Consider the following 121,896-nt stretch of genomic DNA (forward strand, 5'->3'; position numbering starts at 1 on the left):
AGAACTTGGAGTTCTGACATCCAAGGGCATTCTGGCTCCCTAAAAGAGAGAAAGCAAAGATTTGCTCTTCCTTTTCCTTTTCATTTTTTTTTTGTTCCATTTAGGTGCCCAACTAACCAATTTGATGGTACCTATTGGTATTAAGGATAGATCTTCCTCACGATTCCTCTGGAACCACCCTCACAGGCGCTCTAGATATAATGTCTTACCAGTGCTCGAAGGATCCTGAATTCCATCAAGCCAACTCCTACAATTAACAGACACAGGGGTGGCATCAGCTCCCCTGTGTATTGGCCCTGGTACTTCACCCGCACTTGTTTTCCCTTAACCTTGCCCATAACACTTTGTAAGTAGTCCTTTCCACAATGCTTCTTCCATTCGTCATAGGACCTGAAACAGTTTGGGTAAGTCATAGTACCGATCTCAGACTGTGGTGAGGACTAAATGCTTTGTGTGTGAATGCCCAAACAGAGAAAGCACCTTCAAGTGTTTTTCTGTCACTGAATAAATGCTCTGGTGCTATTAGGCACCATGAAACCTTCTAAAAGATTGCACTTTTTGCATGTAACTTAAATGATCTTGCCACTCATCACTTCTTCTTCCACATCCTGCATTGGGAGGAAGTAACAACCCTCAAAAGAGATGTGAAGAAGTCTATTCCAAGTCAAAGGTACTTTGCATCCAAAGTTCCCTCCCTCTCATTTATACTGAGATAATTAAAGAAAAATGGTTTATCACTAACTCAGTCCGTCTCACACACTTTACACATGTAAGTTCTGTACTTAGTTTACCAGCTTAAAGTTTAAATCATGTAACCCACATTGGCACTCTCAGATATAACACTTTCCAAGGATTCACCTATCCATATTTCTAAGCAATGAAGGTTATTCTCTAATTTTGTGTCCCAGAATCCTCAGGGCATACTCATTTGCATGCACGGTCAGTTCTGGCTGCTCCAGTCTCTTGCCAGGGGAACTGGAATTCACATATAGCATACAGAGGCTGTGAACACTGTTGTAACTGTTATATGGTCTCTCTTCTCCAGAAACAGATAGCTACATGATTCTAGCCTTTGCTGCTGCTGCTGCTGCTGCTGCTGCTGTTGCTGCTACTGCTATTGCTGCTGTCGTTCACACCGGAACATGGAGGCTTGTGAAAGCCTACCTTACCAGCATCCTACCCTTTGCCAGGTGCAAGGATGAGGACTCCTCCCTCATGCACTCTCACAGCCTCAGTGTGGACCCAGCACCTAGTTACTATCAAGCCCAGGCCCACTGGAATTCACCTACGGCTTGCGCAGTTTTCAGCTGGCCTCCAAAAGCCAAGGGGCATTCACCCCACCCCAGGTATACAGTACATCTGTCCATTCTTCCTAAACCTCTCTCTCCAGCCATCTTCCTCTCTGGCCAGGAACACAGCTTCTGAGAGGGAGGACATTTTCTCCCCAGTTTAACTTTTTCTCAGGGTGATTGACAATGGAAAATTTAATTCCCTTCACAGGAAACCTCTCCCTACCACAGGGTGTGGTCCAGCCTCCTGGCTTCAGCAAAACAATCACAGAATAATTTAACATCGGGATAGTTTCCCAGTCTGGACAACTCACTCTCCTCCACAATTGATCTTGTTGGACATATCAACTCATCATACGCACAGGGAAAAAAAAAACCAGCAAAGCAAAAAAAATTATTTTCATTTTATGGAGAAGGAAATGGGTGCAGGGAAGTGAAGTAATCTGCTCACTGTCATACAGCTGGTTGAAGGCAAAGCTCTGATTCAACATTTAATCTTTGTATCCAGAGCCAATCTTAGTTTCTTTGGGAGGAGAACATACAAGTTTCCCTCCTCACAGGAGACTGTGCTGTGGGTTGAATAAAATAGCATGCAGACATGTCCACCACAGGGTCCAGAAATCCATGGCTATTAAGTACATGTTTATTCAATGCATGTATACTATTATCTTTACACAATGGAATGATGATCCATATAGTACGCAAGAATTTATCATAATGGCATTCAAAGCAGCAAACATACAATTTCCTGTTAGCCTCACTCATTTAATTCTTGCTTTTTCTGCCCCATACTTCAGTGGAGTCCTGGAGGAAAGAAACCTCTCATGGTTTCCTTGTGGTACCACTGTGATTTCAAAAAGGAAGCTAAATATTTGCAGCAGCTTAATTTAGAGCAGGAGAGCTGAAGCCTGGAGAAGAGAACCGAGCACAGTCAGGTGAACTCAGACTTGGCTGTAAAATGAACACACAGCCAAGTGACACTGGCACTGCACAGGAGAGGCTTTACTTTAGGTGAGCCTTGTTGGAAGAAAGAATGGAGTAGGAAGGTAGAAAGTGACAATAAATTCTTGAGGATAATTAGTTATCTACCTTCGTGAACAAAAAAATGTTTAATATAGGACAATGGGCAAACACACACACACACACACACAAAATGGAAAGGGGATTTTTTTTTTGCCAGAGAAATATTTCTACTAAAAATAAAAAAGGTTGCGGCCAGTCACTCCTGAATATCAAGTATATGCATGATCCCCAGGAAAGATGACATCCTATCAGGTGTTCTTCCTGAGGAAAGCTGAGATGTTCATGCATAGCCAGCTTGACTTTGGCAAGGATGCTGTGATTGTGGTTTCTGGCTGGTCATACTGGACTGTATCCTGTTTTCCTTGTACCCCTCAAGTCAGCTTTACCCGGGGATTTGATGCCGCTTCATTGCTCTCTCTTTCTCTCTTCCCCTGCCTTGCACTCTGTCTTGTGTCTTGCATTTTCTCTGTTTCTCCTGCCCTCCCACACTCTCCCTCCCCCACCTGTTTGGATCTGTTTCCCTGAGTTTCCTCCCTCCTTCCTCTCCTGCCTCCATCTTTCCATCTGAAGTTGGAATACAGGCAGAAAAGGCTGTGCTCACTTTGCTAGGGCCTTCTGCCAGAAAATGGAACAGGTCAAATTGTAAGAGTGGATTTAAAAAAAGAAGTTTCTTGGCAAAATGGGAGAAACAGATGTTCTGGGATGATTTGGCTGTCTCTTGCATCTGCTGCCTGCTGAAACACACCCTTTGCAGAATTGTTAGAAGGGAAATTTATCACCAAGACATACATATGTGCTTATTTGAATATACATTCATTTCTACTTAGTTCACCTCTCCCTGTGGCTTTTTGACTTGCGCCGCCCCCCAACCTAGAGTTGGCAAGATTATTGACCACTAGTGGCAACATTTATTTTTAAATGTTTATTTCCCAGAGCACTTGTTTTAAAAAAAATCCTTGGAAGAGCAGACACTGGTGGCTTTCAGGCACTGTGTAACAGTAAATATTCTATGGAAAGTTCTAGGTTCTTCCAAAGACAGAAATTCAGCCTGTGGGAGCAGAGCTTGGTCTGATATGGACTCTATGGAAAGTGCTGGGTGGCTGGGTGGGCACTAAAGGGTGGTCTAGTGCGGATGTTTGTGAGCCTGCCGGAATTCATTTGTTTCTGTCTCCCAGAGGTTCGCTGCTTCCTGACCATTGCCCAGACACGGTTGTCCATTATTGTGGTTGGCTGGCCAGACATCAGCTTAGGCTTTCCCCGCTTTTCAAAAATAGTGCTTTTCTTTTTAGGCTCCAAAAGCCGTTTTGCTGCCTCCAAACTCAAAGGGGGACTCAGGCTGTGACCATTTGCTAAGGATGAGTTGTGTGGCACAGCCCCTTTAATGTGGTTTAACTACAGGTAACTACTTGGTTCCTCCTCCTCCAGAGGCATCCTTCCATTTGGCAGGGCTGTGACCAAGATCAGGCGAACTAACATGTGGTGCTGGTGAAATCCTCTTCTCTGCTTTTCCCTTTTCCTGCCTTCCCCCACTGCCCTCATCACTTTCAAATGTAGCTTCCTTCCCTAAAGCTGATCCTGCTTTCCCTCCTGTGTTCTGCTCATCTGGAGAAAATGAAACCCGAGAAAAGGAAATAAGCTACAAAATTGAAGAGAAAGCCAGAACTGTTACAAGCTCCAATAAATGCCATTGAACAAATTAAAAGCTACTTTTTCTATGTGGACAAAGAGCCTAATAAAGAGTGTTCTAGCTTGTGATTAGACTGGCCTGGCGCCTCCCACCTCTGGCCTGGTCACTTCCTCAGCCCAGCACTGCTGTGCAGGGAGCAGACTACGCAACTGGCTGCAGTGATGTCGATACCCTCCGTCTATGTACATTTCTTCCCTTTATGGGGTTGAAGAGGGTGGCTTTTTTTGGTGTAAGTACTCAAGTCCAAACTCCTGATTATCAGTAGCAGATTCTTGGTAGGGCTTTAATATGAAACCAAGTATAGTTGACTGCAAAACTACCAACCAACTCAAATCAATACTGCCTATAGCTTGCAACACTGTAAGGTAAGCTCAAGGACACAAAAATAGACAAGACAGTCTGTCCGTTGATGAGCTGGTAACTTCACTGCGAAAGAAAGATCCAGTAACAGAAAAATTTACAACATGCAGCTCTGGCTGCTTCAGGTCCATGGCCATTAAATGGCTGTGATTTTGAGCAGATTACCTTTTTCTGTTTGTTTAAGATTTTTATTAGAAAGGAAGATTTTACACAGAAAAGGAGAAGCAGAGAGAAAGATCTTCTATCTGTTAATTCACTCCCCAAATAGTCATCATGGCCTGGGCTGAGCCAATCTGAAGCCAGGAGACAGGAGATTCTTCTGAGGCTCCCAAGTGGGTGCAGGCTCCAAAGGCTTTGGGCGATGTTTTTCTGCTTTCCTAGACTAAGCAGAGAGCTGGATTGGAAGTGAAGCAGCCAGGACATGAACTGGTGCCCATATGGGATGCTGGCACTTGCAGACAAAGGCTTAGGCTGTAGGGAGTTGAACTCAGACCCCATGTAGCTCCTGAATCTGTGCTTTTTAAATTTTTAAAATGTTTTTCTGTTATTGGAAACGGGGTTCGAGGAGAAGAGAGAGGGAAGATTCAGGAGAGGAGAGAGAGAGAGAGAAAGAGAGAGAAATTCTGTTCTGTTTCATGTCTGAATGGCTGCAATAGCTGGACCGTAACAAAGCCAGGAGCAAAGAATTCAGTTCCAATCTCCCATGTGGACAGTGGGAACCTAAGCAATTGAGCTGTTACTGCCTCCTAGGGTTTGCATCAGCATAAAGATAAAATCAGAAGTGGAGCCAAGACTTGAATACAGGCACTCTGACATGGAATGCAAGCATCCCAAATGGTGTTGTAACCACTGAGCCAAACACCCGCCTTATAAGTCTGTGTTTTAAGATAGATAACTGACTGCCCCATGGAGAACTCCATCTTTGCTGTTTTAAAAGCAGAGAATGTGCATAGCATGCCTAACATAGTGCTTATGCAGAGTCTTTAGTAGATTTTACTGCCTCACATAGCAAAGAATTGACTGGTTAAATTCAGGTTCCTAACAGCCCATAGGGATCTATGAAACTGCCTCACATCAGAGTGTGTTGAAGGAGGACAATAAAGTTTGGAGTCAAGGAGCATCTCTCTTCAACCAGTGAGCTGGGCGACCGTATAAGACAGTAAAAAGTAGGAACTCTACCCCGAAAAACAGGTTTGGATACCAGTTCTGTCATTTATTGGTGATGTGATTGCAGGTAAATCATATTAACTTGCCTAGTATCTTTTCATGCTTTGTACAACTACCTTGCTAGGTGTTGTGTATTGATGAAATGAGATAATATGTGAAACTACCTGGCACAGCGGAGACATTCTACACTCATGCTTGCTCACAGCAGGACACTGGATTTTGATCACTTTGTTCCTCTATCTCTTGCCTTTCCCTCCCTTAGGTCAGGAATCTGAGTACACAGAAGAACAGATCCTTATAGATCCTAACCAGTGGTTCTCAGAGTGTGCTCCACACACCTGGAATACCAGCATCACCTGAGAATTTGTTGGACACGCACATTCCTGAGCCCCACCCAAACCAGATAAGTTAAAAATTCTGGGTAGGGCTTGCAATATGTGTTTTCACAAGCACGTTAGGTGATTCTGGTGCTGCCAAAGTTTGAGAACCACTGAGGATTCTGGGTCTCCCCTTTTTCCAATAAGACTCACTCAAAGCCTCTGAAAAGACTGCATCTAGGAAGACAATGACCAAGCACGCAGATAGTGGGTATTATTTCCATGCTGTTTGTATCTAATCCATTTGTTATTGTTGATCCCAATCTCATCGTTTTCTGATTGCTCCCCCCTTTCTTTTTGACTTGAAACCAATATTGTATATACCTGATGTTATAGAGGCTGAATTGAAAGGGACCATTTCCAGACATCAGAGTAAAGGAGACTTGGGATTTCCTAAAGAACTCTCCCTGAGCAGTCTTGTGTGTTCAGTACAGGGAAACTACAGGTGCCTGGCTTCCCTTGCCTCCTGTGGGCTCCTCAGTTTCTGAGACCTTTCTTTCTCAGGGTCTTTGCACATGCTATTTTGCACTGGCCTGAATATTCCTTACTTTCTTCTGCACGTGGCTAGGCCTTCTTCCTCCTCCAAACAGTAGCACTTCTTTGGAGAAGTCTTCCCTTTTCATTCCCTCTAAATGGCAATCATTGCCCCTCACTATTGATCCCTCTTGTTACAGCTTGCTGCTTTCCATCACATATAGCTCAGGTTTTAATTATCCATTGATCAATACATATGATGACAAGAAAAGAACCAATTACAAATTATTGAAACATGTTAGTGGAGGAGATGGCTTATAACATGTAATCAGTGCTTTTTTGAATGAATGGATAACCCATTGGAGACCTCTTAGTTCTGCTTTCTTTCAATTTCCTCTGTATTTTCAGTCCATCTCTCTGTTTAGGACTTAAATTTCTCTGGTCATTTCTACTTATGTCCCTCTCTACTTTGGACTTTTCTAAAGATTCTCTTCTGTTTAGCACACTAGCTACAACAATGACACCATAAACACTTGCTGATTTTTTTAATGGGGAACTTATACAGAGTAACTAAAATGTGGATTTTAATTCCTCCTCCATTCTGAGCTTATGCTGAATAATGAAGTTTTCTCCAGATATGAGCCATCCAAAGCAACTGGAGCCATTAGGAGGGGTGAGAAGTTCCCCACTTCTCTATCTTTGTCATTACAGTACTCTGCAGTGCATGTTCTAGGAAGAGACAACCAGAGCTTCTGTACAGGTTGTCCCTCCCAGCGTTCTTCCCAGTTGTGAAAAAAGTACCGTGCTTTCCAGAATGAACACCCAAGTATCCTTTTTAAATCCTGATCACAAGCAATCTTTAGCGGAAACATTTCCAGCCTAAGTTCCCTCAATTATTGTGAAAATTCTTGGTTTTAATAGAGCTTTGTGTTGCTTCTGTTTTAGAAGCTCAGTATGATTACAGTTACAGGAACAAAACTAAGAGTGTGTATATCATTACAAGACATGGAAAAGAAATCAATTACTACAGCACAGGATACTGTTAGGGTGAGCAAAACTGAGGCTGCTGCTTCCTGATGGGACATATTTGGATTGACCCAGCAACTCAGTGATTAGAAGCTTGGGAGCCTCTTTTTATCAGACAACACTAATTCATCAAGCAACTCAGTCTCCTCAACTGGGGTAATTTTTCCCAGGAGGTACGTTTGGCCATGTCCAGGGCCATTTTTTGTTGCTGTTTCCACGTGGGGTGGAGAGAGCAGTTACTCCTGACATTTAGTGAGCAGACGCCATCCTTAGGAAAGTCTTCCAAAGAGAGAGTAGTCACCTCTCCCTGTCGTATCAGTGATGCCGCAGCTGTGAAGCTCTGAAATAACCAATTACAAAGTATTATGAGCTTTCAGTACTCTCAAGGTTTCTGCAGTGATACTACAAATAATCAGAATAATGATCACTTGCTGAGCACATCCTACGTGCTATGGTCTTCTTAGTCACAGCTACTCTATCTCAGAATATGACCCTAGGTGTGTTTGGGCCAGGATCTCTACTCATGATTGTTACTTTTGAGGGGTAGGTGTACTTTCTCTGGACCTGGTCACATCTACCTTTCCTTTTCATATATTTTATATAGAACAAATTATGGGTTTGGTGTCCTGTGAGTAATATTCTCACAGGAGAAAGCAATGAAGCAAGAAGAGACTGGTGTGTCACCATGGGTGTGAAAGGCAAAGCATCCAGACAAACAGGCCTCCGATGCAACACTTCATAAGGAAGCCCAACTACCTGTGTCTGGTGAAAGCACCCAGCCTGGCCCTTGGTAGGTATCTAGTACATGTTTATTGGGAAAGTTTTCCTAATTAACAGAGTCCTTAGGGTAAGCTTCAAATGGAGAGGGTTCCAAACTATCTAGTCTGTTATATAGGTTGTCACTCTTCCTTGGAGTTCTTTCATCCTTGGGCACCTGATATTCTCCCTCAGTGCATCTTCTCATGAGCCCGCCTCATTGGCACTTCATTTTTCACTCTCCCACTCTCAGGCTGGCCCTGGCAGTGTGCACCCAGCAGGTTCTGCTTCAGGCATTCCCAATGATCCCCAAATTGTGCTCCTGTCAATGCTTTGCAAGACCTGGGCAGGGCGTGCATCAGCCTCTCCAGAGGAGGCCTGTGCTATGTGAACAAGCTTATTTGAGAACATGATTTTGTATTTGGAAATGAGCCAGTAAAAAACAAACAAACACAAACTTTGTAAAACAGAGGCTTAGAAGAAAATCTTGGAAAAAATTCTTCTTGCTCCATGACAATGCCGTAGCCCCCCTTTATCCTCAGGGTGGGAAGGGATACATTCCAAAACCATGGACTAACTCTAGGAGATGGATAGAACTAAATCTATATTTGCTATGATTTTTCCTATACGTGTATACCCATAGTAAAGTTTAATTTACAAATTAGGCAAGTAAGAAATGAGCAATCTTAATAACAAAATAAAATAATTGTATTAATATATCACAGTAGAAGTTACGTGCATATCTTGTTGTACTGCACGTACTAACTGATGAGGGCTGTGTGCAGTGTGAACAGCTGGGCAAAGGAATAATTCACATCCCACGTGGAACAGAGCTGGACATCACAAGATTTCATCTTGGTGCACAATTAAAATGTGTTTATTTTTGGAATTTTCCGTTTAATATTTTTAGGCCATGGCTGAGCCCGGATAACCATATAGGGGTTTATCAAATTTGGAGTTGGTGGGACCGTTCTCTGTTTATGAAAAGTGACCAGAAGAAACTGCAGAGAGGCCGCTCGGTGCGTTCTTTCCTTCCATGTGTTTGTACCTTTGTGAGAACTGGCCTCCTCTTAGCACTCAGATTTCTTGATATTTGCCCCTTCCTTTTTCTTTCTTTTTTTTTTAAGATTTATTTTTATTTGAAAGGCAGATTTTGCAGAAAGAGCAGAGACAGAGAGATCTTCCCTCAGCTGATTCACTCTCCAAATGGCTGCAATGGCTAGAAGGGAGCCGGCCAGAAGCCAGGAGCTTCCTCTGGGTCTCCCATGTGAGTGCAGGGTCTCACGAACTTGGGGTATCCTCTACTGCTTTCTCTACATTAGTAGAGAGCTGAATAGGAAGTGGAGCAGCCATGACTCAAGACAGCACCAATCTGAGATGCTGGCACCACAGGCAGAGGTTTAATAAACAGTGCTACGGATCCTACCTCACCCCTCCATTCCTTTTTTTCTATAAAAATCATTCAGCTGTGCTTCCATGGTGGTCTGTTTTGCCCTCCAATAGGTCAACCATTATCCTTTATCATTTGTATAGTAAGCCTTCCTGTAGTAAAAACGTTTGAAACAGCATTTGAAGAGCACTGGGAGCCAGTGGGAAACCAGTGTGGCAGAACTCTGTTAGAGTGGATTCTAGGACTATGACTTATCAATTCTGAAATTTAGAGGTGGGATATAAGGGATTTGAATATTTGCATGCTTTGGATCAGAAACCATGCTCCGGAAAGCACTATAGGACATGGCCTTTAAAAGGTGTCTTCCCTTGTCCCAGAAGCAAAAGGAGCCTTTCAGTTAAGGCAACTTGGGTATGTTCACTCAAGGGTTGTTAACTGAGAACTATGAATTGCTCTGGGTGAGGCTATGCAGCAGGCAAGCCTTATACGAGCATGTCTAGCCACTCCTTTGCCACTCTTTTCCCTCTTGACAAATTTGTATTCATTATTAGAGCCTATCCAAGCCTAGGCATTAACTGCTGAGTATCTTTAGATAAGTGCTGAGAAGAATGAGAGGGGAAAGAGATTTCCATTTTCATAGGGAGGTTAACTGCCTTAGCATTTCAAATTACTGGAGGAGGGAAGGGTTTCTGCCATTCACTGAATTCTTTAAATGTGTCTGGCACCTGACATAACATTTCATCTAATTCTCACAATGAACCTATGGGGTGAATGATTCTGATTTCACACAGGAGGAAGCTGAGACTCAGATTAAGTTGCTTTCCCACTCTGGAAATAGTTGAAGTTGGAACTGGAACCCAGTTCTTTCTCCTACATATAAGCAGTGCTCACTCCTATATCTGAACACTCAGCTCACCTTACTGCTGCCCCCGCCCCCAGCCTCTGCTTGTCGGTCATGCTCCGGGTGCAACTGGAACTTTCTGGAACCTGTCCTGTTTGGAGTTAAAGATTGTCTCAAAGAGTTCTCAGATTGTTCTATCACCTTCTTAACTCTCATAGGAGTGAATAAATGACAACCTGAGTCCCTCTAGGAAGGTTGTTGACCTTGAATGAGCGTATAGATCCCATAGAAAGCATAGATGTAGACTGACCAATTCACTGCATTGCTGCTGGTTAAGCTAGGTTCATGTTTAATTGAAAATGTATTGTGTTTTTTATTTTGTTTTGTTTGTAATTTGGCTCAAACCAAAATCTCCAGCCTGATGTAGGTATCTAAAAATGTATATATTGAAAATACCCATTATGAAAATCTGCATGTGGATTTCATATTGTTTTGTGCTATAGCAAATTTACCTTTCAATCTGGTTTGTCGACCAAGTTTTTGAAGATACCCTCTTCTGTTATAGAATGCTATTGATGAACTTTTGCTAGTGGAACTTAAAGCCTTTTTTTTAAAGATTTATTCATTTTATTACAGCCAGATATACACAGAGGAGGAGAGGCAGAGAGGAAGATCTTCCGTACGATGATTCACTCCCCAAGTGAGCTGCAACGGGCCCATGCGCGCGGATCTGAAGCCGGGAACCTGGAACCTCTTCCAGGTCTCCCACGTGGGTGCAGGGTCCCAATGCGTTGGGCCGTCCTCGACTGCTTTCCCAGGCCACAAGCAGAGAGCTGGATGGGAAGTGGAGCTGCTGGGATTAGAACCGGCGGCCATATGGGATCCCGGGGTGTTCAAGGCGAGGACTTTAGCCGTTAGGCTACTGTGCCAGGCCCAAAGCCTTTTTTTTTTAAGTCTCAGTTTCTAAACAATAAATTCAGAGGTGCTTGATGTAAAGATCCTTCATTCTTTTGTATTTGATATGGACATTACTAACAGGAAGTAGTGGTGCAGAGCAAGGAGCAAACTGGCCTCCAGCAGTCCTTTCTGCTTGTGCTAGCTACCATGCGTTTCATCCCTTGGTATCAGCTTGAGGCATCTAGATTATGTCCACCTGTTTGACTGAAAAGATTTTCAAGCTGACCGACTGAGCCGATCACTTCATCCTTTGCATCTCATAGAGGCACCAACTCCCTAATACTTCCTTTAGCCCCATGCCTTCAGATTTTCCCATCTTGTATTGCCTCGTCTTTTTCTTCCTTCTGCTTTCCCTGTTCTGAAGTTGTAGCCCTTCTTCAAACAACCCAACCTGTCCAGTTTTGCCCCTCTGTCCTTTCCTTCTCATCCAGGTCTTGGACTCTCTTACTCAGCGGACAGTTACTCACTCAGCATCTTTTCAAACCAGTTCTTCCTCACCACTGTGCTGCTTCCAGCATTCACCTGATGACATGGGCCTCCAAGAACGGTCTGTTCTTTCAATGACGCAGGCTCAAAATCTGGTTTACATTGCTTATATGTTGTTTTCCCTGGGATCACCATCTTGTCAAGGGAAAGGGTAGAAGTTCACCTCAAAGATTTGATATCCTTCTTCCTGACATTTGGAATCTTCAAAGATATTGTGTCTTTCTGGGCAAGTCAGAGACAATAACAGTTCTTACCTGCTGCAATTGTATGGGACTAAATTGAAATCATGTCAGCAGGATGTTCATGGGTTATCTGCAAAAAGTATGCCATTTTATGCAAGGGACTTGAGTATCAAGGATTTTGGTATGCACAGAGGATCTGGGACCAACCCCCAACTGACAATGAGGGACAGTTGCTAACTTTTAAAAGGATTGCATTGGGTCTTATCTTGAGAGCAGAGCTCACTGAGCCAGAGGCCTTATCGGGAGTATAAGGAGAATGGGCTGCAGTCAAGCCACACAAACCCACCGGATTAAACTAGAGGGGTCAAACCAATGGCCCAAGAGTTAGGGAGTGGCTGCAGTTTTGGGGCAAATCCTGGATGCCTGGCATTGGGAGAGAAGTCAGGGAGAGCCACGGGGTGCTGGGGGGAGGGTGTGGGGAGGGAGGGGGAGAGGGAGAGCTCGGGAGAAGAGGCTGGGTGTGTGCTGATTTTCCTCCCAACATGGGAAGCAACTGCACAGTTACCCAGCAGAACTGCCCCCAGAAAGCCAAGCGAAAGTACTATGGGGCAGTTTGGGGTACCCCAGCTCAGGGCTCTTGAGGGCAGCAAGTATAATGAAGCCTAATGGGGGTGGCCTTGGACTATTAATCACCACAGCCCCGGCTAAGAGATGGGAACAGATGGACAACCTGGCCATTCGCTCTGCCTCTACTTGGGCTGACAGCAGATGAGTTGTGGCCCCAGAAGGTATGGTTCTGGGTACGCAGCATTTACTATGGAAGGCTGTAAGGGCTGTTTTGTCTAGTGCAGCACGTAATAACTGTGTGTTGGCTCCTTCGTGGTGCGAGAGGGAAGCGCTGGGGCCTGGAAAAGGTTGTGAAAGCATGGCTATTTTCCACCTAGAAAGTCCACCTAAGCGTCAGGGCGGCGGAAAGGGGAAGGAGGGGGGCGGGGGAAGAAGCAACTCCCATCCTGAGCAGAACCCAACCTACGCTTGGAGCGGCAGGAGATGGAAGCACGTTTTGTCCGGAAGGCAAACTGGTCAGAGTCTGACTCTAATTAAGGGCAGGGGAAGCTGTCGTCCTCCTAAGTCTGCGGGAGACACGTCAGCGGGAGCTTGGACAGTCCCAGGCTGGCAATCCCGCGGGCCAGGAATGGGTGGCGCGGCTGTGGTCGGGCTCTAGGGCCCAGCGGCCGGGCGCCAGGGCGGGGGTGGAGTGTAGGGTTACAGCGTCGGGCTGGGGCGACCCTTCCCAGCCTGCGCGCGGGAGCGGGGAGCGCGGGCGGCTGCTGGCGCGCGCGGGACTCTCTAGGACCCAGCAGCGGTAGTGCGGTTTGGGGCTGGAGGTGAAACCCTGGCATTTCCTTCCTTCCTGTGTGAATGGGGCTGATTGTCGGGCGCCAGCCACTTCCCCGCGCTGCCCCAAGCCATGCCCAGCGCGCTGCCCGGCAGCCGCTTTCTCCAGCCACGGGACTGAACTAGCCATGGTCGCCTCATGAGGAGGGCAGAATTGCGCCGGGGAACTTGTGAGCCTGCGGTGAAAGGTAACCGGTCCTCCGCCTCCCTGTGTGGGATGCAGGGAGGGCGCCCCCCCCCTCCCACCGGGCCTCCAAGCGCTAAGGACCCTGTGGTCAGATGCCTCGGCTAAGGGGGCTCCGCGTGGGCGGGGGAGGTCAGAGCGCCGGTGCTCGGGGCAGCCGGGTCGGCGTTTGGGAACCAGGAGTGTCCCCTGCGGGTATTTTGTCCTTAGTCATCCAGATGTGAAAGGAAAGAAAGCAGAAGCCACTGCCTGAGCCCCCTCCGCCCCAACCAGGTACCCGGAGGCGCCCCGCCGCGGTCTGGGAAAGTTGAGTCCTGTGGCCGGGTGCGGACGCGCTCCCGCGCGGGGCCGGCGTTCCTGGGGGCGCTGCCACAGGGCCGGACTCCGAGCCGCGCCCGCGCGCGAGGCTCCCTGCGGCCCGGGCGGAAGGGGGTGTCCGGGACCCGCTTCCCTCCGCTGGAGACAAAGGCGTGCACCCTGAGCAGCGCGACTGACCCGAGCCATCCGGGCTGGACGCGGCCCGCCCGCAGGCACAAGTCGTCAGGCGGTTGGGAAAGCTAAGGGGGTCGCGCTCAGGACCCCCGGCCTCCGACCGCCTCACACTTACTGTGTCTTCTTTGTTCTGCCCAGACAAGTTTCCTTAATCGGGGAGTGCGGTCTGGCTTTGTCTTGCCTTTAAAAGAAGCTGGTTGGGGTGGGTGCGGAATTAAACTTTCCAAGTGGAACTGGTTTTTCTTGGAATGTGACATGTGTGGCAGGAGAAGGTTGGGACGTCCGCCGATGATAAACGAGCGGGGCCAGGGCCCTGCGTCGGGACAGGGGCCGAACGTGCCCAAGGGCTGCAGGGATCTAAGGAGGCGGCTGAAACGCCAAGCTCTGCGCGCACCGCCCGGGCCGGCCGCCTGGCCCCAGCTCGGAAACGGAGACGTTTCTAAGTTTACCCTCTGAGGACCTCGGGTAGAGAATTCTGGGTCCCGCGCACAGCTCCAGCTCGCGCCCGCCCTAGTCCTGGTATCTTGATTGAAGACCGGAAAGAACTTTCCCTTTCTATTTTTGTTGGAAGGATTAGTTTTTCTGACTTAAGTTTGTGTGGCTCACCTGGCTTGGACCTGGGGCCCTTGGCCACTCGCAGGCTGTGCGATTTGGACCGAATGTTTTGTTGCCTTGGTTGCCAAGCTCCAGAGCATTGAACGTTCACTGTGGCCCATTTTCTTCAACTGAGGCAAGGCAGGAAAATCGGAGTTTTTGTAGTGCTTATAAAAGCTGCTGTTCCGGGAGGGGGATGGGGACATGAGAACCACTTGTGACACTTTCAAGGTGTTTCTGACCACCCGCAAACAATAACGTGTTAACGTACTTGCCGTTGACGAAATCAAACTGGAATGGAGGGATATTAATAGCCACAATTCCAGAAAATTTCCTTCCTTTTCAGGGGTGAAATCAGGACTTTACATGAATAATCATTGGCTCCCTGCTTCCAAAACAGGCCTGTAGGTCCCTGCCAGACTTGCCCCCGACTTGCCTCCCACTACAGGACCTGTAGTCCTGTGGCCTGGTAGAGGGGTGTCTCCTAGATGGCAAACTCTTGAAGGATCCAGAGGAACTGCCCTCCTAGCCTGGGGCTGGGCTCATTGTCAGGATCTTCTGTGACTGTTCTTTAGGAGCAGGATGGGAGGAAGACGCTTTTATACCACGTTGAACTGTTCTGGAAGGGAGGAAAGGGGAGTTGAGCACAGATTCCACCAGGAGGGTAAGGAGCAGGACCCACAGAAACTACATTCCCGCCAGTGGTGTGCGGAGGACGGGAGCAAGCTGTTTAGTTCTTGGGAGGGAAAGCCTTGTAAATCTGCGTGTAGAACCTGCTTTGCCTTCGCTCTTTGAAAGATGCACAGGGTTCCTGGTCTGTTAGCTTCCCTGCAGATTTTGGAAGGTGAAAAATACTGATGTAGGAACCAGCACATGGAGATCAAAGCATTGAAAAGTACATGTTTTCATGAAAGCTAATGGATGACTTTCTGTTTAAGTGAGATTTTGAATACGATACTGTGGGTGACTTTAGGGAAGGTCCTTTGGGGTATCTAAGGGTAGAGCACTTCTTTTCTCTCTCTCTCTCTCTCTATCTCTCTGATGTCCACTCCCATGGAGAAGTGTGAGAGCTGGGGGCTTGGGGGAAGGATCACTGAGAATTCATTGAAATTAGAAGGCAGGGCAGTCTGGCTGGTGAAGGTACTATTAGAAAGCCCAGCCTGCAGGTCCTGTGCTGAGTTCCTTAGCAGCATGTTGTCAACATGCCTTGGAAATGATGCAAGATTGTAGAAGACTTCATTAATGCCACAAAACTAAGGAATTGTTGGGTGAATTTGTGAAGCATTTGCTTGTCAGATCAATGCATTAAAAAAATAGTATTGTAGGATCTGTAGATAATTCTGATTTGCAAAAGTCTCTCCCCCTTTTACACCACCCCAAAGTAACATTTGAGATAGAGGGTGTTAGTTGCATTTCACTTGCATTTGGAGGCTCCGGTCAGGACATTCTACAGTGTTTCTTTCATTTCTTCATTAGTTTTTGGTAGGTTCATAGGACTGAGAAATTTTTAGGTAATAGAATCCTTGAAAAGCAAGAGGTAGTACAGAGGTCACAGAGGAAGACATATTTGATTATAAGGTTTGCAGGAAATTGTCTGAGGTTGTTGAGGATTTTGGGTTTGTTTGCCTAGTGTTTTTGTTTTGTTTTGCCTTTTTTTTTTTTTTAACTTTGTTTTGTCTTGGAGGAGAGGCACACTTTGTGAATCCAGCCCTGGTAGTAGTTTGGCAGTATACTGCTTTTGCCGTGAGGGAGCCAGGAGCCACTGCTGCTGGACTGGTGTGCCTGCACCTCCTGAGTTCTCTGGCTTGTACTATCCTGGGGCCAGGCTTATCAGCTCAGCCCAGGACTCCTGGACTCCCACAGGTGCTCAAAGGCAACATTTTTACTCTCTTCATTCAGGAGGGAGTAGGAAAGTAGATCTAATTGTAGGAATTGCAAGGAATTCTAAGACTCTGGAGTATCAGATAGAAGTTTTTGATGATCAAAATCATAGCCTATGACTGTGTATATAAGACTATGTTTGGGAACTAACTCACTGTGCAGTATTTTAGCTACCAGTTTTTTTGTTTGCCATTTTTAAAAAAAAATGACTGTGGTTTACTAGTTTCTTTTTTTATTATTATTTTGAAATGAGTAAAGTCCCATAGGAAATTAAAAAATAGTAGAGGTCTGTGTATCCTTCAGCTGGTTTTCCGCATGGCTCATGCCTTACATAACTGCAGTACAGTAGCCGGGTTAGGAGGTTGGCATTGGTGCACACCACAGAAGTCAGCATTGGTGCATATTCAGAGTTCGCCAGATTTACGTGCACACACTTGTGTTTGTATGTACATCTGCACATTCTCCCCCTTTTATAGGTTCATATAACCATCACCACCATCAAGACACAGAATTATTCTGTCACCCCTTCATGCTCACGACCATGCTGTTCTCCTCTCCTTGCTCGCCTGTGGTCCTAAACGCTAGTAACTTCTGAGCTGTTCGCCATATGTATAACCATTTTGGTAATTTTACATAAGTAAAATCATGGGGTATGGGAGCTCTTGAAATCGGCCTATCCAAACTTCTGTTTCTGTCAATGATTTGTTCTTTTCACTGAGCACTATTCCATGGTAAGGATGCCTCATGGCTTGGTTAAGCGTTCATCTATTGTAGGGCATCTGAATTGCTTTCAGCTTTTGACAGTTGCACATTAAGTTTCTATAAATATTAAGGTGTTTGTGTGGACATATGTTTTATTTCCTTGGGATTAACATCCAGGACTTTGATGTGCTATATCATAAGTTCAACATGTGTTAGCTTTTTTATGAAGTTGCCAAAGCATTTTCCAGAATGACAACCATTTTACATTCCTGTTAGCAGTGCGTAAAACAGTTTCTGTGGATCTTCACCAACAGTAGGTTTTGCCATTATTATTAATTTTAATTGCCCCAATAGTTGTTCTAAGCATTGTTCTTTTAAAAATATATTGTCTATAAATACATATTTTCTATAATATTTATATACTTATAAATCATATAGGACTATATATTTGTCTTAGATATTATGTTTTGTATATGGAATATTTATTACATATAATACATATATTTATTTGAGAGAGAGAGAACATTCTCCAATCTTCTGGTTCACCCCACAGCTGAGACTCCGATTTTCTGTATGTGGTAGGGACCCATCTGCTTGAGCCTTGCATGGCTGCGTTAATAGGAAGTGGAGCCTACAATCTGAAGTAGAGTTAGGACTCGAGCCACAGAGGCAGGCATTCACCCCTTGTTATGGTTTAAAAATTTGCCTTCCATGTGTTTGCCATTTATATATCCTGTTTGTTGAATGTATATTCATTTTTTGCCAATTTTTTTAAAAATTATTTATTATTTAACTTCATTAATTACATTGTATTATGTGACACAGTTGCATAGATGCTTGGGTTCTCCCCACCCCTCCCCAAACCCTCCCACCATGGTGGATTCCTCCACCTTGTTGCATAACCACAGCTCAAGTTCAGTTGAGATTCCCCCATTGCAAGCGTATGCCAAACATAGAGTCCAACATCTTATTGTCCAGTCAAGTTCAACGGCTTCTTAGGTATACCCTCTCTGGTCTGAAGACAGAGCCAGCAGAGTATCATCCCAGTCAATTGAAAGCTCCAACATACCATCAGCAAAAATTTACATCATTATGGAATTAATTGACAATTTTTTAACTTTATTGTTTTGCCACTCAGTTTTCGGAACTTTTTTTCCCAAAATATTTATTTTTATTGAAAAGGTAGATTTACAGAGAGAAGGAGAGACAAAGAAAAAGATCTTTCATCTACTGGTTCACTCTCGAAATGGCCACAATGGCCGGAGCAGAGCTGATCTGAAGCCAGAAGCCAGGAGCTTCTTCTGGGTCTCCCATGTGGGTGCAGGTCCAAGGCTGTGAACCATCCTCCACTGCTTTCTCAGGCAGTAAGCAGGAAGCTGGAAGAGAAGTGGAGCAGCCAGTACACGAATTGGTGCCTATATAGGATCCTGGTGCTTGCTCAGTGAGGATTTAACCATTGAACCGTCATTGAACCGCCCAGCTTTCACAGTTCTTTATATGTTCCTGTTCCCAGTACAAGTCCTTTGACAGACATTTGCCTCAGATTAGTATTTTCTCCAGTATATAGCATGTTTTTTTCATCCTCTAGTAAAGAACTTTTGTAGAACCTAGCGTTTCATTTTTGATAGTCTAATTAAAGTCTAATTCGTTTATTTGTAGTGTGCGCTTTTGACATCACATCTCAAATATTTCTTTAGGCTTATGCCTGAAGGATGATCTCCTGTGTTCTCTTCTACAAGTTTTATAGTTCTATGCAGAATTTGTAATTCACTTTTATCCCTCTGAAGAATTTGTGTGTCTTGCTGTTAATCTTACAGATAACTAGGTGTTGACCGTGTGGTTGGTGCTCAGCAAGTATGCAGCTGGGCTCCCAGGCGTGCTTCCCACTCCGGAGAGCTCAGATGATCCTTGGGGTTGCATGTATTACCATGTGTTAAATGTGGTCATGGAGACACATGTGCTATGTGCTATATGGTCCCAGTGGCCAAGGAGGGCTTTACTGGGTATGTTGCCCGAGCATGGTGGAAGCAAAACTTGTTTTTATATTTGATCCTGTTTTGATATCTTTATTGCAGTGAGTTCTTCAGTGAAGGTTGTTCTGGTTCTTGATTCCATGACAAAGGATTGAGGTGAAAGGAGGATTGAGGATTTTTTCTGAATAGTGCATGGCATGAGAGCTTTAAAAACACAATACTTAATTTAAGAACAATTTAAGAACACAATGCTTAAAATTCAGTAAAGAGTCTGAATCAAGCTAAATTGATTGAGTTAGGATCTGTGTTAACGTGGAAAAAGGACATCATGTTTTAGAATGTTTAGGAACTGTAGCTAGATTTGGTTTGCTTCCTGGCCCTGTCTCCTTGCTTTTGTGACCTCCAGAAAACATATCTGCTGATGGAGACAGTAGTGTTCTGACCTCATGGACTTGGATGTAGGTAAAATGAAATAATGCATACATATTACTTGACACAGTGCTGGGCACTTTGAAAGCACGCAGTAATACTGGTTATCACTGTTATTGCTAACATGGCAGAGAGAAAAATACTGGGTAGTGTTATGGGTGCTGTCTTATGTTCCTTTTCTTGGGAGAAACTGGAATCCCAGTTGTGGTCCAGAGAATCTTACCTTCCCAAAGGTGGGAGCAAGTATCTATTGAGTGAGATTAGAAGCTAGATACTCAGTTTACAATCTAGCACTGTTTATCACAGGTGCCTTTTCTCCCAGTTAAAGCAACATCTGAGTAAAGAATGATGTCCTTGCTGCTTCTGACCGCAGGTGGCAGCAGGTGGAGTCTGCTGCCCTGAGACTAGTTCATTATTGACGGTGCTTGTTACCCAGGAACAGCAAGCTAGTATTCAGGTTTCTAGGATGGATCTCAAACTTGGTAGCAGGCAGCTCTGTTTCCCTTTTCTCGATGACCAAATTGTCTACCAGAGGAAGGTAAGTGGGTCTTGGATGTACAAGTCTAGAACAGTGACTCTGAAGTGTGGTGTCAGGATCATGTGGAAGGCTCCATCTGGCTGTGCCCATGCCCACAGCTGCTATTCCAGTAGGTATTAGGTGTCACCTAAGACTTTGCATTGCCAGCAAATTTGCGAATGATGCTGCCACCACTGCTGCTGGACTCGCACTCAGAGCCAGTCTTTCAGGGCACAGTTCGTCTTACATTGTTGCTTACCCTTAGGAACTCAAGTCTGCTCATCATTATGTGGTTGAATTTTAATAGAGTTCTAATGTTAATAATTGATGTGCACGACTTTATTCTCTCTTCTAATCGCCTTTCTTCTGTGCCTAATTTCTTCATAGCCACTATTTTTCCTTATTTTCATTCTCTTGCTACTTGAAAGACATGCCATACTGCCTTGTCACCCAGCCTTTGTGAAATGAATGTATTTGTCGAGTACTCATATTTTAAAGTTACTGCGAGACTTAAATGAGGCAATGGATGTGAAAGGTCTACATAAGTGGAAAAACATGGTACAAAGTAATTTCTTTTATTATTTTACAAACACATGGTTTCTTTTTGGCATGGTCTTTCTTGCTGCGCATCCATTGCTGCTGAGGGATCTAGGGACAGTTGCAACAATTGCACAGAAATCTGTAGGATTGTCATAGAGAAGGTTTCTGCAGTTCATGGCTGGTTGGGCTCTGCTCTCTGAGAACTTTCCAGACCAGAGTGTTTTGGAAGGACATCGATAATGACCAACAAAACCTTTGTGTTGGAAATTTGTTTGAGTATATATAGGGATATTAAAGGATTTAACTTCTCACAGTGGAGAAATAAGTTAATGAATTTTTATTTTTTTAGAATGTCAGATACAGAGAGGAGGAGAAACAGAGGAAGATCTTCCGTCCTATGATTCACTCCCCAAGCGGTCTCAATGGCTAGAGCTGAGCCGATCTGAAACCAGGAGACCGGAGCCTCTTCCAGATCTCCCACGTGGGTGCAGGGTCCCAAGGCTCTGGGCCATCCTCGCCTGCTTTTCCAGGCCACAAGCAGGGAGCTGGATGGAAAGCGGAAAGGATTAGAATCGGTGCCCATCTCAGCGCATGCAAGGCGAGGACTTTAGCTGCTAGGCTAATGCGCTGGGCTCGTGAATTTTTCTGATGGTTTCAGAGATGTGATTTGGTCCCTGTGGTTTTTGTTGTTGTTTTGTTTTGTTTTTTTGTTTGTTTGCTTTTAAGTATCTAGACAGATACAATACTTAATAGCTACTAGCCACCTGTGGCTACTTAAATGAATGAACATTAAATAAAACTAAAAATAAAACATTCTAGCTACAGTTTAGTAGCTTAATAACATTACGGTTGCTGCAGGGATTTCTCCTGCCAGTGCTGTTCTGCACTGAAACAATTAGCTTTGTTTAATAGCAAAACCCTTGGACTTAATATGATGGGAGAGTACATTTGTCACTGTTCCTTTGGAAATCTGGTGTGAGTTGATTGGGAGAAAACACCATAAGGTGAATGCTCTATTAACTTGTACCTCATTTTCGCCACTTTTTTTGGTGACTCGTTTGATTTGGAAGGTGGGTTGGCACAGCAGCTGTGTTATGAGGCATGCGGCAGAGTTCACCAGGCTGTTACTATGGCTGTTTGTTGTTTCTGGGAATGTTCAGCTCATGGTATCCTCTCAAGGATCAGGCTCTTGAGAGAAGCAACTAGGACTGATAGGGTGGAATTGGCCCTTGGAGTCCCTTCTCTTGGAGGGGATGATGGGAGGGCAGCTGGAGTTCTTCACCTGGCTCCATCCCACTGTTGAACCAGGCTTTGTCCTCTAGAGGCAGGACCTGGCCCTTGCTCCTCTCTGCAGTTTTGGGGCTCACTCAGAAGTCATTGCACACTGGGTCACTCTAACTGTCGTCTCCTTGGAAGGCATCTTGTGATCTGTAAAGTTCTATTCCTTGATTACCCTACACCCAGCCACCAGGTCTATGCAGCTGACCTCCTCCAAAATGCTGCTTTGCACACCTTCCCATCCTGTGCACATCTGTACAACCCAACTACTTTCAGCACTCAGTACTTGTCTCCTGGACTATTGTGACAGCCTCACTTCTGCTCTTCTATCTCTCACATCTCCTGGGTGTGTTCTTTCTTCCCCTCATTTCTTGTGCCATTCTCTGTCCTTCTTGGAACAGGCCAAACAAGATGCAGAAGATGGGTATCTTGTCTTCCAGGCTTGTTCTGCTCCTCCCTCCCCGTGAGATGGGGCTTTGTACACACCCAGTGCCCCGAGAAAGGAGGCGTCTCAGGTTCAACTGCTGCTTTTCAGCTGTAACAGCAGTTCTGGGCCATGTGACCCAGGAATGTGGTGCCAGAAAGCAAATGTCTAACAGGTGTTCTCTTTCCTGATAGAAATGGATTCTGAAGGGCTTTGGAGAGGTGAAGGTGAGGGGCTGATGGGTAGAGGAAAGAATGTGAAATTTTTTGGTAAGGCCCTGTTTCCCGAGGGACTGGTTCCAAAGTAGTAGGGTAGTTTATTTGATTGCTCCTCTTGGTGATCTGGTTGAAAGATATAAGGGCAGTCCTCATGCAAAATACAAAATCAACAGATACATAGGTAGTGTTTATCTATGTCTAAGTATATGAAGATATATGTGCATATTTTCATCTAGAGGAAATGTGGAGACTAGCACAACAAGAAGTGAAGATGTGTTGCAGTATGCATCTCTACTCCGGAATCCAAGGTGGACTCCCAGTAAAGCTGTTAGCTATATCTTGACAATAGGATGCTGGACTTTCTACTGTTGTCTATATCTGTAATATCATGATGTACTTAAGTAGCAGAATGATGACCTTGTGACTGGTGCTGAAGGACTCTGCTATGGTAATTCTATAGGGGAAAACAGGATTGGGGAAGGTGGACAAGGAAATCCCTGAACCTATGGAATCACGCCATAAAAATTTTTTTAAATGAGAAAGAAAGAAAGATATAAGGGCAGTTAAACAGACTAGAGAATGTGCTTTTTCAGAATTCTGGAAAGAAGTGGATACAGTACATAATACATAGATTTAATAAAGTATAGCAACATAGCACTGAATCCATTGCAGAACACATGTAAAACCTGTCTGATTTCTGGAAGGAAATGATCGTTTGAGTTGGGGGGCGGTCATGACACAAATAATTCCTGACAATGGGTGATCACCATAACTTTTTCTTTTTTTTCTTTTTTTTTTTTTTGCATTAGAGTAAGCTTTATTTTAGGATTGAAATTCCTCCCAGACAGTAAGTCCCGGGACAAACCAAGAGATTCAATTCCCAGTGAATTCCCGAGGCGACAGCAGCAGCAGGGAACCCCGGAATTAGCACTGCCCCCCAAAAGGCCCACCAGACACCCCTGAAGAGCTTCGAGGTACACCGTTTCTGGGCCTCCATCTAGCTGCCTCACGCCTGCCTTCAGACCTGGAGGGATACCATACCCCATTCACTCGATGCTTTTCTCATTTGTGCATAACTTTTTCTAATAGGATGTTTTGCCATCCACAGTTAATATTTTGAAACAGACACTAACTGAAGGTACAGAATGATGGGCTGTCTGTGTAGTGGCAGTAACGAGTGGTACACTGATACACCTGAAGGCCCTATGTTGCTGGCTTTTTCTATTGCTTAGAGATCCTGTGCTCCAAGAGCCCTGGGCACTTGACCAACAGCCTCAGAAAGAAATAGAATCTATGGAGATGTTGTGTTAGGTCCTGCTCACATTGATTCATTTTTTTGATAGAACTATTATTAATCCATTTTGAAATGCCTGATTTGTAAGTATTTTTCATTTATCTGTTGCATAAGACATTAGAGAGCTCTGTTAAATGGATCGCTTGTCCGTGTACGAAGGGAGGTTAAGATTTCCTTTTGTTTTGTTGTTGTTGTTCTTTGTTTTTTAATCCTCTCCTTTCAGAGGTCATTAGAAGATTCATTATTTTGGGCACGCAGATAGGCCTTAAATAAAATATTCTGATTGTGAAGAAATATGCCTTCCCTGTGTTTGGTCATAAAGAGCCAATTTTTCTTATGCTGTCAGTATAAAGGACAGATTCATGTTTGTAGATTTTTAGAAGAGGTTTGCAGTTTACACCCTGACCTTTATCCTTCTATGCCACAGATGAAATGAGAAAAAAATTATGCAACAAAGATTCCGGAAAGGGAGTTTTTGGTTTCATTTGTCACGCTCAGTACAGAGGGCAAGTGCTCCCATCCACTGTAACTGTTCCGTGGTCGTTCTGTGGAGACAGCACGTCCCAGATATCTGGGCACTGTTTAGGTGAGAGTCCCGCTTCTCGTGCCTTCTGCAGGTCCACGTGGCTTCTGACTTGCCTGCCAGGGTAGTCAGATAAATTGAGGGCTTTAAAGAACCATTGGATAATACTGTGTATGCTTTTATTTTTGGTCTTTGGTGGTAGAATTATAGGGCCAAGCTTATTTTCAGAGAGATTGTGTATTTTAAGTCTTTTCTCATACTGAATTCTTGGAAAATTGAAATATAATTTTAGTAATGTCAGTTAGCTGAGAATTGAGATTTAAATGAAACTCCAAAGCCTTTGTTTCCGATTTACTTGAGTTGCTACTGTTTTCTTTTAAATATTTATTTTAAAGGCAGAAATAGAGGAAGATAGATGGACAAAGAGAGAGAAAGTGAGCGCTCATCTGTGGTTCTCTTCCAAAGTCTGGACCAGGGCTGGAGACAGAAGCCAGAGACACAGTCCAGGTCTCCATGTGAACGGCAGGGATCTAATCACTGGAGACATCATCATTGTTGCCTCTCTTGACGGAAATCTGGGGTAGGGATCCAGAGCTGGACATCAAACCTAGGCATTCTGAAATGGAATGTGGTGTCTTGACCAGTGGGCCAAATTCCCGCTTACTGTCACTGTGTTAAAAAAGCTCACTGCTGTCATCATTCGTTGAAAGAGGATCTTATAATGCTGTTCCTGACCCATCTTCCCATTTTCATCAAAAGAAACTAAAATTTTCTGAGGACTTATTCTGTGCTGGGTCAGTGATTGTAGCTCCTGCGTTGTCTCATGTGATCTTCATAATAGCGCTGTGTAACAGGTCATGTTCTCATTTACTAATGAGGCCATGGACACCGAGAAACTCAGTGATTTGCTCTAGTGAATGGTAGAGCCAGGTTTCTTACATCGCTTAAAAACCCAGGATTCTTAACACTGGTTTGTCAAAGCAAACCAAAACATGATACAGCTTTGCCTGTCATTTAGTAGACATTTTCTTCTGTATCTTTTTTTTATTTCTTAGAGCTTTCTAAACTCTGGTCTTCTGACTTGATAGTATCTTTCTCTTTTCTTTTCAGTCTTCATGTGTTAACATCTTTCCCTTTGTCTGAGAATAGACTGACTGCCTGCTTGGCAAGTTATTACATTTCTTTCCTCCCTGCCTTCTGGAAGAACCTCATGGAGCATTTTTTTTTTCCTTGTGAAATTCCTCACGGGTAGAAAGGTGCATTCATGTGCAGGTGGTTTCTGGGTGGGTGGCTGTCCCTGTTCCAGTGCATTTTCTTTTATCAACAGGGGCCGTTCCTCTGGCAGAGTTTAAGCCCTGCTTGACGTCAAAGAGCTTCTCTATCTGTCTTTAGGCTTCATTGTTTTCCCGGGACTGTAGGCATCTTCTTTCACATGGGCAGTGAGATAAATCAATCTGCTATAAATGAATTTCAGCATTTTCATCTTCAAATTCTCATTAAGTCTCACAATCTTTTGGACTTTCCCAAAGGTAGAGGCTGTGTGATGTTGAATTGGTTCTCAAATTGCTGTCTGTGGAACCTTGGGGTGGGAGTGTGGGGGTGCTCTTTGGGACCTAAAAGCTATTTTTTATAATACATTAAGATCTATAGGGGTTCTTTAAGCAGTTAACGCAAAACACATTTATGAAAATGCTATGCATGGATTTCAAAATTCTTGTGCTCCAAAATAATCTTACCTTTTAATTCCACTCTTCATGAACTTTTGGAAGTTTGTTGGTCCTGGCAACCTTTCTCACTGCATTGACATTTGCACTGATAATGTAAAGGAAATGATGGGTCTATCTGCTGGAGTGTTCGCAAGAATCAGGAAGATGCTGTGCTAGTATCCAGTGTATTTCTGACACACAAGAAAACAAAATTTCACATAAGGACATTCTAGTTGAAGCAGCACAGATTAATAATATTAACTCTCAAACCTTGAGTATATATTTTTATCATCCTGTGTGATTAAATGGGCAGTATACACAAAGCACTTCTGCCACAAACCAGGGAAAACCATTTGTGTGATTGAGACATGAGATAAATATTAAACTAACTGCGTTTTTTCATGAGAAACCACATTTACTTAAAGAGCAACTGACAAACTGGCTACTCTGACTTGGAAATTTGATAGATATTTTCTCAAAAATTTATAAATAGAATTCAACATTTTAAGAAAAACAAGTGACTGTTGCTGATGATAGAATCTAAGCTTTCATTTGAAAACTGGATTACCAAATTCAGGGCAACTTGTATCTGCCACCATGAATTTGATGGCTTCCCAAAGGTAAGACTTTTCTGATGATTAAAATCCACAGTATGTTAAGAAATGTGATTAGATATATATTATTTATTTGAACTATTTCACTATATGAAATGGATGCATAATTTACTGAGCCATTCTCTTCTTAACTTTTTTTAAAGATTTCTTTATTTTTATTGGAAAGGCAGATTTACAGAGAGGGGAGACAGGGAGAAAGATCTTTTGTCTATTGGGTCACTCCCCAAGTGGTTGGAATGGCCCAAGCTGAGCCAGTCTGAAGCCAAGAGCCAGGAGCTTTTCCAAATCTCCCATGCGGGTGCAGGGTCCCAAGGCTTTGGGCCATCCTCTGCTGCCTTCCCAGGCCACAAGCAGGGAGCTGGATAGAAAGTGGAGCAGCCAGGATGTGAACCAGTGCCCATATGGGATCCCAGTGCTTATAAGGTAAAGATTTAGCCATTAGACCATTGCTGCAGGCCCCTGAACTAGAGTGCTTTTAAAAATTTGTGAAAAGGGCCCGGCGGCATGGCCTAGCAGCTAAAGTCCTCGCCTTGAAAGCCACGGGATCCCATATGGGCGCCAGTTCTAATCCCGGCATTTCCACTTCCCATCCAGCTCCCTGCTTGTGGCCTGGGAAAGCAGTCGAGGACAGCCCAAAGCTTTGGGACCCCGCACCCAGTGGGAGACCCGGAGGAGGTTCCTGGTTCCCGGCATCGGATCAGCGCAGCACCAGCCGTTGCGGCTCACTTGGGGAGTGAAACATTGGACGAAAGATCTTCCTCTCTGTCTCTCCTCCTCTCTGTATATTTGACTTTGTAATAAAATAAAATAAAATCTTAAAAAAATTTTGTGAAAAAAATCAAATTAAAGGATAAATTTAGGGGAGTGGAAATTTAGCTTAGAAGCTAAGGTGCCGATCAGCACCCACATCTCACACTGGAGTGCCAGGGTTTGGGTCCCGGCGGTGGCTCCTGACTCGAGCTTTCGACTGATGAAGACTGTGGGAGGCAGCCATGGGATGCAAGTAGCTGGGCGGGGTCACTGCCATCTGTGAGGGTGTCTGAGTTCTGTTCAACAGGTTCCAATTTTGTTCTGGTGCAGTGCTGGCCATTTTTGATGTTTGAAAAGTAAACCAACAGATAACAACTCTGTCCTCCTGTCTATCTTCCACTTGAATGAGAAAAAAAGAGAGAGACCTATTTTTACATATATTTTACATGTAAATGTATTTTAGTGCTAGAAATGTGCAGTCCACACGTGTTTTTTGTACAGTGCATTTTCCATAACCTTTTTTGAAGACTTCATTTTATACATGGATTTCAACCTTTAAACAAAAAGATTTATTTATTTATTTTGGAAAGGCAGATTTACAGAGAGAAGAAGAAGCAGAGAGAATGATCTTTCATCCACTGATTCACTCTACAAATGGCTACAGTGATAGGAGCTGAGCCTATCTGAAACCAGAAGCCTGGAGCCTCCTGGTCTCCCACATGGGTACAGGATCTCAAAACTTTGGGGTATCCTCTACTGCTTTCCCAGACCACCAGCAGAGAGCTGAATAGAAAGTGGAGCAGCTGGACACAAACTGGTGCCCATATGGGATGCTGGCACTTGGAGGTGGAGGATCGGCCAATTGAGCCTTTGCTCCAGGCTTGGACTTCATCTTCTTTTCTTTTCCTTTATTCTCTTCTCTTCCAAAATAATTTTTCTCCAATTTCTAAAAACTTTTGAAAGTACCCTTATATGAGATTATAAAATCTTATGTTTGTTATGAAGGCCTCTACTGAGTGATAAATAGGCCAACGGTTTTTATTGTAATATGACGTAGATGAACGTTAGTGAAAAGACCTGTGCTATGGTTTCACTTGTTGATTTTTGGTGTTGTTTCAAAAATAATCACAATGATCTGGAAAGCTTGTTAAAATACTACTACTTTTGCCAATTACATATTTGTATGAGGCCAGATTTTCTTCATCCACTTCAGCCAAAAATTATGCAGCAACGGATTGAAAACCAAAGCAGACATGGGAATCCAGCTGTCTTCTATTAAGCCAGACACTACAGAAACTTGCCAAATTATAAAGCAAGGCTGCTTTTTAAAACTGCTTTTTTTTTTGCTTTATTGAATGAGTTATTTTTCATAAAATATGGGTATAAAATGAGTATAATGTTATTTAAAATGAATGAACAGACACTTTAATACTTTCCAGTTTTAACTTCTAACACTTCAGGTATTGACAGGCGTGACCCACACCAACTGAAAGCTCATTGAGTTCTCAGTGATGTTTAAGAATTTTAGGGGTCCTGAAGCCATAGCTCTGTTGGTACAGTAGTAAAAACCATTAACTTTGGAACCAGACCAGCAGCACTTGAATCACAGTTTGCCTGTTAATATTTATGTGAACTCAGGTGAGTTATTCTCAGTTTCCTAATCTGGGAAATGGAGATAATACTTTCACAGTTCTTAGGAGGACTGAATTCATGGGACTCGCTCAGAACAAAAGGCGCTTGATTCCCTCCTTTCCCTCTTCCCGAGGCTTCTAGCTGATTTGCTTCCAGGAGATTCTGTTGTGCAGCGTGTTTTCTTCCCTCTCATCATCGTAGCAGCTAAATGCCGGGCTCTGGAACTTGAGTTTGTAGTGAACTCCGTGGTGCTGTACATGGAATTTGAGTATGTGTGTGTGTGTGTTCATTCTTCTAGACCTAGGGAGAAGTTCTATCATTCTTAACAGATGCTATTACTGGGCTATCCATGATATCAAACTAAAGGACTGAAGAGGAGAAAGAGGTGGGTGTGCTCCTCAGGTCCGTTCTAGATCCTGTATGTGTGCTCTGAGATGATGTGGACACTGACGTCCCAGCTCACTGCTCTTGAACTTGCCTGTTCATGGAATTGCTGAGCTGTTGGCCATTGTTTGCTTATACATCAGTTTCTCACTAGACCATCAGATTTGGGTTCCCTACTTAGCCCTATCTTGTTCATGGCAGGTGCTCAGTATCTTGTATATTTCTGGAATGAATGAATGGAAAAACAAATTAGTAAAAAACACCGCCTTTTGTTGTTAATCAAATTCACAGAACTCACAATCCTTGATAACTCGCTGGAGTTATAAGAAACCCCAAAGTAGGGGTTGGCATTTTTGGTTTAATAGGCTGATCTTCCACCTACAAGTGATGACATCCCACATGGGCACCAATTTGTATCCCAGTTGCTCTACTTCTGATCTGACTCCCTGCTAATGACCCGAGAAAGCAACAGAGAATAGGCCAAGTCCTTAGGATCTTGGACCCACGTGTGAGACCCAGAAGCTCTTGGTTCTAAGCTTTGGTTCATCTCTGCTTGGGCCATGCCAGCCGTTTGAAGAGTGAACTAGTGGATGGAAGTTCAAGGTCTTTCTCTCTCCTGTCTGTAAATCTCCCTTCCAAATATAAATATATAAATGTTTAAGAAAGAAACAGAAAAGAAAAAAGAAATGTTTAAGAGAGAGAGAAAGAGAGAGACAGAAAGAAAGAAACCCCCAAGTGGTTAGGTACTTTAAACTGTCATTTATATGTCCTGGAATGCTTTGATACTGTAAGCACTGACTTTGCTCCTCAGCCCTGTGGTCAGGAGCTGTGACCCAGGACGTATCATTCCTGTTCTGGTTCAGGTGCAAAAATTCTATTAGGAATGCCAGGATTACCTGAGACACTATTCGTTTCAGGTCTTGTTGACTGTTGTTATTTTTTTCGTCATTGTAATTACATAGACTCTTTGGATGCTACAACCAGTTGTGTGTAGTTGATTTGCATTAACTCACTTAAATTTTTATAGCAACTCCACAAGAATTGTCATACTCAATCAAGAAATTTTGTTTCAGATTCACCAGTCATTTGTATATATTATGCTAGCCATTTTCACAGGTTTTACTACATCATGTTGTTGAGTTAGATGTATTTTTTTTTTTGGTCATCAGCTTGTTGCTGTATTTTTATAATAGTGTTTGATTATAACTGAAATTAGCCACAGCCTACCCACTTGTTCAGGTTAGTTATTATACAGTTTAGCTTCAAATATAAGTTTGTTCAGCATAACATAAGACATGAAGAATTATACAACTTTGCTGAAGGAGTTAATGGAGATAGGTTAGTTTTAGAAAGAATTAAATCTCTTTTACTTATTCATTATTATTTGAATTTATTCAGTCCAACTCATTTTGTACTTAAAGCATGACTGATTTAAAAAATCTCAGTTGACCACAGCTTTCCAGTAATGCATGTGCTGTTTATGTAAGAGCTTGTGTGGAAGAAAGGTCATGCTTCCAAGCCTGGACTGCCTTGACATGCACTGGCAAGGATAGTCCGAGGCATTCACTGCTGGCCTGCACTTGCCCCTGTGTTAGAGGTCTGATGTGGGAAACCAGAAGTGCTGTTTCAGCAAACTCTGCAAGTGGTTCTGACATGCTGCAGGCTTGGCACTCACTGTCAACCCATCGAGAAACCGGCCAGAAGGAAGGACTGAGGAAGGGTGTTCTCACTGATTGTACAGCTGTTCTGCTGGTTTGCAGGGAAGGTGTGTCATTTTTCCCTAGGCTTTTATAAAATAGTTCTGGATCCTTCTGTGTCTTATCCAGGCAGGGAGGGAAATTTTCCCAGGACTTTTTTTCTGTATCTAATTGGATCTTTTCCTTAACATCCCCCTAATTGTAAAGGAAGAACTTAGATGGGAAAAGAGTTTATTTGTGTATTGTAGTGTTTGGGGGCAGAGGTGTACAGTAGAAAGAGCTTTGCTACTGAAGGGACTGTGCTACTGGCTAGTTTCATGACTGTGGGCATCATGTAACCTCGGTGTTTCTGTCAACAAAATGGGAGTAGGGTGGTGATCATTAACTATAGTTATACGACATCCCTTTACTAATGCTTTCAGTATCTGTAGCTGCACTCTTTTAGTACAGGAGTGTTGCGGGAGGGGAGTACTGGTTGTTTTAAATTATGCAGTTGGTTAGTGTGCACATGCTGATTTATGAGCTAGGTGAGTGTGATTCGAAAAATTCTTGTGTGTTTCGAGAGAGCTCTCGCCCCTGTGGGATGCAGCTGCCTGATGGAGGCCAGCTGCAGCTACACACACAACTAGGATCTGTGGGAATCCTATGGCCTGCAGGAAGTGTCGGGGCTGCTCCCCTGCCTTCGTAGTAGGCAGCTCCTGGGAGTGTAGTGATGTGGGCAGTCGTTTTATGTCAGGGGTGGTGGTGGTGATATTTTAAAGCTTTACATGCTGTTTTATTTTGCCCCCAATATTTTTTTTGAATATTTATTTATTTTATTACAAAGTCAGATATACAGAGAGGAGGTGAGTCAGAGAGGAAGATCCGTCCGATGATTCACTCCCCAAGTGACCGCTGATCCAAAGCCGGGAACCAGGAATCTCTTCCAGGTCTCACACGCAGGCGCAGGGTCCCAAGGCTTTGGGCCGTCTTCGACTGCTTTCCCAGGCCACAAGCAGGGAGCTGGATGGGAAGTAGAGCTTCCGGGATTAGAACCAGCACCCATATGGGATCCCGGGGTGTTCAAGGGGAGGACTTTAGCTGCTAGGCCACGCCGCCGGGCCCTGCCCCCAATATTTTAACTACTTACTGTATGCATCTAGTGGTATCAACTCACTGGAATGGTGTCATTTACTTTTCCTCTCTCAGGAGACCCTGGGGTGTACCAGCGCCACCCTCAAGAACATGTTCATGAACCTTAGATACTTCTTAGTTATAAACAAACAGGACGTGGTGCGAGATTATTTCAGCAATGATTAAGTTCAAGGTTTTTGAAATGAAAATATACCCGGGGAAAAGAATCTCTATAGCGTCCAGCTACTTTCATCAAACACACAATCATAAAATGGCCATTATAAGTTCCCATGTATGATTTGAGCCAAGACCTTTAGCTTGCCACTGGGCTGTACATCACATCCCAAGATTTTAAAATCACTTTCTCTTTGTAAATTATTTCTGTTGTGAATAATGTTCACAGTATATGCCCTGTGTTCCGGTGTCATGTTGTGAGTGAGGGGAGAGCTGGGAAGGCAGGCTGAGCACAGGAGAGTCCCACAGGAAGGGCCTGCCTGCTCGGGAGCTTTAAGTGTGAGATTGTGCCTAGCCTCAGAATCCCTGTGCCGTTGTCACTTTAGCCTCAAAGCACAGCTCTTTGGGGAACTTAATTTGAATACTCTTGTAATGAACTCATTTCAGTACTAGGATCTTTCTCTTTTTTCCCGTTCTTTCCCCAGCAACTCTGGTCTCCTTGGTCTCCTGAGTTGTTTGAAAAAACACCCCATCCCAAGACAGATGTAACTTTGAACTGAGTTCTATAACATTTAGAATATGTGCAAAACTAGTTGTTTGAAAATTACCCTTTTAAAAAATATATATTTTATTTATTTATTTGAAAAGCAGGGAGAGGGGAGAGGTTGAGAGGGGTTTATCTTCTGTTTACAGGTTTTCCCTACCACCCCCCTCCTCACCCACTCCTGCGGTTCCTGGGACAATAATGTCTAGACCAACTAAAGTCAGGAGTCAGGAATTCCATCTGTGTCTCCCACATGGGTGGCAGGGGAACAAGTACTTGGGGAATCATCTGTTATTTTCTCAGGTGCATTAGCAGGAAGCTGTATCAGGAGTGGAGCAGTTGGCTCTCAGACTGGCCCTTCAGTATTGGACCCTGGCATTGTAAGTGGTGGTTTATCTTACTGAGCCACAATGCCTGCCCTGTACTTGTATTTTAATACATATTATTAGTAATATATGTATTTAGTACCCAAATGTATTAGAAGCTTTTAGGCACTTTACGGATGTGCAGATGGCTCCTGATTCACTAACATACATATTTGATTTGACCTTGTTTCTGCTAGTCATAACTGCAGAGGAAAAACTGTGATAAGAAATAGCCCCTGATGCTTAAACTTGTGATTGAAGCAGAGAGTGAATAAAATAAACTGAAGATGTAGCCAGCTTAGCATGTAATGGCATCAGTGTTCACAGAATGCCACAGAATGGCATAGAAACATGTGGGAGGATAGATCAATGACTCCCTGTGTGTTGTTTGTGTGTGTGTGGAGGGGTGATACCAGAGCAGAGCTTCAAAAGACTTTTGAATAGCTAGGATATATATCTTAGCACTCAGTGAGTGTCAGAGTGAGTTTCCTTGATTCCTAGGGTAAGAAAGACCTTCCCAGATGAAGACAACTTTGGGGGAACCACAGGCTATATCTCTAGGGTTTTGTGCCAAGGATTGGGGCAATAGATTTTTATTATCTTAACTCATTCTAGAGAAGTTATTGTTACTTAAGGCACATAATGCTAAATCATGTAATACGTAAGGTGCAAACAGAATCAATCGTATGGTAGAATGAGGGTCATGACAATTATTTTTTTTTTAATAAAAACCCATTAGATTCTTGGTTGTAAGCAATACATAGTAACATTGGCTAATTTAAGCAAAAGAGAAATGCAGGGAGAGTGTATGTGAGGGCTCACGAATCAGTGGGAAGGCTCGGAAAGTGAGCAAGAACCTATGTTAAGATGTACCAAGAACCCAGCCAGGGTTACACTACTTAAGTTCTTTGGATGAGGTCGCCATGGAAACCTCTTGTGCTCCTGGGCTTCTGCTGTTGGTACTGCCATGTATAGTGTAATTTGTCAACATTCTTTTCTCTTCATGTCATTTCCTCAAAATTCAGTCAACCTCCAGGCAACTGAGCCTAGGTTGTCTTACTTGCTGGGCCTGGAGGGGACCCTTTGCCTTTGCTCCCATGACTTGCACAGTGACGTCAGAGTTCCCTACTACTATAAGGATTTGGTTAAGTGAGTCATTGGCAGAGTGTGCTAAGTAGTATCTGGGAGTTGAATCACCTAATTAAGTTATTTCTAGTTCTGTAGTATTGGGAAAATTATGAATTAATGCTATTTTTAAAACCTCTCTGTTTATCAAAAAAAAAAACAACTCGTATATCCTGAATTCTGGGTCCACTGGTATAGCCAAGCTACCCGGGACTCTCTTTTCCAAAGAAAGGAAGCACTTTGACAACTGAGGCCTGTGTTTCGTCTTCACTCACTCCCTCTCCCACCGCCCGCCCCCGCCCCCAGCAGACACAGTGCACTAGCATCCATATTTTAACATGGCTTGACTCACGTGTCTCATGCCCCTTGGTGTTACACCTCCCCATCACTTGCCTTAGCTAACAGGTAGTCATGAGTTACTTCTGAATCTTCAAAGCATATGCTCCATTAACAGAGCACTTAGTTCACACTGAAATTTGGGTAGTTATTGGCATGTTGCTCTTTGGAAATCAAATCATAATATGCTAAGGCTAAGGACCATCTTATTCATTTCTTTGTATTTTTAGCTCCTAAGTTGTTATTTTAAAGGTTAAGCATAGACTTTGCATTTTAGCTTACACTGATAATATCACTAAGATATTTCTAAGTAACCATTATCAAAGTTAAACCTTAGACAAGTTGAAAATTATTCATCACACATTCCACTTTGAGAGAATCTAAATTAAATAGATATTGATTTATTGATTTCACAGTTTTCTGGAATACATTGGTTGGTCCAGGAATTAGAATTGAAGGTTGTTGTTCATTTGGAAGATTCTGCCGTGTTGGAGTTGGGAGTCTTGAAGTGTCTACCTCTGCTTTCACCCCAAATCTTGGGTTTCAAATAATGGTTCCTTGGAGAAAAGAGCAGGCATATTCCAGTGGGTGCGTTGGTTTAGGGGTGGAGAGTCCTGTTACTTTTTTTAAAAACATAAACATCCGTACAGATGTTCTAGAGTAGACTGTGTGGCCCTTCTATGCTTCACTCAGGGCTCAAGTGCCTGGGCAATATCTGGCTAACCCTGTTGAACTGGCTTGATCTCATATGAGGACTCATGCACAGGCTAACTCTCATTTTCTAGGTATTGGTCCTGGGATCTCTGGGCCCCTTCTAAATGTTGTTTCCAAGACATCTGTCTCCCTGAGCAAAGTATTCCACTTCCCAGAAAAACCTCAAGTTCTGCCAGGATCGTAGGCCTGCTTGCTTACATTACGCTCTTGAGGCTGCTGGCACACTCAGAAAATTCTTTTTCCCTTTGAAAGGAAAGGTAGAAGCCACAGAATTGTTTGTTGCTGTGGTTAAACTGTTACAGAGCTGTGGGAGGCTATTCTAGGCAGTGAAACTGTTTTTATGTGTATTCGGAGGTTTTGGATTACATGTTGCCAGCAGAATAGTTTGCACATCCACACTGTAGTATCTTCTGGGAGTTGTTTTGCAGTTGGTGTCTTTGTGGAGTGGGTCTCCGGCCTGCTAACTTCCAAGCACCAGGCTTGTAAAGGCAAGAGTAAGTGCTCCTTGTCTTAGGGAACTTTAAAGTGCAGGCTTTGACCTTTCTTTAAATCCTTGGTAGTGAGGTCATTCCAGAGAATAATGCCATATTCTCTCTACCAGTCAGCAGGTAAGAAATGAGCATGCACTTTTATGTGATTTCCAGACATTAGCAGGCACACAGTGTGGTGCCAAGTCTTCATAGATCTGGTAACTTCCCCAGGACAGTAACAGCAGCCTATAGTAAATAACTACTAGGAAATAGCAGGCAGGTGACATTCTGGGTGTGAGTTTTGTGTGTCTCAGCTCACAATTACTGTGGCACCTGAGGGTAGGGAGGCCATTGCTTGTGATGAGGGCTTTGGGAGGGATTCCAGAGGACACAAACTGTAGAAGACTTTCTGGAATGAAGTTTAAGCAGCTGGGGATGGAAGCGTATGAAGCCAGAGGATATGCTTGGAGAATGAGGTGATGTTTAGGGGCTGCTGAGGGAACTGGCAAGTTTGTTGACAGTCAAAGAAAGGGCCTGATTAGATAGACAGCCTTTAAGACCAAACCAAAGTTGACCTTGACATGACAGCTCAAGTGATAATGTTGTGCAAGGGAGTGGCATGTTGGGTGCGCAGTTTCAGGACAAGAGATTCCCTGTTGTGCATGTGTTACCATGGCGGGAGTTTAATAACCTCCAGGATTTATTTTAAAAAAATTTTAAGCGACATTAATTGCACTTATTTATGAGTTGCTGTGTGGTTTCAATATGTGTACTGATCAAAGCAGCATAGTCAGCGATTTCCTTTCTTTGACATACTTCATGTTTGGAAGCTTGAAGTTTGTTTCATATACACACTGTATATATACAGTCTACAAGGTTACTTACTATGAGCTATAGTCTGCTCTGTTCATAACTTCTTCCCTTATAAACTAAGAATGTATTCCTGTGATACATCTATAACACAATATACTTTATCCAAATTCTCTCTACTTCCTCCCACTCCCACGACCTCTTGGAAGTAGTGGTATTCACTATTTTGTGTCCAAATTGAATCTTTTTATAAAAAATAATGGATTTATTTTATTTTTGACAATGTTTACATAGTTGAGAGGGATACCTGTCCAGGCAGACCACCAGTTAGGGTGGGGAGGGTGGAAGAATGGAAGAAAGTGATTGAGACAACTGTCTCTAGTCTCCGTTGTTCTTCTGGTGTCCGGAGAATATGAAGAGAGAAGGGGAGAGAGCCACTCGCAGCAATCCAACCACGTTAGTACCCAGGAATGGAGGAAGGTCACCCAGTGTCATCCCAGGGTCCCCATTGTTGAGCATGTTTCAAGAATGCTGCTTAAGTGATTTTGATGGTTCTGAGATGCTGTTGATGTCATTGGTCCAAGGTTGAGGAAATTATTCCAAAGTCCGTTGGCTGACATAGCCTGAGATAGAAGCTTGATTTGCCCGGATACTTGTCTTGGAGAGCCGTCCTATTTGTTCTGCCCTTCGTAGTACTAGATGTCCTTTGCAGGCTTCAATAAACTGGTCGTCATGTCCTCCGTGAGCATCTGGGTGTACTGTCTACTACATAGGCCTCTGCAATCATGAAGACCCAGTTCTGACACAGGTACTTTTCAGTCAGACCACATAACTTGTGATTTTCCCCATCGAATTCTGAGTCCAGTGATCCAGTTGGCAGAGGGGGAGGTCCTCAAAGAAACTTCGCCAGAGGTGACCCCAGACCTGACTCATGTGTTTCAGCCTGGATAGGATCTGGCTCAATCCATCACTTGCATCAGCCTGTACACATACTAGTGGTTGTAGTCACCTGGTCAGCTCTGTTCACAGCACCATCTCATTCATACACAAACAAATAGATGATGCGGCCCAGCCCCAACCCTGCTCACCACACACTCTACCCTCACACACACCAGAGGGAACTGCAGCCCAATCTGAATGACCCCCAAAATCCCCACAAGGCCCACCCTTATCCCTAGTTACTGTGCATACCAGTATGTGCAGCAGACTGGTCCAGTCTGTCCCACATCCCTCTCATACACATCAAAGAACATTGGAGCCTAGCTCAGTCCAACTGACCCCACTATGCAGCCCACAATCATGCCAGAGGGTACCACCCCCGGCTATGCCTGCTCTGACCTCTGGTTCTCATACTCACCAGCAGAAGTTGCAACCCATCAAAGAGGTGCCCACAGTTTCCCTACTGGGCCCACTCCCATCCCTGGATCTTGTGCTTTGCTGGTGGTTCTCTGCTCTAGTCTGACAGGATTTGCCCCCAGTCCCGGCACTTGCCAGCTGATGTTGTGGCAAAACCCTGACCTAACTCATATACAGACCAGTGGATGTTGTAGCCCTGCGCAACCTGGTCTACCTCCAGCCCCAGCTCTCACGCTCATCAGTAGCAGAGCTTGCTCCCGCCCCCCCATCCCAGATCTTACCTGTGCTGGTGGGAGCTGCAACCCAGACTGGCATGGCTTTCCTCACTTCAGCATCCACCAGTGGGTGCTGCAACCTGGCTTGGCCTGGCTTGCCCCCAGTTCCAGTTCATGCTGATAGGTGCTGCAGCCTAGCCAGCCCAGTTAGTTCCCAGTCCTAGTCCTAATGTGAACTCACTAGCATTGTGGCCCAACCTGGCTCGTCTTGCACCCCAATGTGGTTCTCACATCTGCCAGTGAGTACTATGAACTGGCCCAGTCTGGCCTGCCCCCAGTTCTGAGTCACAAATATACTGGCAGGTACTGTAACCTGGTTTGGTCTGGGTTGCTCCCAGCCTTGGTTCTTGCACTCACCTGCAGGGACTGCGTCCTGACAGAGGAGTACCCTAAGCTCCTCTATCATATCAGGTCACCTCCAGTGGCAGATCTTGGATATACTGGTAGGTCCTTGACCCAGGCTGACTTGACCCACCTCCTGTCTTGGCAGGAACAGTGACCTTCCCCAATTGGCCCACACCCATTCCAGCTCTTACTGTTGGGTGCTACAGCCCAGCCATGTCTGACCCACCATGAGACCCTGCTCGCATGGTTCAGCGGGTACAAAGACTTAGCCCAGCCAGTCCTACACCAACTCTTGTGAGCACTAGCGGGTGCTGGAGCCTAGCCCAGTCTGGCACACCCCAGACACAGTCCACACCCTTGCCTAGGGATACAGCAGTCATGTCCAGCCCTGTTAGCCTCCCCCATTCCAGCTCTTTGACTCACCAGTGGGAACTGCAGCCCAGCTGGCACATCGCCTTAGCTCCCAATCAAGCTCGCTCCCAGTCACAGATCTTTCATGTGCCAATGGTTGCTTTGACCCAGTTTGGCATAACCCATCACCCAGTCTGGCCTGTGCCATCAGATGCTGCAGACACTTTTGGCCCATCCTGCCCCAAGTCCCAACTCTCACTGGTGAGTACTGCAGCCTAGCTCTGCCCAGCCTGTCTCCTTCCCTGACTTTCATGCAAGCCAGTCAGGTGTGATAGCCTAGTGTAGCCCTGCATAACCCACACCTCATCCCAGCTCCCACACATTCCAGTGTGCTTTGGTTTGGCCTGGCCCTTCCCAGTCCACCCTCTTCAGAACCAGCCCACACAGGTGTCAACAGGTGAAGCAACCCTGTTCAACCTGACCAAAATCCAGCCCTGACTCATGTGTGCATCACATGACCCACCAGGTCAGTCTTCCAAGTGACCCTACTAGGCCCAGCCCCAGACCTAGATCTCACACATGCCAACAGGTGGCAGGCTCTTACCTGGCAATCTGCCCCCCAGCGTTGGCTTTTGTGTGTGTGTGTGTGCTGGTGAATGTTGTGGCCTGGCCTGCCTCACACCCAGTTCTTGGGTGTGTCTGCAGTTGCTGCAGCCTAGACCAACCAGGTTTGTTCCCAACCCCAGTACCCATGAGTGTTGCTGAATTCCATGGTCATGCCTAGCTCAGCCCATCACCACCCTAGCCCTTGAGCAAACCAATTGGTGTATTAGTCCCACAGGGTTAAGCCTATGATCTCCCAGAGAATTTGCTCCCAGACTCAGTTCTCTCATGATTTGATTAGCCAAACATGATCCACCGCTGCCTCAGCACTCACTGGCAGGACTTTGGTTGAGCCCTGCCAGGTAGGCCCCCAATCATGGTTTTTGTGTGTGCTGGTAGATGATGATTGATACCAACAATCCCAGCTCAGGTCTGCCATGTGGGCGGGCATATTGGTTTGGCGCCAAGAGACCCTCTGGTTTCCCTTCTCTAAACCACCCAGTCTCAGCCCCCTTGTTTACCTGCAAGTGCAGTAGCCAGGTTGGTAGAAGTTCTCCACAAGTCACTCCTCACCTGTCGTGTACTCCCTCAGCAGTCCTCCTTCCCACACCTCTCCAGATTCATTTTCTTGAGAAATTCATAGCCCTGCATTCCCAGTCCTCTGGCACTGTGCTGTGCCAGCCTGGGGCCTTGCCTGCCTACCCAGGACCCTGTCTGTCTGATAATGTACTAGTGTCTGTCCCTCACATATTAAAAAAAAAAGAATCGGTGACTATGCTGGCACACTGGTATCATTAACACAATTTGGCATTAACCAGGCCCAGGATGATCATCAGCTATTAGCTGCTTTCCTCCCAGCAGTGTAACACTTACTGAGGTACAATGCAACCTAAGCCCGTTGCCTACAGCTGGGGTCGGATTGAGTCTCTAAGCTCCCACATATGAGAGTGAGCGTGTGGTATTTGTCTTTCTGTGTCAGGATTATTTCATTTAGCGTATTATTTATCCACTTCTAGCCATTTTGTTGTAAATGATGAAATGCTGTTATTTTTGTGGCTAAATAATATTTCATTGTGTATATATGCCACATTTTCTTTATCCTCTCATCTGATGATGGACAAACTAGTTGACTGCGTAACTTTTTCTGAATCTGTTGATTATATGATTTTTGTTCTTTCTTAATGTGATCTATTGTGCTTATTGATTTACAAAATATTGTACTATCGTTGCATTCCTGGGATAAATACCACTTTGAGCATAAGTTATAGCCTTTTTGATGTAGTAATGGATTCAGTTTACTAATATTTTGTTAAGAAATTTTACGTTTAGGGCCTGGCACAATAGCCTAGTGGCTAAATCCTTGCCTTACAAATAATAGGATCCCATGTGGGCACTGGTTCATATCCCAGTCGGGCTCCCTGCTTGTGGCCTGGGAAAGCAGTCAAGGATGGCCCAAAGCCTTGGGACCCTGCACTTACTGGGAGATCCAGTGGAAGAAGTTCCTTGCTCCTGGTTTTGGATCGGCTCAGCTCTGCCCATTGTGGCCACTTGGGGAATGAACCAGCAGACAGAAGATCTTTTTCTCTGTCTCTCCTTCTCTCTCTATTTCTGAATTTTCAATTAAAATAAATAAACCTTAAGCTTTTTTTTTTTACATTTATGTTCATACAAGTTTATATTTTCTTTTGTATCATGTCTTTGAATTTGTATCAGAGAAATGTAGGCCTCATATAAAGAGTTTTGCAGAGTTCCATTCTTTTTAATATTTTGTTTTATTAAAAGTAATAAGCATATTTATTTTTAAGAAGGATTTGTTTATTTGAAAGCCAGAGAGGTAGACACACAGAGAGAGATCCTTCATCCAGTGTTTCACTTTCCAGATGACTGCAGCACCCAGGGTTGAGCCTGGCTGAAACCAACAGCCAGGAGCTTCATCTAGGTTTCCTACATGGGTGGCAGGGCCCCAAACATTTGAGTCATTTTCCACTGCTTTTCCCGGGACATGACCAAGGAGCTGGTTCAGAAATAGAATATCTGGGACTCAAACCAGTCCCCATATTAGATGCTAACATTGCAAGCAGCAGTTTTACACACTGTAGGACAAAAGCACTGCCATATCTTTCTTTTTAAAGGTCTGTTTATTTATATTTGTTTGAAAGGCAGAGTGATGGCGGGGGGTGGGGGGTGGAGGCGGGTGTAGAAGGACATTGGGAATCTTTGCCAGTGTGGAGCCAGAGCTATTCCAGTTGCCACTGGGAGGGCCCCAGGAGCAGTTAATATGGAAATGAATAGACAAGAAATTCCCTAGTCCTCAGGTTTAAATACTAGATCAAACAGAGATGCTTCCTCCCCCAGGGAGAGGAACAAGAATGAACAGACTGAGGAAAGGAACCTGCTAGACTAACAAATTGTGTATTAGGGGACTACCTCTTGTTGAAACATAAATCCTCAACCCCCCTCCCCTCCCTAATGTGTACCTGACAATATCTCTTTAAAAGTCTGATGTTGTTGGGCCCTGGGGCATGGCCTAGCAGCTAAAGTCCTCGCCTTAAAAGCCCCATCCCATATGGGCGCCGGTTCTAATCCCGGCAGCTTCACTTCCCATCCAGCTCCCTGCTTGTGGCCTGGGAAAGCAGTCGAGAACGGCCCAATGCATTGGGACCCTGCACCCGCGTGGGAGACCCGGAGGAGGTTCCAGGTTCCCGGCTTCGGATCGGCGCGCACTGGCCCGTTGTGGCTCACCTGGGGAGTGAATCATCGGACGGAAGATCTTCCTCTCTGCCTCTCCTCCTCTGTGTATATCTGGCTGTAATAAAATGAATAAGTCTTTAAAATAAGGTCAAATTAAGATCTTTAAAAAAAAAAAGTCTGATGTTGTTGATAAACTTCAGCTATTGACGATCAGTCTAGTTCACCTGTGTACTTTTTCAGACTCGATCCCCAGGACGCTCAAACCCTGAGGGTGGACTAGGAATGCCGGGCTGCTAGCCCAAAAAACAGACAGACACATGTACTTGGTGAAAGAGAATGCCCAATGCTCTTTATTTTACTCATATATATACCTTCTTCTTTAAGGGAGGGGGAGAAGGAAGGGGTTTCCTGGAACTAATCATCTATATTGAAACAGGGGAGGAACTAATTTTTTTTTTTGAAGATTTATTTATTTTATTACAAAGTCAGATATACAGAGAGGAAGAGAGACAGAGAGGAAGATCTGTCCGATGATTCACTACCCAAGTGAGCCGCAATGGCCGGTGCTGCACCAACCCGAAGCCAGGAACCAGGAACCTCTTCCGGGCCTCCCACGCGGGTGCAGGGTCCCAGTGCATTGGGCCGTCCTTGACTGCTTTCCCAGGCCACAAGCAGGGAGCTGGATGGGAAGTGGAGCTGCCGGGATTAGAACTGGCGCCCAAATGGGATCCTGGGGCGTTCAAGGCGAGGACTTTAGCCGCTAGGCCACACCGCCGGGCCGGAACTAATTATTTGAACGGGAACAAGGGCGGAGTTTCTGTTCTGCTTGCTTTGCACGGGATGCTCTACCCGCAGTATTCTGCTTGCTGTGGCCCTGCTTGCTCAAGGTAGGTTTTGCAATGCAGCAGGTTGTCAGGCAGGCCAAGAAGTCTAAGGCCCGTAAGTCTGTAGCTCCTAACAAAGCTCCATGCACCAAGTCCATTGCTGCTGCACAGCAAATGAGGGTAGGGGGTAGAGGGAAGAGGGAATGGGGTGGAGAGAGAGAGCGAGAGCACTAAATAGATCTTCCACCCACTGGTTTACTCTTAAAGGCCATATCAGCATTTTTGGCCTAGTCTGAAACCCTCAGCGTGGACTTTATTCATGTCTTCCATGTAGACAGCTGGAACTCGAGTACTTGAGCCATCATTTGCTGCTTCCCGAATGTCTGTTAGCAGGAACCTAGAATGGAAACAGAGGATCAGTGTTTCCCACCAGTACCCTAATACGACATGTGGGCATCCCTTGCGGCTGCTTAACATGGCGCAACAGAACTGTGTGCACCTGCTTTTCAGTATTTTGTGATGTGTTGATGTAGTATGAGTACTGAGTATTGATGTACTTTGAAAAGTGTGTAGTTAGATGAACTGATTTTGTTTGACAAGTTGGAGTTAATTCCTTTTAAAAAATTGTAGAGTTCAGTTGTAAAGCCATTAGGTCCTGGGTTTTTCTTTTATAAAAACTCTTAATTACTTTGATTTTGTTTCTTGTTATTGATTTATTTTTTCTGAATCTCATTTGATTTAGTACTGGTAGGTTGTATGTATTCCGGAATTCATCTCTGTAGTGCATGATTCTTTAGTTTCTTGTGATCCTTTATATTTTGCAGTGTCAGTTGTGTTGTCTCCAGTTCATGACTCGACTGTTCCACTTCCCATCCAGCTCCCTGCTTGTGGCCTGGGAAAGCAGTTAAGGACAGCCCAAAGCCTTGGGATCCTGCACCCGTGTGGGAGACCTGGAAGAAGTTCCTGGCTTCATGCAAATATCAGCATTTTATTTTATTGATCTTTTGTTATTTATTTATTTATTTTTGTTTCCATTTTTTTTTCTGTGGAACTGTATTGTTTCCTGTCTCCTGCTAATTTTAGGTTTGGTTTGTTTTTGTTTTTTTTAGTTTTTCAAATGCATCATCGGATGTTTATTTGAGATTTTTCTTATGTTTTTAATGTATGTACTTGTTGACATAGCTTTCTATTTTACTGCTTTTCCTTTATCCCACAGATTTTGATGTTGTGTTTGCATTTTTATTTGTTTCAAATAATTTTTTCTTTTCTTAAAGCAAAACATTGTGTTTTTAAAAAATCTATTTATTTTTTATTGGAAGGACAGATTTACAGAGAGAGGGAGAGAGAGAGAGTTAGATTTACAGAGACAGAGAGAAAACTCCCATCTGCTGGTTCATACACCGAATGGCTCCAGTGGCCGGAGCTGAGCTGATCCGAAGCCAGGAGCCAGGAGCTTCTTCCAGTCTCCCACAGAGGTGCTGTTTTCCCAGACCACAAACAGGAAGGTGAATAGGAAGTGGAGCAGCCCAGTCATGAATCAGTGCCCACGTGGGATCCTGGTGTGTGCAAGGCAAGGATTTAGTCAGTGAGCCATCGCCCAGAGCTCTCCTTTTTCATTTCTTAAAAACAGTGATCCCTTGGTCATTCAGAAACATGTTGTTCATTTTGCATATATTTGTAAGTATTCTATTGTTGTTGTCAATTTCTAGCTTTGTTCTTTTGTGGTCAGAGAAGATGCTTGGTAAGATTTTAGTTTTAAAAATTTACTGAGATTTTATTTTTGGCCATGATGATCTGTCCTAGAAAATGTCCCTTGTGCTGGTGACTAGAATGTGTGCTTGGTAGTCATTGGATGAAATGTTTCAGAGATGTCTGTTAGATCCATTTATCATCAATATGGCTCAAGTCTGAGCTCTCTTGACTGTTTTTTTGTCTGGATCATTGTGTGGTTTTGAAGTTCCCTATTACTATTGTGCTAGAGTCTATTTTTCATTTTAGATCTAGTAATAGTTTATATATTTGGATTGTCTTTTTTTCTGTCCATATACATTTAAGATTATTATAATTTCTTGGTGGTGAATTGATCCTCTTCTTGATATATGATTTCCTTCCTTGTTTCTTTTTATGGTTTCTGATAAGTGTTTTGTCTGATGTGAATATAATTATTCCAGTCATTTTTGGTTTCCATTTGCATGACATCTTTTTTGAATGCTTTACTGTCAGTCTGTGCGTATCCACCTGGGAAGTGAGTTTCTTGTAGCCAGCATGTAGTGTTTTGTCCTCTTGACCAAGCTGTATCTTTTGACTGAGATTAATCCATTTACAATGAAGACTAATATTAATAGATAAGAATTAATGCCTCTGATTTTGTTGTTTGCTCTCTGTTTTATGTATGATCTTTATGTATATTATGTGCTTATCTTTATGTGTATTCTTTCTCTCAATTGTTTTGTGTTTTAGCAGGCGTCAGGCATATCCAGGTTTGATTGTCCCTTTCTCTTTTGGCGTATCCACTCTCTTAATGAATTTCTACAGATGTGTGTTTCCATGGTGGTGATGATCCTTTAACTTCGCATGTAGAATTTCCTTCAGGATTTGTTGTAGGGTTGGTATGGTGCTGATGCATTTTTTTAGCTGTTGTTTCTTTGGATAATACTTCAGTTTTCATTAACATGTGAAGGATAGGTAGGAAATTTTTCTCTTAGGACCTTGAATATGTCACATCTTTCTCTTCTGGCCTATAGGGTTTCTGCTGAGTGGTCTATTGTTATTGTAATGGGCTTTCTTTTATATGTAACAACATTTTTTTCTCTCCTAGATTGTATTTTTAAAAAAATCTTATTGATTGAAATGTTCAGCTCCATAATAACTGATTACTTTTAAGGATTTCTATCCTTTTGTCAAATTTGTCTCTCATCTCATGCATTGTTCATCCTTTTTCTTTGAATTTCTGTGATTTCCTGTATCTCGTTGAGTTTCCTGATCTTTATGCTCAAACGAGTGTCTATTTCTGGAGAAGTAGTTTGTTCTTTTGCATGTGTCATATTTCGCTATTTGTATTTCTTGTGTACCTACATTGATGTCTGTTCTTCTGGTATAATAGTTCCTTCTTTATGGAGTAGTTTTCATTGAAAAGGACTTTTATGTTTAGATGGAATGTAGGGTATCAGTTGGATAGCTGTTTAGATTTTGTTTCTAGGTGAACCCAGAATTGTAATCTCTGAGTAATTTTTCAGCTGTGCTCAAAGTCATTGCTCTCACTGAGTGCCACAGTATCAAATGTGCAACAGTCCCTGGAGGTGTGATTCAGAGCGTACATGGGCTTATGTGATCATGATAGCCATGCTCTCAGTGTTGTGAGGCAGGGAAGGTGTTTTTCCCTTGTCCTGCTAAGCGAGCCTGACTGATTCTGAAGCTTGTGACGTTAACAGCTGTAGTTCTGGAGCTGTGTGATGTAAATGGGATCTTCCCCTGATCCTACTGGTTGTGCATGGCTGATGTTTGCGGACTGGCAGTTTAAACCTAAAGGAGAATTCTGAACCTTTCATATTTGTCTGTTGACAGATCCAGGATCTGATCTTGGAAGATTATCTGGGTTAAGTGGGAGGTGAAACAGAAAGGAAGCTTACCAGGTTCCTTTGTCATACCTCTTACCTCTCAGAAAACTCATTTTGATTTCTTTTCTTAAAGATTTATTTAGTTTTATTGCAGTCAGATATGCAGAGAGGAAGATCTTCTGTCCAGTGATTCACTCCCTAAGTGACCATAACGGCTGGTGCTGCGCCGAACCGAAGCCAGGAGCCAGGAATTTCTTCCAGGTCTTCCACACGGTTGCAGGGCCCCAAGGCTTTGGGCCATCCTCTACTGCTTTCCCAGGCCACAAGCAGGGAGCTGGATGGGAAGCGGGACTGCCTGGATTAGAGCCTGTGCCCATATGGGTTGCCAGCTCATGCAAGGCAAGGACTTTAGTCACTAAGCCACCGTGTCAGATCCTCACTTCAATTTCTTAATCCATCTTTCGTTGAATAGTGAAGACCTTTGTTATTGCTGCTATTAAGTAAGAGGGAAAAAAGTTTTCTTTGGGGTCTTATGCCTAAAAACTCTGGACAGTTACCGACAAATAGCATTAACTCATAATCACAGGGAAGAGCATGCTTAGTGCTTCAGAAGCAAGTCAAGAAGCAGTCACTCTTGGAGACAAAGAAGCAACACAATCTTCGTCTTGACTTGTGACCTGCAGATTTTGAAAAGGAAAAGGAACGATTTTTGGTGAACTAGATCATTGTCAATATGAGGCAGAAATGTTGAAGCAGTATGCCCCTCCCCACCTTGAATTTCAGAATGTCACTGTGTTGAGCACAACAGAGACAAACTTCTTCCTTTCATTGAGAAGGCAGCCCTTCGGAGCTACGTTTGCTGCTTTGCTGAGAGCCAGTGTCTTTACAGTGACCTCTGCCTGCTTTCTACAGCACTTCCCCATGACAGTAAAGCTGTGTGAATGGCACCCCTTCCACAACATTTGAAACATACTAGGTAATTTTAAATTACTCTCTAAGTTAGGGGCTCCTTGTAGGTAAGGTCTTTTACAAAGGCCCCACAGGCAGCTACAGTGGGCTGTTGAGCCTGCAGAATCGGTGAGAGACCCTGGGCATCTCTACACTGGCCCTGCTGTCAGCCACACAGGCCTCCCAGGGACTGCCTGGGGGTTGTGGCACCTGGGAGCCCGCTGTGATTTCTCCTAGCTCGCACCCTACATACGAATTGCTCACAAAGAAAACAGTGTTCCCACTCAGGCCACATATTTACTTCCAGTTTCTTATTTTAGACATCCTTGACCCTGTTGGTTAGATCATGTACTTTGTATTTTGCTAGAAATTAAACTCAATTTATGCTATCTATGGGAGTTTCCAGGGAAGACAATGATCAAGGAAGGATGTGATACCTGTTAATGGGACTGGGCCTTCTCGCAGAAGTTTTTATTGTATGGCCTAGGAATTGGTACAGATCCTGTGACATATATTACTGTCACTTTTTCTTGCATTATCCTTTTAAAAATATATATTTATTTGAAAGCAAGTGTGACAGATTGAGAGAAGGAGGGCGGGCCGGGGGAGAGATTCTATCTATTGATTCACTCCCAAAATGGCTGGGACAGTCAGTGTCCTGGTGTCCCTCATGGGTGATAAAGGCCAAAGGCCTGGCCATTGTCCACTGCCTTTCCTAGTACAGCAGCTGGGACTCAAACTGTCTTTCTTATATGGGATGACAGTGTTGCAAATGGTAGATTAACCTACTACATGATACTGTTTTGTTTTCCTTGTATTACAAGTGAGAAATCCAGAAGTTGAAGTAATTCCTTTAGGCAGTGTCACTGATGAGGCGGCTCACCAGCTTGTCTCTTGGTTCTGTCTGCTTGTCCATTGTCATCATCTGCTTAGCTCTTCTGCCTTTCTTTAGCGCCCAGAGGTGGTAGGCAGCAGTGGGAACAAAACTCAGTGCTTGTATGAGTGTCTGTGTGTGCAAGAAAAGGAGAAGTCTTAAATGACCATTGTTGTATAGTTGGGCCTCCTCCTGTCCTTTAGTCTTGGTGCTGGTGTGTTTATGTGTGAAATGCATCAGTTCTTTGACAGTATTAAGGAGAAAATGATGAAAGGTGGTTTGTACTTGCTGTCTCTTTGCACAGGCTACCTTCAAGTTCAGCCCTCTTATGAAGCATTCTGTGACTAGCAACTCTTGAACATATTTTCATCTGGCAGACCATGGAGTAAGACATGGGAAAGCAATTCATATCATGAATGACTGGTGCCAGAGTCCATGCTGAGTTCCATATTGATGAGGTATACTTGTGCACATGTGTGCACGCATGCGCATACCACATACACATGTACAGATATATGTTCAAACACATATCCCTATATACTCCTTTATATACATGCACACACTCACATATGTAACTTTTCTTAATTGGATCTATAAATATTAGGTTTACTGTGTTGATATATAAAATTCTTAGCAATGTGACTAGATGGCATCACCCAAAGATGACATTACATGAATTTCTGATATGCTGGTGCGTGCTGTCCTGGTGCAGATCTATTTTAAGAAATGTTTTTCCTTCATTAAAGCATATGAGTTCTCAGCAGAAAGGTATTTTATGGGTTGGGTTGGGTTTTTCTCTGTGTGCACTATGCCCCTCTAGTTTAGAGCTTTCCAACTTCAGCTGCACATTGGAATCACTTGCAGAGCTTTATGAGGTTCTGTTGCCTCCCTAACCCCCAGAAATTCTGAGGGAAGTCTGCTTAGTGGGATTTTACGTTTCCTCACGTCCTTCCTATGTGCAGCCCTTGCATCCTTCTGGTTTACCACCTGCCTGAAAGTGAAAGCCTGGGCAGGATTCACCTTTGTGGACAGGATTCACCTTTGTGGACAGGCTGCCTGGTTTATAGCCCCACCTAGGTATAGCTGAGCCTTCCTGGTTTGTGAAGGTCAAAGCCCAGAAAGGGATGATGCATGCTTCTCTCTGGGGTAGTCCTGTGGGTTGGCCAAAAAGCTGAAGTGAATGGATGCTGTCTTAGGCCTTGGAGCTGTAGTTTCAGATCCATCTTTGAATGATGTTTTTGTTATTCAGGTGTATTCCTCTCTAAGGTGAGTCACGGCTGCATTATTTAGAAGTAAGTATTCTCATCATCCAAATACTCTTCTCTCTCTAGTCCAGACATGCCTGAGGTATATGTGAACACACATGCAAACACAACTTCACGTTGCTGTGGGGCCAGAGACGCTCAGGACAACTATTAACACATTTCCATCTCATGGCCTTCTGGAATACTGAGTCACTAGCTTTGACTCTGTGGGAAATGCATAGGTAGCAAACCAGGCAAGAAATTTCAAATTACTGTTTGAAGCAGTTTTTTAAATCTCTTTTCCTTCTAATGAAATTTTCTTTGGCGTGAAGATTTTAATTTAAAAAAAATGCCTCTTTCTCCAGATTAAACTAACTTTGCTAAAACATCCCATAACCTGGTGTCCACATAGAGAAAGTGCAGAGATGGAAGAAGGCCTGGCTCATCCTGCCCAGCATTCCCACGGATGTTGTGTGTGTGGTATCAGTGTTTTTGTAGCAATATCTCATGTTTGGTGGCTGTAGGGCTGAATAGAGTGTCATGTTTAATTGGAATTGGAAACGCACTCTGGTTTGTGTTTGAAGCAGATAAACTTGAACTAAAAGACCAATTCTTGGCCGAGGACCAGAACCCATAACTCCAGCTCCGTGCTGTAACACGACACTCCAGAAACTTTTGACCAAAGCTGAGTGCTCCATCCTGTGCTGGGATAGTCTCTCACGGACACATGGTCTGGCAAAATAAACTTCCCTCTTTGTATCTTTCATGTGTTTCCAAAGGCAGCTGCTCTTCCCATTTCGGTTTTTCCTTGTTGGGTCCCTACCTCCCTCCTTTCTGTCCCTCACCGTGACTGTTCAAAACTTTGTAACTTGTTCAGTTCTACAGAGGACTTGGTTTTTTACTTGGTGATGCTGTTGATGCCCTTGAACCTGGGTTGTCTGAAAGCATCTGTGTGTTTGCTGAGCGTTATCTTGAAGATTGTTATGTGACTTCCAGGGTCATGTTGGTGGGAAGCTGGGCTTGTCATAATGTTGAATAGTAACTTTGGAATTTTGTGAATCAAGAAGACAGAGCTCCCATTACGAGTTGCAGTGTGGGAGAAAGCCTCGTGGGCTTTTGTGAGTCATACAGGAAGAGTGAACTTCAGTGGCACTAACATACACTTTCCTTTCTCTCCCCCAGCTCTCTCCACTGGTTGTTACAGTCCCAGTAGTCCTGTCCAGATTCTAGAAGGTTCCAACTACTTTTTTCCAGACTTTCAGCTCTATTCTGGAAAGCATGAAGCATCTGCTTTAACAGTGGAGACCAACAGTAGCATCAGGGAAAAAGTTGGTAAGTCCTACTGGTGTTTGTGTTAGAAAAGCAAAGTAATCTCTGTTTCGTTTTTAACTGTTTCACATAAATTACATTTTCTTTATTCTTCATCTTGTTTTAAAACAGCACATTGCATTATGCCTTCTCTTTGAGGCTGGTAAAACTACAGGGACTCTTTAAAAATATCTTGAGAGAAGGATCTCATGTTCTTGCCAAAGATGCCCATAATTCCTTTCTTTCTTTATTCAGTAAACCCATTCCTTTTATTGTTTATTCAAACAAAAGATGTTCCTTTGGAAATACAATTTTATTGGACTTTTTAAATTTTGATTTTCTTAAAAACATTTTGTTAGTTGGATGTGCTTGTTCTATTAAATCGTTCAAGTCAGTTATCCTGAGGGTAAGAGCTACATCTTAACTATGTTCTAACTCCAGCACCTATCAGAGGGCTTGAAATATAATAGGTTTTCAATAAATCTTTGTAAAATTAATTAGTGGGCCACTCCAACTCCCCTAGAATGTACTAGAAAGTTCCTTTGTTCATTATTTAGTATAGTTATTTGATAGTTCCTGTGATGTGGATTTTAGTAATTGTTTTTGTTTGTTTGTTTAAGATGTATCATGATTGAGCCTTTGTTTCATCCATCAGTTATATTATACATTATCTGAATGTAAAGAATAATTCTGAATCTATTGCACAAGTGCATCTATGAGGCAGATAGGAAGTCTCACTGTGTTTTATAGGAGACAGTTTTAGAGAAGTCAGACAACTTGCCTGAGGTCACAGAGGTGAGACATTTTAGGTAGCCAGGACAGGAGAGATCAAAGTTGAGCTTCAGGATCCAGTCAGTAAAATTCTTGTGATTCTCCCAGAAGTCATTTCATGAGTGCCTCTGCATGACAGGGCAGCACTGAGCATTGCAGGTGCAACACTTGTCTGCCCTCTGGAGCCTGGCTTCTAGGAGAGGAAGACACATGATAAATAGAAGGTGGATTGAAGGGAGAAATGACCAGGGCAGGAGAGGTTAAGGACTATTCAGGACAGTTAAGCCAGCGGAAAAGAGAATCAGAATCGTGAGTGGCTGAGGGTGTGCTGGAGCAGACTGCGTGGGCAAGTAAGTGGACCAACCTGGGCTTGGTTCCAGCTTTTAGAGATGTGAAAGTTCTAATGCAAATGGCAACAGTGGGTTGGAGTCTTTTGCTATTGGAAAGGCACGAGAATGTCATCTATTGTCATCTTTTTCTCATATTTTAATAACAAAAAAGAAAGACTTGTAATTTTAAAAAAACTTGTAAATTTATATAAACAACAGATTTTCTATATTCTATATATACAGTTTCAATGGCATGAAGATGCCCTTCTTCACTCCTTCTTTCTTATTTTTTTTCAATTTTTACAATGATGTACTTTGAGTTTATTTGTAATCACAAGCTTAACCCTTCACTAAACTAAGAGTTCAACAAGTATTGAGTAGAAAAATCATCATTTCTCAGGAGTACAGATAAAGGCTATAAACAAGAATCAAATTTCAGGATGTCAATTTTACTAATATTTATTGCATTTTTAGATCTTTGATCTAGTGTAAGTTGGTTTTCATATGGAGTGTGAGGTAGCAGTCTTGTTTTATACTATTGCATACAGAGATCCAGTTTTCCCAATAGCAGTTGAAAAGCGATCTTCTCCCCAGGGAGTGATTTTAGCCTATTTGTCAAAGATTAGTTGATTGTAGATGTGTGGATTAAATTATGGAGTCTGTGATCTCTTCCACTAGTCCACAGGACATGTGATTTTTAACAGTCCTTGCCCAAAACCACTTGTAACCCTTTTGATGCTGTGCCTGTGTGTATACACACATGATACCTAGGTCAGGATTTGTGTATATCATGTAAGCACACCACAATGCCTTTATTTCTCCTCATTGTACTGCAGGCTGAGAAAACCTAGTTTGTCAATTGACTAAATGTAGAGAGCAAAGGAGAGATGCTGTCAAAAGTGATTATGACATTTTTTTCTCTGGATAACTGATAATGAAGATGCTATTTTATAGAAAAAAAAAGATACTTTAAGAATAAAGTTGGTTTGGGAGGAGACTCTGTGTTCAAAGTATGTACAAATACACAGTCGTCACTGTATGGAATTGTAGAGTCAGAGGCTGCCTGGAGATGCCCCAGTTCAGCTCTGTCCAGCACAAGTAATGATACAGAATCTCAGGGAGAGTGAGGGATTGCTCATGGTCATTAACCATAGTAAGAGATAGAATTTTTACTGAGATTATGCCAAAAAGTAACCTTAAGGGACTAGTTAAAAGGACCATCTTGAAATGAGCTTATTTTCTCCAGTTCATGTAAGTGTTCTTTTACTGTTTAAATGTCTAGACCTCCATTACATGCATACATTGGAATAGTTCAGAATCTTGTGTAAATCAACCATTGTCATCTACTGTGGTAATTGCCTCAGTGGTGATCTGTACTAATCGAGTGGATGTGTTGCAGGAGGAAAGCTCAAGCCTGCTGTGGTGCCACAGGAAAGGTTTTGTTCAGAGGGTGATTTGGGAATATTCAGATATGCCTAGGAATTTCACAGGAGATGTGAGATGCATCATTTTGGCCTGGGGAAATAATGAGGAAAGGTCTAGAGGCCAGGGAGACCTCGTGTATATTAGAAAACTACATGTACTTAGGATTTGCTAGATGTTTCAACTCCAAGAAGTTTTATGGTACAGTGTTAGCTTTATCTTACTGATCATTGAGGAATTTTGTGCAGAGAAGTAATATGCTTAGATTTTCCTGTTAAAACAGTGTTTCTAGCTAGTGTGTTTAGAAATGAGAGTGACACCAGAGTCAGGGACATGGATAAGGAGACTGTTGGCATCCTCCGTGTATGAGAGGCCAAGAAGGACTTTTAATGTTCTGGAATAAACATAGATTCAGAATCTGTCTCTTAGCTTTGTGGTCTTTGTGAGCTAGCTTCTCTGAGCCTTTCTTCCCATCTGCAACTTTGGGGACTTAATACCTGCCTCATAGGCTAGAACATGAAGGAAAAGAAATAACATATGCACAGAATTTAGTATGATACCTGGCACATCATGGATATTTTAAAAACAGTTATGATGACTGTATTTTGAGTATTAGTAATCATTTTGGAGATGGGCTTAGGAATAAAGAAGAATATTGTTAGAGAAGATTAGTAGGTAGAATTGCCAGGCAATAACTGAGTGGATATTGAGTACACTATTCAACTTTGCATTGGTATAATAAAGTACTGAGACAGCTAGCTTTTTTTTTTTTATTTTATGACATAGTTTCATAGGCTGTGGGATTCCCCCACCTCCTCCAAAATCCCTCCCCCCAGAGACAGCTAACTTTTGAAGAGCATAGACTTTTAGCTCACAATTATAAAAGTTCAAAGTCCAAGATCAGGCAATCCTATGGCTTGACCACGGATGAGGGTGTCAAAGGTTTCATGATATACATGCAGGAGGTCACAGAGACAAGGAGAAAAAGAGATTCTGGTCCCACATTCCCATTTTAAAGCACATCACCAATGACCTAAGGACCTCCTGTTGGAATCCACCTCTCAGAGGTTCCAACATCTTCCCATGCCACCACCATGGAAAGCAAGAGCTCAATTATGGAATTTTGGGGGAACACCCAAACCAATATATCACCATGGCATTGGGGATAAGGGAGAGGAGGAAATTTCAGAAAAACCCTGGGTTTTTTTTTGACACAAAGCACATAAGGAGGGATGATGGAGACACGGTACGTGGGTGAGGACTGGGAATCAAGGAAGACATATTGAGCTGTAATGCTGTAAGGGCCATTGGCTATTGTGTAGATGCAGGAGTCAGTCGATAGCTGAAGATGAGAGATAGATGTGATGACTCTGGGAGATTCTCTTGAGTGTGGGTGAAAGCACCCAGGACAGACCTGGGGGCAGGGAAAATACCAGGATTTAAGGGACAGGGTGAGACAAGGGGGAGCTAGAGAGAGTACACAGAGAGACATGGGTCAGAGCCAGCAGGGTGAACCGGATACTAGGCTTGAGAAGAGAGTGATCACCCGTGTCAGATGGTTCAGAAAGTGGATGATGTGCCTGAGAGCTGGAAAATGCTCTTTGAGTTTGGGTACTGCCTTAGCAGCAAGAGGAGTGTTTAGAAAGTGAACTCAGTAAACAGAAGATGCTTGCTGAAGACACCTGGAAAAGAAGGAAGGAGAGGAACAAGGAGGCAATTAGGGCTCTATGATAGGACCACAAAGGATGATTTCTTTCTGTTTGACTTTGGATTTTGCTGGTATTGTGTTTTTAAGATGAGAAAGACATAGATGTGTTTATGCAGTGGGGTTAAAGGAAGGGAAAGTGTAGGAGGAAGCAGGAGAAGGAATGGAGAGTGATAAAATGGTTTTGGATTGGAGCAAGGCTTTTATCAGATCTTCCAGGGCGGATGGATGTGAAGGTATTGTGTGGGAACTTGTGTTTAAATGCTACTGAGTTGGACCATTCATTATTCACCTCACATGTACCGACAGGTACCTCTTGTGGAACTCTCTGATCCTGTTCCCCTCTGTTTGTCTTTCAGTTGAAGATCCTCTCTATAACTTCCACTCCCCGAACTTCCTGAGGGTCTCAGAGGTGGAAATGAGAGGTTCCGAGGATGCAGCAGCTGGAACAGTGTTACAGCGGCTGATCCAGGAACAACTGCGATATGGCACCCCGACCGAGAACATGAACTTGCTGGCCATTCAGCACCAGGCCACGGGGAGTGCAGGACCAGCCCACCCTCCAAACGGCTTTTCTTCCACAGAAAACCTCACCCAAGAAGACCCACAAATGGTCTACCAGTCAGCACGCCAGGAGCCGCAGGGTCAAGAGCACCAGGTGGACAACACCGTGATGGAGAAACAGGTCCGAGCCTCTCAGCCTCAGCAGAACAACGAGGAGCTGCCCACTTACGAGGAGGCCAAAGCTCAGTCACAGTTCTTCAGGGGGCAGCAGCAGCAGCCACCGCCGCCACCTCCACAGCAGGCGGCTGTGGGTCATGCGTACTACATGGCTGGGGGCACCAGTCAGAAGGCCCGCACAGAGGGCAGGCCCACAGTGAACCGGGCCAACAGTGGACAGGCCCACAAGGACGAGGCGCTGAAGGAACTGAAGCAGGGCCACGTCCGTTCTCTAAGTGAGAGAATCATGCAGCTGTCCCTGGAGAGGAATGGGGCCAAGCAGCATCTCCCTGGCTCAGGGAGTGCAAAGGGGTTCAAGGCAGGGGGAGGACCCTCTCCTGCCCCACCAGCTGGCAAAGTGCTGGACCCTCGAGGTCCACCGCCAGAATACCCCTTTAAGACCAAGCCCATGATGTCTCCGGTCACCAAGAACCAGGACCATGGACTTTTCTACAGTGACCAGCATCCTGGGGTGCTGCATGAGATGGTCAAGCCGTACCCTACGCCACAGCCTGCAAGGACGGAAGTGGCTGTGCTGAGGTACCAGCCGCCGCCGGAGTACGGGGTGACCAGGTGATTATGCAGCTGAGAGCCTTTGCTCGGCTTTCCTCCATTCAGCCGTCCTGTCGGCAGCACGTATTTTTGGTTTCCGTTATCAGGTTGGTTTTGGGCACTCCGTTTAATAAGCCGCTTTCTGGGCAACCTATGTAGGGTGAAGCAGAGTAGAAGGCAACTGGAGATTTTCTCACAAGGTGACTGAGGGCAGTTGGCGATTTAAGGTTGTAGAGGCTCCCTTGATAGCCTTTGTTGGGAACTCTGCCCAACTGGCCTGGAAGAATCACAGTTTTCCTGGCTGGCTCGTTGGAGAATGTCCTAATGTCTGGAACATGCCATCATCCAGGGGAGTTATGGAGTCCTTCACTGTAGGTTGTAAAGAAAGATGAAATCAGTGTTACAACAGAAGTTACGGAAATGAGGAAAATCACATGGTCCCACCCTTCATTAACAGCTGGAGACCAAAGCCTGCTTAGATTAATCAGTACTCGCTGCTCATGACTGGGAAAGCTGGGGGCTGATCATCACCCAGCTTTCACTCCCTGGCCATGATGCTTCCCATGGCCTTCCAGTGTGTTCTTGGCCCAGTTTCTTGGTGGATTCAGCAGCCCTCTCTGAGGGTGTGCTCTGTGCAGCTCTGTGCAGAGCCCAGTACCAGAGTAAAGCTTTGGTTTCTGCAAAGACCAGCACAACTGCCATTGGCATCCAGCATGCTGCTTCAGGGCAGAAGCAGTAGAGAGCCAGGGTGGGGTGGGAAGTAGACAGGACAGCCCACAGCTTGGAACAAAGAGGAACACTTCCCACAGACCGTCTTAAAGGATCACCAAGAGTTAGAGGGGACAGACAGGCATTGTGGCACATCAGATTAAGCTACTGCCCATAGCAGAGTGCCACGTTTGAGTCCTAGCTATTCTGCTTCCAGCCCAGCTTCCTGATCGTGCATCCAGGGTGGCAGCAGATGATGGCTCCAAGTGCTTTGGCCACTGCCATGCTTGCAGGAGACAGGGATGGAGTCCTGGCTGTTGTGGACCGTGGAGAATGAGCCCAGAGATGGAGGATCTCTCTCCTTCTCTGTGTCTCTATTTGTTTCTGGTTTTTTGGGGTAGATGAAGAGAAGTCAATAAACATACTGTTTAACAGTTGTTGCTGGGTAGAGTTGAAGTAGCATAGGGAAATACATTTCTTCAGACGAAAGGCGTGAGGATTTGTTTATATAATGCGACTATACAGATCAGGGGTGCGCTAGGTTGTGGTAAGAAGGGGCAGACCATGTGTTTGGACTGGGAAGCTTAGACCAGTTGGTGTCATACTAAAGCATTTAAAGTGTATCCATTAGCAACATTTTAAATAGGAACTGCATGTTAATGTTGAATAACTGACCTCTGTGATATTGCAGGATGAGGTGGAGACTTTTGAAGGTTGGTTAAAGCAAAGCAGATTAGAACCCGTGAGGGCAGCCAAAGCTTGAGACAGTGGAACTAGAAAAGTATTCTATGTTAAGATCGGTAGGGAAATGGGACTGGCGGTTTAGATTCAGAGGTTGAGTAGGGCAGCTGGAAATATAGACGATTGAAAATCAAGCTGTTATGGGGAGAAACCAGATCTAGAGATACAAATTTCAGAGATACCAGTGCTTAGAAGTTGATGAGCTTGTGCATGAAGATCATAGAGCATTAGAAGAGAAGTGACCACTGCCTTTAATTGGATGTGACATTTTCATAAAGAGCTTTACTCATCTGCTTCTAAGGTGGGTGAGCTAGACTTTCCCTACCTAAGGTGGATGAACTAGGCTTTCCCCACCTAAGGTTGATGAGCTAGGGTTTCCTTATATAGGTTGGATGAGCTAGGCTTTCTGCATCTAAGGTGGATGAACGAGGCTTTCCCCAGGCAACCCCAAGCAGCTATGTACAGGTCATACTCTGGCTATGCCTTGCAAAGGGAGTGACTGACACTTGGCTGAGAGAGCAGATTGAGCTGCCACTCCCTTTGCAGCCATAGGCACATGTGCCCGTAGGTTGGAAGTGCCCACTTTGAAGCAGCATAACCAACTTTCAGTTCTGGACAGGCAGCAGAACTCGGTCAGTCTTCCTGAACTGGGCATGATCTGACCCCACTGTGGGGTCCAGGATGGGACTTAGAGACTTCATCTTCTCTTCTTAATATAGATTTCTTTATTTTAGTATCTGTTATAGAAATGAAGGGACTGCATACTCATGGGGGCCACTGATCAGGATGGAGAGGGACGGGGTGGGGGACAGATGGAGGATGGGGGAGGATAAGACTCAGGTGGTGGAGGGAGGATGCTGCATTGCTCTTTGCTGTCAGGCCACATCAGTGAAGCACCTCTTGTCTGTTCCTTATACCATAAATTTAGTCTCAAAAACTGGCAGATCTGAGGTATTTGTGTCGCACCGATTTACTGTATTTAAAGAACTCATGTTATTCCAGAATTATACTGTAGTCTGGTTTATGATAGTTCACACTCTTTCCTAAACATTTAACTCAGCATCTTAAGGGGAGTGAAAATAACTTCTTTTGTTGACTTTCCTGTTTGCTAGAGGGTAGTGTGGAAAGTAGGTCATTTTGCTTTTTGTCATTTGGAAACAGGTATCATAGGAGATGGCAGAAATGGTCAAAGGAGGAGGGAACTACTTCTTAGAGGTCTACCCAGTTATTTGTGGAAAGTTATTACGTTAGAGCAAGAAATATAGGAAGGATTTGAGCTGAATGCCAGGCCTGGTCACCGCATTGACATGACACGTCAAAATGTCTCAAGACATAACAAACACTTCATTGAGGCTGGACCTCAGCACTACAAGGCTGCTCTGTGAACCTGGCCGTGACTAGCCAGTATGACTCCAGTGGTTCAGCACTTGGCTAACTGGGTAAACAAAGGTTGCGTCCAGTCCAACCCTGTTTCAGACACATTTAACATAGCCTGCACTCTGAGGGTTGGAGCTGAAATTTAGCAGTGTGTGACATTCAGTTATTTGTGACCCCAGACACAAGCAGGACTCCTTTGCAATCCACTCATGTTGCTTTGTCCTTAAAGCTCTTGGAGATGTACATGCGGTATCATGGTCTCCTGGACCAGCACGAGGTGACTGCCAGGGATCACAGACCCACCTTCCTGCCTCATACTACAAATGTGGGATCAGAATGTGAAGAACTTTCAGTGATTTTGTCCGACTCACTATGTTGTCAAGACCTCATTCCTTTTTACCTACAGTAGGAAGGTCTGAAGAGACAGCTGTTAGAACTTAATGGGAAAATAAAGAACTTAGATGACTCACTTTCATTCTTGCTTTGCCATAGCTTAGAAATACCTCTCACCTACTCTGATGAGCAAGGGTGCAGACAGGTGATTGTAAAGCACTTTAGCTTCTCTCTGGAAATCTCCTTGGTGAGGCCACTAGTTAAGGCCTGGTGGACTTGCGTCTCCCTGGCCCTTGTCATCGGTGAGCTAGTGTGGCTGGTAGAGATGAAAGTGCCAGGGCACTTGGACCCTTGGGGACCATGAGTAAAGCTCTGGTTTCCTTTCTTGCTCCATTTTGCTTTTCTCTAAACCTGAAAGTGGAAAGGATAGGAATGAGGGTAAGATGGGAATTAGGTTGTCGTTGTGGAGAATTATGGCCTTTGCCCTCAAGGCAAGGGATGTTAACTCTGGTCCCCCTTGTGGCAACAGTGCCCTCTGTGAAGCCGCGACTGGACGTGTGCCATCTGCACTGTCAGCAGAAATGAATGCACGGAGGGATTCAGTGACAGACCTGGTTTTTATCAAAGCAGATTGGAGTCAAGATGCATGTTTATACACCAAAGAAATCTGTCCATATCTCAAAAACTTGGGAGTAGGAATGCTAAAAATTTATCGTACCATATTTTCCATGTGTAAACACTAATATTTTCCTGTGCAAATTGATTACTTCACACCATAATCATATATTACATACAGTTTTGTATCTGCTGTTTTAGATAGCAATGTATCATAATCCTTCTCCTGTGATCCTTCATTTTCATAATCCTGTTTTATTGTTGTGTAATGTTTCATAATATCTAACCCATACAATTTTTTCTATACATATGTAATGAACATTTTCAGGTATATCAAAATTCCATACTTTGCCTTACTTCTTTAGGAATCATTATTTAGCATTGAAATTATTGGCTCGGGCCCAGCACGATAGCGTAGAGGTTAAAGTCCTCGCCTTGAACACCCTCTGGGATCCCATATGGGTACCAATTCTAATCCCAGCAGGCCCGCTTCCCATCCAGCTCCCTGCCTGTGGCCTGGGAAGGCAGTCAATGGCCCAAAGCCTTGAGACCCTGCACCCGTGTGGGAGACCCAGAGGAACTCCTGGCTCCTGGCTTCGGCTTGGCTCAGCTCCAGCCATTGCGGCTGCTTAGGAAGTGAACCGTTGGACGGAAGATCTTCCTCTCTGTCTCTCCTCCTCTCTGTATGTTGGCCTTTCCAATAAAAATAAATAAATCTTTAAAAAAAATTATTGGCTCGATTATAGCAAATAATTAATGACTTCTGATTATGGGTAACTTTGGGAAAATGTTATCATGACTTTTACTGCACTTTGGCCAACGTTAGTCATTACAAATACAAAGCCTGCTGATCTAACAAGCAAATAGCGTCGTTTCGATGTTTTAATTAGCAGTCTACCCATGTCAGCTGACAGTGGAGCAGTGGTAGTAGTAGTGATGGTAGCAGTAGGACTGAAACTTCACCAAGTGCTTACTTTGTGCTGTGCAGTTTGTATGGGTTACTCTTAATCTTCACAGCAATTCTTACTGGGAGACACTATTAATACATCCGTTTTTATACTTGAGAAAGCCTTAGACCTACATGGAGAGGCTGCAGTAGCTCGGTCGCGACCACTAGTTTGGTAGTTCAGGAGCCAGGGTGGGACCCGGGGTCTCCTTACTGCACACTGTACCCCTCAGGACTGCATGCTGCAGTGGGGGCAAAGGTGTCAGCTTTTCTTTGGGGGACCAATCTGGTGAGCTTCTAATAAGATTTCTAGAACACTATGTTTTGAATGGAATGGCCAACCTGTGCTCTGTTCACCTGTTTTTCTTTTTTGAGAGGACCAGAATACTTATTAAATATTCTGGAGTGTAGCAGGGAAGCTGTCCAAATGCGCATCTTGGTCTTCAGATAGTGGGGAGACTGTAAGAGCAAGCTTCACCTTGCTGACAGCTGCAGGGTGTGAACATTAACCTATCTTTGGTTTGCTTTCATTGGGAGGCAGAGCTGGAAAGAGTGGTCTGTATTCTCTGTAGATGTTTTTAGCAGAATATTTCAGCTTTAAAAGACAATAAATATTGACTTAAGTGTAATTTTTATGTGTTAGTATCAGTTTGTGAAATGACTAAGCGTGGCTCTTTGTGATGCAAAGAATGCATCAGGCTCCCCTCTGGACCCTGTTTTTTTGCCCTTGACCTTGGCTCAATCCTATCCCTTCAGCACAGGGGATTTGGTTTGCTAGATTCCTGGAAGCAGAGACACGACTGGTAACTGGTGAATATTTTATTCATCTATGTATTATTTATTTGATTGTTACTATGCAGATAGGTACTTTATTTAAAAGCGTGAGATCATGGTGATTGGTCCAACCGTTTTGGCCTAGGCTCTTATAAAACATCCTGCATGATGCTATCAGAGCCAGAGGTGCGGTGGATTTTCTTCCACAGAGCAGGGTTTTCGTCTCTCAACACAGACCAGTCTTTACCACTTTATTTCTTCTCATTGATGCGGGGCCCTTGTGGTGTCCTGTGTTAATGGAGAGAAGCATGCCTATGATATAACAAACTCCCAGAGTCATTGTTCTCCTTAAATAATGCACTGAACATTTCCCCCAAGGAAACCTGATTTTGTTTTATTTAGAGTCAAAGGTACTTGATGTTGCCTGGGAACGTGTGCATGACAGGGCAAAGGAAGAAAGGAGGCAGGTGGGGTCCAGCTCAGATGCAGTAGGTGCGCATGGCAAATCCAGGCTGAAGTGTGTCCTCCAGGAAACTGTGTCAGCCCAGCAGGGCAGCCAGAGTGCAGTTTCGAATATAAACGAGCCTGAAGAGGGATGCTGAGTGTTAAGTCCTATGGGTTCCCTGTTTGGAACAAGTTGTGCAAGTATTACAACAAAGAGGCCTGGTGCTTCTGCCATATTTTGAGTTAGAAACTGCTGGGAGAGTGAGGGGCATTTGGGGAGTGTGTTTCTCTAAAGTGAATTATGACTTGCAATTCGTACAGTTGTGAAATAAATTGCTATGTGACACTTAAAAAGTAAGCCAGAACCAGGGCTGTTAGGTTGAAAAATCATGCACTACCCCTTTAATGAAAATGAGGCCATGCAGCCCTGTAGAAATTCTCCTGCTACACGTGTCTTTTGAGTTCCTGCATCAGAGCTGGCGAGTTTTGTACACTGCTTAAGCTAAACTACGGCTGGCTGAGCCAAACAAAATGTCCTGTATGTCCTGACAAACAGCTCTGCTGCATGGGAATTTCAGGAAGGTAGGGTCAAGTCCAGGTTACTTTCTCAGCAAAGCTAATGCAATTCCAGCTGTAATGCTTTAAATGACAGGCTTTGCTAAATAGGAGGATTATCTCTGTCTGCCCTGCAGAGCAGTGATTTTGATGTTAGTTTACCCATTTCCGAATCCTGGAATCCTCGTTTGAGCATTTGTGAGTCTGTAGTGTCTGCATGACCAAAAGGCCACAGCTAGGGAGTAGCTTGGATTTGGCAGAGAAGGCTTCCAGGTGTTTGAGTTGGGATTCTCCCACCTTGCAGCAGGCTGCACAGGCCTCAGAGCCTGTGTCATTATCTGCAAATTGGTACAACAAATGGTTCCTAAGACGTAACTAAGACGTAAAAGAAGATCTGTTGTAGAACATTCAGAAATACCGATAACTCCCACCCTATCCCGGTCCACCGGAGAAAGAAGACTTGAATCCCATAATCCAGAGATATCATTGTGAAACATTCCCTTCTGTGTTGCTTGGAGGACCAGATACAGAAGAAAATACTGAAAGTTGCAAATTCCCTACAAATATGAAATATTTTTACTGAATGAGAACTATTCAAGCTTCAAGCTTTTCAGAGTCAGGAAGGCCTGTATTATTATTCCATCTATTTTTAAATTTCATTTTTGTCTATTTTGGTTATTTTTAAAAGGTGCTGATTTTTTATCTGTATTTTCTAGTTTGCTTTTTATTTTTATTTATTTATTTTTTAAAGACTTATTTATTTTTTAATTGGAAGGAGAGACAAAGAGATCTAAAATCTTCCATCTTCTGGTTTACTCCCCAAGTGACCACAATGGCCAGAGCTGAGCCCATCCAAAGCCAGGAGCCAGGAACTTCTTCCAGATCCACACAGGTGCAGGGTCCCAAGGCTAATTAGCCATTCTCCACTGCCTTCCCAGGCCACAAGCAGGGAGCTGAAAGGTAAGTGGAGCAGCCAGGATATGAACTGACACCCATATGGGATCCTGGTGTGTGCAACGCAGGGACTTTAGCTACTGGGCTACTATGTCAGGCCCTCTACTTTGCTTTTTAAGTTTTGTTTTGTTTTAATCAAATTTTAGAGAAAGAAGGAAAGATGTAGAGAGAAGGTCTTCCATTTGATGGTCCACTCCCCAAATGGCTGTGAAGACCAGAGCTGAGCTAACTTGAACCCAGGATCTTGGAGCCTCCTCCAGGTCTCCTGCATGGGTGTAGGGTTCCAAAAACCTGAGCCATTCTCTGCTGCTTCCCCAGGCCATAAGCAGGAAGCTGGATCGAAAGTGGAGCAGCAGGACATGAACCAGCTCCTACAGAGGGTGCCAATGCTATAGGATACAGAATTAACTTGCTGACCACCATGCCAGACCCTATGTTTTCTTTCTTTTTAAAAATTATTTTTTCCATGTTACAGTTCTGTAGGATTTCTCCCTTTTCCTCCTTTTTTCTCTCTCCTGGTATTCCCCTCCCACCATTTCCCCCATATTAGTATAGTCCTTTAGCAATAGTTACAAGTTTATGTTTTGGTATATAGGCATTATTTAGATACTGATTTTTAATGTTTTTTATTAATTTCATTGTATTATGTGACAGTTTTATAGGTACTGGGATTCCCCCCACCCCTCCCCTAACACTCCCTCCATGGTGGATTCCTCCACCTTGTTGCATAACCACAGTTCAAGTTCAGTTGAGATTCCTTCATTGCAAGCATATACCAAGCATAGAGTCCAGCATCTTATTGTCCAGATAAGTTCAACGGCTTCTTGGGGAGACCATCTCTGGTCTGAAGGTAGAGCTGGCGGAGTATCATCCCGATCAATTAAAAGCTCCAACATAACATCAGCAACAATTTATAACGTTATGGAATTAATTGACATAGTAATGAGTAACCAATATGTTAAAAATAAATGCAAGTTCTTAACCACATCCTGTGACTACTTCATTGACATTTCAATTTTAGTTTAAATACAACCGGGTTCTATACATCTTAAAATAGCTATAGATTACTGTTCAGCTGTCTTGTGTCTATTTTCATTATAATATTTAGCCTTTTATAGCATTGAGGCATAATTTTGCTGAACCTGGCTTTTTTTTTTTTTTTTTGGATATTCCGGACTGGCTAATAATTCCAACAAGTCACTTGTCAACAGTTTAAGTGCAGAACAAAACAATATAGGAGGGGTGTGCAGAGAAATCCTCAATACCCTAGTGAGGAGTAACTAATATTTCATGTCTTCCTCACACCTTCTAGGGTGATGGAAGATTTCTCTGCTCTCCCGTGCCATTATGGAATAACATAGGGTATTAAAAGTATATTAGGTTTTACAATTCTTTGATGTAGATCATAAGCAGTCTGACTTCCCAACATCTTATTGCATGTGTGATACGCTGTTTGAGGTTGAGATAATATTACATTTTACAGGCACTATTTTACATATTGACATCATTTCATCTTAAATTAAGGCAAATATGTGGTATCTAACCTTTTGGGATTGGCTCATTTCCCTTAGCATTATGGTTTCCAGTTGGGCCCATTTGGCCACAAAGAACTGCATTTTGTTTTTTTTTTTAATAGCTGAGTAGTATTCCATGGAGTAGATGAACCATAGCTTTCTTATCCAGTCTTCTGGTGACGGGCATTTTTGTTGCTTCCATGTTTTTACAATTACTGTTTTAGCCATACATGTTTATCATAGGAAATGTGTAAAGAGCAGAGAAGTGTGAAAAGTAGAGGGAAAAGAAACCCTCAATAGTTCCCATCATCTGATCAATCTGGTTTACATTTTGTAATAGTTCCTCCCAGTCTTTTTTGTATGCATTGTTTTTTATACAGGCACAATCCTAATTCATATATTGTCTTGAGAAGTTGTTGAGAATTTTTGCTTTTTTAACTGACTTACTTGTTAACACAAATGGTAAATAGTTTTAATTTTTATTTCTCTGTTACTGAGTTTGTGTTGGACAGGTGGATTAGCCACTTTTATCTTCTCTCTCTTTTTTAAAGATTGATTTATTTTTAAGAAAGACATAGTTGGGGGTGGGGGAGATCTACAGCAAGAGATAGATTCATCTGCTGATTTACTTGCCAGATGGTTCCAATAGCCAGGGTTGGGCTAGGACAAAGCCAGGAGCTTCATCCAGGTCTCCCTTGTGGCTAACAGGTGTCCAATGACTTGGGGCATTTTCCACTGCTTTCCCAGACCAATAACTGGAAACCGGATAGGAAGTGGAGACTGATGACTTCCTCTTCCTTAGCCAAATGATGTCATCAGTCTGATTTAGGGCTGCATTTTGTGACTTCAGATACATGAGAAGCTATGTTGTTGTATTGGCAACTTGACAATTCCACAGTTTGTTTGTAGTAACCGGAATGTAAGTAAATGCCAGCTATCTCTTCCTTCATAACGCAGTGTTAGAGGATTGTTCATTCCTGAAAGACCCACCAAGCAGGTAGGGTCTATCCTGCTCTTGGACTTCAAGTACTTAAGTATTTAACAAGCATTTCTTGATGGCCAACTCAACATCAGGCACAATGATTTGTCCTTAGAATTTTTGCCTGCTAATAACTGGGGATAAAAGATACAGGTATGAAACATTGATTAATATATTTAAATGCGAATGGAAGAGAAAATTCTATCTAATAAGGCCTGTGGTGACAGGTTGTCAGGAAGGGCAAAATTGTACATTTGGAAGGAATACATGGGTGCAGATCATGGTAGTCACACTGTACACAACAGGGTCACGCTGTTGAAAACATGGTGTTTTCAATCGTTTGGTCTCTTATTTTCACACCTAACTGTGGTTGGTCTGTCAGTCTTGCTCAGTAAATTGAGATCACTGATCAGTTTCATCTCCCAAGGTTCAACTGATCCCTGGAGAAAGGAGTAGAGCCCATTGTCTGACCTCCTGGACTCCGTGTTTTCTTAAGAAAATGGGGGGAGGGGTGGGAATGCCTTTGCTGTGAGCATCAAGCAAAGTGATGAAATGTAATACTGCAGATGACTGACCTCTCAGCCAATGTTAGTTGAATGCTGTCTGTAGACAAGACATTCACCTGTAAGAAGATCAAGTTGAGTGTAGGTTATGGTCCAAGAAAGCAAACCAGAGGTAGGTTGCTAACCTTCATACTTCCCTCAGGGCTGTTTCAGCCTTCTGAAAGTTGTGTTGTTTCTGTGTTAAAGTGCACTTGGGCCACAGGTAGGTATTAGGGACCAAGGAGTGAAAGACTAAAGGTTACTTTCCTTCCCTGCCTGCTCTCACCAGTCCAGGGAAGTGAAGTGGGCAGCAGACACTCTGGAATCAGAACATCTGAGCTTGAATCTCTTTTGTATTCCTGTTACCTCTGTTGTATCTGTTCCTATACTTTACAACATACCACCCTGGGCCTCACTTTTTTTTTTTTTTTTTTTTGGTCTGAATAGACTGACGATGGTAGCTGTTTTACAGAGGTCAATGCAAACAATGCATGTAGTAGTGGATACTGTGGTAGTTGGAATGTAGAAAGCGCTTGGGAAATGTCAGCCTCAGTCTGTTTATCATGATTGCTCGGGCTGGGCTCTGTGTTAGTGGTTGTGGGATACAGCGATTTTATTTGAGACATAGAAGCAAGCAGGAAAGAGAGAGAGAATATGCGTTCCCATTTGCTGTATCTCTCCCTGAATCCCTACAGTAACAGCCAATTCAGCCAATTCTGGGCTGGGGCTGAAACAAATAGCCACGGACTCGGTGCAGGTCTCCCATGTGAGAGGCAGGAACATTATTACTGAGCCATCACTGCTGCCTTATGGGAACTGCATTAGTAGGAAACAGAATCCACAGCTGGGGATCTAATTCAGGCACTCTTCTATAGAACACGAGTATTTTCATCACAAGGCCATCTTCCAGATAATATAAACATGGTGGTAACTGCTACCATTTGTCCAGTGCTTCCTATGTGCCAAGCTTTATGTATGTGCCTCAAATACTTTTTACAGCTGACATACAGTTTAATAGAGTTGCTGTCTGAATTCCTAATAGTAGAAATAGATTCACAAACACACCATTATCTTCACAAGTAGTGTCTCCTGTTTTTTTGTTTTTTTGTTTTTTTTTAAACAAGGCACTTATTTTGAGAGTTACAGAGGGAGAGGGTGTGATGGACAGAGGTCCTCCACCCACTGGTTCATTCTCCACATGGCTGCAACAACGAACCCTAGGCCAGGCTAAAGGCAAGAATGGCATTTGCATTCCCCCCTGGGTGACAGGAGCCAAAATGCTTAGGCCATCCTCTGCTGCTTTTCCTAGCTTATTAGCAGGGAGTTGAATTGGAAGTGAAGCAGTCAGGACATGAACTGATGCCCATAAGGGATTCTGGTGTCGCAGGTAGCAGTGTCACCTGGTATGCCACAACGCTGGTCCTTCCATCAATGTTTTTTCCCTCTTTGAGTGTCCGTTACTAAAATGTGCTAGTCCATCAGTGGCATTGAGGGTAGACTGATGTTTAGCATAGGTATGATTTTCTCTTCCAACAGGCTTTCTCCTCATTCATGCTAAGCCCACAACTCCCCTGCCTACACCTGTTTCTGGGTAATGTAATGGGGTGTTCATCAGATGCACAGATGTGCAGCTAGGTTACTGCTGAGGCCCATGCTCTCTGTTTGACAGGAGACTGCTGTAGGCACCTCTCCCTTCAGCTTGACAGATAGGCTTCTTCTCACTCATTGTTGATGATGGAGACTCACATCAAGGAAACAGTCATCTGACTTCTGCCTCTTGTCTTGTTAAGTAACAGAAAAAATATTAAGTGAGAAGAGAAGCCCAGAGTTAGCTATAAATGACTTCAAAATCTGAGAATTAAATAAAAAGAAAAGTATGAAAGTCCCACCCTGAGTGTCCCTGGGTTAGGGCTGGGGAGTGGGTGGGAGCACAGCTCACCACTTCCATTTCCAAGGAAACCCGACCTACCGTTGGGTGGATTGTGTAGACTGCTCAGGAGAAAGAGAGATCTGCTTGTAAATTGGGGGAATTTGCAGCACTTTGGCTCTGTCCATGAAAAAACAATGTATGCTTTAGTTAACCTGCTGGAAGCTACACTCAGTAACTGATCTCTTGTCTTTGGGCTCATGCCTGAAAGGAGTGTCAGTGACCTGGGGTGAAAGCAGGCTATTGTGAATGGAAGACAGGGTATTTAATTCTTATGATGGGAATTGAACCTCCTTTTACATTCAGGAGAGCACAAATATTCACGCTTGAGTGTGGAAGGGGCATGAACTCATCAAAGTGCAGAGATGTCTTGAGTCTGAAGAATTTGCCAAGTTTCTGTATGATTGGTGTATGGAGAGAAGGGCTGGATGATTTTTTATGTCTTCCCACTGACAAGCTTCCTTCAAGTCCACTTAACCGATAAATAACTGCATCGAGCACGATGCATCACCATCTTGCCAAGGGAACTCAATCCCACTTATCCTAGCATGAAACAGGGGGGCTTCTAGTTTGAGGACATCAGGAAATCTACTTAGAAAATACTTCCTGAGCCAGGTGAAGTGTTACATTATCTGTTACGAAAACAAGAACCAAAGGTCATGACTCTGTTAGAACCTGCTGAGTTCTGAGGTTGTCTTTATTGAGGTTTGCATATCCATGTAGAAAGGCTGAACTGACCCTTGTCAAAGTTTTTTCAGAAACATTTAGCTACTGGGAGTTGGCATTCATAGGTATTCTGGCTATGACCTGCTTATGAGATGAAAAGTATGGAGGTTGACAGCATCCCCAAAACATCCCAAAATATTCTTCAAGAGAGCCAGAACAAATGAGTGTTGTTCTGGAAGCATTGTAGATGGATAACCACAAGTTAGAGATGGTGGTTCATGGAATTTTTATTGAACAGAAGCATCTGGATCGGCAAGACTAGCCCCTAGACACAGAGCATTGTGTTGGGGTATCGTTGGTGAATCTTACCATGGTATCTGTTGTTCCTGGAATGAGACCTAAAGGTTGAGAAAGTCCTTCTGCAACTGGGGATGTCTGTGATTGGGGAACTAGACATCAAGACTACACTTGAAGGCAGTGTTGGGAGCTTTTGGCTGAGGTTGAAACAAAAGACAGTGACTCTGGAAAACAGGAATGGAATGGTGAGGTCAGCGGGATAGTGAGGGAGAAATTATTAGGAAGTGGGATCAGGACTTGGAAACTTACAATTTCAAATACAAGCGCTAATATCAGGAATTTGAGCCTGCAAGAGAAACCTGTATGTGGTCTTTATGACATGGTCAACATTAGATCATCTCTAAAACCTCTACCACTCAAAGCAAGGCACAAAATAGTTCCTCCCCTAGATTTGACTGTTTTATTCTGTGATAACCCTTCTCATCCTCATGGCACTCAAAATCAAGGAATACATCTAGTTTTCCTGCCTTTCTTTCTAGCCATCCATAACAAAGACAAAACAAATAGCAAACCACCCAGTTGTTTTGCTTCTGCTTTGACTCTGGGCCTCGGTTCTCCCCGAGACCACCCTTTTGGCTTCCCTCTGAACTCTGCGCATCTGATCTTGTCCCTGTGTACTGTATTCACCGCATTACTTGGAGGAAAGATCCTGCCTGGCATGTGTACCCTCTGCAGAGAAGTCTGGCCTTGGTTCACAGGGCCTACTGCCCATCTCTAGTCTTATCTCACCCTGCTGATGACTGGTTGTGCTTTGTCCCGGCTTGCTTTCTTCCACGTGTCGATGCCAGTACTAATTCCTGCTGTATCGCCCCATGTATTACACTAGTTCATTGATACTCCTTTCCTTTCCTTCTCCACCTGCTTTGTCCAAAGCACAGGTTCCTGCTTGTTTGCCATTCAGACTTGAGCTCAAAACTGCTTGCCTGACCTGTCTCTCAGAGCTGGCCCTTCTCACATCATTCCATTTTATTCCTTGGAGAGTACTCACAAATTTTTGAATTTTGGCTTTGTTGATTGGCTAATGGCCTGCTTGTCTCCATGCTCTATTATTGAGTGGAAGCTTCATGAGAGTAGTGGGGACTGTATCCTCAGGAGCCAGAACACTGCTGATCCAGAGGTGAACACCGTGAATACTTGTGGGATGAGGGACTTAGTCTGCTGTGTGGACCTAGCATTGGGAAGTGCTCTGATGACCCCATACAATGGAAGCCTTCCATGGTGCATACAGAGTTTGGTCTTCCTTTTCTGTCACTCACTTCTCCTGGGAGCTGACTGCTGGCTTTCTGTTCTTTGCAGCCGCCCCTGCCAACTTCCCTTCCCATCGACAGTGCAACAGCACAGCCCAATGTCCTCCCAGACCTCCTCCGTCAGTGGGCCACTGCACTCTGTCTCCTTGCCACTTCCACTTCCAATGACCCTGGCACTGCCACAGCCCCCACCTGCTGCTTCTCCCAGCCAGCAGCTTGGTCCAGACGCCTTCGCAATTGTGGAGCGAGCTCAGCAAATGGTGGAGATCCTCACCGAGGAGAACCGGGTGCTTCACCAGGAGCTTCAAGGTTACTATGACAATGCTGACAAACTCCACAAGGTAAGTGACTTTTTGGGGTGGTGGTGGGGATGGGGATGTGGGAGTGAGAATGTTCTCTGCCCATGATGGAGGTGGGGAACACTAATATGTTGACTCCCTTGCCAATGTTTATGTCAGGTGCTGGTGAAGGCTTTAGGGAAACAGAGAAGAAAGAAGGAAAGTGAGTTGCATATTCTGACACCTGCAAAGGAGTGAAAGGGTATAGCAGAGACGTAGATGTCTCCTAACCAGACATTGAAGTTAAGTAGAATTTCACCAGGAGAGCAGGGTGGGAGAGGGCACATGGTAATATAGAGGGAATTAATTGAACAGTTAATTTTATTGAAAATCTCAGGAACCATGTGATTGCTGTTTCGTTTAGTTGGTCTCTACAAAAAGTATCATCGCCTCAACACTAAAGGATCAAGAGAAGGCACCCTTGTGTGCTCTCTGTTTGCTCTGACATCTCAGGTGGGGAGATATGAGTCCATTCCAGGTCGTTGTCATGGGACTACATCCTAAGGTCTCCATGCTGAGAGCCAAAGTAAATAGCAGAACGTCTTGCAAGAGTAAACTGTTGTCAGACAGTGATTTCAGGATGACCTACACTTCAGCTGCTGATGCACTGCAGGCATGTTGGAAGAGGTACATGGGGGCAAAGTTAATGGGGCGTTGCAGGGTAGAGAACCACGGGGTACTCGAGTTTTGCTTCTGTAAGCAAGGAAGCATGTGTGCAGGCAATGGGAGAGCTCTTAAGAGTCTAAATGTCTGGACCCACCATGGTAGTCTAGTAACCAAAGTCCTTGCCTTGCATGCGCCAGAATCCCGTATGGGCATTAGTTCATGTCCTGGCTGCTCCACTTCCCATCCAGTTCCCTACTTGTGGCATGGGAAGGCAGTGGAGGATGACCCAAAATGTTGGGACCCTGCACTCATGTGAGAGATCTGGAAGAAGCTCCTAGCTCCTGGCTTGGAATTGGCTTAGCTCCAGCCGATGCAGCTACTTGGGAATTGAATCAGCAGATGGAATTTCTTTTTGTATCTCCTTCTCTCTGGGTATCTGCTTTTGTAAAATAAAATAAAATAAAATAAATCTTTTTAAAAAAAGGTCTAAATGTCTGACTCTCACCTCGGCAAGCAGAGGTTTTTATAAAAAGAAAATACAGGAATGCAAACTTGACTTGACTGCAGGAGCATCACACCCTATAGGATTCCCAGCTGGCCTGCTGGTCACTGTGTTGTGCTGTTTTCACAAGTAAAGCCAGATTTTCAGAGAAGCAGGCTTCCTTTGCTTCCTGAGATCACTTGCAAAGAGCTGGGAGCAGTGCAGTTTGGTGTGGACTCTCCCAGATGGTCAGCCCTGGCACGTTCATGTACAGCTTCCCCTGAAAAGTCAATGTACAGCTTCCCCTGCAATCAAGTCCAGACTTGGCCTGGGGAGCTTTGGAAGCCTTTATCCGAGGGAAAACTGGAAGGCAGAAACAAAACAGGGGCTGCCTGAAGACTGAGGCACTACTCCCTCCTCCAGTTGAACCTTTAGAAGTTGGGAAACAGGTATGTGTCTCCTGGCCCTTGGCCTGTAAGTCACTGCACAGGCCCTGACCTGCCTCCAGCACCTCCTAGGGCAGTCTGTTTCTTGCTGGAGTTTGAAAATGAGGCAGGGCAGACTCAGCAGTTTCTGAAAACATGTGTTTCTTTCTTCTCTCCTAATTCTGCTCACAGTAGACATGTCCAGAGCTATGCAGACCTACCTGAGCCCAGAGGTTGGTGCTGGCTCTTTTCACATGACTGTTTCTAAAGTCTCAGGGACAGAATGACGACTAGGAGGTCTTCCTGTCATTATACACTGACATTTTTAGGAATACATACGTAATTGAACTTTAGCATAATCTCTTTCTTCGTTTTGATGTATGGTTTTATTTTGAACAACAAAATCAGTTACTTTCCCAAGACTTCATTTGTCTATACAGAAGATGATTCTTAAAATTTGTCTCCAAAGGACTTTGATAAGTTCAGGGAAAGGAGACAAATGCCAAGCAGTCTCCTTTCTGGAATGGAAAGCTTTTTCAACCCCCTGAATACTACTAGTGTTTGGCGTGTCATGAATCGTTCATATGTCATACCAAAGAGGTTGAGAGAAGCTGGAGATTTGGGTGGATGCTTGCAGTGTGTACCACCAGTTCTGACTGTTCTCAACACTGGACCCAGGAGAGCTGCTTGAATTTTGGGGTGTAAGCGTTCATACCTTGTGTTGCCAAGGTCCTCGCAATCTCAGCTCTTCTTCACCTTTGGCCTCACTGCTGGGTTGAAGGTGGTTGGATGTGACAACAGCTGCTCTCAGTGATGACGCTGCTATGACCTGGGGGGAGGGGGATGTGACTGCCTGCTTTGGGTGGGCTCAGGCTACTACACTGCAGGATGAAACCACAGTGGGCCCAGAATCTCATCCCGTGTAAGAACCTCACAGCATTGGGAACACTCTGATCCATGCAAAGACCATCGTAAGGGGAAAACTGAAAATGAGTGGATTTTTAATTGCAGGGCTTAGTGTACTCAAACTATACCAGGAACACAGCCGAAAAGCACAACAATGCAGGGTCTGCCGAGGCCCAGCATGGATCTGAAGGCCCTGTTTGCATAGAAGCTCAAGGTCACTGCTAATGTCAGAAGGATGCTTCAGGACCTTAAGAAAGAGCTGTCATTTTTGTCTTTTCTTTGGGTTACTAATTTTTCTGCTTTTTCCTCTCAGTTTCTGTGAAACTTAATTAATGAACAAAGTTTCTGCTAGGATCAGACTATGGGCCATCAAGAGGTACAGTCCCTGTGGCTTGCTTACTTGACTGGAAACTAAAGACAAATTTTATAGATGAAAGTGGCATAGGGTTATGTGTTTTGTTGTTGTTGTTTTTAAGGTAGTTTTCACTTACTTGAAAGACAGAGAAGAGAAAAAGATCTTCCATTTGTTGGTTGGTTCACCCCCAACATGGCCAAAACAACCAGAACTGGTCAGGCTTAAGACAAAAGTGTGATACTCCATGGAGGGTAGGAACCCAAGCTCTTAAACCATAATCTGCTGCCTCCCAGTATGCATTAGCATGGAGCTGTATCAGAAGCAGAGAAGTACAACTTGAACTGAAACTCCAATATGGAATGCAGCTGTGTAGTCCCATTGCTTCACAGTGCTCACCCACGGCAATATGTTTGGAAACAGAATTAAAAGCAAGGAATATCATTTGTGGTAGAACTCAGAATGCTGTTCATGATGCTGCCACGTTACCAACAGTTCATATCTTTGGAAGAAGCACAGAGGCCTTGGGGAAATGAAGAGATAATGGAAGAACCACTGCAATTTGAGGACGCCTTGGGGAAATAACCTGGTACCAAGAGGAGCCTTGGTGTCGTAGACGGACTTACCTGCCCTGCAGCCTCTCCACTGGCCTATTTGCAGACACACATCCTGCGAGAGCACGGACCATGATCTCTCCTTTGTGTTTTTGACTTCTTGGGTCCTATGGCGTCATTGCCTTCTGTGTCTCTATTATGCTCCATCTCTCCCTCAGCATGAATACTCCCTGTCCTTGGCTTTCTGGTCTCCCTAAGTGGTCTCCACTTTATGACTGTTTCTGCTCTCTATTCAGTAGGGGAAACACAATTGTCTACTGACTTTCAGACCTGTGTTTTCACCTGCTAAGGAGAAATCTTTTTCAAGATGTTTTGCAGGCTTCTCAAGTGTGTTTTCTTTTTTTTTTTTTTTAAAAAAAGATTTTTATTTTTATTACAAAGTCAGACATACAGAGAGAGGAGGAGAGACAGAGAGGAAGATCTTCCATCCGATGATTCACTCCCCAAGTGAGCCACAACGAGCCGATGCGCACCGATCCGATGCCGGGAACCAGGAACCTCTTCCGGGTCTCCCACGTGGGTGCAGGGTCCCAATGCATTGGGCCGTCCTCGACTGCTTTCCCAGGCCACAAGCAGGGAGCTGGATGGGAAGTGGAGCTGCTGGGATTAGAACCGGCGCCCATATGGGATCCCGGGGCGTTCAAGGCGAGGACTTTAGCCGCTAGGCCATGCCGCCGGGCCCTCAAGTGTGTTTTCAAAACCAGTCTGGTTCCCTTTTTTGTTTTTTTTTTGTTTTTTTTTGATAGATCTAATTCTGTTAGAAGCATTACTACATTACTCTTGGTTAGATCTTATTGCCCTTTCTGTGGATGTCTATGTTGTCTTATTTCTCTGCTTTATGATCCAGACCAAGACACCAAGATCTGTTGATTCTGTGCTTCAGTATCTTTATGATTTGGCTTTTTTTCCTGCTGCACACCCATGTCATCTCTCCATGATCTTGTAACACAGTAGCCTCTTACCTCGACTTTTCTCCTGCTTTCTCTACCCAGTCCCACCCTGTAACTCTCATGCTTCTCTGAAAGGATGCCACCCTTGTGCTTGCAGCCCTCCCTCCGCAGAACTTCCATCCCTATAATTCTTCCTTGCAGCCCTTCTGTCACTACTGTCTCCTTGCTTGTATCCCTGGACTTCCTGTCACAGCAAAGACACTCACCTGCCTTCTCAGCTCATGTCCTGTATTCTGCCCGGAATATCAAACCCTACTCATCTTTTTTTTTCCTCCTGCAAAAATCTTGTTCAGCCTTCAAAATTCATTAAAAATGGCATTTTCTCTGGAAATTTTTTTTAAAGAACCATCTTCTCACCGCTAAGAAGTAAATTTAGTTCACCATCTTAGCCCTTATTATATTGTGTGTCTGGGTAATGCCAACTTACGGCCAGACATTGTCTCATTGCTCTGTCCCTGGCACCCAGAAGAGTTTCTACACATTAGAAATAAACCCTGAATATTTGTTAGGATATGTATTACTTGTTGGAGTCTTGGCAAGGACTTTCCAGTCTGGGCAATTGGGGTTTACGAAAATGGATGCCTGGCTGCTGATGACATTGCTGTGTTGTAGAAGCATTAAAAATATGGTTTTGGGCTGTTGGTGCCCAGCTGGTTTGGGGAAGGAAGGGAGCATTAATTCTGCAGTCCTACAAGCATTGCCTCTGATTCTTTCAACAGCAGCTGATAGAGTTTCCATGTTTCCAGGCACTCAGTAGCTTGCAACATGACCATCAAATAGGGTCTATCAGTCTCCACCTCAAAAACACATTGTTGTGTTAGACCCTTATCGTAATGATTTTGCTGCTTCTCATGAATTTATATGCACTATAGAAAATTAAGGCTCCCACCATTAGTTTTGATTTAGTGAAACACGTGTGTGTATGTGTGTGTGTGTGTGTGTTTTTAATCCCAACACTATCAATGCCTGTATATACAGACATTTTTCAAGGGAATTTTGTTCACACTTAGGTATAAACTCATATATCTTTTACAAAGAGTTTCATAGACAAGTGCGTAACACTGAGCAGTAAGCACCTTTTCTAGTGGATTTTACATTTTGTGCATGATAGGAAGGTCTCTGCACTTGAACTCTGGCAGTTGCAGTTCTTTAGGTTTTCTGTATTTTGATATTTTCCTTATGTTAACTGGGATGATAATAACGGCACAAATTGCCATATGAAATGTAAGAGTTTAACGTAGTATTTAGAGGTACCACTTCTTTGTATTGGGACAGAGGACTTTTTGTAATGTGATCTGGCCAGACTTGTGAGCATGTTACACACAGGATCCGAACAGCCTTGAGAGGTAGATAGGAAATGAAATCAATTAGTTGATCCGGTAGAAACTTGAGATGTGGAAAGGCTGCCACAATGACCCAGCCTTCTTACTTGCAATGTCAAGGAACCAATGTTACTGATCCCCATCGTGGATATCTCCTTAATAGCAATTCTCTGTTTTAGTTTGAAAAAGAACTTCAGAGGATTTCAGAAGCCTATGAGAGTCTGGTCAAGTCTACCACCAAACGAGAGTCACTGGACAAGGCAATGAGAAACAAACTGGAAGGCGAAATTAGAAGACTTCATGATTTCAACAGGGATCTACGAGGTGTGTCAAGTCCTATGTTCCCTCTACCCTAAACTACTGTATAGCCAGCAGCCTGACGTCAGGGCCAGATTGCTTGGCTACAGGTTCTGTTCTGCCTGTGTTAGACAATCTTGTAAATCCCAACCTTCTAAGAGGGGTGGTGCTCAAAGAGTAAAATTATTCTCTTTGCCTTGGAAGTTGTAGCACTGAGCCTTAGAAGTAGCCACTTGAATGTGTAAGTCTGTGAAAGGAAGGGAATCTGTGTAGCTCTTCCTGGCTTTGAAAGTACTGAGCAGTAACTCATGACTGTATTAACAGGGATATTCGAAAAGAACAATGTAGGATGCACAGCCCTTACCACATCAGGCTTAGTCATCTGGTAGAATCGTTTGAAAGCCAGTATTTAACACTTACTTGATGTAGTATAGAAGAGCTAGACGTGTTTTCCTCCTAGAGAGGAACAAGCCCCAGTTATGAAAAGAGTAGACATGTATTTACTCCCTGAAATGCAGGGCCACCTGCTGCAGGATCTTGACAACCTCTTCTTGCCTTCTGGTTACTACAGACCGTTTTGAGTTGGGTATCATATACATTCAATAAACACTACTTGACTTGAATTATTTAATTGAATTGTCGAAAATAGACCAAATAGTTTGAGCAAGTATAAAGCTCACAGTGTACAACCTTTATTCATTAGGTCAGTATGCCTTTTTAAAAATATTTTATCAGATCTTATTTTATTAATTCTGATACAGATGACAGTTGCTAGTTAAAGTATAGGCCTGGTAGTCCAGATTAGATTGAAACTGAGGTTGAAGCCGATAAGACTGCACCTCTTTGTAAGAATTTCCAATCACAGACGCAAGGAGAAAAGTTTTCTCATAACCTATCCTTAGAAACCTATTGCTGGTGCATTTCCTGTGGCGTGGGTTGTACAGACACATAGCACAGCATCTGAAGGGTTTTCTTCTGATATTTTGGAACACAATTTGTCCCTCCACACGAGCTATTTAGTGTTGGGCTCCTGCTGGAGCATCTCTCCCTACCCAGCTCTTGGTTCCCAAGTCCTTTTTCAGCTGGATGGTGACTTCAGTCTGCATACAGTTCTCGTTAATCATTTTCTCTTTGTTCATAGACCGACTGGAGACTGCCAACAGGCAACTTTCCAGCAGGGACTACGATGGGCATGAAGACAAAGCCACAGAGGGGCATTACGCTTCCCAGAGTGAGTCTCTACATTCACTTATCCTAGAGTTGGTCTTTGTGAACACTGGGGGTGTGAGATAATCGTGTGAGCATCACACAGACTTTGTGCCCTTTGTTGTTGTTGTTGTTTTTGCTTTGTGCCCTTTATTTTTTGCTTGTTAATTTAACATACAACTTAACTGGCCATAGAAGAGTCCTTCCAGAAAGGCTGGGTGTGTATATTCCAGCAATGTTTTTTCTGGTCTTCTGACCTCCATTTCTTTCCCTGTATGGAAAAGCAAAAGGTCAGAATTTTCTGGCACTCACTACTTTCAAATAATTCACAAACCCTTTTTCTCCAGGAAGGGGAAGGAAGCTACTGGTGGGATTTGATTTTCTTGGCTGGTTTTATGCTTGCTTGGGCTGCAGAGTTGTGGACTGGCCGGCTTGCCAATGTGTGTGCCATCTCATCGGCCACACTGAGCATCTGTACGCATGAGGCTCATTTCCAGAAGCCACCAAGTCCATTTCAGTCGGGAATAATAAACAGTGGCTTTGAAAGCCTCTAGATGTATGAGGAAGCTATTTTATTAATTTGTTCTGAGGCAAATAATAGAATGGGTTTTGGAAAGCTCTGATCAAACCTGGAATTTCTGCAAATTCATTGCACAAGCCAGAAATGTAAAAATCCAGCTATCTTCTTTTTTTAAAAGGCTGCTTTTAAAATAGGATTCATGCCCCAATGTGATAATTCTTAATAATGTTAGGAGTAAGCATTCTCAAAATAAATACAATTTGAAACATTGAGTACTGACTTTGCTCTCTGTGTGTCCCTCTTGCACGGGTGGTATTCTGTTATGTGTGTTCCTCAGTGCAGCCCTACATTTTAAAAGCCAGGAAATGATTTGTTGCACTTTCTAATATCCAATACCATTTTGTTGGATTTAACTTCTTGTTTCTCATAAATTTACTCATGACTTCATTCCATTGTCAGTCCCAATTTTATTGTTTAAAATTTTATTTTTGGCAAATAGACATAATCTTGCAATATGTAATTGGCCTGTCTTTCAGATTCACATAAAAACGTGGGAATACTAACAAAATGCTTCTCGTCTTATGGTGCAACAGACTCACCTTCTCACCTGAGCTTCCATTCTAAAGCCGAGTCCTCCACCTGTGTGTGTAGGACTTTAGTGTCAAGTTTGTTTTGGAAGACCTCATGTGTAGGTAGATGCTCTTGTGGCAGCTGCATCAGCAGGTCACCTGTGCACACTGCGCTGAGGCCCTGCCTTTTTGTCAGATATGATTTGGCCACTCAGTTCAGGTCAGAACGGAAAAAGTGATTCAACCTGATGCTGTTTGCTTTGGCCTCCCAGCCCAGACCAATGCTGATGGAAGAACAGCATTGCTGTTGTGTGGCACAGAAGAATTCCTGAAGACTTTAACCCTCTGGCTCAAAGTGGAAACATTAATGATCAGGCCCAAAGGCCCATCCAGCTTTAAAGGGGATGATTTGATCTATGCCAGCGTGCTTCTCTGTGCTCTAAAGGCATAAATGAGAGAGACCAGAGGCATTTTTCAAATGGTGTATCCAGGTGTTGAAGTGTAATGTAATTCAATCTAGACATTTGAAGCAGCTTTAGTAGCCATGCTGTCTAATCAGCGCTCCCAAAACCAGTGTTTGCGAGAATTGTGCCTTCCTCACAGCTTTATGTTCACTTACATTCTCTTTTTCTCATCTGGTGTGAACTCAAGCTGTTATTTCGAACTTCAATTTCTTGGTGAGTTGTAGGAACTCTTAGTATAGTAATTAGCATGTCCCCGACCATGTATACTGTTTATATTTTCCCAGTTATTTTAAGTAATTAATATGTTGTTTATCTTCAGAAGGTTTTAAAAAGTAACATATTTATGCCTTCTAGGTTTTATGTCCTACTTAGAGATACTTTGTACATGCCAAGATTGTAGTAATAGTCATCAAAATTTTAAAAAGAATGATCTCACTGTTAACAAATGTTGTAGCTAGCTTCGGATGCAAAAAGAGATTCATGAAGGACTGACTTAGAGGGAAAGAGACTAATTAGCAGGTGTGCTGGTGTCTGGACAAGAGATACAAGTGCTAGCCTAAGATAGTAGAAGCAGTGATGAGGAGTAGAGGACAGATGAGCAAGTCACAAATTAGCAAGACGTGGTGATCAGTTGTCCACTGGCAGAGAAAGAGGTAGAGAAAGGAAGTGAGAGAGAAAAATGTTGCTAGAGCAACCAGATGAGATGAGCTATCACCCTTTACTGACAGAATGCAAGAGGAGCAGATTGGGGCCAGATGACAAGTCAAGATCTGAGCATGTTTAGTCATCGCACGCTCTGGCCTGTACACAGTTCAATGAGCAGATCTGACATTAGGCAGAGAGGTACTCAGAAGGCCTTGTAGCTGATATTCTGTAGGGCTGCTGTTTTGGCTGGGAAGTACAGATATTCTTAGTTAACCAATGTGTTCCATTCCCTGTGTATTCTTCCAAAGTGCCTGGTATTGGAAATAGGTGCAAACACCTAGTTAGGGGAGGCACCTTTTTACATGAGTTTTAGGGACTTATTAGAAGAATTTTGGGGACTTGGTTGAGATAAAAACAGAAGTAGTTGCATCTCTGAATAATAAGTGCTAGGGAGCTGTAGGCTAATTGTGAGGTTTCTGACAACCACCTTGAGCAATGAAGGAGTCAGTGGGGAGGAGGAAGCAGAGAATTGTGGGCTCAGCTTGTGCTGGATGTTCTCACTGAAGCTAAAAATGCAGGTTTAAGAACACACAACAGCTCTCACTGCGCAAATAAAGGCTCTGTCAGTTAATGAGGGTAAGAAGTTCTTACCAGCTCATGTTTAATTTCTCTGTTTCCTAGGGTAGTTGTTTTTTTTTAACTGAGTTCTGCTCTGAAGTTGGAGCCTGATGCAGACTTTGGTAGACTGTCTTGCTAGTAACCACTTGGTTCTAAAGGTTAAAACGGACATTGAACAGATCTATTGCGTTACTCTCAGTCACAACATTTGTAATGAAAATCTTTGGTAATTAAGTGCTTAGGAATTTGACGACCTTGATCCCCCTATCATTTTGTGATGTTCTGACATTTTCTTTGGAGAACTTCTGATTTTTGTGGTGTGTGTTTGTTTTTCCAAATGTTTTTACAACTTATGGAATAGTAATGTCAAAATCAAATTGCTCCTGAGAATCAGGACCTCTCTCCAATTCCTGTTGGTCTGCCTGTGTTAAACAAAGGCTTCTTTGTGCTCTAACTTGACCGGGGTTCCTGTTTTTCCTTTGCTTGTAATATGTGTGTATATACACACACGCACACTCAAGCATGTGCATCAGAGGCAGGTTACTGTGTGCTAAAAGTGAAGCCCCAAAGAATGTCTCATTATTCTTAACTGTGTCTTCCCAGTCATTGAAAGTTTCTAAGAGTTTCTTTCTGAAAACTGATAACGCTGCAGAATTCCTCCAAGCTTTAGCCAGTAAGCCAAAAATAACATATTAGGTGCGAGGAAACAAGACTGGTAGAAGTGTGATTTCACTTTATTGGATTTTAAAATAGATGTGTTGGGGTTTTGTTATGTTCTCGGATTGAGTGGGTCCTGATGAACTCTGGCATGCTTGTGTTATTCTAGGATATAACCAAGTCATGACTGAAGGATGCGCAAGAGCTTACCTCTGTTCCTTTGGAATTTTCTATGTATTCCAGGTTCAGCATATTTGATCAAACTTCCACTTATGTGAAGCTTATTCTGGCTATTATTTGATGTGGCTCTCAGCCACTTATAATCTAAAAACAGTTTCTTGGACATTCAGTGACTTGCTTAAAGCAATACGTTGATGAGTGATGAGCATAAACAGTAAGAATGACATGTACTTAATTTCCTTTAAAATTCTCTTGAGTTTAAAACTTAGCAGAAAAAAATCAGGAAGGGGCAGCTGTTATGCAGTGGGTTAAGCTTTTGGCTATGACACTGGCCCCCCAGATGAGCACCAGTTTAAGTCCTAGCAGCTTCACTTCCAATCTCGCTTTCTGCTAATGCATCTAGGAGAGCAAATGCTTGGGCCCCTACCAACCACATGAGCGACAGACGGGATTCCAGGATTCTGGCAATTACAGGCACTGAAGAATAAACCAGTGAAGCAGGATGTCTCTCTTTGTCTTTCAAATACATTTTTAAATGTGTGAAACATTTTTTTCAGAATAACAATAATTTGCCATTTTCAATGTATTCATCTTATGCTATATATCATCTTCTTACCCTTAAATACCACTTTAAATGTTTTAGTTCTGAGTCTTCCATAGAGCACAAAAGAGACTAAAATTATTATCTAAAGGAAAAAATATATATTTCTATAAGATCTAGAGTGAACCACAAAGGAGAATATTCAGAATCCCTATTACATCTCATTGCTTTGGATGCTGTGGGTTTCTATACAAGTTCATTAGGAAAGAGTCTGAGCTGCTGTCCCACACGGGCCTACTGGTTTACCTCCTCCTTGGTGAGCCTCCCGGTGCTTGCAGCTCCTGATGCGACTCATTGGCGTGAAGCTCTTGCTACAGCACTTCTTTTCCAGTCTGTGTAATTTATTTGCGTGAGTCTCCTCCACTGGATGGGAGGACTATTGGCATTCTTTGCCAGTGTGAATCCTCATTTATCACTAAAACACCTTGCATCTTTATGAATGTGACACTCAATAAATGTCTGTTTAGGGAATGAATAAAAGAAGAAAATCCTAGAAACAATAGGTTTGAAATTCTGTTTTCTCAGCATCTATATGAAAAAGTTTTAACTTGGTGTCTGCAGTTGTGTCGAGAGATATAACAGGTTATCATGTAATATTTCAAGGCTGTATGTGAAATTATTATTTGAAAATAGCAACTATAGTAGAAGCAATTTTAAAACATTTTCTGTCTTTTTGCCTTCTTTTTCAAGTGAGGAGTATCTGAATGAGGAAATCTTTCATTATTAATAACAGTTGTATTTCTCAAGAAAACTAGTAGTAATATGATCCATTTTAGGATTTTTCTGACTCCTCTTTTCATGTTTTATTTTATTTGAGAGTAAGTCAGATACAAGCAGAACTCCCATCTGCTGGTTCACTCCCCAGATACCTGCAACAGCTAGCGCTAAGCCAGGCTGAAGTTAGGAGTCAGGTCTCCCACATGAGTGGCAAGAATCCATTTACTTGAGCCATCACCTCTGCCTTCTGTGGTTTGCATTAGCAGCAAACTGGAATGAGGAGTGGAGCTGGAATGCAAAGCCAGACACTCTAGTATGGAGATATGCGTGTCCCAACCATTGACTTAACTGCTAAACCAAATGTCCCCACACTTCCTGACTCATTTTTCTCCATTGTGACTATATTAGAGATCAAAGTTGGTTGTGGCATATAAAAATTTGTGTAGCAGTGACCAGATGCTCACTCTAGCCGATCTGTTGACCTTATGAGATACCACAGATTAGCACTAAGGGCAAAAGGGAAGGGGCTCTTCATGGTGATCTTGCCTAAGTCACACCATTTTGATCCAGAAAATGGTTTTGACCTAAATCAACTGATTGTCCTTAAATGTGATCCTATTTTAGTAGAGATATGCAATTCTAGAAATTACATTCTTGAACCAGCTGTTCATCCCAGTGATGGGAAAAGTGAAGACGACTTCAGAAAATCCCATCTTTTCTGTGGCAGTTCTTCCTGCCCCTTCACATCTGTTTCAACACTCTTCCACTTTCTGTGGAAAATTCTGCCAGATTTCATGGTGGGGGGCGAGGGCGACATTCAGTTGGAAAGCAGAGCATACGAGTGCTTCAACCCACTTGATCAACCTTGACAGGCAGCACTGAGAAGCTGCAAATCTGCACGACAGCCAGAAGCATACACAGTCTGCAGGGCATCTGTTTGTGTTCCATCAGATCATCCCTCCTGAGTGTGAAAACCCATGCCACTCAGTTGAAGTTCAGATGGGGCCGTAATTCTCTTTGCTTGAAGAATGACTAATAGAAGAAGTGCCTCTTGGTCATATGTGGATGTGTGGGGTCTGACAAGTGAGTGTAGGCTGTGATTTTAATGTTGTTTGTTTTAAGACTATTTATTACCTGGTATTTCTGCTATAGTGTTGTAAAGTCAAGTATCTATGTATTTTACAGTCCATGCTGCTAGATGGTTTGATGGAATAAGTACAGACCGAAAAAGCAGATTGGAGTCTATTTGCATGTTTTTGGCGCAGGGAGTCCTTGATTCCTCTGATGATTCAGAGTGGGGAAGTCCACGTTGAACAGTGGCAATGCCTAGGGAATACTGCCTGAAATACATACTTCACTCTTTCATATACTGTCCAACCCCTTGCACATTTTCCTTGGTAAGCACTCATCACAGCTATACTTAAGTAACTGGGTAACCATTTTCTGTTTTCCCTTATTGAACTTTGTAAGGTCAAGACCTTGTCTGTCATGCTCATCATTGTAGTTCTGATTTGTTGTACTCATATTTATGATTTTGAAAATTTTTACATCAAGATAAATATCTTTTAACTCCATTTTTATGGACTTTTTGATGTCTCCTTCTATTTCTACAACTATACCTGGCACTCAGAGACAGTTGTGTTTTTCAGATGTCCACAGAAATGATCATGATCATTTATTCCAATAGGCAGTTTATAGTCTATTTATGGTGGACTATAACTGTGTTCCAGGTCGTGGGTCAGCAAACTCTTTAGTTAAGGACCAAAGGATAAATATTTCAGCCTTTGAGGGCTACACGCAGTTCCACCCCTGCAGCCCCAAAGCCACTGTAGACGATTCATAAACAAATGGGTGTGACTGTGTTCCAAAACACCCTGTTTACAAAAACAAGCCTGGGCCGAATCTGTTCTGGAGGTTATAGTTTGCTGAATTCAGCTCTTGAAGGGGAAGAGGAAAAAGGAACCTTTGGAACAGAACATATTGAAGGAAGATGCAACATAAAAAAAAATTTGGGACATATTCTCTAGGTCTGCGTTACAGTTTTCCTGGTTTACAAATGAGGATAAGATTGTTATTTTCCTTCTTAATCTTTTATCAGCGTAGCATGGTTGTCATTTCAGAAAAACTGAGATGCATAGAACTGCACACAAAAATCTTAGTTAACCAATGAGGATCCAAAATTAAGTAACTATGGAGATAGGTGTGACAGAACTAGCCCTGTGATTTGCTGTGGTTGTTGGTTAGCTGCTTGAGATTTAGGGGTGCTTTTCTCAGTGGTGCCCTAAATTCCTAAACAACTTACAACTCTGCACGTGGGCACTAACTTTGAAGAAAACCTTAAAAGTCATCGTCTGGGCACTAGCAGTGTACATTTCTTCTGAACCAGAGCTCAGTAAGGAACCAGCTAATGACTGGTATGAATGCCAGTGCCAAGAGACTGTTGATCTGTTGGCCTTGGGTGGAGTTGCAAGTTTGCCTCCCTGCTGTTTATCCCTCAAGTCCTGATTCAGTGTAGTTATGTAATAACTGTACAGCTACCAACACTAATTGACAACTCTGTGAGCCAAGCACTATGCTGGTTTTTAGAGGCATATTGTCTTCAAACCCCAAGGTAAGTATTACAGATATTTGCAGATGAGAAAACTGAGGCACAAGGAAGAGATGGTCATAGATTATTATGCATTTGTAGGTATAGACTATCAATTTTGAATCCAGATCACCCTAACCCTGAAGCCTAAATTCATGCTGAGTTGTCATGGGGAATCCCCTCCTAGGGACCAGGGGCAATGGAAAGAGGCTAGATGGTGAAAGGTGGCAGAGATGGACCCCAGGATGTCAGAACTCATTTGTACAGCATCCATGTGATTGAAACACCAAATGAGGCTCCGGGCTCTGCAGGAGGCTCCATGAGTGTTTAATGATAAAACCATAAAAAAAAACTGATACCTTCTTTTTCTTGTTTATTTCTTTCTTCTTTCAAAAGGATTTCTTCTTATTTCATTGCATACTATCCCAACACTGTGACTTAATGGTAATGTTTTCAGATCTTCACAAGTGGATTCTAACTGCTGGAATTAACATTCTGTGCATCTGATTTCCACATCTATCTTTGAGCCAGAACATCATAATAATAAAAAGGCTGTGTTAAATAATTCAATATATCCTCTTCAGATCCTCCTCTCCAACCGCCCCAAGTTCTAAGTTTTATGGAGATCAGAATGGTGCTTCAAGTCTGAAAACAGAAAGTGGGTTTTTTTAAAAAATGTCTTTGAGATCAAAACAGCTTGTTCTCTGGATAACAAACAAGGCTAAGCAGAATACAATGAATAACTCTGTAGTGTGGTTTCTTACAATTAGTTTTTGAAACTATTTTTGATCCACAAATTGTAGTGTGAGCCTGCAGCTGCATCTTAATGGAATCAGAGAACTTTGAGGGGGCAAAATGTTTGTCTTAAGTTTAGAAAGTTTGGTCCTAGACCATTAAAAATAAGCTTGCATCTGTTACTAATTTTCTTTTTGCTTACAAAGACTATGGTTTGTTGAAAGAAGAGGAAGAAAAAAAAAGGTCTTTTTAAAGCAAGGCACAAAACTGACAGTGGAAGGGGATGCAGAAGTTACAGGAAGGGAGAACATGTAATTGCAGATAGCGCATTGCTGTCTCCTTGATCAGTCCTGGGGTTAATCATTTCTTGCCCCAGACAGAACCGTTTCCCTATCTTAGACTTCTATTGATCTTTGAGCCAGGCTTTGGTGTTAAGCCCTCTCTGCCACTTGAAATAGCCATTTAAAAGCATGATTTTATAACAATGGCTTAATGCTTTCTTTAAAACAACCATACCTAAATGTACCTGTGTTGCTTTTCATTATGGTCATATTTGCATATCTACACATTTGAAGTGCACATGGGGAGGCAGTACTTGTATGATAACCGCCGTGGCCTCGACAGAGATGGTAGGCTTTCATGGCTCTCAGCCCTCTGAGGGGCTGTCGCTCCCCAACCCCAGATGCTGCATGCTTGTGTTCATGCTTGAGTCCCTTCAGGTAATAACTCTTTATGCTGTGTCTGGGTTGTATGGTCATTTTCTACAAGAAGAGCCAAGTCATCTGGCAGGGTATCTCTTTGCCATATCTAGAAACAGAAGTATCTGTTTCTCTTTTTATATTAAGGAAGCAAAAGGCAAAAAGAATTCGTTTGGTTGTGATTGAAAGTTTAAATCTTTGGGCTTGGTTTGTAATTGACTGGTGAATACACAATACATATAGCTGCAGGAATGGAGCTTTAGCACCCCCGAGACCGCCTAAACCCTTGGGTAGTACGTCACGCTGTATGAACTATGTATTTTCCTTTACATAGTTGTCTATCAGAAACTTCCACCTTTTTGCTTCGAGGGAGCACTTGATGGCTTCTCTTTGGTAGATCCTAAATGCCAACATTTAGCCCTTATTTTGAGATACTTGAATACAAGCATTTTGATACTGCCACGGAGCCAGCTACTGAGTGACTAACATGTGCAGTCACATACACAGTGTGGATGCCCTGGACACAGGGATGATTCACACCATCCCACAGGGAGAGCGTGTCAGATTTTATTATCCCTTTCAGATCATGTGCAATTGAAAATGAGTGCCTTGTTTATGTCTGGAATTCTCCAACTAATATTTTCAGACTTCAGTTTACCATGAGTGATTTGAAACCGAGGAAAATCGCAGAATGCAGAACTGAGTAAAGGACATCTGTATAGTCAAAACTCAACGCCTTTTTCATCCTCCATGTGGCATTGTTCAACTATTGTTTAATGCATTGTTCCACCATCAGAGATATAGAAATAATAAATTTTTATTCCAAGTAAAAAGTATAGTGAAAGACTGAACAGAACATTTGAAAGTCAAGCTGGGTGAATGAGTAGACTCAGGCAAGCAAATTTGTTAGCCACATATGTAAAAAAGAAACTCGTAAAAGAAAAAGAAAACTGAAATATACTTAACTTTGTGAATATGATTTTTGAATTACAACATGAAAAAATGACGATTTTAGAAAATAGTATGTAAGAGAACTTTTATAGATTTTCTCATAAATATTTTACTAAATTATGTCTGAGATATTTTAGTTTGGGTGCTTCAGATTCACTATGGGACCAGATATCACAAGCAACGTATGTATGGCATTAAAATGTGCTTAGTATGTTAGGACCAAAATGTATTCTTTTTTTTTAAAGATTTATTCATTTTATTACAAAGTCAGATATACAGAGAGGAAGAGAGACAGAGAGGAAGATATTCCATCCGATGTTTCACTCCCCAAGTGAGCCGCAACAGCCGGTGCGTGCCAATCCGATGCCGGGAACCTGGAACCTCTTCCAGGTCTCCCATGCGGGTGCAGGGTCCCAATGCATTGGGCCGTCCTCAACTGCTTTCCCAAGCCACAAGCAGGGAGCTGGATGGGAAGTGGAGCTGCTGGGATTAGAACCGGTGCCCATATGGGATCTTGGGGCTTTCAAGGCGAGGACTTTAGCCACTAGGCCATGCCGCCGGGCCCCAAAATGTATTCTTATATTAGATCAGTAGAAGATCCTGTGGTTAGGCTTTATTATTGTATAATGATAGCTCTTTAAAAGCTATTGGATCATTCTTAAATTTTTTTAATTTATTCATTAATTACATTGTATTATGTGACACAGTTTCATAGATACTGGGATTCTCCCCTCCCCTCCCCCCATGGTGGATTCCTCCACCTTGTTGCATAACCACAGTTCAAGTTCAGTTGAGATTCCATCATTGCAAGCACATACCAAACATAGAGTCCAGCATCTTATTGTCCAGTCAAGTTCAACAGCTTCTTAGGTATACCCTCTCTGGTTTGAAGATAGAGCCAGCAGAATATCATCCCGATCAATTAAAAGCTCCAACATACCATCAGCAAAAATTTACATCATTATGGAATTAATTGATATAGTAATGAGTAACCAATATGTTAAAAATAAATGTGAGTTCTTAACCACATTCTGTGACCACCTCATTGACATTTCAATTTTAGTTTATACACAGCATATAGCATACATAACATGTTATACATAACATCATATCATCTTAAATTAAGGCAAACATGTGGTATCTAACCTTTTAAGGACTGAATTAAAATTGAATCATGTACCAGTGGCAACTTACTCAATAAGCTGTTGTCTAAATTTGTCATATCTCATCATAGAAAACATTTGAACTATCTTAGATTTTTTAAAGATTTATTTATATATCTGAAAGGTAGAGAGATAGAAAGAAGGAAAGAAAGACAAAAGTAGAAATTTAACATCCCCTGATTCACTCCACAAATAACTGCAAAGATAGGTCCAGGCCAAGCTGAAGCCAAAAAGAAAGAACCTCCTGGCCTCCTATATGGGTGACAGGAGGCCCAAAAACTTGGACCATTTTTTACTACCTTCTGTGCACATTGGTAGGAAGCTGGATCATAAGCAAAGCAACTGGGACTCAAACCAAAACTTGGATATGGGATGCAAGTGGCAGCTAAGTCTCTATACCATAGCACCAGCATTTTAGGTGCTTAAATTCTTCAGAACTAGAATTTAGGTGTGCTATGAAGAATGGTCAGCCCATAAACTAAGTCCAGTGCAAAGAGTAAGACTAAAAGAGGTGAGCCTCTGGACCTAGAAGGCAAAGGAAAAATAGTGAAGACTCACCAGAAAACTACCTCCCCCCCATTTCCCCCTCAGACAAGTTGGAGAAGAAGCCCATGGCTCTTAGAGTAGGTCTTGCAAACTAATTACTATTTTGGAGGAATTTTGCTGCTTTTTGTAGAAGAGAAATTTTTAACTTAAAAAATCTTTCACCCTTTAGACTTTCCTTCATTTTCCCATATTAATCTACCCAAAAGATTTCACTGATGTAATTCAACACCAGCCATGTCCACATGTATCTATCTCTTTAGTAATGTCTGGAACAGAGCCTTCAGATTCAGAATTGTGGCTCAAAAAGCAGCACATTTGGGAATCCCTGTAAAATGCACAGTAGCTGAAGAAATCCCTACTTGAAACAGGAGATAAGTTTTCAAAACTACTCCTTCCACATGGCCCGTGTCTGAGTCTGTTTTCTGTTGTGTGACAAAATGCCACCTCAACACCACCATCTTGGGAACCAAGCATCCAGCTCATAACCTTTTGGACAGCTTCAGACAGTATCCAAAACCTTGCGTCCCTGTCTTCCCTTCTCCACCAGCACGCTCCCACCCACCTCGGGATCTCAGTAGAGCAGAGGTGGGTTTGAACTCATCCTAATTCTGCTATTACAGGACGCATTTAACTCATTTACCCTCTCGGGTATTTAAAACAAACCCAGAATGGGCCTGCATCTCGTAGTCTAGCTCCTGAACCTCCCATTTACAATCCTAGGTCTCTATTTAGCAGTTTGAACCATGACAACATGCAGAGGAGTTCAGGAAAGGCATGGATCTGAAGACCCTTTTCTGAAATAACCAGATTCCTATCTGATAAAATTTGTCAGCAAATTTAAGAAAGACAACAATAATAACAAAAACCATGCTAGTGGCCCATGGAGGCAACACCATGTATTTTTTTTTCCTTTATCAATTTTTTTTTTAAAAATATATGTATTTATTCATTTTTATTTGAAAGGCAGAGTTACAGAGAAAGAGGAAGATCTTCCATCTTCTGGTTCACTCCCCAAACAGCACAGGAGTTAGTACTTAGCCCAACAGAACTCAGGAGCCAGGAACTTCTTCCAGATCTCCCACATAGATGCAGAGGCAAAAGGACTTGAGCCATCCTCAGCTACTTTCTCAGACCGTAGGGAACTGGAATGAAAATAGAGCAGCTGGGACACAGACCTATATCCATATGAGATGCTGATTCTGCAAGCAGAGCATTAGCTTGCTGTACCACCACCTCTTCACCCCATTTGCTAATTAATGAGAATGGCTTTTAAAAAATAGATCAGGGGCCCGGCAGCGTGGGCTAGCGGCTAAAAGTCCTCGCCTTGAACGCCCCGGGATCCCATATGGGCGCCGGTTCTAATCCCAGCAGCTCCACTTCCCATCCAGCTCCCTGCTTGTGGCCTGGGAAAGCAGTCGAGGATGGCCCAAGGTTTTGGGACCCTGTACCCGTGTGGGAGACCCAGAGGAGGTTCCAGGTTCCTGGGTTTGGATCAGCACAGCACAGGCCGTTGCGGTCACTTGGGGAGTGAATCATCGGATGGAAGATCTTCCTCTCTGTCTCTCCTCCTCTCTGTATATCCGGCTTTCCAATAATAATAAATCTTTATATAAAAAAATAGATCACTTTTCATGTTGTTTTATAGCAAATAAACCTTGAATGAGTATTTCATGCTTACATGTTGTAAACAGAACTGTTTTGAATTATATTTTGGAGGTCCCTTTTGCGGTTCTTTGGTCTGGCCCTCAAACTGAGTTGGGTAGATGCAGGCAGGGTTAAGAGGCCCGCTGAGTATAGACTATTTTGAGGCAGAAATAGTTTTACAGATACTAGTAAAGGCAGGGGAGATGCCCTCCTGTTGTTTTTCCAATTGCAAACACCTCAACAGTGTCAATAAGGACTTCCAGATGGATCTGATTCTTCAGTTACCCCATACACTGTAGTGGGTCCTTGGGTGATAATCCCTCCAGCATCTGTTCAGTTGTGTAAAGCAAGGCATCAGGGAACTTGGAGCCTGGAGATCCTCAAGAAAAGAGAAATCAGATGTTCTTCATGGTGTCCACGCACCGGCATTGTGGGAAAGGTTCTAGTTGCCAGAGTTCATGCTCTTGGGATTGATCCACCTCATCCGAAAGCATTTCCAGACTACCAAGTCTGTTCTAAAGAAAGATGAGAAGGGACTTTAATTTTCTGATTTCAAACAAACCGAAAAAGCTTGCTTGAGCTGACTTCAGTGCCTTGTATACATGTTTAATGGAGCCTGCAGGCAGAAAGTTCAGGCAGGTGTTCCAAAGTAAGGAGCCAACACTGGCAACCTGCGAATCAAGTGATAGTCTGTATTTGAGAATCTGTTTTGTCTCTGAATATCATCCCTTCTCCTCAACCACATGTTGGAAATATGATTACTTAGCCTGTCCATATCAGTATCACCTCCTCCCCAGGCTCCTCCCACTTAGAAATTCTCAAATGAGAGACTTTTTTGTTTTTTACATATATTTTTTATTGCATTTCATTTTATAACGTTTCATAGGCTCTGATGTTCCCCCATCCCCTCCCCGTGCCCTCCCCCCATGGTGGATTGCTCCACCTTATTGCAGTATTACTGTTCAAATCTAGTCTTGTTTCTTTCAATGGAAGCATGTGCCATGCATAGATTGGAGTTGGATCAAGTGGCACTTCCATTGTGATCAGCTGTCAAATGGGAATGGTGAGTAGGAAATAGAATGGGACAGCCTTGTAATGCAATCATGCCTGCCACAAGGATGTGTCTTTGTGGATGGAGAATTGAAGCAGATGGATCTTGATCTGGAGCATTGACTTGGAAGGTATCATGGAGACCTCCAGTTTAGGAAGTATTTACATCATCGATGCCCTTTTCCAGTGAACTTCAGATATTTCATTTGGGGCCTCTGGATGGTGCAAAGGTTCAGTACTATAAGCCAACCTGTGCTTTGTAGTCTCTTCTCCAGTAATGTCTTTTCAGCTCTTCATTCAGAAGCATCATCAGTCAAAATGTGGGTTTGAGTCATTGGCACTTCAAGGGAGGTTTGTTGGGTTATACCCTCCATCTCTACTTAGCATATCCCAGGCATCAAGAACATTCCTTGAAATATGTCAGGAGATACTGATTGTCCAGAATGAGATTCCACAATGAGCTAGTTGTACATCAGTGTAGGAACATTTAGGAATTGATAGAATTAGACTTGTCTATTTTAATGCCTACACACACACACACCCCAGAATGGCCATAACCCTCTAAAATCCAGCCCCTTGTAAATCAATTTCTCGTTCCAGTTTGAAGAAGAGAAGCATACCTGCCTTTCATCTGCTAAGCGTTCTCATGACGTAGCCCTGCACTGCCCTCCCACCTCACCCCCCTTGGCCCACCTGGCAGCATCTGGACTCCTCCATCCCTCCAGCTGTTATATGGGGATTAGGAAAATACACATCAAATCTGGAAAGGTCTAGAAAATAATTCCTATGTAAGAAGGGTCAGCTTACAGTTTTGCTGTTCTCATGAGCTCCAGCCATAAGGTAGAACATTGAATTTAAAAATAGCAGGGCAGCATAGAATACCATAAAACTCCCTATGATGAATCCTATCCTTGACATTTTTTACGAAGCATCCAATGAATTAAGCCTAATTCTCAGGTAACAATCACAATTTCAACACACTGTCCACTTTAAACCTTACCCAGAACTCCAAAGGAGAGGGTAGGATGGAAAGGAAACAAGATAAGGCTCACTTAGGGTCTCCATTTACTTCTGCTCTTTCCTCCAAGCAAGAAGACACAAGCAGGACTACATGTGACTTCACAGCAAGATCATGATTTGTTTTGCTTGAGTTTTGTCATTTGTCAAGCGGAGTTCCTATTAAATGAGATTCTGTCATAAAGCTCTTGGCACAGGGCCTGTGACATGCTAAGTCTCTGTGCATAAACAAGTATTTGTCAAATATGTTATGTGCCAAGTCCCATAATGGGCATTTTACTGATTGTCATTTCAATCCTCAACAACACACCTGCAAAATAGATCTTGTTACGTTTCATCTGAGGAGCTGGATCTCAGAGGGATAAAGTCGCACGTTCCAGGTGAACTGGCATGCGAAGGTGCCAGAATCCAACCAGGTCGGCCTGGCTGCAAAACCCTTGCCATCTCTGTGGTTTCAAAAGTAAACTGTGTGTGAACAGACACCCTTCTGTGTAAACAGCACCAGAGCCACAGGCTAAAAATCTCCCCGCTCCATGCGGTTCAGGGTAATTCGTATCCGCTGAGTAAATAGACCATTCTGGGCAAGAATTCCCTTGTGTCAACTTGCCTATTCTAGGAATTTTCAGGGTATACATTGGAACCCACCCAAAAATTTGACATGAAGCTGGTCTTTCTCGAGCTCCATCTCAAGTAGTTAGCTAGTAAGAAACTGAAGGATCCTTCCTGGGAAGGAGTCGGGGGGGTGGGGCGGGTGGCTTTACTTATGGAACTCTTCCCCAAAGGGTGTTTTTAGAATGGATCTGATACATCACAGAATGACATGCTTCCAAGGAACTGGGCACATAAATGCCCCCACCTGTGGGGTCATTGTCTTGACACCCCTTCACCCTTGTCTCCAGCCTGAATGAGATGTCCTCCCTGTGTTCTCAGCGCATCTTGCATGTTTCTTAGAGCAACCTATCACATTGCCTCCTCTGATTCTGGCCTGCCCTCTCTGCCTGCAAGACTGAGAGCACAACACCATGTTGTACTATTACTTGAAGGGAGGAGATGGGGAAGAAGAAGCATGAAGATGCTTAAATACTTCCTAAGTCGTGAAACTGTAAACGGTAGATCTGGACCTTACTCGAGGCAGTTTGATTCTAGAAGCATGCTTTTACAGAACGCTCTTGTCTGTCTTCATGCAGCAGATGCTTAACAAATTAATATTTGTAAGTGAGTACCCGTGTGAATGTGATGATTGAATTTGGAGAAACATCATGTGACCTGTCGCTCACTGAAGTCTTGCAATACTGAGTGCAAATGGGGTGCAGTGGGGCCCCTCTGTTCTACCATTCATCACTCTATGTATACTGGTGCAGGAGAGGCAGTCTGGGCCTGTGTTTGTGAGCATGCAATCCAGAGATGCAGAAGGGGTTCTGCCTTTGCCACTGGTGGGCATCACTCACTTTCTCAGTGCCATTTTTCTGAGCTGGAAAATAAAAAAAAAATGGTGTCTACTTTATACAGTTAACTTAGAATAAAGGAAACAACTTAATAGGAATAATCATAAGGAACACTCCTGGAACACAGTATTCACTCAACAAACATTAACAGATACTCTTATTACAATTTTTTGCTTCAAGCATCAATTGTAAAGCTTTATAGTTGAGAACTATGCTTCTTGTCAGTAACCAAGGAGTTTCAATTTAATATGAATGATATTAAATGACATTGCTGCAGCCTGAAGTCCGAATCACTAAACTTGGAACAGAGATGAATTTCGGAGGTCTATGAAGCATGCTCAAGGTCTTGGAGCCTTTGACTGATATCCGCATCTTTGTTCTGTGATGCATGTCATGGGGTTCAGGAAGTCCAGACCGGGAGGAGCTGAGGTTGTCCCTGGTCAATGTCAGCCACTGGATAGGTTTGGATTCTCAAAGATTACTGGGCTCAAAGGAGGAGTGAAACAGCCATATAACCAATGCTGTAGGGAAGTCACAGAAGTACTGAATGCCTGAGCTTGACACATAATAGAGATTTTTCATTTATTCAACAATATTATTCAGCCAGGCACTTTTTGGGCCCAGGGAATCACTAATAACCCAAACAGATGAAGTCCTGAACATCTGAGACCTTTTATACCTTTTTGCACTGTCTCCAGTAGTAAGAGTCATCATAGCAACACAGAGAAGCAGATGTTAGGATTTCCATGGGACGTATGAGGGAACTGCAGCTCAGAGAGGTTAAATACCTGGTCTGAGGCTTTGTAACTGCAAGGTGGTGAGCTGGGATTTGAATGCAGGTCTTTCTGATCTTAAGATCTGTTTCTTTAGTGACAGTATAGTACTGCCACTTAAGAAATTAGCAAATGCTGGCTCTGTGTGTGTGTGTGTGTGTTTGGAAGGAAGGAACACTTGTTAAAACTGTATCTGAAGAGTTGTCTTCGTTACATAGCAATAATTGTGATTATTGATTTTAAAAAAGAAGCAGCTTTATTTGTGATTTCTGTTCTTGAATTATGCTTAGAGTATGTGATTGACAGTCCTCAACAAAAAGAACTTTATGGTTATGTTGGTAGTGATCACCACATGGAAACCCTGAAATACAGTGGTACATCTCTAAGGGTGCCTGCTTGGTAGCTTGTGTGTGCCCCCAGAGCTGGACAAGGCCCATTGAGATGCTGTGCAGACTTAGGCAGTAGAAAGAGTAGAATGCTGTAGTCCATTCAGGACCATAGACGGTGAACACAGAGCTCATGGCCTGCTACCCACCCATTGTTAGGCCTCTTCCTTGCCTATTTTCTGTGATTTGAGAAGGAGGCTTCACAGGCAGTGTTCCAAATGCTACTGAAAGGGAGAAGGAGAGAAAACAATGGGTTGCTAAAATGAGGTATGGAGAACCTAAAAGTAATGCTGTATCCTGGGTCAAGGCAGTGGTGGTCTCCTTGTGTTTCCAGGGGATACTCTTGATTCTGGGATGCACATCCACTGTGTAGCTTGACAAGTCTCTCACTCCATCTGTTCGTTCAGAACATTCACTCAATCTGTCGCCCTCTGATTTCATCAACATAATTTTACAATTCAAGGGTAGCATGATCAAGCTGAAGGGACATCATAGTGGGACCTCAGGAGACCCAGGCTCTAGCCTATGGCTCTGCCCCAGCTGGCACTGGGACCTTGCCGAAGAGCCTTCTCTACTGGGTTTTCCTTTCATCACCCATAAAGTGAAGGGCCTAGAACTGGGTGTTTGTTTCCTGGGATCCCTTCTAACTCTGAAGTTCTGAGTTTGTCATCCGAGATTTTTAATTTCCATATCTTATATTCATAACCAGACTTTGTTTCTTTAGTGCAGCATTCTGTCTGCTGTTTTCAGAGCCCAGGTCTTTAATGTCTCATAACCATATGCTATTAAATCAATGAGTGACTATGAAAGAAATAATGAAGAAATGCAACCAGTTGTAAAAATGCTGGTGTGACTTCCTGACTTCGGCTGCCAGTTTTAGTGTGAATTGCTGGAATTGACATAATTGGTATGAAATGTTAGAGTGATGTATGCACACAGAACTCAATTTCAACCCACTGTTGGTGCTGCTGCTGCTGCAGTTAGTCATGTATGCTTTGTTTTCACAAATACAGAAGCGTGTCAGATGATTTCACAATCATTTTCTTACTAGTGAAATTTTTTTTCATGTCACCAATGTCCTTATTTAATTTTAGTGGCCCAATCCTATTTGTTGTAAAGTTTACAGTAATTGATGTGACTACTGTCTTATTCTTGACCTTAAAGTTCTTTCAAAATTTTCTAAATTGAGCAGAACATATATATATATATATATATATATATATATATATATAATTTCTCTAAAATATTTTTTTAAGAAAATGCAATGTTTTAATAACGGAAAAATGTTTTTTCACAAGAAATGCTCATTCCATAACACAAAGGATCCTGCTTGTGTAAGCTATGAGAATAGAGACATCAGCACAGGAAATGAAGAGTAGGGACTGAGGGCACCCCAGCATGGCTTTCCACATGAAAAAAATGACAGCAACCATGATCACCCTCATTGTTGCTGAATGAGAGAAAATCATGCTTTAAACCTACCACACTGTTGTTCCTCTTCATCAAAAAAAAAGCAGGAAAAAATAAGGGGCCAGGTTATTTGGGAAGAGCATCCAGCCAGAGATGGGCTTTTAACCTTAAATTTCACCTTTGCTATGTGGCCTAAGACAAGATGTTTGACTCTGCATCTTGGTTTATTTTATAAGTGAAAATATTAGCATTATTATTGATATTACCCCCCATCAGTAGAGGCTTGGAAAATGGAAATAGGGGAGGAGTGAGCATAAAATTAAGTAATAGGTACAAAACTCATTTGGAGCATTAAAGTCAGTGTTGTAAAGAAGTGAGTTATGAAGAATATGGGGTCACTGGTTTTCTGTGTGCTGTTCTCTCTCTGCAACTGTGTCCTGGAATGCATCTAGTGATGGTTTTTGAGAAAATTTTTACCTTACACAGACACCACTGTTGAGGAATAAAAACAGTAACTCAATCCTCTACTATTTGAATGCTTTTTTATTTTTAATCCTTGCCAGATGTAGACTGGCAACGAGCCCAGAGACCAGGCACTTGCTGATAGAGGTAGTTTTGTTCTTGTCTCCCTTCTAGACAAAGAATTCTTGAAGGAAAAAGAGAAATTAGAAATGGAGTTAGCAGCAGTACGGACTGCGAGTGAGGATCACCGGAGACACATTGAGATCCTGGACCAGGCTTTGAGCAACGCCCAGGCCAGGGTCATCAAGCTGGAAGAGGAGGTGAGACTGGGCTTGGGGAGGGAAGCAGAAATCCCGAGGACTTCCACTTCGTTTTCCTACCCAGCTACCTTAACCAGAGCCAAACCTAAGGAGCTGAGCAGGGGAGGGATGCGGGAAATATCCCAAACAAAAATAATGAGAACAGATTGCTGCATCGCAAAGCCAGAAAAATATGAGAAGCAGCCATGAATACCCTTGAGAGAGAACTCCCGCTCAGCCAGAAGTCCAGCCTCCAGCTGTTGGTTGGCAAATGTCCAGGGCTAGGGAAAAAATGGAGGGACTAGAAAACACTGGTGCCTCACAGAAAAGAAAATGAACAATTTTTTTTAATAGTTCAGTTGTCCTTGGGTCAGCAGATCTGTCTCACATTTCCAGAAGTTGACTGGATCAAACACGCAGTATCCCTCCAGGCCAGGAAATGTTGATCCTGTTGCAGCAATATGGGTTTAGTAGCTGCTAGTGGAATCCTCTTCAGCTCACAGAACTTTCAACCTTTGGCACTTGCCATAATTCTGATGGAGGAATTAGAACATCCAATTCTGAGCTCCAGGACTGAGATACGGATGCAGAAGAGGAGAGACATGGCCCAGCAGACAGGAAGTCCACATCCCACACCTTGAACTTCCTGTGCTATGAGAACTTGTCCTCCTGCATGGAAAATAGAAGCTCAACCTCTAGCTGAGCTGTTCCTGAAACAATCTACATAAATACCTTTCTCGGTGCTTTGGACAAAGAAAATAGCATTTGTATTCATCCAGCTTTGATTGTAGATGTTGAAAAAAAAGAACCTGTCCTTTCAGGCGATGTCTCCTGCTGCTTGGTCACTCAGATGTTTCCACCAGACTTCCCTGCAAGAGTAGTGCAGCTAAACAGAATAATCAGTGAGTAAAGCAGGGTCTTGCCAATAATCAACCATTTAAACTCCCCAAGTCTTATATAGAAATGACAGTTTTAATACTTGCAGGAGAACCCTGGGCAGGAGCCCTAAGTATCTTCTTGGTTGCCAGAAAGGAAATCGCTAAATAGGAAGATGTTTTCTGTAGAAATCAGTGGACAGGAAGTCAACCCTGTGGAGGGCACACCACTTCTCATTGATATTATCCCAGAAGTCACTTCTGAAAACTCCACCTCTGTCTGCGGTCCTAAAGAAAATGATAATAAATTTGAAAATTATAATTTTTAAAAGATTTTTAATATTTCTATTAAAGTAAAAGTTATTTATGATCCCCTTAAAGACAGGTTCTTAAGCATCACCAATACAGTGTGAAATCTTTGGTTGCCCGTAACCTCCCTAAAATTTTTCATGTCTCTAGCTGGTAGACTCATCTCTTGTTCTTACTACAGGCCCTTCTGGAGGGTCCTCCTTCAGATCAACTTACCCTGACTTTCCATGGTGATTCAGAGTGCTGTGAAGGGCCAGGTTCTTGTATCAGTATCAGCTATGTAACTCTGAGCAAGTCACTTCACCTGTGCAGTCCTCAGTTTTCTCCTCTTTTCAATGGAGAAAATAAATAATTTTATATCTTCCTGCTGTTGGGAGGACTAAATGAGACACTGCCTATAGCACAGTGCTGAAATGTTGGCTGATAGAAGCACCATCCTCATAATATTCCTTGCTAGGCATACAGTTAGCTCAAAGTGAGGGGGACACATCTGTGCCTTAAAGAATCTTGGAATTTCTTAGGGATAACATTTATTCATTCACTTAGCAGATACTATATGAGTGTCTGCTGGATGCTGTTCCAGTCATTGGGAGCTCACTGTTGACTCTGACCATCAACGGGAACCACAAGGACAGATGTCATGGTGCTTATATTCCAGTGGCTAGACAGGCAGAAAACAGTATACAGAGAACATGCTAGGTGGTATATGAATGAGACACCAAAAATATTTAATATGATGAACCCTCTGAGAAACATGGAAACCTGCACTTAGTATGTCAGGTCTATTGAATGGAGCAATCAAAAGCAAAGAAAAGGATCTGATGATAATTTAAGTCAAGAAAGAACAGGTATAGAAAAATATGCAGGGCCTGGCACAATGGCTCTAGTGGTTAATTCTCTACCTCCAAGTGCCAGGATCCCATATGGGGACCAGTTCATGTCCTGGCTGCTTTATCCTATTCAGCTCCCTGCTTATGGCCTGGGAAAGCAGAGGAGGATGGCCCAAGTGCTTGGGAGCCTGCACTCATGTGGGAGACCCAGAAGTTCCTGGCTCCTGGTTTTAGATGGGCTCAGCTCCGGTTGTTGTGGCCATTTGGGGAGTGAACCAGAGGATGGGAGATGTTTCTGTCTTTCCTTCTCTCTGTAAATCTGATTTTCCAATAAAAACAAACCTTTTTAGAAATATGCAAAATTGATGTCCCTTCCTTAAAAAGTCAGAAATTCCTCTGTTTTATTCCAGTGACTTTGAATAAGGAGAGGGGACAAAGACAGCTCACGGCCGTGCTGCCAGCGAAGTCATCAAGCTCTTCAATCACTAGCCTGTTCTGACTTGCCAGTTTAATCAGGGGTAAAGTCAGGGCTGAATCACCAGCAAGGCATCTGCATACCCGGGTGCAGAATGACAGGAAATACCACCTGGTGTATTCTTGCCCAGGACTAGATCAAGTTAATACTCTTCCCTGGTTTTTGGTACAAAACAGTTTCCAGAAAGTTAGAAATGTGCCCAGGATTTATGACCATGGACTAAACTCCTAACTGGAGGAAAACAAACTCTGAGGGTAAGAGTTTGAAATTTTTGGCCATAGTCTTAAGTCCGTGCCTATTGTGATATTTACCTAAGTTTAATTTTAACTTTAGTGTACTTGTACTCAGTTATCATGTTGCAAGAATGTTCATTAGGTCCTCTCTGACTCTTCAGGGCTGTCACTTGTCTCCAGAAGACTTGGTAATCTTTATGAGAAAGTTATTCTATTAGTATTAATAAAAAGGAATTATTATGTTTATTCACACATACACAAGTGGATATACATGCATGTGTATACACATGTATAATTTGTCCCTTATAAAAGTAATTCATGTTTGTCGTGGAAATTTTTAAAAAATGAAAAGAACAAAGAAGAAATTGCTGTATATAGACACTCACTGTTAACACTTTGGATATTTTCTTCCAATATTTTTTCATGAATGAATGGATAGATAAGTAAATAGGCAGACATGTTTGTGTTCAGTTTATATAATGTTTTAAAATTTGTTTGCTTGTTTGAAATACAGAGTGACGGATAGGGAAAAACAGTGAGAAAGAGAACACTTTCATCTTCTGGTTCACTTCCCAAATCATTGCAAAAGGCTGGGCTAGGCCAAGCCACACCAGGATCCAGGAACTTGAACTATTGTCCATTGCCAGCATCAGCAGAAAGCTGAATTAGGGAATGTGGGATGAACCTGGACTGAAACTGGCACTCACTTTGATATGGGATGCTGAGTGTCACAAGCAGCATCTTAACTTGCTTTACTGCAATGCCTGCTCTTATTTGGTATAGAAGTTTTTGATTCTAAAGTTTTCATTTGATCCAAGATATTAAGGATTTATTCACAATATTAAAAATTTCATTAGCCTCATTTAATACTTGTAAATACTAGTATTACTAAGCAGTAACCAAGCTATACAAATTACCAACAGTGGATACTGGGGTGAGGTCTTCATTTCCAAGTAGCCTAGTCATTTGAAGTGTAACTGACAGCTTTGTATAAATCCTTTCTGTCTCAGCAAACCTGAAGGGTAGGAGTTGGGAGGTACATGCACCTGTGGTTTGAATACGATCTTCAGGTAATCTGCCTGCCACCTGCACCCCAACACTGAGAATCATTGATCTAAACTCTCTTCTTTTTCACGCTTCTCCACTCAGTTACGAGAAAAGCAAGCCTATGTTGAGAAAGTTGAGAAGTTGCAGCAGGCCCTGACCCAGCTGCAGTCTGCGTGTGAGAAGCGAGAGCAGATGGAGCGGAGGCTGCGGACCTGGCTGGAGCGAGAGCTGGATGCACTGAGAACCCAGCAGGTAAGGCAGCTGGGCCAACAGGTGATTTGGACATGATCATTCAGCGAGTAAGAAACTCCTGACGGCTAAGTCCTGTGCTCTGCCCTAATGATTCAAAGGGAAGCCAAAACTCCCTGTCCTCAGGGAGCCCACATTGCCACCAGAGGAGGAGTCTGCCAGCCTTCCTCTCACTGTGGACTGACAGTTGTCCTCTCAGAGAGAAAGTAGCTACTGACTTGGGCTGGGGAGAGGAGAATGCAGCCTTAGGGGAGAAATGCGTGCTTTAAATGGCTTCAGAGAAGAACACATCTGAGCTGGGCTTTGAAAGATGAGTTTTTGGGTGTTCCAAGGCATACTCATCAGAGGGAGTTCAAGGAAGGGCATGGGCAAGTGAAGGGGCCATGGACCAGTATGTCAAGTCCAAGGCAGTCGTGAGCCACTAGTTAGTGGAGAATGCCTGTTGGGGTGGCTGGTGAGGAGGTCATGCCACAGAGGACATTTGGTCAAGTGGTGAGGTGAGGCTTCTTGCTGTAGTCAGTAGAGAACCAGCACCAAGGAGGCTTTTAAAACAAAGAAGAGTATGATGCAAAGGATTAGAGAAAGAACGCTCAGTCATGCCACTGGACAACCTGGAGCGTGGATGATGGAGTCAGGGGCCAAGCCCCAAGGCTTAGTGTCCTCTAAGGTGTGGTGACAGGGGGAACTCAAAGCAGTGGAAAGAAAACGCTGGTGAGGGTTGACAATAGTGACTGGAGGTGATGATCAGTGAGTTTCCAGAGGTAAGCAGAAGAACCAGCCGCAGCCCTAGGAAGTGACCTTGGCCATGAGCAAGCTGCTACACTTCTGCCTCTCCTTCTTTACGGAGTGGATGAAGTAATTTAGCAGTGAGCAAGCACAGAATGAAGCATCTCAGCCCCATTCCAGGCCGGTCAGAGCCTCCTGGCTGCAGACGAGCCTGGCTTGGCCCATCATCAGCCAGCCTGGTGGACAAAGTCCTGTACGCCTCTGCTGAAAAGTGTGCTCTAAGCTAGGATACCAGGGCTACTCAACGCAGAGCTCCGTGGAGTTATCTACAGGACAGGGCCTAGCGGTTGTGTTTGAGACACTTGAAAGTGTGCACTCAGGCCAGCTCAGCTCTCTCACAGTGCAGACCCATGCAGTTTGTGCTGGGTGTGGGCACTTGGCTGGAGATAGAGATGTGACTGGGATTGCCCAAAAAATTTAGGCATCCACTCCAGCTTCCTACCATCTTGGACATTGTAGCTGGACATCAAACACATGTAACTTGTGTCACATGTGCTGGCATGAATCGTACCCTCCAGTTGTCCTGTGTTGCTCAGTCACTAGATCTTCATCTCCCTAACCTGAAGGCAGGACTTCTATGGGACCAGGCACAGCACTGGCCTGTACTAGACCTTTAGACTGGTAGTCTGGGCTGACAAAAGAGGGACATCTCAGGTTTCTTTTTAATTGTAAGTTTAATTGGAAAGTCAGATTTACAGAGAGGAGAGACAAAGAGAAAGATCTTCCATCCTCTGGTTCACTCCCCATGTAAAAAGCCACAGCAGCCGGAGCTGAGCTGATCCAAAGCCAGGAGCTTCCTCCAGGTCTCCCATGCAGACACAGGGTCCCAAGGCCTTGGGCCATTCTCTGCTGCTTTCCAAGGCTAGAAGCAGGGAGCTGGATGGTAAGTGGGGCAGCCGCTACACTAACATGGAATGCTGACGCTTGCAGGTGAAGGAGTAGCCGGGGAGCCACTGTGCCAGCCCCAGCACATCCCATTTTTAAAGCTGCGTGACCAGACTCAACTCCTTTGTCATTACGATGTATCAAGAAGAACTGTGAAGTTAAAATCCAAAAGATATATTCATGGCTGCAGAGGACAGTTTGCCACACATACCCTGAGACCTGTGCTTGCTCAGTCACATAATTTCCTCAGACCAGCCAGAACAGCACTCTTGCCATGCCTGAAAGCAACTGATACCTTCAGGCATGTGTGTGTGTGAAGAGCAGAAATTGCTAAATTGAAGCTCCCCAGGGAAATTACCCTCCTTGTATTCTGGATGTGTCTTTGAGAGCTGATGGCAGATCTGCAACTGTGTGTAGCTGACATGAGGCGGGGTGCAATCTTCAGGACCAATTAGAACATTGATGCTTGGCATGTGTTTCGAAATAGTGCCACAGTGTTCAAAAGATGAGATATACATCCACCTCCTGGCATAGCAAATGCACTCAGAGAGAGTCCTGTTGCGCTTATCTACACATTAAAAGGTAAATTATTTTCAGGCTTTTCCTTTAATAAAATTTTCTAGTTTTACAGTGAACATATATTATTCTAACAAAAGGGAAACATGTGGTTTTAGAAAAAAAATCCACCCCCAAAATCTTGAGTTTTTCTCTAGGTGAAATCTAGTTATACTCAGATCTGGAGCCGGTGGACTGGTACAGAAAGCACAGGTGTGCTGGCCCTCACCAGGCATGACCTGAGTCCACCATAGAACACAGTCCTCTGGAAAGCTTGGCTTTTCTAGGTAACACTTTCTATGGACCTCTCTGGTCTCCTCGCTCACCCTTGTGCAGCTCCTGCATGCACCTGCACAGATACGGCAGCAGTGCGCGCCGCCTTGCCCCCTACACTCCCAGTCCCCTCACCCCGTGTCAGTGAAGCATATATCTGGCCCCTCTAGAAAGGATGTTGAGCCCACACTGTAACGAAGCCCCTCGTTACCCCATGTTCAACATAACACTGCTGTGCTACTTTCTGAGGGCATTCCTTTGGGGAGGATAGCATTAACACCCTCTACTCCTGATACGAGGACTCTGCCTTTAGACTAACTCTGCCTTTAGAACACAGCAGAGCTTCCAGGTCTAACCCCACAAATAGAGCTCCCATTGCTGCACAATGCCTTGGGTGCTTCCAGGAAGCAGTTCTGCCAGGGATGAGTGGAGTGGCACAGAATCCTGGAGGGATTCGGAGCACAGGCTCCTGAGTTAGAGCTGCCAGGATTGACTCCTGCCTCCTCCTTCCAGAGAAGTAGCCTTGGGTGAGTGCTCTATCTGAGCCTCTGTATCCTGGTATATAACATGAGGAAATTCTGGCAGCTCCGCTTCCCATCTGGCTTCCTGCCAATGCATCTGGGAAGGTGGCAAAACATGGTCCAAGTGCTTGAGCCCCAGCATATCATTTGCAAGGTGCAGACAGGGTCCCAGGCTCCTGGCTTTGGTCTGGCCCCGTCCTGGCCATTGCAGCCGTTTGGAGGAAGAGTGAATCCACAGTTTGAAGTTCTCTCTTTTGTAATCACCCCTACGCTCTTTGGGACTCTGCTTTTCAAATAAATATTTTTTTTTAAACTGCACAAAATGCTACCACAGTGTCGGGAACTTAGCGATCCGCTAAAAAACTTCCATTGCTAGTCTTAACTACTGTTGTGCTTCCACACTAATCCTGTGAGGTGCAAGAGAGAAAGAAGAAAGGAATGTTCTAGAAAAGGAAAATGAGGCCTAGAGAGATGAAGTGACCATGGACTATTAGGACATTCCTCCCTTATGAATACATCAAGAGCAAAGCTTTTATCTGTGGTGTTTGCTGATACATCCCCAGCACATGGTACGTGCTCAGTAAATATTTATGCGCCACTGGGTGAGAGGCAGAAACTGCCCTGACATTCAGTGTCTTCTCTAGCTAGCACATTTGTCCATTAGCCCATGCTTTCTCTGTGCACCTGAACACTGAAAGGCAAGCATTTATTTAAATACCTTTTAATGGCCTCAATTAGGGGACCTGTGAAGAGGTGTCATGAAGCCATGTGAGGTCAAGAGGATTTTGCAAAAGCAAAACAGCTGAAATGTGACAGAAGGGATTAGATAGAAACTGACAGGCATAGATGGCAAGAAGGGATTAGATAGAAACTGACAGGCATAGATGGCAGCTAAGGAAAGCGAGGGAGATTTTTTTCTTGGAAAGTTTCTAAAAATAAGGGAATAGCTCATCTCGATGGACTGGTTCATTTGTCCCCCTGCCTGAGTCTGTGGTGACTGGCCAGATGGGGTCGATGGCTCCCTACAGGCCGAGTGAGGACAGGTATGTGCCTTCTACTCTGTTCTTCCTTAAATGTTGGTTGTTGGCAAGCAGCCACTTCTGAGAATCGTTTCTATTTGTGGTTTTAAAACATTGAATAGGAACATACGGTTTACAAAAAGCCCAGAGGCCCGTGTGTTCTCTTCTGTCTGGCAGGTCTAGAGTCCGTTGGTGGAGAGCAGGATGCCCAGCTGTTGCTCTTAGGTACTCGCCCAATCGAGGACATTAGGGGCTTCTGTGCAAAGCTTTTGGATACCTCTCACCCAGCAACAGCTTTGCTTTTAATATTTGCAGTCACTGGGAGACAGGAGGGGATTGTGGGTCTCAGGCTGTAGAGCAGCCAGGATAGAATCACTCTCTGCTGGTGTGTGAAGGGACTCCAGATGATGCTGGGACTGGGCCCCTGACCCTGAGTTCCTACGATGACTTGTCTCCACTGCTGGTCTCAAGACCATACCTTGTTAAAACCCAGCATTCTCTACATCGTGCTGTTTAGAGGAAATAGGAAATAATTAAAAGCAAAGTCTGTGAACATCATCAGCTTGTTTACAATCCAGATGGCAGCTGCTTTTAACGAAAGACTAAAAAATGAGCTTGCCTTGCATCCATGTGCTTGTGCTTCTATGATTGTTTAAGTTCTCACTCTCAGCCCTTTGGATGGGAGAAATGTTGATGCCTTTGTTGCCTCCCCTCCCAGCTAGGAGCATCACAGCTCTAGGGGGCATGCCTGTTAGGGTGTGTTGCTGCCACCTCCCCTGTTTCCTCTCCACCTCTCAGAATCAGAGGGACACAGACAACTGGGATCATTTCCTTGAATTCTGGAATAGGTGTTCTAGACTGAGAGGCCAAATCTGAATTCCCCTTCCTGCTTTTGGTGTAAATTAGCTACCAGGCATTGGACAAGTTGCTTGTCGTGTAAAGATCTTGAGCCTTGGAGTCAGAGAAAGCTGGGGTTGAATTTTGACCTTGCTGTTGATGAGCTAAGAGACATCAAAGCATTCATTTAACCTGCCAGAAACTTTGGTTTCTTGTCTGTGAAACTGAGGTAATATATTGTGTGTTTTAAAGAGTTTCATGGGATTTGAATGAGACAGGAAAGGAGAAGTGAGGTGGTCTGGTGGTAGGATCTACTGAATCAGGATTGCAGCACAGCAGTCCGGCAGCAAGGCCACAATGCTGATGTGTGTAAACTGCTGTAAGATCTGAGGAAGAATGTGCTCCTCACGTGCAGCTTCACAGACTGGGTTCATGCAGTCTAGTGCATTGTGCATTTTGAGCAGCAAGATCTCATTTCTGCTTCTCCAGAAACATGGAAGTGGCCAGCCAGCCAACATGCCAGAGTATAATGCTCCAGCCCTCATGGAACTTGTGCGGGAGAAGGAGGAGCGGATCCTGGCCCTGGAGGCTGACATGACGAAGTGGGAGCAAAAGTACCTGGAGGAGAGCACCATTCGACACTTCGCCATGAATGCTGCAGCCACTGCTGCAGCCGAGAGGTGAGGAGGTGGGACTCTGCAGGGCAGAAAGGCACAAAGGAAATATCAAACCCAGCTAACAGGGCCCCCCCCACCCCCCCGGGGAGTGAGGTCAGCTCACAATCTTTTCTTTAAGGTTTATTTATTTATATTGGAAAGGCAGATATACAGAGAGAAGGAGAGACAGAGAAAAAGATCTTCCATCTGCTGGTTCGCTCCCTGAGTGGCCGTAATGGCCTGAGCTGAGCCGATCCGAAGCCAGGAGCCCGAAGCCTCCTTCAGGTCTCCTGCACAGGTACAGGGTCCCAAGGCCTTGGGCCGTTCTCAACTGCCTTCCAGGCCACAAACAGGGAGCCAAAGGGAAGTGGAGCAGCTGAGATTCAAACTGGCACCTATATGGGATCCCAGTGCTTTCAAGGTAAAAATTGAGCCGGTAGATCATTGTGCCAGGCCCAGTTGACAGTCATTTAAAAGGCCATGCTGCAGGTTGGGGATGAAGGTAGTAAAACATTTCTGGAGGATAATTTGGTTCCAAACTTCTAGGGCTCAAAATTTATCTTGAGGACATTATTACATGAGTGCCTGAAGATGTATGTTCAAGGATATTCACCCCTAGGTGTCGAAAACATCAATGCATTTACAACAGTCTAGAATGCAACGAGAGGAGATTCATTTAGCAGTGTAAAGCACGCCCACACAGTGGCAATACTGTGGGATCATGAAGAAGGACGCTGTGACAGTGCAGTAGGAATTTTTTAATCCTGGGTCAGATGAGAATTTATGAGCCTCATAGCAGTGTTACAAGCGAAGAAAATGAGATTTTTCAGTAGTTTATCCAAACTTGTCTAGGAGGATGTGCTGGGGCCACAGGTCAAATGGAGGCTTGTTTCACTCAAAATCCAACTTCACCTAATTGGAGAATGTTTTCTGATGCTGTCTGTATTTACCACTGATGCTCTACTTTCTGTAGATGCACAGCCTTATTCTCCCTGGAATAATGAGCTCAAGGGGTGTGAGCTCAGGAATTTTGCTGAAATCCTGTTCTGCCTGGGCGAGTGAGGCAGTATCCCCTTACCCTTGGGTGAAGGATCTCCCACAGACCTCGCTGCTGCACGTGCCTGGCTGCCTGTGCACTGAACCAGTGAAGCCCCCACCCTTGCCTCTCCCTCACTTTACTTTCTGCCCATTAGTGATTTTGGTCATTTGAAGTTGTTCAGAATTTCCCAACATTTATGGGTCAGTTGTACTTGGAGGAGTGCCTCAAATTTCAAAGGAGCTTCTCAGGAGAAAAGAACTGTTGTGGTGCCATTAGGGCTTGCAGGATGTGAGCCAAGCAAGAGGGGTAAAAGCCTAGGATGCAACTGCTCACCGAGTCAGTTTCACCTTGCCTTGAGATGAGCTAGTTCTTCCTTAGAGTGTGAGAAGAAAAGTTGGAATAGAGGGGAGACAGTTTTAAAGCTATCTACGGGCACTCAGGCTCGTTACTCAAGTAGAGAAGAGTATCCAGGAGTCTGCCCAGATGGCTCCAAAACCTGAAGAAGATAGAGTCATAGGGACACAGCTGTCCCCAGCAGGTGCCCCAGTACACTTGCACCCAGAAAGACCTGCAGACACACGTGGAATATGACCGTTTTGGAATCATTTTCCAGTGCTCGAGTGTTGTCCATAGATGTCTATGATAGTAGTGGAATATACAACTAATATCATCTGAGTGTGCCTGAGGAATGAAACACATACTTGAGTCAGCTACAGACAGCTCTGTAGCTGTGGGGTGAGAAGGGGACAGAAGGTATAATCACCAGTTGAGGCATTACACCATGTGGATGGGAACAGTGGAACCCTCTGAAATACACCTTTCCAAAGTCAACTCTTTATTTTCTAAGCTAATAACTAAGTCACTTCTGTGTTCTGGGTAAACGATAGTAGTGTTCTAGAGGATTTGGCCTTCTAGAGGACTTAGTCAGCTTTGGAGCTAATGCATGACTGTTAACAATTGACCTGCGTGTTCCCTTCCTCTGTGTGGACCCTACACAGGCAGGCAGAATACCTAAAGGCAAGGCTTCTTGCCATGTCACTGACTGTGAACGTGTGATGAGAGGAAAGCTAGTCTAAATGTGACAGATATCATTAAGTGAAATGGAAATCATGGCTCTGCCCTGGTTAAGGACAGGGAGCCTGAGACACAAAGGCCCCAGTAGCAGTGCTGATGTGTTACCTTGGAGGGATGGAGTGGGGACCTTTTTGTGGCCTTGCTTTTAGCAGAGCACAAGTCTGTTTGCCATTCTGAACACTGAACACGAGAGTGGAATTAGGATACACAAGTGAGGGAGTGAACAGGTCCACAGTATAGACCCTGTGGTGAGGCAATGAACAGCTCTGCAGTGTAGACCCTATGGCGGGTTTAAAACTGAGGGTGGCAGAGAATAGAGCCAGGCAGAACCGCAACAATCTCCCAGTAGCAGATTCTAGGCACATCCTACTTCATCTTTCTTGCAATGGAGTATGAATGGTACTCAGACAACAGGAGCACTGTGGGATTTATCTGTTTCAGTTTGAAGTTCATATATTAACTAAAATATCTGGGAGGATCATCTTATGAAAAAAAGGGCTTATTTTGGTTTTCAGTTTTGGAGGTCTGAACAATCCAAGACAGACAGTCCCAATAACCTGGCATTTAAGGAGGGCAGAAGATTAAGAGAAGGATCACGTGGTGAGACAAGATCTAGCAATAAGGAGTAAACTCTCCCTCTACCCTCTGTGTGGTCTCCCCTAAATGCTTGCGTGGTTTTGGGGAGCCAAGTCCTGTTTGAGCCCTATTGAGACCCAACACTAGCCTTGTGTCTTCCCTCCAGTTCTCTATTTGGAATTCTGGATGATGGATGAATGAATGGACAGATGGGTGGAAATCTTAAAGTTCTTTTCAAAGAACACCTGTGCTTTTCTATTGCCAGTAAGGGGAGAAATGGAAAATGAAGCATTTGAGAAATGTTGAAGCTCTGATCTCTGCTAAACAGCTAGAGATAAAAATGACTTTCTCTGGTCACCAGTTCCTTGACTTTTTAGCCAATGATGCATACATTACATTTATAAGCAGTGAGTTTTAAACAACAAAGGTAATTTTTGCACACTAAACTGGCTTTGCTAGCTCTATGCATCTCGGTACTACTGATCATATGTTTTAGAAGTGGGGCTTATTTTATATGTGAAGGGAAGGTTTTGAAGCTTCCTACAGATTTCACAGTGATGCATTTTCCCCCCCAGAATTTAGTATCTAAGTTGTTTTCATCTAACTCTGCCTGCTTGACAGTATAAACAGTACAAACATAAATTTTTAAATTTGTCTCTAGCTCTATGTAAATTTTTCAAAAGTAAATTGGTTGAAATATTGAAACTGTTTCTGGCTATTTAATGCTGTATTGATGATTTTTGTGCACTGTAGAATGAATTCATATTTTCATAAATGTATTTAAAGAATGTTGTTTGCTTTCAGCAAATGTTGGCTTCCTGATACATTTTCAGACACAGCTTTCTTTTTTGAGCCACATTCTCACAGATGCTGTCTTGTTTATTGTGTCTTTATGCATCTTTGCTGAAGCCTTCTTCACAAAGACAAATGGAACTTCCTGGAATATAGAATGCCTGTTACGGACCTGGATGCAGGGAGCATAAGTACCTAAGGTTGAATTCATTTCCACTCGTCACTACCTATGTTTTCTGGGAGAAGTCACCCTTCCCAGGGTCTCCATGTGTACACTGAGGATAGTCATCCATACTGCCTGTGATGTAGGAATGAAAGGGGCAGCCATGAGCACCAGGCTCTACCCAGACCCAGTGAGAAACTCATGGTCCATCATTGTTAGGGGTCATTGAGCAGAAGAAATAAATCCTGTGCTGTCTTGGGTGTCCTAGCAAAGAACTCTGAGGTTTTCAATATGATTGTGACCACGAAATGTGACATTAAAGATATTAAATATTTAGCTAAATCATTAATTTACTATTCATATAACCAGAGGCATTAAGATCTTCATCTTAAGATCTACGACTCAAATGGCACAATTATCTTAGTACTAATTGCTGTTCATTAGAAGTGAGTAAATTGACAAAACCAGTGGCCAGAATAGTTATCTTTGGTCATTTTTTTTATATGTATTTATTTATATTGGAAAGACAGCCTTTTTGTTTTAACACACACACACACACACACACACACAGAGGGAAGAGAGAGAGATCTTCATCCTCTGGTTCATTCCTCAAATGGTCACATGGTTGGAGCAAGGCTGGTCTGAAGCCAGGAACATGAAACATCTTCCAGGTCTCCCACTTGGGTGCAGAGGCTCGGGGATGAGGGCCATTCTCCATTGCTTTCCCAAGCTATAAGCAAGGAGTTGGATTTAAAGGGGAGCACCATGGACAGGAACCGCTGCCTTATAGGCAGAGGATTAGCCAGTTATCATACCAGCCGCTCTGATCACTTGTTTTTCAGTCAGACACCTGCTTCCATCTGAAGGGAATTTTCATCTACCTGTGTCTGTTCCCATACTCACTCCACCCACCTGAAATGGACTTTCCAAGGACACAATGTCTATCTTCTTTCCTGATGCCCAGCATGTCTGTTACATTAAACCAACCTGAACCACAGCCCGAGTGAATAAAACAAGAATTGAGACAGAATTCATCTGGAGAAAGAATTCAGCTTGGAGTTTCTCTGTCCAATAGAGCTAGCCTTTGTTTCAAGTACTCACTGAGTCCCATTTTACTGTAAAATACTGAACTAGCCGGGAAGGCATTTGGCACAAAGGTAAAACCTTCCTGGGGATGCCCACATCCTTTTCCTGAGTCCCTGTATGTGAGTCCTATCTCTCCTCCCTGTTTCACTCCCCTGCTAATGCACATGTGGCGAGGCCTAATGCACATGTAACAGCCTAAGTAGTTGACTTCCTGCCACCTACACAGAAGACCTGAAGTGAGTTCCTGGATCTGGGCTTCAGCCTGCCCAGCTCCAGCTGCTACACATGGGGAGCAAACCAACACATGGGAACTCTCTGCATCTCTGGTTTTCAAATAAACAAGATTAATAAATAAATTTTGAAAGCTGAAAATAGAATTTTAACATTGGAAAAATGTGACAAGACAGGTATACAGAAGTATAGTCCCAGAAACGCCAACAAATACAATGGCAGCAACAGTATCCATGTGTCAGTAGATTAAAGCTGTAGGTGCCTAATCTGCATATAAGCAACTTGTCATATAGCTTAATACACAATGTTGTTTGTTAGTAGAAGGGCAGGAAATTTTGATTTGGGGATTTTATTTTGTTTTCCCAATATACTGCTTAATTCTTTCAGATTTAGGAAGGGAATTGCTTGTGCTGATATGGGATGCCAGTGCTGTAGGAAGCAGCTTTACCTGCTACGCCACAGTACCAGCCCCTAACAATTTTTTTCAACATGGTAGCCTTTGACAGGCTGCTCACGACTGTTTGCTAAGTTCTATGTGGGAGCACCTGACCAGATTGGAAATTGAGCTGAGGAAGTAGAGAGCTAAGGTCTGTAGATGCCAGGAGGATGTGAGTAGCAGACAGGTGCTTTGACGAGGATCCCATTCTTGCCATTCTGAGTGTGTTCACCTTGAAATGAACAAGCAGGCTGTCTGTGACCCAGTGCTCACCCCGTTGTTCCCAGAGACACCACGATCATCAACCACTCTCGGAATGGCAGCTACGGAGAGAGCTCCCTGGAGGCTCACATCTGGCAGGAGGAAGAAGAGGTGGCACAGGCCAACAGGAGGTGCCAAGACATGGAATACACGTAAGGAATAACCACATGTGCTGGCGCCGCAGCCACTGCCCTGACCACTCACCTACGGACCCTGAGTGTGGCCTGCCAGCCCTTGGGGGCTCTCTCACTCCAACTCTTCTGGAGGCAGCTGCACCTCTGGCCTGGCTGGGCAGCTATGAGCTTAAGGTCTCAAAAAAATTCGTGCAGCTTTGGGTCTTGTTTTTGGCCACCTGGGGGAAAATTCATCTTCCAGATAATCTGTCCGTGTTTCTTGCTTTTTCTCTTAGAAAATAGGAAAGTTGACTTTAGTTGGAAGCTCACCCTCTTTGAGGCTTCAGAGGTCTCTGCTTCCCTATTGCTCTTCACTACCTGTCCCCAGTACTAAGCCTCGCAGAGTGCTCTGTGAGTCCGTCTTGACCCAGTAGGTGGCACGGCCCTTCTCACTGTGCTGCTCAGAAGGCCCAGAGTCTCTACCGGTGCTCAGGAGATGCGGCCTTTTGGTCTCTTATTGATGATCTATATTCTGCAATTTAGAGGTTGGGAATGCTTGATGATCTGTACAGTATTTGACTCCCCATACCTGGGCCAGAGAGAAGTGCCTGGAAATTCTAGTTCTAACCAGATGTTACTTTCTTACCTGCTGGCTCTTTATTCAACACTGTTTTCTGTGTCTTGTAGTATTAAAAACCTGCATGCCAAAATCATAGAGAAGGACGCCATGATTAAAGTCCTGCAGCAGCGATCCCGGAAAGATGCTGGGAAGGCAGACTCCTCAAGCCTGCGGCCTGCTCGCTCAGTCCCATCCATCGCAGCTGCCACCGGGACACATTCCCGGCAGACCTCACTGACCAGCAGCCAGCTGGCAGAGGAGAAGAAGGAAGAGAAGACCTGGAAGGGGAGCATAGGTGAGTCCACCGCCTTCGTGCTGGGATCTTAGAATCAAGGCATTGACAGGCAGCCTCCCTGCCTCTGCTTTTCCCAGATGCCATGAGCATCTCCCAGTCTCTGTTCAGAAATCTATAGAATGGGGAGGAAAGTTGATTGTAGCTTGATTGTGGAAATGAAATGAGCTGTATGGACACTGAATTCCCGAAGGCTACGCCACCAGAGTGGCTGTTAGCCCTACAGTGTCACATAACATGATAATCATCTATTATTATTATTGAATGTGGAGCTGTCCCTTTACAATGCAGAACGCCTAGTGGGGGGGGAAATAAACAGGTCCAGAACTTGCTTCTGCCCAGTCCTATTATTTGACCATGGCACTTCTGGTCCAATTTCTAGAAAAGGAAGCCAGTATCTACCCTGCTTCACCCCATGGAGCCATGGGAGGCAAGAGGGAGAAGGTGCAGGGAAAAGTTCATTGGAAGAAGTGCCCTCAAGTGTGCAGGTTTTTGATGATCTTTTCCGCTGTGTTGTTGCACGAGTGTGGTCTCAGCTAGGCACGAGCTCCTGGAGTGAGGATGAGGCTCCCTTGTTGGGCTAGGGGCCTGGAGAAGAAATAGGCAGCATTCCCCCACACACATTCCTGCTGCCTTCCCCAGCACACTGGCATCTCCAGGGGTCCTGCCTTTCTTTGATGCGTGTCCCTGGGTCAGTGTGTGTTTTTGTTTCTCTGTGGAGCCCAGAGCCAATTTTCCCCAGAGGAGGCTGGCTGCTTTGTGCCAGAGGGGATAAGAGCTTCCATATGAAGCCAGCACACTTGGGGGGGATCAAAGACTTACAGCCAGAATCTCTGTTTGAAGTCCCTCCGTTGGTGGCTTCAGCAGCCCCTGCCCTCAAAGGAAATGCACTTCAAAGAAGATGTGTGTGGACAGCAGCTGGGATCAGCCAAGACCTTTGCGAGGACACTTGGCCCCCAGCTCAGATAGAGAACAGGAGGTAGCACTCAGGCCTGGGGAAGAAGGCAGAAATGTGCTCAATGCCAATGCAAACCTCCCTGGGGGAACTGTTTGACGTGCAGCCAGAGAGACATCTCCCTGGGTTGAAATCTGTATCCTCCTGAATTTGGTCTACACCAGGCCTAGGAGACTGAGCACCTTGGTGTGATAGTAACCTGTGTTCTCTAACCTGGTATTCCTCCTTATAACTACTGTTGGTACCCATGTGTCACCAAAACAGAGAGATGTGCAGGCCGGCCACAGGTGCAATGGATGGCCCACTGTGCAATTCCCCACTTGTTCTCACCATCTCTTGGTCTGTGCCCTCTGGTAGGAAATAGAGGAGATGGTATATCACTTTAATTGTTCAGGAACTCCGAGGAGACACACACGTACAAACGCCCTGTCAGACACTGGAGTTTCCATAGGCAGGAAATGAGGTGGAAAGAAACGTAGGATGCACTCCAAAGCAGGCACAGCTGAGTTTGAATCCTGCCTCTGCTTCTTAGCTGTAAGGCGGAAGAAAAGACCCATCTCATGGGGATGTTGTATAATATAAAGTGAGACAATATCTGAAGCACTGGGAGCTTGTAAGAAGGCTAGAACCTCCTGCCCCATCCACTTGGTGGAATCTTCATGTAAACAGCCTCATGGTTTGAAGAATAGAGCTACAAATTGCCCAAACTCACAAGCGGGTACCTGGAAACAGCCCTATTGAGGATACTCTATGCATTGCTGGTTTGTTAGCAAGATAAGTGGAAACATACTTGATTCTGCTTTCTGCTTTTCCTGTAGCATTCTGGAGGGCTGCCACTTTCCTGAACATTTGCTGTACTTAAGAATAAGAAAGTTACCCTCCTGTCTGTCTGAGCAGGAAGGGATTAAGGAAAATGAACACCTGCACATTTTGCATGTCCTTCTCAAAGGCAGCATGCCCTGTCCTCCACCCCGGCCTCATTACTCTAGGAAGAAGAGCAAAGCAGCTGCTCATGGGCAACCAGCAGGCTTCCTGTTTTTTGGGGAGGTGGGAGGGCATGGTTTTCTAGTATAGGGAAATCTCTCAGGAAATAATGTGTACAATTCAGTGGTCCCACAGGCACTATAATGAAATGCCCAAGACAGGTTACTTTATAAAGAAAGAGGTTTACACAGAGTTTTGGCACTTTAAGGGCGGTGTACCAGCCCTGACTCAGCTCCAGGGTGGGCCTTGGTGGCAGGCTGCATCATAGCACATGCAGGAAGGGAAGATGCAGCACCAAACAGGAGGGCGGAGAGCAAGTCAAGGACTGAGCCAACTCTTGCAACAGTTTGTTCTTGTTACCTGCATCCCCAAGTTTCCACAAGAGTTGCCTGAACCCTTCTCAAAGACAATTCCTTCAGTGAACTGATGACCCCAACTAGACTCCCACCTTTTAAGGAGTTCACCATTTCCCAGCACCACCACCCTGAGACTACACCTCCAACATGTGAACCCGTGAGGACAAACCACATCCAAAGCAACATACCTGCCCAGGGAGCATGTCTAGTTTTGGACAGGGCCTGGTGGAGAGGATCAACTGTTGTCTCAAGTAGAGGTGGGGTTGTAGATTGTTCAGAAGAGCTGCAGACCCGCAGAGACGTGCCAAGGGCCAGAAGACCCTTTAGTTTTTCTTAAACCACAACCATTGCTTCAGGTCAGGCATCCTAAGCCATGCTGAGTAAAGGAACAGGGCCTGCAGGAAGCCTCACAGTCGTCTCACCACACTTAGGCTCTGGTTGTTGGGTGCCTCTCGATGCTCCTGGGACCACCCTGGGAACAAATTTGTCCTGCACTTGATAATGTTCTGTTCTAACTAGATTGTTTGACAACTCCTCCACTGCCCAGGAAAGGGATGAGGTCACTTTTTAAAGTCCCTTTGTCATTTGATTAGGCACATAATCAATGCGTATTAAATGCTTGATGAATGAATCAATGAATGAGTGAAGCAGTCCTCAGCCAGGAAGCACATGATCTCTCAGACAAGTTTTTGTCTGTTTGTTTCTTCAGAAAAAAAGAATGTCATTGAGAATGCTGTTCTTCCATCCTCAGGGTTGCTGCTGGGGAAAGAGCATCATGAACACGCCTCGGCCCCCCTGCTGCCGACTCCCCCATCCTCAGCACTGGCCCCAACAGCCTCCACCACTTCAGCCAGCAGTGCGCATGCCAAGACGGGCAGCAAGGACAGCAGCACCCAGACGGACAAGAGCACTGAACTCCTCTGGCCCAACATGGCCTCCCTCCCCAGCCGCAGCAGGCTGAGCAACACCCCTTCCAACAGCCCTGTCCTGAAACACCCCGCGGCCAAAGGGGTGGCGGAGAAACTGGGTATGTGATGCCTCCCTCCTTTGTGCCTCCCAGGAACCATGCACTGCATGACCTGAGAGAACGAGCCTTGGTGAGCTGGAGAGGCAGCAGGTACCAGCTCTCACTTTATGACTGTGATCATCCTGTCCTTTTGCACCAGACTGTGTGCATTTTATGTTACACGAATAAAATACAGGAGCAGATCTGAGCTGCAATAATTTGCTTTCACTTCAAATAAACACACAGTTCATAGTGTGTGCCTTGTAACTACTGCTTCCTCAGAAGGGGTCATAGAGACCCCTGTGGTGTGCTAGGAATTAAAATGTTTGGGAGCTAATGTTAGGCACCAGGTACATCCATATGATAAGGGATGTTGCCTTCAAGGTATCGACTTAACCAGAAACGCTTACCTCCAGGGTGGAGGGTGGGGAAGTTTTTGTTTGTTTGGTTTTTATTATTATTATTATATCCCCTAAGACAGACAAATAAATAGAATTGTCTTTTTTTTTTTAACTTGGAGGCAAAACTCTTAGGATGTACTTTCCCATGTGAAACAAGGAACATGTAGGTAATTCCTTGTTTATAGTGAGTATGTAAGAATCTAGGGACAGTGCTGTGAGAAGCTCTTGCAGAGTCCTGCCGTCATTCCCACCCACTGAACTCACTTCCTTTCACCTTGTATGTGACTGACTGGGCCAGTCAGTCAGTCATGAGCTGCATTGTTTGACCTTCCCCCAATAGTCACTGGGATTAGGGAGAAGCCTAGCTGGGGCGGGGCACTTGCCATGGGTCCTTGCACAGAGCTTAATGTCTCTCCTCTCTTTGGCAGACACCTCTCCTGGCCACGGGAAGTCACCAGACCACAGGGGCCGCGTCAGCAGTTTGCTGCACAGGCCCGAGCTACCTGACGCAGAGATGATGGAAGTGCTCATCTAACTCTGCCATCCGCAGTAGCTTCCTGACGGAACCCTGATGGGCAAGGAGCATGGCAGAGAGGAGAAGAAAGCTCAAGAAGGTTGTGGATGGGAAATCATGAATGGTGCGAACTTAGAAGAGATGGGAATGCTTTTGATAAAGGATAGGAACAAAAATAAGAGACCTCCATGACTGAAGATGGAAGAGAATGCCACAGATTTTTATTACATGTAGAGCAAGATAGAAAACGCATGTAGGTTTGGAAACAAAGTTAAGTAGAAATAGGAAGTGGAATTTTTCTTTGCACAGAAAATGTATCTCTGGTTATAAACAGACAAACCTGAACATGGATCTTCCTAGGAATAACCCCGTTCTCCTTGCCTCTGGCGTGTTTGGTTTAAGAACCTCTTAGAAATCCCTGGAGCCATCTCGGTGAACTACAGTGCTGCTCGTACTGCCCATGGGGTGTGCTGTAGGAATGAGTGTTGTGAGAAGCAGCAGCCAGGGATGAGGGGAACTTGAAAGGTGGGATCCACCTCGTTAGCTGTCTGGCTTGGATTTCCAGGAGGTTGTGAGGATTCTCTGCTTTTTTGGATTCGACAGTATTTTCTAAACAGGATGGACGTGTTGGGATCTTAGGCCTCTACTTCCCTGACTCCTCTGAGTTCATCTCTGTCTCAACTCTGTCATTTTACATTTGTTTTTGTTTCCAGCATTTTATTTTCTTTGTAATCAGACTTGGCAGAATTTCTTAGGTCTGGGATTTATAAGGGGCAGTTTTTGAAGTGTAATCAGCCCTGCTGTGTTCATCCGTGGCCTGTAACCAGGAGTGACAAAGCCAGATGCTGGCTTCCTGGCTGTTTCTCTGCTTTGCATTAATTGCATCCTGACTATGTGCTAGGTAGGCCCTGATGAGGCAGAAGGGTCCATGGCTCCCTCGGGAACATCTTGCATTGACATTATGGCCCTGGCCTTGTGAATGCTCAAGCCAGCTTTGTAGTGAGGAACACAAAATCGCCATAATTTTGTTCTGTAAGAGTAGAAGTTTCAGGACAGCACCCCAGGAAATGGCTGAGGGTTTGCCAACAGTTTTGTTTTGGTGCATCCAGAATCATGCACCCCTGTGACACTTTATCCATGTCTCATACACCATGTTTCATGCTGCCCTTGGGCATTCCTCAGATAGCTGTAGATGAACCTGCAGACTTTCACGTGTGGGTTTCTCTCTGCCAGCCACTTGATTTGTAACCTAACTGGCCCATGTGAGTAAATTTTTGGAGGTTTCAGTTTTAGGAACGGCTTATCCAAAGTGAGACAGAAATGCCACGGAGAGATCCCAGAAGTAAACTGGGTGTTGGGCCTCTGTCCTAACTGAGTTCTAAACTTGGCACAGAGACCTCAGTCCTCCTCATGATGTTTCACAGGACTCCTCCGTTGGCTTTTTATACAAATGCTGGAGGTGCTGGATTAGAAAAGAGGAAATGCTAATCAGGTTGCCAGATGCTGTGGCAGGATTCTGATATTTTCTCTGCAGGTCAACTGGGTCTGTCTTTTCTCAGGTCCCAAAATTAAAAAAAAAAAAATCTGTCTGAGATTTGTTCAAGCACCACCTCAATGAAACACTGAAGGTGACGCTTTCCTGGGAATCATGCTTGGGAAGCTTCTTCTAGGACTTGTCTTAGGAGAGTAACTTGGGGTGAAGTCACAGCCTTCCTGAGTTCTGGTGGTAGAAGGGAGACACAGGCGATAGCTAAAGATGGGAAAAAACAGACCCGTGCTTTGGCGAGATAGGTCCCTGAGCCACCCACAATGACAGATTAAACAGGTCCTGACTCTTGCGGTGCGTTCTGTGCTGCCTCTTCTAGTCTCACATTAAGCAGCAGAGTAAGTATTATACAGACTGGTAAACTGAGGCAGCTCCCAACAACTGAGCACTAAGTTCTCCCCATGTTCTGTGGGGTGCGAAAAGCATGGGGAGACCCTGACAGTGAGAGGTGGAGTTGAGTGTGGATGTGGGAGTGAGTCCCCAGGCCCATCATCCCTGCTGTGTCGTTGTTGCCTATCACCTAAATGGGAATGAGGTTCAGTTGATGGCAGCTAACTCTTAAGGGTGTGGTGTCCATCCACTGTCAGTGTTGGGGATGGATTAGAAAGGAAAGAAAATCATTGTTTCCAGACTGCAGCATGTATCTGGGCCACCCCATGCCTTGGGCTGTCTCCCTGGCAACAGGTTAGTGCAAGAGACCAAGCCCTGTTTATGGTTCTCCAGAAGCCTGGTCCTCAGGCTCTAGACACTGCATTTTGGCTCCTGTGGGTATGAGAGTCACTCACTCTTCCAAGCTTCCCACACTTCTTTTGTTTGTT

General features: G+C 43.9%; 1 protein-coding gene across 3 annotated transcripts; it reads left to right on the plus strand.

Annotated features, from left to right (window-relative positions):
* The first annotated feature begins 13,051 nt into the window (after positions 1–13,051).
* AMOTL1 (angiomotin like 1) lies at positions 13,052–120,677 on the plus strand. 3 transcript variants are annotated; one of them, XM_004585169.2, is made up of 13 exons: positions 13,052–13,097; positions 51,147–51,296; positions 55,859–56,792; positions 71,500–71,791; positions 77,624–77,768; positions 78,883–78,972; positions 98,960–99,105; positions 102,956–103,105; positions 108,468–108,658; positions 114,319–114,444; positions 115,093–115,319; positions 118,363–118,638; positions 119,447–120,677. In XM_004585169.2, exons 3-13 carry the CDS (start codon positions 55,918–55,920, stop codon positions 119,551–119,553), a joined length of 2,625 nt encoding a protein of 874 aa, XP_004585226.2. In that variant the 5' UTR covers positions 13,052–13,097; positions 51,147–51,296; positions 55,859–55,917; the 3' UTR covers positions 119,554–120,677. The 3 variants fall into 3 exon arrangements, with proteins under 3 accessions (XP_004585226.2, XP_058519726.1, XP_058519725.1); XM_058663743.1 differs by lacking the exon at positions 13,052–13,097 and adding an exon at positions 13,245–13,601; XM_058663742.1 differs by lacking the exon at positions 13,052–13,097 and adding an exon at positions 34,479–34,590.
* Positions 120,678–121,896: the final 1,219 nt, after the last annotated feature.

The sequence above is a fragment of the Ochotona princeps genome, chromosome 4, assembly GCF_030435755.1.
Source record: "Ochotona princeps isolate mOchPri1 chromosome 4, mOchPri1.hap1, whole genome shotgun sequence".
Classification (NCBI taxonomy): Eukaryota; Metazoa; Chordata; class Mammalia; order Lagomorpha; family Ochotonidae; genus Ochotona; species Ochotona princeps.

Bases quoted from the DNA above. Each gene is read 5' to 3' on its own strand.
- AMOTL1 (XM_058663742.1), top strand. From the start codon at position 34,539: ATGACTTGCACAGTGACGTCAGAGTTCCCTACTACTATAAGGATTTGG. The intron at 103,106-108,467 runs GTAAGGCAGCTG...CTGCTTCTCCAG, and splicing joins ATGCACTGAGAACCCAGCAG to AAACATGGAAGTGGCCAGCC. The intron at 118,639-119,446 runs GTATGTGATGCC...TCTCTTTGGCAG, and splicing joins AGGGGTGGCGGAGAAACTGG to ACACCTCTCCTGGCCACGGG.